The sequence below is a fragment of the Anolis carolinensis genome, chromosome 5, assembly GCF_035594765.1.
Source record: "Anolis carolinensis isolate JA03-04 chromosome 5, rAnoCar3.1.pri, whole genome shotgun sequence".
Lineage (NCBI taxonomy): Eukaryota > Metazoa > Chordata > Lepidosauria > Squamata > Dactyloidae > Anolis > Anolis carolinensis.
This window is the reverse complement of record NC_085845.1, coordinates 106,507,072-106,651,250: the sequence shown is the minus strand read 5'-3', so window position 1 is coordinate 106,651,250 and position 144,179 is coordinate 106,507,072.

The window sequence follows — 144,179 nt, the reverse complement described above, 5'->3', positions numbered from 1 at the left end:
TAGACCCTTCTCTCATTGCTAGTGGTTGATTCTGTGAAGCCCAGTATGTACCTTTGTGACCTTTGTGGAACCTTATTGCATTGCACGTGGTTCATTCTGTAAAGCCCAGTACGTAGCATTGTGATTATTAGGGACCCTTCTTGCTTTCAGTGCAAGTGGTTCATACAGTAAAGCTCAGTGCATGGCATTCTGTTCATTTGGATCTTGCTTTCATTGCAAGAGGTTCATTCTGTAAAGACCAGTACGTAGCATGTGTTCATTATAGACCCTTCTCTGACTGCTAGTGGTTGATTCTGTAAAGCCCAGTACATAGCATTGTGATCATTATGGACTCTTCTCTCATTGCTAGTGGTTGATTCTCTGAAGCCCAGTAAGAACCATTGTGATCTTAGTGGAACCTTATTGCATTGCACGTGGTTAATTCTGTAAAGCCCAGTGCATGGCATTATGTTCATTGTGGATCCTACTTTCATTGCAAGTGGTTCATACTGTAAAGCTCAGTGCATGGCATTCTGTTCATCTGGATCTTGCTTTCATTGCAAATGGTTGATTCTGTAAAGCCCAGTAGATAGCATTGTGCTCATTAGGGACCCTTCTTACCTTCATTGCAAGTGGTTCATACTGTAAAGCTCAATGCATGGCATTCTATTCATTTGGGTCTTGCTTTCATTGCAAGAGGTTCATTCTGTAAAGACCAGTACGAACCATTGTGACCTTTGTGGAACCTTAATGCATTGCAAGTGGTTCATTCTGTAAAGCCCAGTACGTAGCATGTGATCATTATGGACCCTTCTCTGACTGCTACTGGTTGATTCTGTAAAGCCCAGTACGTAGCATGTGATCATTATGGACCCTTCTCTGATTGCTAGTGGTTGATTCTCTAAAGCCCAGTACGAACCATTGTGACCTTTGTGGAACCTTATTTCATTGCAAGTGGTTTATTCTGTAAAGCCCAGTACGTAGCATTGTGATCATTAGGGATCATTCTTTCATTGCAAGTGGTTCATACTGTAAAGCTCATTGCGTGGCATTTTGTTCATTAGGATCTTGCTTTCATTGCAAGAGTTTCATTCTGTAAAGACCAGTACGTAGCATGTTCATTATGGACCCTTCTCTGATTGCTAGTGGTTGATTCTCTAAAGCCCAGTACGAACCATTGTGACCTTTGTGGAATCTTATTGCATTGCAAGTGGTTGATTCTGTAAAGCCCAGTACGTAGCATGTGATCATTATGGACCCTTCTCTGATTGCTAGTGGTTGATTCTTTAAAGCCCAGTACGTAGGATGTGTTCATTATGGACCCTACTATCATTGCTAGTGGTTGATTCTCTAAAGCCCAGTACCATTGTGACCTTTGTGGAACCTTTGTGGATACTACTTTCATTGCAAGTGGTTCATACTGTAAAGCCCTGTTCAAAGCATTATGTTCATGTCGATCTTGCTTTCATTGCAAGAGGTTCATTCTGTAAAGACCAGTAGGTAGCATGTAATCATTATGGACCCTTCTCTGATTGCTAGTGGTTGCTTCTATAAAGCCCCGTATGTACCATAGTGACCTTTGTGGAACTTTATTGCATTGCAAGTGGTTAATTCTGTAAAGCCCAGTGCATGGCATTATGTTCATTGTGGATCCTACTTTCATTGCAAGTGGTTCATACTGTAAAGCTCAGTGCATGGCATTCTGTTCATTTGGATCTTGCTTTCATTGCAAGTGGTTGACTCTGTAAAGCCCAGTACATAGCATTGTGATCATTAGGGACCCTTCTTACCTTCATTGCAAGGGGTTCATACTGTAAAGCTCAATGCATGGCATTCTGTTCATTTGGGTCTTGCTTTCATTGCAAGAGGTTCATTCTGTAAAGACCAGTACGTAGCATGTGTTCATTATGGACCCTACTGTCATTGCTAGTGGTTGATTCTCTAAAGCCCAGTACGTACCATTGTGACCTTTGTGGAACCTTATTGCATTGCAAGTGGTTAATTCAGTAAAGCCCAGTGCATGGCATTATGTTCATTGTGGATACTACTTTAATTGCAAGTGGTTCATATTGTAAAGCCCAGTTCAAAGCATTATGTTCATTTCGATCTTGCTTTCATTGCAAGAGGTTCATTCTGTAAAGACCAGTAGGTAGCATGTAATCATTATGGACCCTTCTCTCATTGCAAGTGGTTGATTCTGTAAAGACCAGTACTTAGCATGTGTTCATTATGTACCTATCATTGCAAGTGGTTGATTCTCTAAAGCCCAGTACGAACCATTGTGACCTTTGTGGAACCTTATTGCATTGCAAGTGGTTGATTCTGTAAAGCCCAGTTCAAAGCATTATTTTCATTTCGATCTTGCTTTCATTGCAAGAGGTTCATTCTGTAAAGACCAGTAGGTAGCATGTAATCATTATAGACCCTTCTCTCATTGCTAGTGGTTGATTCTGTGAAGCCCAGTATGTACCTTTGTGACCTTTGTGGAACCTTATTGCATTGCACGTGGTTCATTCTGTAAAGCCCAGTACGTAGCATTGTAATTATTAGGGACCCTTCTTGCTTTCAGTGCAAGTGGTTCATACAGTAAAGCTCAGTGCATGGCATTCTGTTCATTTGGATCTTGCTTTCATTGCAAGAGGTTCATTCTGTAAAGACCAGTACGTAGCATGTGTTCATTATAGACCCTTCTCTGACTGCTAGTGGTTGATTCTGTAAAGCCCAGTACATAGCATTGTGATCATTATGGACTCTTCTCTCATTGCTAGTGGTTGATTCTCTGAAGCCCAGTAAGAACCATTGTGATCTTAGTGGAACCTTATTGCATTGCACGTGGTTAATTCTGTAAAGCCCAGTGCATGGCATTATGTTCATTGTGGATCCTACTTTCATTGCAAGTGGTTCATACTGTAAAGCTCAGTGCATGGCATTCTGTTCATCTGGATCTTGCTTTCATTGCAAATGGTTGATTCTGTAAAGCCCAGTAGATAGCATTGTGATCATTAGGGACCCTTCTTACCTTCATTGCAAGTGGTTCATACTGTAAAGCTCAATGCATGGCATTCTATTCATTTGGGTCTTGCTTTCATTGCAAGAGGTTCATTCTGTAAAGACCAGTACGAACCATTGTGACCTTTGTGGAACCTTAATGCATTGCAAGTGGTTCATTCTGTAAAGCCCAGTACGTAGCATGTGATCATTATGGACCCTTCTCTGACTGCTACTGGTTGATTCTGTAAAGCCCAGTACGTAGCATGTGATCATTATGGACCCTTCTCTGATTGCTAGTGGTTGATTCTCTAAAGCCCAGTACGAACCATTGTGACCTTTGTGGAACCTTATTTCATTGCAAGTGGTTTATTCTGTAAAGCCCAGTACGTAGCATTGTGATCATTAGGGATCATTCTTTCATTGCAAGTGGTTCATACTGTAAAGCTCATTGCGTGGCATTTTGTTCATTAGGATCTTGCTTTCATTGCAAGAGTTTCATTCTGTAAAGACCAGTACGTAGCATGTTCATTATGGACCCTTCTCTGATTGCTAGTGGTTGATTCTCTAAAGCCCAGTACGAACCATTGTGACCTTTGTGGAACCTTATTGCATTGCAAGTGGTTGATTCTGTAAAGCCCAGTACGTAGCATGTGATCATTATGGACCCTTCTCTGATTGCTAGTGGTTGATTCTTTAAAGCCCAGTACGTAGGATGTGTTCATTATGGACCCTACTATCATTGCTAGTGGTTGATTCTCTAAAGCCCAGTACGTACCATTGTGACCTTTGTGGAACCTTATTGCATTGCAAGTGGTTGATGCTGTACAGTCCATTACGTAGCATTGTGACCTTTGTGGAACCTTATTGCATTGCAAGTGGTTCATACTGTAAAGCCCAGTGCATGGCATTATGTTCATTGTGGATCCTACTTTCATTGCAAGTGGTTCATACTGTAAAGCTCAGTGCATGGCATTCTGTTCATTTGGATCTTGCTTTCATTGCAAGTGGTTAATTCTCTAAAGCCCAGTACATAGCATTGTGATCATTAGGGACCCTTCTCTCATTGCAAGTGGTTGATTCTGTAAAGTCCAGTATGTAGCATGTGTTCATTATGGACCTTTAATTGCTAGTGGTTGATGCTGTAAAGCCCAGTACGTACCATTGTGACCTTTGTGGAAAATTATTGCATTGCAAGTGGTTGATTCTCTAAAGCCCAGTACGAACCATTGTGAACTTTGTGGAACCATATTCCATTGCAAGTGGTTGATTCTGTAAAGCCCAGTACGTAGCATGTGATCATTATGGACCCTTCTCTGATTGCTAGTGGTTGATTCTGTAAAGACCAGTACATATCATTGTGATCATTAGGGACCCTTCTTTCATTGCAAGTGGTTGATTCTGTAAAGCCCAGTATGTAGCATGTGTTCATTATGGACCTTTCATTGCTAGTGGTTGTTGCTGTAAAGCCCAGTACATAGCATTGTGATCATTAGGGACCCTTCTCTGATTGCTAGTGGTTGATTCTTTAAAGCCCAGTACGTAGCATGTGTATTATGGACCATTCTCTCATTGCTAGTGGTTGATTCTCTAAAGCCCAGTACGAACCATTGTGACCTTTGTGGAACATTATTTTATTGCAACTGGTTCATTCTGTAAAGCCCATTGCATGGCATTATGTTCATAGTGGATCCTACTTTCATTGCAAGTGGTTCACACTGTAAAGCCCAGTGCATGGCATTATGTTCATTGTGGATCCTACTTTCATTGCAAGAGGTTCATTCTGTAAAGACCAGTACATAGCATGTGTTCATTATGGACCCTTCTCTCATTGCTAGCGGTTGATTCTCTATAGCCCAGTACGTACCATTGTGACCTTTGTGGAACCTTATTGCATTGCAGGTGGTTAATTCAGTAAATCCCAGTGCATGGCATTATGTTCATTGTGGATACTACTTTCATTGCAAGTGGTTCATACTGTAAAGCCCAGTTCAAAGCATTATGTTCATTTCGATCTTGCTTTCATTGCACGAGGTTCATTCTGTAAAGACGAGTAGGTAGCATGTAATCATTATGGACCCTTCTCTCATTGCTAGTGGTTGATTCTGTAAAGCCCAGTACGTACCATTGTGACCTTTGTGGAACCTTATTGCATTGCAAGTGGTCAATACAGTAAAGCCCAGTTCATGGCATTATGTTCATTGTGGATCCTACTTTCATTGCAAGTGGTTCATTCTGTAAAGCTCAGTGCATGGCATTCTCTTCATTTGGATCTTGGTTTCATTGCAAGAGGTTCATTCTGTAAAGCCCAGTACGTAGCATGTGTTCATTATGGACCCTTCTCTAATTGCTACTGGTTGATTCTGTAAAGCCCAGTACGTAGCATGTGATCATTACGGACCCTTCTCTGATTGCTAGTGGTTGATTCTGTAAAGCCCAGTATGTACCATTGTGACCTTTGTGGAACCTTATAGCATTGCAAGTGGTTCATTCTGTAAAGCCCAGTACATAGCATTACGTTACTGTGTATACTACTTGCATTGCAAGTGGTTCATACTGTAAAGCCCTGTTCAAAGCATTATGTTCATGTCGATCTTGCTTTCATTGCAAGAGGTTCATTCTGTAACGACCAGTACATAGCATTGTGATCATTATGGACCGTTCTCTCATTGCTAGCGGTTGATTCTCTAAAGCCCAGTACGTACCATTGTGACCTTTGTGGAAACTTATTGCATTGCAAGTGGTTGATTCTGTAAAGCCCAGTACCATTGTGACCTTTGTGGAACCTTTGTGGATACTACTTTCATTGCAAGTGGTTCATACTGTAAAGCCCTGTTCAAAGCATTATGTTCATGTCGATCTTGCTTTCATTGCAAGAGGTTCATTCTGTAAAGACCAGTAGGTAGCATGTAATCATTATGGACCCTTCTCTTATTGCTAGTGGTTGCTTCTATAAAGCCCAGTACGTACCATTGTGACCTTTGTGGAACCTTATTGCATTGCAAGTGGTTGATGCTGTACAGTCCATTACGTAGCATTGTGACCTTTGTGGAACCTTATTGCATTGCAAGTGGTTCATATTGTAAAGCCCAGTGCATGGCATTATGTTCATTGTGGATCCTACTTTCATTGCAAGTGGTTCATACTGTAAAGCTCAGTGCATGGCATTCTGTTCATTTGGATCTTGCTTTCATTGCAAGTGGTTAATTCTCTAAAGCCCAGTACATAGCATTGTGATCATTAGGGACCCTTCTCTCATTGCAAGTGGTTGATTCTGTAAAGTCCAGTATGTAGCATGTGTTCATTATGGACCTTTAATTGCTAGTGGTTGATGCTGTAAAGCCCAGTACGTACCATTGTGACCTTTGTGGAAAATTACTGCATTGCAAGTGGTTGATTCTCTAAAGCCCAGTACGAACCATTGTGAACTTTGTGGAACCATATTCCATTGCAAGTGGTTGATTCTGTAAAGCCCAGTACGTAGCATGTGATCATTATGGACCCTTCTCTGATTGCTAGTGGTTGATTCTGTAAAGACCAGTACATAGCATTGTGATCATTAGGGACCCTTCTTTCATTGCAAGTGGTTGATTCTGTAAAGCCCAGTATGTAGCATGTGTTCATTATGGACCTTTCATTGCTAGTGGTTGTTGCTGTAAAGCCCAGTACATAGCATTGTGATCATTAGGGACCCTTCTCTCATTGCAAGAGGTTCATTCTCTAAAGCGCAGTACGTAGTATGTGATCATTATGGACACTTCTCTGATTGCTAGTGGTTGATTCTTTAAAGCCCAGTACGTAGCATGTGTATTATGGACCATTCTCTCATTGCTAGTGGTTGATTCTCTAAAGCCCAGTACGAACCATTGTGACCTTTGTGGAACCTTATTTTATTGCAACTGGTTCATTCTGTAAAGCCCATTGCATGGCATTATGTTCATAGTGGATCCTACTTTCATTGCAAGTGGTTCACACTGTAAAGCCCAGTGCATGGCATTATGTTCATTGTGGATCCTACTTTCATTGCAAGAGGTTCATTCTGTAAAGACCAGTACATAGCATGTGTTCATTATGGACCCTTCTCTCATTGCTAGCGGTTGATTCTCTATAGCCCAGTACGTACCATTGTGACCTTTGTGGAACCTTATTGCATTGCAGGTGGTTAATTCAGTGCATGGCATTATGTTCATTGTGGATACTACTTTCATTGTAAGTGGTTCATACTGTAAAGCCCAGTTCAAAGCATTATGTTCATTTCGATCTTGCTTTCATTGCACGAGGTTCATTCTGTAAAGACGAGTAGGTAGCATGTAATCATTATGGACCCTTCTCTCATTGCTAGTGGTTGATTCTGTAAAGCCCAGTACGTACCATTGTGACCTTTGTGGAACCTTATTGCATTGCAAGTGGTCAATACAGTAAAGCCCAGTTCATGGCATTATGTTCATTGTGGATCCTACTTTCATTGCAAGTGGTTCATACTGTAAAGCTCAGTGCATGGCATTCTCTTCATTTGGATCTTGGTTTCATTGCAAGAGGTTCATTCTGTAAAGCCCAGTACGTAGCATGTGTTCATTATGGACCCTTCTCTAATTGCTACTGGTTGATTCTGTAAAGCCCAGTACGTAGCATGTGATCATTACGGACCCTTCTCTGATTGCTAGTGGTTGATTCTGTAAAGCCCAGTATGTACCATTGTGACCTTTGTGGAACCTTATAGCATTGCAAGTGGTTCATTCTGTAAAGCCCAGTACATAGCATTACGTTACTGTGTATACTACTTGCATTGCAAGTGGTTCATACTGTAAAGCTCAGTGCATGGCATTCTGTTCATTTGGATCTTGCTTTCATTGCAAGAGGTTCATTCTGTAACGACCAGTACATAGCATTGTGATCATTATGGACCGTTCTCTCATTGCTAGCGGTTGATTCTCTAAAGCCCAGTACGTACCATTGTGACCTTTGTGGAAACTTATTGCATTGCAAGTGGTTGATTCTGTAAAGCCCAGTACATAGCATTGTGATCATTAGGGACCATTCTTACTTTCATTGCAAGTGGTTCATACTGTAAAGCTCAGTGCATGGCATTCTGTTCATTTGGATCTTGCTTTCATTGCAAGTGGTTAATTCTGTAAAGACCAGTACATAGCATGTGTTCATTATGGACCCTTCTATCATTGCTAGTGGTTGATTCTCTAAAGCCCAGTACGAACCATTGTGAACTTTGTGGAACGTTATTGCATTGCAAGTGGTTAATTCTGTAAAGCCCAGTACGTTGCATTGTGATCATTAGGGATCATTCTTTCATTGCAAGTGGTTCATACTGTAAAGTTCAGTGCATGGCATTCTCTTCATTTCGATCTTGCTTTCATTGCAAGTGGTTGATTCTGTAAAGCCCAGTACATAGCATTGTGATCATTAGGGACCCTTCTTACCTTCATTGCAAGTGGTTCATACTGTAAAGCTCAGTGCACGGCATTCTGTTCATTTGAATCTTGCTTTCATTGCAAGTGGTTGATTCTGTAAAGACCAGTACATAGCATTGTGATCATTAGGGACCCTTCTTACCTTCATTGCAAGTGGTTCATACTGTAAAGCTCAGTGCATGGCATTCTGTTCATTTGGATCTGGCTTTCATTGCAAGAGGTTCATTCTGTAAAGACCAGTACGTAGCATGTGTTCATTATGGAACCTACTATCATTGCTAGTGGTTGATTCTCTAAAGCCCAGTACGTACAATTGTGACCTTTGTGGAACCTTATTGCATTGCAAGTGGTCAATACAGTAAAGCCCAGTGCATGGCATTATGTTCATTGTGGATACTACTTTCATTGCAAGTGGTTCATTCTGTAAAGCCCAGTACATAGCATTATGTTACTGTGTATACTACTTGCATTGCAAGTGGTTCATACTGTAAAGCTCAGTGCATGGCATTCTGTTCATTTGGAACTTGCTTTCATTGCAAGAGGTTCATTCTGTAACGACCAGTACATAGCATTGTGATCATTATGGACCGTTCTCTCATTGCTAGTGGTTGATTCTCTAAAGCCCAGTACGTACCATTGTGACCTTTGTGGAAACTTATTGCATTGCAAGTGGTTAATTCTGTATAGCCCAGTACATAGCATTGTGATCATTAGGGACCATTCTTACTTTCATTGCAAGTGGTTCATACTGTAAAGCTCAGTGCATGGCATTCTGTTCATTTGGATTTTGCTTTCATTGCAAGTGGTTAATTCTGTAAAGCCCAGTACATAGCATGTGTTCATTATGGACCCTTCTATCATTGCTAGTGGTTGATTCTCTAAAGCCCAGTACGAACCATTGTGACCTTTGTGGAACCTTATTGCATTGCAAGTGGTTAATTCTGTAAAGCCCAGTACGTTGCATTGTGATCATTAGGGATCATTCTTTCATTGCAAGTGGTTCATACTGTAAAGCTCAGTGCATGGCATTCTCTTCATTTCGATCTTGCTTTCATTGCAAGTGGTTGATTCTGTAAAGCCCAGTACATAGCATTGTGATCATTAGGGACCCTTCTTACCTTCATTGCAAGTGGTTCATACTGTAAAGCTCAGTGCACGGCATTCTGTTCATTTGAATCTTGCTTTCATTGCAAGTGGTTGATTCTGTAAAGACCAGTACATAGCATTGTGATCATTAGGGACCCTTCTTACCTTCATTGCAAGTGGTTCATACTGTAAAGCTCAGTGCATGGCATTCTGTTCATTTGGATCTGGCTTTCATTGCAAGAGGTTCATTCTGTAAAGACCAGTACGTAGCATGTGTTCATTATGGAACCTACTATCATTGCTAGTGGTTGATTCTCTAAAGCCCAGTACGAACCATTGTGAACTTTGTGGAACCTTATTGCATTGCAAGTGGTTGATTCTGTGATCATTATGGACCTTTCATTGCTAGTGGTTGATGCTGTAAAGCCCAGTACGTAGCATGTGATCATTATGGACCCTTCTCTGATTGCTAGTGGTTGATTCTTTCAAGCCCAGTACATAGCATTGTGATCATTATGGACCGTTCTCTCATTGCAAGAGGTTCATTCTCTAAAGCGCAGTACGTGGTATGTGATCATTATGGACACTTCTCTGATTGCTAGTGGTTGATTCTATAAAGCCCAGTACGAACCATTGTGACCTTTGTGGAACCTTATTTTATTGCAACTGGTTCATTCTGTAAAGCCCATTGCATGGCATTATGTTCATAGTGGATCCTATTTTCATTGCAAGTGGTTCACACTGTAACGCCCAGTGCATGGCATTATGTTCATTGTGGATCCTACTTTCATTGCAAGAGGTTCATTCTGTAAAGACCAGTACGTAGCATGTGATCATTACGGACCCTTCTCTGATTGCTAGTGTTGATTCTGTAAAGCCCAGTACATACCATTGTGACCTTTGTGGAACCTTATAGCATTGCAAGTGGTTCATTCTGTAAAGCCCAGTACATAGCATTATGTTATTGTGGATACTACTTGCATTGCAAGTGGTTAATTCTGTAAAGCCCAGTGCATGGCATTATGTTCATAGTGGATCCTACTTTCATTGCAAGTGGTACATACTGTAAAGCTCAATGCATGGCAATCTGTTCATTTGGATCTTGCTTTCATTGCAAGTGGTTGATTCTGTGAAGCGCAGTACGTACCATTGTGACCTTTGTGGAACCTTATTGCATAGCAAGTGGTTAATTCTGTAAAGCCCAGTTCAAAGCATTATGTTCATTTCGATCTTGCTTTCATTGCAAGAGGTTCATTCTGTAAAGACCAGTATGCAGCATGTAATCATTATGGACCCTTCTCTGATTGCTAGTGGTTGATTCTGTAAAGCCCAGTACGTAGCATGTAATCATTATGGACCCTTCTCTCATTGCAAGTGGTTGATTCTGTAAAGACCAGTACGTAGCATGTGTTCATTATGGACCTATCATTGCAAGTGGTTGATTCTCTAAAGCCCAGTACGAACCATTGTGACCTTTGTGGAACCTTATTGCATTGCACGTGGTTCATTCTGTAAAGCCCAGTACGTAGCATTGTGATTATTCGGGACCCTTCTTGCTTTCAGTGCAAGTAGTTCATACTGTAAAGCTCAGTGCATGGCATTCTGTTCATTTGGATCTTGCCTTCATTGCAAGAGGTTCATTCTGTAAAGACCAGTACGTAGCATGTGTTCATTATGGACCCTACTATCATTGCTAGTGGTTGATTCTCTAAAGCCCAGTACGAACCATTGTGACCTTTGTGGAACCTTATTGCATTGCAAGTGGTTGCTTCTGTAAAGCCCAGTTCAAAGCATTACTTTAATTTCGATCTTGCTTTCATTGCAAGAGGTTCATTCTGTAAAGCCCACTACGTAGCATGTGTTCATTATGGACCCTTCTCTGACTGCTAGTGGTTGATTCTGTAAAGCCCAGTACATAGCATTGTGATCATTATGGACTCTTCTCTCATTGCTAGTGGTTGATTCTCTGAAGCCCAGTAAGAACCATTGTGATCTTTGTGGAACCTTATTGCATTGCACGTGGTTAATTCTGTAAAGCCCAGTACGTTGCATTGTGATCATTAGGGATCATTCTTTCATTGCAAGTGGTTCATACGGTAAAGCTCAGTGCATGGCATTCTGTTCATTTCGATCTTGCTTTCATTGCAAGTGGTTGATTCTGTAAAGCCCAGTACATAACATTGTGATCATTAGGGACCCTTCTTACCTTCATTGCAAGTGGTTCATACTGTAAAGCTCAATGCATGGCATTCTATTCATTTGGGTCTTGCTTTCATTGCAAGAGGTTCATTCTGTAAAGACCAGTACGAACCATTGTGACCTTTGTGGAACCTTAATGCATTGCAAGTGGTTCATTCTGTAAAGCCCAGTACGTAGCATGTGATCATTATGGACCCTTCTCTGACTGCTACTGGTTGATTCTGTAAAGCCCAGTACGTAGCATGTGATCATTATGGACCCTTCTCTGATTGCTAGTGGTTGATTCTCTAAAGCCCAGTACGAACCATTGTGACCTTTGTGGAACCTTATTGCATTGCAAGTGGTTAATTCTGTAAAGCCCATTGCATGGCATTATGTTCATTGTGGATCCTACTTTCATTAGAAGTGGTTCATACTGTAAAGCTCAGTGCATGGCATTCTGTTCATTTGGATCTTGCTTTCATTGCAAGTACATAGCATTGTGATCATTATGGACTCTTCTCTCATTGCTAGTGGTTGATTCTCTAAAGCCCAGTACTTACCATTGTGACCTTTGTGCATTGCAAGTGGTTCACACTGTAAAGCCCAGTACATAGCATTGTGATCATTAGGGATCTTGCTTTCATTGCAAGAGGTTCATTCTGTAAAGACCAGTACGTAGCATGTGTTCATTATGGACCCTACTATCATTGCTAGTGGTTGATTCTCTAAAGCCCAGTACGAACCATTGTGACCTTTGTGGAACCTTATTGCATTGCAAGTGGTTGATTCTGTAAAGCCCAGTACGTAGCATGTGATCATTATGGACCCTTCTCTGATTGCTAGTGGTTGATTCTCTAAAGCCCAGTACGAACCATTGTGACCTTTGTGGAACCTTATAGCATTGCAAGTGGTTCATTCTGTAAAGCCCAGTACATAGCATTATGTTATTGTGTATACTACTTGCATTGCAAGTGGTTCATACTGTAAAGCTCAGTGCATGGCATTCTGTTCATTTGGATCTTGCTTTCATTGCAAGAGGTTCATTCTGTAAAGACCAGTACATAGCATTGTGATCATTATGGACCGTTCTCTCATTGCTAGTGGTTGATTCTCTAAAGCCCAGTACGTACCATTGTGACCTTTGTGGAAACTTATTGCATTGCAAGTAGTTGATTCTGTAAAGCCCAGTACATAGCATTGTGATCATTTGGGACCCTTCTTACTTTCATTGCAAGTGGTTCATACTGTAAAGCTCAGTGCATGGCATTCTGTTCATTTGGATCTTGCTTTCATTGCAAGTGGTTAATTCTGTAAAGCCCAGTACATAGCATGTGTTCATTATGGACCCTTCTATCATTGCTAGTGGTTGATTCTCTAAAGCCCAGTACGAACCATTGTGACCTTTGTGGAACCTTATTGCATTGCAAGTGGTTAATTCTGTAAAGCCCAGTACGTTGCATTGTGATCATTAGGGATCATTCTTTCATTGCAAGTGGTTCATACGGTAAAGCTCAGTGCATGGCATTCTGTTCATTTCGATCTTGCTTTCATTGCAAGTGGTTGATTCTGTAAAGCCCAGTACATAACATTGTGATCATTAGGGACCCTTCTTACCTTCATTGCAAGTGGTTCATACTGTAAAGCTCAGTGCATGGCATTCTGTTCATTTGGATCTTGCTCTCATTGCAAGTGGTTGATTCTGTAAAGACCAGTACATAGCATTGTGATCATTAGGGACCCTTCTTACCTTCATTGCAAGTGGTTCATACTGTAAAGCTCAGTGCATGGCATTCTGTTCATTTGGATCTGGCTTTCATTGCAAGAGGTTCATTCTGTAAAGACCAGTACGTAGCATGTGTTCATTATGGACCCTACTATCATTGCTAGTGGTTGATTCTCTAAAGCCCAGTACGAACCATTGTGAACTTTGTGGAACCTTATTGCATTGCAAGTGGTTGATTCTGTGATCATTATGGACCTTTCATTGCTAGTGGTTGATGCTGTAAAGCCCAGTACGTAGCATGTGATCATTATGGACCCTTCTCTGATTGCTAGTGGTTGATTCTTTCAAGCCCAGTACATAGCATTGTGATCATTATGGACCGTTCTCTCATTGCAAGAGGTTCATTCTCTAAAGCGCAGTACGTGGTATGTGATCATTATGGACACTTCTCTGATTGCTAGTGGTTGATTCTATAAAGCCCAGTACGAACCATTGTGACCTTTGTGGAACCTTATTTTATTGCAACTGGTTCATTCTGTAAAGCCCATTGCATGGCATTATGTTCATAGTGGATCCTATTTTCATTGCAAGTGGTTCACACTGTAACGCCCAGTGCATGGCATTATGTTCATTGTGGATCCTACTTTCATTGCAAGAGGTTCATTCTGTAAAGACCAGTACGTAGCATGTGATCATTACGGACCCTTCTCTGATTGCTAGTGTTGATTCTGTAAAGCCCAGTACATACCATTGTGACCTTTGTGGAACCTTATAGCATTGCAAGTGGTTCATTCTGTAAAGCCCAGTACATAGCATTATGTTATTGTGGATACTACTTGCATTGCAAGTGGTTAATTCTGTAAAGCCATAAAGCCTATGGCATTATGTTCATAGTGGATCCTACTTTCATTGCAAGTGGTACATACTGTAAAGCTCAATGCATGGCAATCTGTTCATTTGGATCTTGCTTTCATTGCAAGTGGTTGATTCTGTGAAGCGCAGTACGTACCATTGTGACCTTTGTGGAACCTTATTGCATAGCAAGTGGTTAATTCTGTAAAGCCCAGTTCAAAGCATTATGTTCATTTCGATCTTGCTTTCATTGCAAGAGGTTCATTCTGTAAAGACCAGTATGCAGCATGTAATCATTATGGACCCTTCTCTGATTGCTAGTGGTTGATTCTGTAAAGCCCAGTACGTAGCATGTAATCATTATGGACCCTTCTCTCATTGCAAGTGGTTGATTCTGTAAAGACCAGTACGTAGCATGTGTTCATTATGGACCTATCATTGCAAGTGGTTGATTCTCTAAAGCCCAGTACGAACCATTGTGACCTTTGTGGAAACTTATTGCATTGCAAGTGGTTGATTCTGTAAAGCCCAGTACATAGCATTGTGATCATTATGGACACTTCTCTCATTGCTAGTGGTTGATTCTCTAAAGCCCAGTACGATCCATTGTGGCGTTTGTGGAACCTTATTGCATTGCAAGTGGTAGATTCTGTAAAGCCCAGTGCATGGCATTATGTTACTGTGGATACTACTTTCATTGCAAGTTGTTCATACTGTAAAGCTCAGTGCATGGCAATCTGTTCATTTGGATCTTGTTTTCATTGCAAGAGGTTCATTCTGTAAAGACCAGTACGTAGCATGTGTTCATTATGGACCCTTCTATCATTGCTAGTGGTTGATTGTCTAAAGCCCAGTACGAACCATTGTCACCTTTGTGGAACCTTATTGCATTGCAAGTTGTTGATTCTGTAAAGCCCACTTCAAAGCACTATGTTCATTTCGATCTTGCTTTCATTGCAAGAGGTTCATTCTGTAAACACCAGTAGGTAGCATGTAATCATTATGGACCCTTCTCTGACTGCTAGTGCTTGATTCTGTAAAGACCCGTACGTAGCATGTGATCATTATGGACCCTTCTCTGATTGCTAGTGGTTGATTCTCTAAAGCCCAGTACGTACCATTGTGACCTTTGTGGAACTTTATTTCATTGCAAGTGGTTAATTTGTAAAGCCCAGTGCATGGCATTGTGTTCATTGTGGATCCTACTTACATTGCAAGTGATTCATACTGTAAAGCTCAGTGCATGGCATTCTGTTCATTTGGATCTTGCTTTCATTGCAAATGGTTGATTCTGTAAAGCCCAGTACATAGCATTGTGATCATTAGGGACCCTTCTTACCTTCATTACAAGTGGTTCATACTGTAAAGCTCAATGCATGGCATTCTATTCATTTGGGTCTTGCTTTCATTGCAAGAGGTTCATTTTGTAAAGACCAGTACGAACCATTGTGACCTTTGTGGAACCTTATTGCATTGCAAGTTGTTGATTCTGTAAAGCCCAGTTCAAAGCATTATTTTCATTTCGATCTTGCTTTCATTGCAAGAGGTTCATTCTGTAAAGACCAGTAGGTAGCATGTAATCATTATGGACCTTTCTGTCATTGCTAGTGGTTGATTCTCTAAAGCCCAGTACGTACCATTGTGACCTTTGTGGTACCTTATTGCATTGCAATTGGTTAATTCTGTAAAGCCCAGTGCATGGCATTATGTTCATTTTGGATACTACTTTCATTGCAAGGGGTTCATACTGTAAAGCTCAGTGCATGGCATTCTGTTCATTTGGATCTTGCTTTCATTGCAAGAGATTCATTCTGTAAATCCCAGTACATAGCATGTGTTCGTTATGGACCCTTCTCTGATTGCTAGTGGTTGATTCTCTAAAGCCCAGTACGTACCATTGTGACCTTTGTGGAACCTTATTGCATTGCAAGTGGTTAATTCTGTAAAGCCCAGTAGGTAGCATGTAATCATTATGGACCCTTCTTGCTTTCAGTGCAAGTGGTTCATACAGTAAAGCTCAGTGCATGGCATTCTGTTCATTTGGATCTTGCTTTCATTGCAAGAGGTTCATTTTGTAAAGACCAGTACGTAGCATGTGTTCATTATGGACCCTACTATCATTGCTAGTGGTTGATTCTCTAAAGCCCAGTACGAACCATTGTGACCTTTGTGGTACCTTATTGCATTGCAGGTGGTTAATTCAGTAAAGCCCAGTGCATGGCATTATGTTCATTGCGGATACTACTTTCATTGCAAGTGGTTCATATTGTAAAGACCAGTAGGTAGCATGTAATCATTATGGACCCTTCTCTCATTGCAAGTGGTTGATTCTGTAAAGACCAGTACGTAGCATGTGTTCATTATGGACCTATCATTGCAAGTGGTTGATTCTCTAAAGCCCAGTACGAACCATTGTCACCTTTGTGGAACCTTATTGCATTGCAGGTGGTTGCTTCTGTAAAGCCCAGTTCAAAGCATTACTTTAATTTCGATCTTGCTTTCATTGTGATCATTAGGGACCCTTCTCTCATTGCAAGTGGTTGATTCTGTAAAGTCCAGTATGTAGCATGTGTTCATTATGGACCTTTAATTGCTAGTGGTTGATGCTGTAAAGCCCAGTACGTACCATTGTGACCTTTGTGGAAAATTATTGCATTGCAAGTGGTTGATTCTCTAAAGCCCAGTACGAACCATTGTGAACTTTGTGGAACCATATTCCATTGCAAGTGGTTGATTCTGTAAAGCCCAGTACGTAGCATGTGATCATTATGGACCCTTCTCTGATTGCTAGTGGTTGATTCTTTCAAGACCAGTACATAGCATTGTGATCATTAGGGACCCTTCTTTCATTGCAAGTGGTTGATTCTGTAAAGCCCAGTACGTAGCATGTGTTCATTATGGACCTTTCATTGCTAGTGGTTGTTGCTGTAAAGCCCAGTACATAGCATTGTGATCATTAGGGACCCTTCTCTCATTGCAAGAGGTTCATTCTCTAAAGCGCAGTACGTAGTATGTGATCATTATGGACACTTCTCTGATTGCTAGTGGTTGATTCTCTAAAGCCCCGTATGTACCATAGTGACCATTGTGGAACTTTATTGCATTGCAAGTGGTTAATTCTGTAAAGCCCAGTGCATGGCATTATGTTCATTGTGGATCCTACTTTCATTGCAAGTGGTTCATACTGTAAAGCTCAGTGCATGGCATTCTGTTCATTTGGATCTTGCTTTCATTGCAAGTGGTTGACTCTGTAAAGCCCAGTACATAGCATTGTGATCATTAGGGACCCTTCTTACCTTCATTGCAAGTGGTTCATACTGTAAAGCTCAATGCATGGCATTCTGTTCATTTGGGTCTTGCTTTCATTGCAAGAGGTTCATTCTGTAAAGACCAGTACGTAGCATGTGTTCATTATGGACCCTACTGTCATTGCTAGTGGTTGATTCTCTAAAGCCCAGTACGTACCATTGTGACCTTTGTGGAACCTTATTGCATTGCAAGTGGTTAATTCAGTAAAGCCCAGTGCATGGCATTATGTTCATTGTGGATACTACTTTCATTGCAAGTGGTTCATATTGTAAAGCCCAGTTCAAAGCATTATGTTCATTTCGATCTTGCTTTCATTGCAAGAGGTTCATTCTGTAAAGACCAGTAGGTAGCATGTAATCATTATGGACCCTTCTCTCATTGCAAGTGGTTGATTCTGTAAAGACCAGTACGTAGCATGTGTTCATTATGGACCTATCATTGCAAGTGGTTGATTCTCTAAAGCCCAGTACGAACCATTGTGACCTTTGTGGAACCTTATTGCATTGCAAGTGGTTGATTCTGTAAAGCCCAGTTCAAAGCATTATTTTCATTTCGATCTTGCTTTCATTGCAAGAGGTTCATACTGTAAATACCAGTAGGTAGCATGTAATCATTATGGACCCTTCTCTCATTGCTAGTGGTTGATTCTGTAAAGCCCAGTACGTAGCATGTAATCATTATGGACCCTTCTCTCATTGCAAGTGGTTGATTCTGTAAAGACCAGTACGTAGCATGTGTTCATTATGGACCTATCATTGCAAGTGGTTGATTCTCTAAAGCCCAGTACGAACCATTGTGACCTTTGTGGAAACTTATTGCATTGCAAGTGGTTGATTCTGTAAAGCCCAGTACATAGCATTGTGATCATTATGGACACTTCTCTCATTGCTAGTGGTTGATTCTCTAAAGCCCAGTACGATCCATTGTGGCGTTTGTGGAACCTTATTGCATTGCAAGTGGTAGATTCTGTAAAGCCCAGTGCATGGCATTATGTTATTGTGGATACTACTTTCATTGCAAGTTGTTCATACTGTAAAGCTCAGTGCATGGCAATCTGTTCATTTGGATCTTGTTTTCATTGCAAGAGGTTCATTCTGTAAAGACCAGTACGTAGCATGTGTTCATTATGGACCCTTCTATCATTGCTAGTGGTTGATTGTCTAAAGCCCAGTACGAACCATTGTCACCTTTGTGGAACCTTATTGCATTGCAAGTTGTTGATTCTGTAAAGCCCACTTCAAAGCACTATGTTCATTTCGATCTTGCTTTCATTGCAAGAGGTTCATTCTGTAAACACCAGTAGGTAGCATGTAATCATTATGGACCCTTCTCTGACTGCTAGTGCTTGATTCTGTAAAGACCCGTACGTAGCATGTGATCATTATGGACCCTTCTCTGATTGCTAGTGGTTGATTCTCTAAAGCCCAGTACGTACCATTGTGACCTTTGTGGAACTTTATTTCATTGCAAGTGGTTAATTCGTAAAGCCCAGTGCATGGCATTGTGTTCATTGTGGATCCTACTTACATTGCAAGTGATTCATACTGTAAAGCTCAGTGCATGGCATTCTGTTCATTTGGATCTTGCTTTCATTGCAAGTGGTTAATTCTGTAAAGCCCAGTACATAGCATTGTGATCATTATGGACTCTTCTCTCATTGCTAGTGGTTGATTCTCTGAAGCCCAGTAAGAACCATTGTGATCTTTGTGGAAACTTATTGCATTGCAAGTGGTTAATTCTGTAAAGCCCAGTGCATGGCATTATGTTCATTTTGGATCCTACCTTCATTGCAAGTGGTTCATACTGTAAAGCTCAGTGCATGGCATTCTGTTCATTTGGATCTTGCTTTCATTGCAAATGGTTGATTCTGTAAAGCCCAGTACATAGCATTGTGATCATTAGGGACCCTTCTTACCTTCATTGCAAGTGGTTCATACTGTAAAGCTCAATGCATGGCATTCTATTCATTTGGGTCTTGCTTTCATTGCAAGAGGTTCATTTTGTAAAGACCAGTACGAACCATTGTGACCTTTGTGGAACCTTATTGCATTGCAAGTTGTTGATTCTGTAAAGCCCAGTTCAAAGCATTATTTTCATTTCGATCTTGCTTTCATTGCAAGAGGTTCATTCTGTAAAGACCAGTAGGTAGCATGTAATCATTATGGACCTTTCTCTCATTGCTAGTGGTTGATTCTCTAAAGCCCAGTACGTACCATTGTGACCTTTGTGGTACCTTATTGCATTGCAATTGGTTAATTCTGTAAAGCCCAGTGCATGGCATTATGTTCATTTTGGATACTACTTTCATTGCAAGGGGTTCATACTGTAAAGCTCAGTGCATGGCATTCTGTTCATTTGGATCTTGCTTTCATTGCAAGAGATTCATTCTGTAAATCCCAGTACATAGCATGTGTTCGTTATGGACCCTTCTCTGATTGCTAGTGGTTGATTCTCTAAAGCCCAGTACGTACCATTGTGACCTTTGTGGAACCTTATTGCATTGCAAGTGGTTAATTCTGTAAAGCCCAGTAGGTAGCATGTAATCATTATGGACCCTTCTTGCTTTCAGTGCAAGTGGTTCATACAGTAAAGCTCAGTGCATGGCATTCTGTTCATTTGGATCTTGCTTTCATTGCAAGAGGTTCATTTTGTAAAGACCAGTACGTAGCATGTGTTCATTATGGACCCTACTATCATTGCTAGTGGTTGATTCTCTAAAGCCCAGTACGAACCATTGTGACCTTTGTGGTACCTTATTGCATTGCAGGTGGTTAATTCAGTAAAGCCCAGTGCATGGCATTATGTTCATTGTGGATACTACTTTCATTGCAAGTGGTTCATATTGTAAAGACCAGTAGGTAGCATGTAATCATTATGGACCCTTCTCTCATTGCAAGTGGTTGATTCTGTAAAGACCAGTACGTAGCATGTGTTCATTATGGACCTATCATTGCAAGTGGTTGATTCTCTAAAGCCCAGTACGAACCATTGTCACCTTTGTGGAACCTTATTGCATTGCAGGTGGTTGCTTCTGTAAAGCCCAGTTCAAAGCATTACTTTAATTTCGATCTTGCTTTCATTGTGATCATTAGGGACCCTTCTCTCATTGCAAGTGGTTGATTCTGTAAAGTCCAGTATGTAGCATGTGTTCATTATGGACCTTTAATTGCTAGTGGTTGATGCTGTAAAGCCCAGTACGTACCATTGTGACCTTTGTGGAAAATTATTGCATTGCAAGTGGTTGATTCTCTAAAGCCCAGTACGAACCATTGTGAACTTTGTGGAACCATATTCCATTGCAAGTGGTTGATTCTGTAAAGCCCAGTACGTAGCATGTGATCATTATGGACCCTTCTCTGATTGCTAGTGGTTGATTCTTTCAAGACCAGTACATAGCATTGTGATCATTAGGGACCCTTCTTTCATTGCAAGTGGTTGATTCTGTAAAGCCCAGTACGTAGCATGTGTTCATTATGGACCTTTCATTGCTAGTGGTTGTTGCTGTAAAGCCCAGTACATAGCATTGTGATCATTAGGGACCCTTCTCTCATTGCAAGAGGTTCATTCTCTAAAGCGCAGTACGTAGTATGTGATCATTATGGACACTTCTCTGATTGCTAGTGGTTGATTCTCTAAAGCCCCGTATGTACCATAGTGACCATTGTGGAACTTTATTGCATTGCAAGTGGTTAATTCTGTAAAGCCCAGTGCATGGCATTATGTTCATTGTGGATCCTACTTTCATTGCAAGTGGTTCATACTGTAAAGCTCAGTGCATGGCATTCTGTTCATTTGGATCTTGCTTTCATTGCAAGTGGTTGACTCTGTAAAGCCCAGTACATAGCATTGTGATCATTAGGGACCCTTCTTACCTTCATTGCAAGTGGTTCATACTGTAAAGCTCAATGCATGGCATTCTGTTCATTTGGGTCTTGCTTTCATTGCAAGAGGTTCATTCTGTAAAGACCAGTACGTAGCATGTGTTCATTATGGACCCTACTGTCATTGCTAGTGGTTGATTCTCTAAAGCCCAGTACGTACCATTGTGACCTTTGTGGAACCTTATTGCATTGCAAGTGGTTAATTCAGTAAAGCCCAGTGCATGGCATTATGTTCATTGTGGATACTACTTTCATTGCAAGTGGTTCATATTGTAAAGCCCAGTTCAAAGCATTATGTTCATTTCGATCTTGCTTTCATTGCAAGAGGTTCATTCTGTAAAGACCAGTAGGTAGCATGTAATCATTATGGACCCTTCTCTCATTGCAAGTGGTTGATTCTGTAAAGACCAGTACGTAGCATGTGTTCATTATGGACCTATCATTGCAAGTGGTTGATTCTCTAAAGCCCAGTACGAACCATTGTGACCTTTGTGGAACCTTATTGCATTGCAAGTGGTTGATTCTGTAAAGCCCAGTTCAAAGCATTATTTTCATTTCGATCTTGCTTTCATTGCAAGAGGTTCATACTGTAAATACCAGTAGGTAGCATGTAATCATTATGGACCCTTCTCTCATTGCTAGTGGTTGATTCTGTAAAGCCCAGTACGTAGCATGTAATCATTATGGACCCTTCTCTCATTGCAAGTGGTTGATTCTGTAAAGACCAGTACGTAGCATGTGTTCATTATGGACCTATCATTGCAAGTGGTTGATTCTCTAAAGCCCAGTACGAACCATTGTCACCTTTGTGGAACCTTATTGCATTGCAAGTGGTTGATTCTGTAAAGCCCAGTTCAAAGCATTATTTTCATTTCGATCTTGCTTTCATTGCAAGAGGTTCATTCTGTAAAGACCAGTAGGTAGCATGTAATCATTATGGACCCTTCTCTCATTGCTAGTGGTTGATTCTGTGAAGCCCAGTATGTACCTTTGTGACCTTTGTGGAACCTTATTGCATTGCACGTGGTTCATTCTGTAAAGCCCAGTACGTAGCATTGTGATTATTAGGGACCCTTCTTGCTTTCAGTGCAAGTGGTTCATACAGTAACGCTCAGTGCATGGCATTCTGTTCATTTGGATCTTGCTTTCATTGCAAGAGGTTCATTCTGTAAAGACCAGTACGTAGCATGTGTTCATTATGGACCCTTCTCTGACTGCTAGTGGTTGATTCTGTAAAGCCCAGTACATAGCATTGTGATCATTATGGACTCTTCTCTCATTGCTAGTGGTTGATTCTCTGAAGCCCAGTAAGAACCATTGTGATCTTTGTGGAACCTTATTGCAGTGCACGTGGTTAATTCTGTAAAGCCCAGTGCATGGCATTATGTTCATTGTGGATCCTACTTTCATTGCAAGTGGTTCATACTGTAAAGCTCAGTGCATGGCATTCTGTTCATTTGGATCTTGCTTTCATTGCAAGTGGTTGATTCTGTAAAGCCCAGTAGATAGCATTGAGATCATTAGGGACCCTTCTTACCTTCATTGCAAGTGGTTCATACTGTAAAGCTCAATGCATGGCATTCTATTCATTTGGGTCTTGCTTTCATTGCAAGAGGTTCATTCTGTAAAGACCAGTACGAACCATTGTGACCTTTGTGGAACCTTAATGCATTGCAAGTGGTTCATTCTGTAAAGCCCAGTACGTAGCATGTGATCATTATGGACCCATCTCTGACTGCTACTGGTTGATTCTGTAAAGCCCAGTACGTAGCATGTGATCATTATGGACCCTTCTCTGATTGCTAGTGGTTGATTCTCTAAAGCCCAGTACGAACCATTGTGACCTTTGTGGAACCTTATTTCATTGCAAGTGGTTAATTCTGTAAAGCCCAGTACGTAGCATTGTGATCATTAGGGATCATTCTTTCATTGCAAGTGGTTCATACTGTAAAGCTCATTGCGTGGCATTCTGTTCATTTGGATCTTGCTTTCATTGCAAGTGTTTCATTCTGTAAAGACCAGTACGTAGCATGTTCATTATGGACCCTTCTCTGATTGCTAGTGGTTGATTCTCTAAAGCCCAGTACGAACCATTGTGACCTTTGTGGAACCTTATTGCATTGCAAGTGGTTGATTCTGTAAAGCCCAGTACGTAGCATGTGATCATTATGGACCCTTCTCTGATTGCTAGTGGTTGATTCTGTAAAGCCCAGTACGTAGGATGTGTTCATTATGGACCCTACTATCATTGCTAGTGGTTGATTCTCTAAAGCCCAGTACCATTGTGACCTTTGTGGAACCTTTGTGGATACTACTTTCATTGCAAGTGGTTCATACTGTAAAGCCCTGTTCAAAGCATTATGTTCATGTCGATCTTGCTTTCATTGCAAGAGGTTCATTCTGTAAAGACCAGTAGGTAGCATGTAATCATTATGGACCCTTCTCTGATTGCTAGTGGTTGATTCTATAAAGCCCAGTACGTACCATTGTGACCTTTGTGGAACCTTATTGCATTGCAAGTGGTTGATGCTGTACAGTCCATTACGTAGCATTGTGACCTTTGTGGAACCTTATTGCATTGCAAGTGGTTCATACTGTAAAGCCCAGTGCATGGCATTATGTTCATTGTGGATCCTACTTTCATTGCAAGTGGTTCATACTGTAAAGCTCAGTGCATGGCATTCTGTTCATTTGGATCTTGCTTTCATTGCAAGTGGTTAATTCTCTAAAGCCCAGTACATAGCATTGTGATCATTAGGGACCCTTCTCTCATTGCAAGTGGTTGATTCTGTAAAGTCCAGTATGTAGCATGTGTTCATTATGGACCTTTAATTGCTAGTGGTTGATGCTGTAAAGCCCAGTACGTACCATTGTGACCTTTGTGGAAAATTATTGCATTGCAAGTGGTTGATTCTCTAAAGCCCAGTACGAACCATTGTGAACTTTGTGGAACCATATTCCATTGCAAGTGGTTGATTCTGTAAAGCCCAGTACGTAGCATGTGATCATTATGGACCCTTCTCTGATTGCTAGTGGTTGATTCTTTCAAGACCAGTACATAGCATTGTGATCATTAGGGACCCTTCTTTCATTGCAAGTGGTTGATTCTGTAAAGCCCAGTATGTAGCATGTGTTCATTATGGACATTTCATTGCTAGTGGTTGTTGCTGTAAAGCCCAGTACATAGCATTGTGATCATTAGGGACCCTTCTCTCATTGCAAGAGGTTCATTCTCTAAAGCGCAGTACGTAGTATGTGATCATTATGGACACTTCTCTGATTGCTAGTGGTTGATTCTGTAAAGCCCAGTACGTAGCATGTGTATTATGGACCATTCTCTCATTGCTAGTGGTTGATTCTCTAAAGCCCAGTACGAACCATTGTGACCTTTGTGGAACCTTATTTTATTGCAACTGGTTCATTCTGTAAAGCCCATTGCATGGCATTATGTTCATAGTAGATCCTACTTTCATTGCAAGTGGTTCACACTGTAAAGCCCAGTGCATGGCATGTGTTCATTATGGACCCTTCTCTCATTGCTAGCGGTTGATTCTCTATAGCCCAGTACGTACCATTGTGACCTTTGTGGAACCTTATTGCATTGCAGGTGGTTAATTCAGTAAATCCCAGTGCATGGCATTATGTTCATTGTGGATACTACTTTCCTTGCAAGTGGTTCATACTGTAAAGCCCAGTTCAAAGCATTATGTTCATTTCGATCTTGCTTTCATTGCAAGAGGTTCATTCTGTAAAGACGAGTAGGTAGCATGTAATCATTATGGACCCTTCTCTCATTGCTAGTGGTTGATTCTGTAAAGCCCAGTACGTACCATTGTGACCTTTGTGGAACCTTATTGCATTGCAAGTGGTCAATACAGTAAAGCCCAGTTCATGGCATTATGTTCATTGTGGATCCTACTTTCATTGCAAGTGGGTCATACTGTAAAGCTCAGTGTATGGCATTCTCTTCATTTGGATCTTGGTTTCATTGCAAGAGGTTCATTCTGTAAAGCCCAGTACGTAGCATGTGTTCATTATGGACCCTTCTCTAATTGCTACTGGTTGATTCTGTAAAGCCCAGTACGTAGCATGTGATCATTACGGACCCTTCTCTGATTGCTAGTGGTTGATTCTGTAAAGCCCAGTATGTACCATTGTGACCTTTGTGGAACCTTATAGCATTGCAGGTGGTTAATTCAGTAAATCCCAGTGCATGGCATTATGTTCATTGTGGATACTACTTTAATTGCAAGTGGTTCATACTGTAAAGCCCAGTGCATGGCATTATGTTCATTTCGATCTTGCTTTCATTGCAAGAGGTTCATTCTGTAAAGACGAGTAGGTAGCATGTAATCATTATGGACCCTTCTCTCATTGCTAGTGGTTGATTCTCTAAAGCCCAGTACGTACCATTGTGACCTTTGTGGAACCTTATTGCATTGCAGGTGGTTAATTCAGTAAATCCCAGTGCATGGCATTATGTTCATTGTGGATACTACTTTAATTGCAAGTGGTTCATACTGTAAAGCCCAGTTCAAAGCATTATGTTCATTTCGATCTTGCTTTCATTGCAAGAGGTTCATTCTGTAAAGACGAGTAGGTAGCATGTAATCATTATGGACCCTTCTCTCATTGCTAGTGGTTGATTCTGTAAAGCCCAGTATGTACCATTGTGACCTTTGTGGAGCCTTATTGCATTGCAAGTGGTCAATACAGTAAAGCCCAGTTCATGGCATTATGTTCATTGTGGATCCTACTTTCATTGCAAGGGGTTCATACTGTAAAGCTCAGTGTATGGCATTCTCTTCATTTGGATCTTGGTTTCATTGCAAGAGGTTCATTCTGTAAAGCCCAGTACGTAGCATGTGTTCATTATGGACCCTTCTCTAATTGCTACTGGTTGATTCTGTAAAGCCCAGTACGTAGCATGTGATCATTACGGACCCTTCTCTGATTGCTAGTGGTTGATTCTGTAAAGCCCAGTATGTACCATTGTGACCTTTGTGGAACCTTATAGCATTGCAAGTGGTTCATTCTGTAAAGCCCAGTAGGAACCATTGTGACCTTTGTGGAACCTTATTGCATTGCAAGTGGTTGATTCTGTAAAGCCCAGTACGTAGCATGTGATCATTATGGACCCTTCTCTGATTGCTAGTGGTTGATTCTTTCAAGCCCAGTACATAGCATTGTGATCATTAGGGACCCTTCTTTCATTGCAAGTGGTTGATGCTGTAAAGCCCAGTATGTAGCATTGTGATTATTATGGACCGTTCTCTCATTGCAAGAGGTTCATTCTCTAAAGCGCAGTATGTAGTATGTGATCATTATGGACACTTCTCTGATTGCTAGTGGTTGATTCTGTAAAGCCCAGTACGAACCATTGTGACCTTTGTGGAACCTTATTTTATTGCAACTGGTTCATTCTGTAAAGCCCATTGCATTGCATTATGTTCATTGTGGATCCTACTTTCATTGCAAGTGGTTCATACTGTAAAACTCAGTGCATGGCATTCTGTTCATTTGGGTCTTGCTTTCATTGCAAGTACATAGCATTGTGATCATTATGGACCGTTCTCTCATTGCTAGTGGTTGATTCTCTAAAGCCCAGTACTTACCATTGTGACCTTTGTGGAAACTTATTGCATTGCAAGTGGTTCACACTGTAAAGCCCAGTACATAGCATTGTGATCATTAGGGATCTTGCTTTCATTGCAAGAGGTTCATTCTGTAAAGACCAGTACATAGCATTGTGATCATTAGGGACCCTTCTTTCATTGCAAGTGGTTGATTCTGTAAAGCCCAGTATGTAGCATGTGTTCATTATGGACATTTCATTGCTAGTGGTTGTTGCTGTAAAGCCCAGTACATAGCATTGTGATCATTAGGGACCCTTCTCTCATTGCAAGAGGTTCATTCTCTAAAGCGCAGTACGTAGTATGTGATCATTATGGACACTTCTCTGATTGCTAGTGGTTGATTCTGTAAAGCCCAGTACGTAGCATGTGTATTATGGACCATTCTCTCATTGCTAGTGGTTGATTCTCTAAAGCCCAGTACGAACCATTGTGACCTTTGTGGAACCTTATTTTATTGCAACTGGTTCATTCTGTAAAGCCCATTGCATGGCATTATGTTCATAGTGGATCCTACTTTCATTGCAAGTGGTTCACACTGTAAAGCCCAGTGCATGGCATGTGTTCATTATGGACCCTTCTCTCATTGCTAGCGGTTGATTCTCTATAGCCCAGTACGTACCATTGTGACGTTTGTGGAACCTTATTGCATTGCAGGTGGTTAATTCAGTAAATCCCAGTGCATGGCATTATGTTCATTGTGGATACTACTTTCCTTGCAAGTGGTTCATACTGTAAAGCCCAGTTCAAAGCATTATGTTCATTTCGATCTTGCTTTCATTGCAAGAGGTTCATTCTGTAAAGACGAGTAGGTAGCATGTAATCATTATGGACCCTTCTCTCATTGCTAGTGGTTGATTCTGTAAAGCCCAGTACGTACCATTGTGACCTTTGTGGAACCTTATTGCATTGCAAGTGGTCAATACAGTAAAGCCCAGTTCATGGCATTATGTTCATTGTGGATCCTACTTTCATTGCAAGTGGGTCATACTGTAAAGCTCAGTGTATGGCATTCTCTTCATTTGGATCTTGGTTTCATTGCAAGAGGTTCATTCTGTAAAGCCCAGTACGTAGCATGTGTTCATTATGGACCCTTCTCTAATTGCTACTGGTTGATTCTGTAAAGCCCAGTACGTAGCATGTGATCATTACGGACCCTTCTCTGATTGCTAGTGGTTGATTCTGTAAAGCCCAGTATGTACCATTGTGACCTTTGTGGAACCTTATAGCATTGCAGGTGGTTAATTCAGTAAATCCCAGTGCATGGCATTATGTTCATTGTGGATACTACTTTAATTGCAAGTGGTTCATACTGTAAAGCCCAGTGCATGGCATTATGTTCATTTCGATCTTGCTTTCATTGCAAGAGGTTCATTCTGTAAAGACGAGTAGGTAGCATGTAATCATTATGGACCCTTCTCTCATTGCTAGTGGTTGATTCTCTAAAGCCCAGTACGTACCATTGTGACCTTTGTGGAACCTTATTGCATTGCAGGTGGTTAATTCAGTAAATCCCAGTGCATGGCATTATGTTCATTGTGGATACTACTTTAATTGCAAGTGGTTCATACTGTAAAGCCCAGTTCAAAGCATTATGTTCATTTCGATCTTGCTTTCATTGCAAGAGGTTCATTCTGTAAAGACGAGTAGGTAGCATGTAATCATTATGGACCCTTCTCTCATTGCTAGTGGTTGATTCTGTAAAGCCCAGTATGTACCATTGTGACCTTTGTGGAACCTTATTGCATTGCAAGTGGTCAATACAGTAAAGCCCAGTTCATGGCATTATGTTCATTGTGGATCCTACTTTCATTGCAAGGGGTTCATACTGTAAAGCTCAGTGTATGGCATTCTCTTCATTTGGATCTAGGTTTCATTGCAAGAGGTTCATTCTGTAAAGCCCAGTACCTAGCATGTGTTCATTATGGACCCTTCTCTAATTGCTACTGGTTGATTCTGTAAAGCCCAGTACGTAGCATGTGATCATTACGGACCCTTCTCTGATTGCTAGTGGTTGATTCTGTAAAGCCCAGTATGTACCATTGTGACCTTTGTGGAACCTTATTGCATTGCAAGTGGTTGATTCTGTAAAGCCCAGTACGTAGCATGTGATCATTATGGACCCTTCTCTGATTGCTAGTGGTTGATTCTTTCAAGCCCAGTACATAGCATTGTGATCATTAGGGACCCTTCTTTCATTGCAAGTGGTTGATGCTGTAAAGCCCAGTATGTAGCATTGTGATTATTATGGACCGTTCTCTCATTGCAAGAGGTTCATTCTCTAAAGCGCAGTATGTAGTATGTGATCATTATGGACACTTCTCTGATTGCTAGTGGTTGATTCTGTAAAGCCCAGTACGAACCATTGTGACCTTTGTGGAACCTTATTTTATTGTAACTGGTTCATTCTGTAAAGCCCATTGCATTGCATTATGTTCATTGTGGATCCTACTTTCATTGCAAGTGGTTCATACTGTAAAACTCAGTGCATGGCATTCTGTTCATTTGGATCTTGCTTTCATTGCAAGTACATAGCATTGTGATCATTATGGACCGTTCTCTCATTGCTAGTGGTTGATTCTCTAAAGCCCAGTACTTACCATTGTGACCTTTGTGGAAACGTATTGCATTGCAAGTGGTTCACAGTGTAAAGCCCAGTACATAGCATTGTGATCATTAGGGATCTTGCTTTCATTGCAAGAGGTTCATTCTGTAAAGACCAGTACGTAGCATGTGTTCATTATGGACCCTACTATCATTGCTAGTGGTTGATTCTCTAAAGCCCAGTACGAACCATTGTCACCTTTGTGGAACCTTATTGCATTGCAAGTTGTTGATTCTGTAAAGCCCAGTTCAAAGCACTATGTTCATTTCGATCTTGCTTTCATTGCAAGAGTTTCATTCTGTAAAGACCAGTACGTAGCATGTGTTCATTATGGACCGTTCTCTCATTGCTAGTGGTTGATTCTCTAAAGCCCAGTACGTACCATTGTGACCTTTGTGGAACCTTATGGCATTGCAAGTGGTTAATTCAGTAAAGCCCAGTGCATGGCATTATGTTCATTTTGGATACTACTTTCATTGCAAGTGGTTCATACTGTAAAGCCCAGTTCAAAGCATTATGTTCATTTGGATCTTGATTTCATTGCAAGAGGTTCATTCTGTAAATCCCAGTACATAGCATGTGTTCGTTATGGACCCTTCTCTCATTGCTAGTGGTTGATTCTCTGAAGCCCAGTACGAACCATTGTGATCTTTGTGGAACCTTATTGCATTGCAAGTGGTTAATTCTGTAAAGCCCAGTGCATGGCATTATGTTCATAGTGGATCCTACTTTCATTGCAAGTGGTACATACTGTAAAGCTCAATGCATGGCAATCTGTTCATTTGAATCTTGCTTTCATTGCAAGTGATTGATTCTGTAAAGACCAGTACATAGCATTGTGATCATTAGGGACCCTTCTTACCTTCATTGCAAGTGGTTCATACTGTAAAGCTCAGTGCATGGCATTCTGTTCATTTTGATCTGGCTTTCATTGCAAGAGGTTCATTCTGTAAAGACCAGTACGTAGCATGTGTTCATTATGGACCGTACTATCATTGCTAGCGGTTGATTCTCTAAAGCCCAGTACGAACCATTGTGAACTTTGTGGAACCTTATTGCATTGCAAGTGGTTAATTCTGTAAAGTCCATTGCATGGCATTATGTTCATTGTGGATCCTACTTTCATTGCAAGTGGTTCATACTGTAAAGCTCAGTGCATGGCATTCTGTTCATTTGGATCTTGCTTTCATTGCAAGTACATAGCATTGTGATCATCATGGACCGTTCAATCATTGCTAGTGGTTGATTCTCTAAAGCCCAGTACTTACCATTGTGACCTTTGTGGAAACTTATTGCATTGCAAGTGGTTGATTCTGTAAAGCCCAGTACATAGCATTGTGATCATTATGGACTTCTCTCATTGCTAGTGGTTGATTCTCTAAAGCCCAGTACTAACCATTGTGGCGTTTGTGGAACCTTATTGCATTGCAAGTGGTAGATTCTGTAAAGCCCAGTGCATGGCATTATGTTATTGTGGATACTACATTCATTGCAAGTTGTTCATACTGTAAAGGTCAGTGCATGGCATTCTGTTCATTTGGATCTTGTTTTCATTGCAAGAGGTTCATTCTGTAAAGACCAGTACGTAGCATGTGTTCATTATGGACCCTTCTATCATTGCTAGTGGTTGATTCTCTAAAGCCCAGTACGAACCATTGTGAAATTTGTGGAACCTTATTGCATTGCAAGTGGTTAATTCTGTAAAGCCCAATACGTTGCATTGTGATCATTAGGGATCATTCTTTCATTGCAAGTGGTTCATACGGTAAAGCTCAGTGCATGGCATTCTGTTCATTTCGATCTTGCTTTCATTGCAAGTGGTTGATTCTGTAAAGCCCAGTACATAACATTGTGATCATTAGGGACCCTTCTTACCTTCATTGCAAGTGGTTCATACTGTAAAGCTCAATGCATGGCATTCTATTCATTTGGGTCTTGCTTTCATTGCAAGAGGTTCATTCTGTAAAGACCAGTACGTAGCATGTGATCATTATGGACCCTTCTCTGATTGCTAGTGGTTGATTCTCTAAAGCCCAGTACGAACCATTGTGACCTTTGTGGAACCTTATTTCAATCAAGTGGTTAATTCTGTAAAGCCCAGTACGTAGCATGTGTTCATTATGGACCCTTCTCTGATTGCTAGTGGTTGATTCTCTAAAGCCCAGTACGAACCATTGTGACCTTTGTGGAACCTTATTGCATTGCAAGTGGTTAATTCTGTAAAGCCCATTGCATGGCATTATGTTCATTGTGGATCCTACTTTCATTAGAAGTGGTTCATACTGTAAAGCTCTGTGCATGGCATTCTGTTCATTTGGATCTTGCTTTCATTGCAAGTACATAGCATTGTGATCATTATGGACTCTTCTCTCATTGCTAGTGGTTGATTCTCTAAAGCCCAGTACTTACCATTGTGACCTTTGTGCATTGCAAGTGGTTCACACTGTAAAGCCCAGTACATAGCATTGTGATCATTAGGGATCTTGCTTTCATTGCAAGAGGTTCATTCTGTAAAGACCAGTACGTAGCATGTGTTCATTATGGACCCTACTATCATTGCTAGTGGTTGATTCTCTAAAGCCCAGTACGAACCATTGTGACCTTTGTGGAACCTTATAGCATTGCAAGTGGTTCATTCTGTAAAGCCCAGTACATAGCATTATGTTATTGTGTATACTACTTGCATTGCAAGTGGTTCATACTGTAAAGCTCAGTGCATGGCATTCTGTTCATTTGGATCTTGCTTTCATTGCAAGAGGTTCATTCTGTAAAGACCAGTACATAGCATTGTGATCATTATGGACCGTTCTCTCATTGCTAGTGGTTGATTCTCTAAAGCCCAGTACGTACCATTGTGACCTTTGTGGAAACTTATTGCATTGCAAGTAGTTGATTCAGTAAAGCCCAGTACATAGCATTGTGATCATTTGGGACCCTTCCTACTTTCATTGCAAGTGGTTCATACTGTAAAGCTCAGTGCATGGCATTCTGTTCATTTGGATCTTGCTTTCATTGCAAGTGGTTAATTCTGTAAAGCCCAGTACATAGCATGTGTTCATTATGAACCCTTCTATCATTGCTAGTGGTTGATTCTCTAAAGCCCAGTACGAACCATTGTGACCTTTGTGGAACCTTATTGCATTGCAAGTGGTTAATTCTGTAAAGCCCAGTACATAACATTGTGATCATTAGGGACCCTTCTTACCTTCATTGCAAGTGGTTCATACTGTAAAGCTCAGTGCATGGCATTCTGTTCATTTGGATCTTGCTCTCATTGCAAGTGGTTGATTCTGTAAAGCCCAGTACATAGCATTGTGATCATTAGGGACCCTTCTTACCTTCATTGCAAGTGGTTCATACTGTAAAGCTCAGTGCATGGCATTCTGTTCATTTGGATCTGGCTTTCATTGCAAGAGGTTCATTCTGTAAAGACCAGTACGTAGCATATGTTCATTATGGACCCTACTATCATTGCTAGTGGTTGATTCTCTAAAGCCCAGTACGAACCATTGTGAACTTTGTGGAACCTTATTGCATTGCAAGTGGTTGATTCTGTGATCATTATGGACCTTTCATTGCTAGTGGTTGATGCTGTAAAGCCCAGTACGTAGCATGTGATCATTATGGACCCTTCTCTGATTGCTAGTAGTTGATTCTTTCAAGCCCAGTACATAGCATTGTGATCATTATGGACCGTTCTCTCATTGCAAGAGGTTCATTCTCTAAAGCGCAGTACGTGGTATGTGATCATTATGGACACTTCTCTGATTGCTAGTGGTTGATTCTATAAAGCCCAGTACGAACCATTGTGACCTTTGTGGAACCTTATTTTATTGCAACTGGTTCATTCTGTAAAGCCCATTGCATGGCATTATGTTCATAGTGGATCCTATTTTCATTGCAAGTGGTTCACACTGTAACGCCCAGTGCATGGCATTATGTTCATTGTGGATCCTACTTTCATTGCAAGAGGTTCATTCTGTAAAGACCAGTACGTAGCATGTGATCATTATGGACCCTTCTCTGATTGCTAGTGTTGATTCTGTAAAGCCCAGTACATACCATTGTGACCTTTGTGGAACCTTATAGCATTGCAAGTTGTTCATTCTGTAAAGCCCAGTACATAGCATTATGTTATTGTGGATACTACTTGCATTGCAAGTGGTTAATTCTGTAAAGCCCAGTGCATGGCATTATGTTCATAGTGGATCCTACTTTCATTGCAAGTGGTACATACTGTAAAGCTCAATGCATGGCAATCTGTTCATTTGGATCTTGCTTTCATTGCAAGTGGTTGATTCTGTGAAGCGCAGTACGTACCATTGTGACCTTTGTGGAACCTTATTGCATAGCAAGTGGTTAATTCTGTAAAGCCCAGTTCAAAGCATTATGTTCATTTCGATCTTGCTTTCATTGCAAGAGGTTCATTCTGTAAAGACCAGTATGCAGCATGTAATCATTATGGACCCTTCTCTGATTGCTAGTGGTTGATTCTGTAAAGCCCAGTACGTAGCATGTAATCATTATGGACCCTTCTCTCATTGCAAGTGGTTGATTCTGTAAAGACCAGTACGTAGCATGTGTTCATTATGGACCTATCATTGCAAGTGGTTGATTCTCTAAAGCCCAGTACGAACCATTGTGACCTTTGTGGAAACTTATTGCATTGCAAGTGGTTGATTCTGTAAAGCCCAGTACATAGCATTGTGATCATTATGGACACTTCTCTCATTGCTAGTGGTTGATTCTCTAAAGCCCAGTACGATCCATTGTGGCGTTTGTGGAACCTTATTGCATTGCAAGTGGTAGATTCTGTAAAGCCCAGTGCATGGCATTATGTTATTGTGGATACTACTTTCATTGCAAGTTGTTCATACTGTAAAGCTCAGTGCATGGCAATCTGTTCATTTGGATCTTGTTTTCATTGCAAGAGGTTCATTCTGTAAAGACCAGTACGTAGCATGTGTTCATTATGGACCCTTCTATCATTGCTAGTGGTTGATTGTCTAAAGCCCAGTACGAACCATTGTCACCTTTGTGGAACCTTATTGCATTGCAAGTTGTTGATTCTGTAAAGCCCACTTCAAAGCACTATGTTCATTTCGATCTTGCTTTCATTGCAAGAGGTTCATTCTGTAAACACCAGTAGGTAGCATGTAATCATTATGGACCCTTCTCTGACTGCTAGTGCTTGATTCTGTAAAGCCCCGTACGTAGCATGTGATCATTATGGACCCTTCTCTGATTGCTAGTGGTTGATTCTCTAAAGCCCAGTACGTACCATTGTGACCTTTGTGGAACTTTATTTCATTGCAAGTGGTTAATTCGTAAAGCCCAGTGCATGGCATTGTGTTCATTGTGGATCCTACTTACATTGCAAGTGATTCATACTGTAAAGCTCAGTGCATGGCATTCTGTTCATTTGGATCTTGCTTTCATTGCAAGTGGTTAATTCTGTAAAGCCCAGTACATAGCATTGTGATCATTATGGACTCTTCTCTCATTGCTAGTGGTTGATTCTCTGAAGCCCAGTAAGAACCATTGTGATCTTTGTGGAAACTTATTGCATTGCAAGTGGTTAATTCTGTAAAGCCCAGTGCATGGCATTATGTTCATTTTGGATCCTACCTTCATTGCAAGTGGTTCATACTGTAAAGCTCAGTGCATGGCATTCTGTTCATTTGGATCTTGCTTTCATTGCAAATGGTTGATTCTGTAAAGCCCAGTACATAGCATTGTGATCATTAGGGACCCTTCTTACCTTCATTGCAAGTGGTTCATACTGTAAAGCTCAATGCATGGCATTCTATTCATTTGGGTCTTGCTTTCATTGCAAGAGGTTCATTTTGTAAAGACCAGTACGAACCATTGTGACCTTTGTGGAACCTTATTGCATTGCAAGTTGTTGATTCTGTAAAGCCCAGTTCAAAGCATTATTTTCATTTCGATCTTGCTTTCATTGCAAGAGGTTCATTCTGTAAAGACCAGTAGGTAGCATGTAATCATTATGGACCTTTCTCTCATTGCTAGTGGTTGATTCTCTAAAGCCCAGTACGTACCATTGTGACCTTTGTGGTACCTTATTGCATTGCAATTGGCTAATTCTGTAAAGCCCAGTGCATGGCATTATGTTCATTTTGGATACTACTTTCATTGCAAGGGGTTCATACTGTAAAGCTCAGTGCATGGCATTCTGTTCATTTGGATCTTGCTTTCATTGCAAGAGGTTCATTCTGTAAAGACCAGTACATAGCATTGTGATCATTAGCGACCCTTCTCTCATTGCTAGTGGTTGATTCTCTAAAGCCCAGTACGTACCATTGTGACCTTTGTGGAACCTTATTGCATTGCAAGTGGTTAATTCTGTAAAGCCCAGTGCATGGCATGTTCATTTTGGATACTACTTTCATTGCAAGTGGTTCATACTGTAAAGCCCAGTTCAAAGCATTATGTTCATTTGGATCTTGATTTCATTGCAAGAGGTTCATTCTGTAAATCCCAGTACATAGCATGTGTTCGTTATGGACCCTTCTCTCATTGCTAGTGGTTGATTCTCTGAAGCCCAGTACGAACCATTGTGATCTTTGTGGAACCTTATTGCATTGCAAGTGGTTAATTCTGTAAAGCCCAGTAGGTAGCATGTAATCATTATGGACCCTTCTTGCTTTCAGTGCAAGTGGTTCATACAGTAAAGCTCAGTGCATGGCATTCTGTTCATTTGGATCTTGCTTTCATTGCAAGTGGTTGACTCTGTAAAGCCCAGTACATAGCATTGTGATCATTAGGGACCCTACTAGCATTGCTAGTGGTTGATTCTCTAAAGCCCAGTACGAACCATTGTCACCTTTGTGGAACCTTATTGCATTGCAGGTGGTTAAATCAGTAAAGCCCAGTGCATGGCATTATGTTCATTGTGGATACTACTTTCATTGCAAGTGGTTCATATTGTAAAGACCAGTAGGTAGCATGTAATCATTATGGACCCTTCTCTCATTGCAAGTGGTTGATTCTGTAAAGACCAGTACGTAGCATGTGTTCATTATGGACCTATCATTGCAAGTGGTTGATTCTCTAAAGCCCAGTACGAACCATTGTGACCTTTGTGGAACCTTATTGCATTGCAAGTGGTTGATTCTGTAAAGCCCAGTTCAAAGCATTATTTTCATTTCGATCTTGCTTTCATTGCAAGAGGTTCATTCTGTAAATACCAGTAGGTAGCATGTAATCATTATGGACCCTTCTCTCATTGCTAGTGGTTGATTCTGTAAAGCCCAGTACGTAGCATGTAATCATTATGGACCCTTCTCTCATTGCAACTGGTTGATTCTGTAAAGACCAGTACGTAGCATGTGTTCATTATGGACCTATCATTGCAAGTGGTTGATTCTCTAAAGCCCAGTACGAACCAATGTCACCTTTGTGGAACCTTATTGCATTGCAAGTGGTTGATTCTGTAAAGCCCAGTTCAAAGCATTATTTTCATTTCGATCTTGCTTTCATTGCAAGAGGTTCATTCTGTAAAGACCAGTAGGTAGCATGTAATCATTATGGACCCTTCTCTCATTGCTAGTGGTTGATTCTGTGAAGCCCAGTATGTACCTTTGTGACCTTTGTGGAACCTTATTGCATTGCACGTGGTTCATTCTGTAAAGCCCAGTACGTAGCATTGTGATTATTAGGGACCCTTCTTGCTTTCAGTGCAAGTGGTTCATACAGTAAAGCTCAGTGCATGGCATTCTGTTCATTTGGATCTTGCTTTCATTGCAAGAGGTTCATTCTGTAAAGACCAGTACGTAGCATGTGTTCATTATGGACCCTACTATCATTGCTAGTGGTTGATTCTCTAAAGCCCAGTACGAACCATTGTGACCTTTGTGGAACCTTATTGCATTGCAAGTGGTTGCTTCTGTAAAGCCCAGTTCAAAGCATTACTTTAATTTCGATCTTGCTTTCATTGTGATCATTAGGGACCCTTCTCTCATTGCAAGTGGTTGATTCTGTAAAGTCCAGTATGTAGCATTGTGACCTTTGTGGAAAATTATTGCATTGCAAGTGGTTGATTCTCTAAAGCCCAGTACGAACCATTGTGAACTTTGTGGAACCATATTCCATTGCAAGTGGTTGATTCTGTAAAGCCCAGTACGTTGCATGTGATCATTATGGACCCTTCTCTGATTGCTAGTGGTTGATTCTTTCAAGACCAGTACATAGCATTGTGATCATTAGGGACCCTTCTTTCATTGCAAGTGGTTGATTCTGTAAAGCCCAGTACGTAGCATGTGTTCATTATGGACCTTTCATTGCTAGTGGTTGTTGCTGTAAAGCCGAGTACATAGCATTGTGATCATTAGGGACCCTTCTCTCATTGCAAGAGGTTCATTCTCTAAAGCGCAGTACGTAGTATGTGATCATTATGGACACTTCTCTGATTGCTAGTGGTTGATTCTCTAAAGCCCCGTATGTACCATAGTGACCATTGTGGAACTTTATTGCATTGCAAGTGGTTAATTCTGTAAAGCCCAGTGCATGGCATTATGTTCATTGTGGATCCTACTTTCATTGCAAGTGGTTCATACTGTAAAGCTCAGTGCATGGCATTCTGTTCATTTGGATCTTGCTTTCATTGCAAGTGGTTGACTCTGTAAAGCCCAGTACATAGCATTGTGATCATTAGGGACCCTTCTTGCCTTCATTGCAAGTGGTTCATACTGTAAAGCTCAATGCATGGCATTCTGTTCATTTGGGTCTTGCTTTCATTGCAAGAGGTTCATTCTGTAAAGACCAGTACGTAGCATGTGTTCATTATGGACCCTACTGTCATTGCTAGTGGTTGATTCTCTAAAGCCCAGTACGTACAATTGTGACCTTTGTGGAACCTTATTGCATTGCAAGTGGTTAATTCAGTAAAGCCCAGTGCATGGCATTATGTTCATTGTGGATACTACTTTCATTGCAAGTGGTTCATATTGTAAAGCCCAGTTCAAAGCATTATGTTCATTTCGATCTTGCTTTCATTGCAAGAGGTTCATTCTGTAAAGACCAGTAGGTAGCATGTAATCATTATGGACCCTTCTCTCATTGCAAGTGGTTGATTCTGTAAAGACCAGTACGTAGCATGTGTTCATTATGGACCTATCATTGCAAGTGGTTGATTCTCTAAAGCCCAGTACGAACCATTGTGACCTTTGTGGAACCTTATTGCATTGCAAGTGGTTGATTCTGTAAAGCCCAGTTCAAAGCATTATTTTCATTTCGATCTTGCTTTCATTGCAAGAGGTTCATTCTGTAAAGACCAGTAGGTAGCATGTAATCATTATGGACCCTTCTCTCATTGCTAGTGGTTGATTCTGTGAAGCCCAGTATGTACCTTTGTGACCTTTGTGGAACCTTATTGCATTGCACGTGGTTCATTCTGTAAAGCCCAGTACGTAGCATTGTGATTATTAGGGACCCTTCTTGCTTTCAGTGCAAGTGGTTCATACAGTAAAGCTCAGTGCATGGCATTCTGTTCATTTGGATCTTGCTTTCATTGCAAGAGGTTCATTCTGTAAAGACCAGTACGTAGCATGTGTTCATTATGGACCCTTCTCTGACTGCTAGTGGTTGATTCTGTAAAGCCCAGTACATAGCATTGTGATCATTATGGACTCTTCTCTCATTGCTAGTGGTTGATTCTCTGAAGCCCAGTAAGAACCATTGTGATCTTTGTGGAACCTTATTGCATTGCACGTGGTTAATTCTGTAAAGCCCAGTGCATGGCATTATGTTCATTGTGGATCCTACTTTCATTGCAAGTGGTTCATACTGTGCATGGCATTCTGTTCATTTGGATCTTGCTTTCATTGCAAGTGGTTGATTCTGTAAAGCCCAGTAGATAGCATTGTGATCATTAGGGACCCTTCTTACCTTCATTGCAAGTGGTTCATACTGTAAAGCTCAATGCATGGCATTCTATTCATTTGGGTCTTGCTTTCATTGCAAGAGGTTCATTCTGTAAAGACCAGTACGAACCATTGTGACCTTTGTGGAACCTTAATGCATTGCAAGTGGTTCATTCTGTAAAGCCCAGTACGTAGCATGTGATCATTATGGACCCTTCTCTGACTGCTACTGGTTGATTCTGTAAAGCCCAGTACATAGCATGTGATCATTATGGACCCTTCTCTGATTGCTAGTGGCTGATTCTCTAAAGCCCAGTACGAACCATTGTGACCTTTGTGGAACCTTATTTCATTGCAAGTGGTTAATTCTGTAAAGCCCAGTACGTAGCATTGTGATCATTAGGGATCATTCTTTCATTGCAAGTGGTTCATACTGTAAAGCTCATTGCGTGGCATTCTGTTCATTTGGATCTTGCTTTCATTGCAAGTGTTTCATTCTGTAAAGACCAGTACGTAGCATGTTCATTATGGACCCTTCTCTGATTGCTAGTGGTTGATTCTCTAAAGCCCAGTACGAACCATTGTGACCTTTGTGGAACCTTATTGCATTGCAAGTGGTTGATTCTGTAAAGCCCAGTACGTAGCATGAGATCATTATGGACCCTTCTCTGATTGCTAGTGGTTGATTCTGTAAAGCCCAGTACGTAGGATGTGTTCATTATGGACCCTACTATCATTGCTAGTGGTTGATTCTCTAAAGCCCAGTACCATTGTGACCTTTGTGGAACCTTTGTGGATACTACTTTCATTGCAAGTGGTTCATACTGTAAAGCCCTGTTCAAAGCATTATGTTCATGTCGATCTTGCTTTCATTGCAAGAGGTTCATTCTGTAAAGACCAGTAGGTAGCATGTAATCATTATGGACCCTTCTCTGATTGCTAGTGGTTGATTCTATAAAGCCCAGTACGTACCATTGTGACCTTTGTGGAACCTTATTGCATTGCAAGTGGTTGATGCTGTACAGTCCATTACGTAGCATTGTGACCTTTGTGGAACCTTATTGCATTGCAAGTGGTTCATACTGTAAAGCCCAGTGCATGGCATTATGTTCATTGTGGATCCTACTTTCATTGCAAGTGGTTCATACTGTAAAGCTCAGTGCATGGCATTCTGTTCATTTGGATCTTGCTTTCATTGCAAGTGGTTAATTCTCTAAAGCCCAGTACATAGCATTGTGATCATTAGGGACCCTTCTCTCATTGCAAGTGGTTGATTCTGTAAAGTCCAGTATGTAGCATGTGTTCATTATGGACCTTTAATTGCTAGTGGTTGATGCTGTAAAGCCCAGTACGTACCATTGTGACCTTTGTGGAAAATTATTGCATTGCAAGTGGTTGATTCTCTAAAGCCCAGTACGAACCATTGTGAACTTTGTGGAACCTTATTGCATTGCAAGTGGTTGATTCTGTAAAGCCCAGTACGTAGCATGTGATCATTATGGACCCTTCTCTGATTGCTAGTGGTTGATTCTTTCAAGACCAGTACATAGCATTGTGATCATTAGGGACCCTTCTTTCATTGCAAGTGGTTGATTCTGTAAAGCCCAGTATGTAGCATGTGTTCATTATGGACATTTCATTGCTAGTGGTTGTTGCTGTAAAGCCCAGTACATAGCATTGTGATCATTAGGGACCCTTCTCTCATTGCAAGAGGTTCATTCTCTAAAGCGCAGTACGTAGTATGTGATCATTATGGACACTTCTCTGATTGCTAGTGGTTGATTCTGTAAAGCCCAGTACGTAGCATGTGTATTATGGACCATTCTCTCATTGCTAGTGGTTGATTCTCTAAAGCCCAGTACGAACCATTGTGACCTTTGTGGAACCTTATTTTATTGCAACTGGTTCATTCTGTAAAGCCCATTGCATGGCATTATGTTCATAGTGGATCCTACTTTCATTGCAAGTGGTTCACACTGTAAAGCCCAGTGCATGGCATGTGTTCATTATGGACCCTTCTCTCATTGCTAGCGGTTGATTCTCTATAGCCCAGTACGTACCATTGTGACCTTTGTGGAACCTTATTGCATTGCAGGTGGTTAATTCAGTAAATCCCAGTGCATGGCATTATGTTCATTGTGGATACTACTTTCCTTGCAAGTGGTTAATACTGTAAAGCCCAGTTCAAAGCATTATGTTCATTTCGATCTTGCTTTCATTGCAAGAGGTTCATTCTGTAAAGACGAGTAGGTAGCATGTAATCATTATGGACCCTTCTCTCATTGCTAGTGGTTGATTCTCTAAAGCCCATTGTGACCTTTGTGGAACCTTATTGCATTGCAAGTGGTCAATACAGTAAAGCCCAGTTCATGGCATTATGTTCATTGTGGATCCTACTTTCATTGCAAGTGGTTCATACTGTAAAGCTCAGTGTATGGCATTCTCTTCATTTGGATCTTGGTTTCATTGCAAGAGGTTCATTCTGTAAAGCCCAGTACGTAGCATGTGTTCATTATGGACCCTTCTCTAATTGCTACTGGTTGATTCTGTAAAGCCCAGTACGTAGCATGTGATCATTACGGACCCTTCTCTGATTGCTAGTGGTTGATTCTGTAAAGCCCAGTATGTACCATTGTGACCTTTGTGGAACCTTATAGCATTGCAGGTGGTTAATTCAGTAAATCCCAGTGCATGGCATTATGTTCATTGTGGATACTACTTTAATTGCAAGTGGTTCATACTGTAAAGCCCAGTGCATGGCATTATGTTCATTTCGATCTTGCTTTCATTGCAAGAGGTTCATTCTGTAAAGACGAGTAGGTAGCATGTAATCATTATGGACCCTTCTCTCATTGCTAGTGGTTGATTCTCTAAAGCCCAGTACGTACCATTGTGACCTTTGTGGAACCTTATTGCATTGCAGGTGGTTAATTCAGTAAATCCCAGTGCATGGCATTATGTTCATTGTGGATACTACTTTAATTGCAAGTGGTTCATACTGTAAAGCCCAGTTCAAAGCATTATGTTCATTTCGATCTTGCTTTCATTGCAAGAGGTTCATTCTGTAAAGACGAGTAGGTAGCATGTAATCATTATGGACCCTTCTCTCATTGCTAGTGGTTGATTCTGTAAAGCCCAGTATGTACCATTGTGACCTTTGTGGAACCTTATTGCATTGCAAGTGGTCAATACAGTAAAGCCCAGTTCATGGCATTATGTTCATTGTGGATCCTACTTTCATTGCAAGGGGTTCATACTGTAAAGCTCAGTGTATGGCATTCTCTTCATTTGGATCTTGGTTTCATTGCAAGAGGTTCATTCTGTAAAGCCCAGTACGTAGCATGTGTTCATTATGGACCCTTCTCTAATTGCTACTGGTTGATTCTGTAAAGCCCAGTACGTAGCATGTAATCATTATGGACCCTTCTCTGATTGCTAGTGGTTGATTCTGTAAAGCCCAGTACGTACCATTGTGACCTTTGTGGAACCTTATTGCATTGCAAGTGGTTCATTCTGTAAAGCCCAGTAGGAACCATTGTGACCTTTGTGGAACCTTATTGCATTGCAAGTGGTTGATTCTGTAAAGCCCAGTACGTAGCATGTGATCATTATGGACCCTTCTCTGATTGCTAGTGGTTGATTCTTTCAAGCCCAGTACATAGCATTGTGATCATTAGGGACCCTTCTTTCATTGCAAGTGATTGATGCTGTAAAGCCCAGTATGTAGCATTGTGATTATTATGGACCGTTCTCTCATTGCAAGAGGTTCATTCTCTAAAGCGCAGTATGTAGTATGTGATCATTATGGACACTTCTCTGATTGCTAGTGGTTGATTCTGTAAAGCCCAGTACGAACCATTGTGACCTTTGTGGAACCTTATTTTATTGCAACTGGTTCATTCTGTAAAGCCCATTGCATGGCATTATGTTCATTGTGGATCCTACTTTCATTGCAAGTGGTTCATACTGTAAAACTCAGTGCATGGCATTCTGTTCATTTGGATCTTGCTTTCATTGCAAGTACATAGCATTGTGATCATTATGGACCGTTCTCTCATTGCTAGTGGTTGATTCTCTAAAGCCCAGTACTTACCATTGTGACCTTTGTGGAAACTTATTGCATTGCAAGTGGTTCACACTGTAAAGCCCAGTACATAGCATTGTGATCATTAGGGATCTTGCTTTCATTGCAAGAGGTTCATTCTGTAAAGACCAGTACGTAGCATGTGTTCATTATGGACCCTACTATCATTGCTAGTGGTTGATTCTCTAAAGCCCAGTACGAACCATTGTGACCTTTGTGGAACCTTATTGCATTGCAAATGGTTGATTCTGTAAAGCCGAGTACGTAGCATGTGATCATTATGGACCATTCCCTCATTGCTAGTGGTTGATTCTCTAAAGCCCAGTACGTACAATTGTGACCTTTGTGGAACCTTATTGCATTGCAAGTGGTTGATTCTGTAAAGCCCAGTACATAGCATTGTGATCATTAGGGACCATTCTTACTTTCATTGCAAGTGGTTCATACTGTAAAGCTCAGTGCATGGCATTCTGTTCATTTGGATCTTGCTTTCATTGCAAGTACATAGCATTGTGATCATTATGGACCGTTCCCTCATTGCTAGTGGTTGATTCTCTAAAGCCCAGTACTTACCATTGTGACCTTTGTGGAAACTTATTGCATTGCAAGTGGTTCACACTGTAAAGCCCAGTTCAAAGCATTACTTTAATTTCGATCTTGCTTTCATTGCAAGAGGTTCATTCTGTAAAGCCCACTACGTAGCATGTGTTCATTATGGACCCTACTATCATTGCTAGTGGTTGATTCTCTAAAGCCCAGTACGTACCATTGTGACCTTTGTGGAACCTTTGTGGATACTACTTTCATTGCAAGTGGTTCATACTGTAAAGCCCAGTTCAAAGCATTATGTTCATGTCGATCTTGCTTTCATTGCAAGAGGTTCATTCTGTAAAGACCAGTAGGTAGCATGTAATCATTATGGACCCTTCTCTCATTGCTAGTGGTTGATTCTCTAAAGCCCAGTACGAACCATTGTGGCGTTTGTGGAACCTTATTGCATTGCAAGTGGTTGATTCTGTAAAGCCCAGTACATAGCATTGTGATCATTAGGGACCATTCTTACTTTCATTGCAAGTTGTTCATACTGTAAAGCTCAGTGCATGGCATTCTGTTCATTTGGATCTTGTTTTCATTGCAAGAGGTTCATTCTGTAAAGACCAGTACGTAGCATGTGTTCATTATGGACCCTTCTATCATTGCTAGTGGTTGATTCTCTAAAGCCCAGTACGAACCATTGTCACCTTTGTGGAACCTTATTGCATTGCAAGTTGTTGATTCTGTAAAGCCCAGTTCAAAGCACTATGTTCATTTCGATCTTGCTTTCATTGCAAGAGGTTCATTCTGTAAACACCAGTAGGTAGCATGTAATCATTATGGACCCTTCTCTGACTGCTAGTGCTTGATTCTGTAAAGCCCAGTACGTAGCATGCGATCATTATGGACCCTTCTCTGATTGCTAGTGGTTGATTCTCTAAAGCCCAGTACGAACCATTGTGACCTTTGTGGAACCTTATTGCATTGCAAATGGTTGATTCTGTAAAGCCCAGTTCAAAGCATTATTTTCATTTCGATCTTGCTTTCATTGCAAGAGGTTCATTCTGTAAAGACCAGTAGGTAGCATGTAATCATTATGGACCCTTCTCTGATTGCTAGTGGTTGATTCTGTACAGCCCAGTACGTAGCATGTAATCATTATGGACCCTTCTCTGATTGCTAGTGGTTGATTCTGTAAAGCCCAGTACGTACCATTGTGACCTTTGTGGAACCTTATTGCATTGCAAGTGGTTCATTCTGTAAAGCCCAGTAGGAACCATTGTGACCTTTGTGGAACCTTATTGCATTGCAAGTGGTTGATTCTGTAAAGCCCAGTACGTAGCATGTGATCATTATGGACCCTTCTCTGATTGCTAGTGGTTGATTCTTTCAAGCCCAGTACATAGCATTGTGATCATTAGGGACCCTTCTTTCATTGCAAGTGGTTGATGCTGTAAAGCCCAGTATGTAGCATTGTGATTATTATGGACCGTTCTCTCATTGCAAGAGGTTCATTCTCTAAAGCGCAGTATGTAGTATGTGATCATTATGGACACTTCTCTGATTGCTAGTGGTTGATTCTGTAAAGCCCAGTACGAACCATTGTGACCTTTGTGGAACCTTATTTTATTGCAACTGGTTCATTCTGTAAAGCCCATTGCATGGCATTATGTTCATTGTGGATCCTACTTTCATTGCAAGTGGTTCATACTGTAAAACTCAGTGCATGGCATTCTGTTCATTTGGATCTTGCTTTCATTGCAAGTACATAGCATTGTGATCATTATGGACCGTTCTCTCATTGCTAGTGGTTGATACTCTAAAGCCCAGTACTTACCATTGTGACCTTTGTGGAAACTTATTGCATTGCAAGTGGTTCACACTGTAAAGCCCAGTACATAGCATTGTGATCATTAGGGATCTTGCTTTCATTGCAAGAGGCTCATTCTGTAAAGACCAGTACGTAGCATGTGTTCATTATGGACCCTACTATCATTGCTAGTGGTTGATTCTCTAAAGCCCAGTACGAACCATTGTGACCTTTGTGGAACCTTATTGCATTGCAAATGGTTGATTCTGTAAAGCCGAGTACGTAGCATGTGATCATTATGGACCATTCCCTCATTGCTAGTGGTTGATTCTCTAAAGCCCAGTACGTACAATTGTGACCTTTGTGGAACCTTATTGCATTGCAAGTGGTTGATTCTGTAAAGCCCAGTACATAGCATTGTGATCATTAGGGACCATTCTTACTTTCATTGCAAGTGGTTCATACTGTAAAGCTCAGTGCATGGCATTCTGTTCATTTGGATCTTGCTTTCATTGCAAGTACATAGCATTGTGATCATTATGGACCGTTCCCTCATTGCTAGTGGTTGATTCTCTAAAGCCCAGTACTTACCATTGTGACCTTTGTGGAAACTTATTGCATTGCAAGTGGTTCACACTGTAAAGCCCAGTTCAAAGCATTACTTTAATTTCGATCTTGCTTTCATTGCAAGAGGTTCATTCTGTAAAGCCCACTACGTAGCATGTGTTCATTATGGACCCTACTATCATTGCTAGTGGTTGATTCTCTAAAGCCCAGTACGTACCATTGTGACCTTTGTGGAACCTTTGTGGATACTACTTTCATTGCAAGTGGTTCATACTGTAAAGCCCAGTTCAAAGCATTATGTTCATGTCGATCTTGCTTTCATTGCAAGAGGTTCATTCTGTAAAGACCAGTAGGTAGCATGTAATCATTATGGACCCTTCTCTCATTGCTAGTGGTTGATTCTCTAAAGCCCAGTACGAACCATTGTGGCGTTTGTGGAACCTTATTGCATTGCAAGTGGTTGATTCTGTAAAGCCCAGTGCATGGCATTATGTTATTGTGGATACTACTTTCATTGCAAGTTGTTCATACTGTAAAGCTCAGTGCATGGCATTCTGTTCATTTGGATCTTGTTTTCATTGCAAGAGGTTCATTCTGTAAAGACCAGTACGTAGCATGTGTTCATTATGGACCCTTCTATCATTGCTAGTGGTTGATTCTCTAAAGCCCAGTACGAACCATTGTCACCTTTGTGGAACCTTATTGCATTGCAAGTTGTTGATTCTGTAAAGCCCAGTTCAAAGCACTATGTTCATTTCGATCTTGCTTTCATTGCAAGAGGTTCATTCTGTAAACACCAGTAGGTAGCATGTAATCATTATGGACCCTTCTCTGACTGCTAGTGCTTGATTCTGTAAAGCCCAGTACGTAGCATGCGATCATTATGGACCCTTCTCTGATTGCTAGTGGTTGATTCTCTAAAGCCCAGTACGAACCATTGTGACCTTTGTGGAACCTTATTGCATTGCAAATGGTTGATTCTGTAAAGCCCAGTTCAAAGCATTATTTTCATTTCGATCTTGCTTTCATTGCAAGAGGTTCATTCTGTAAAGACCAGTAGGTAGCATGTAATCATTATGGACCCTTCTCTGATTGCTAGTGGTTGATTCTGTACAGCCCAGTACGTAGCATGTAATCATTATGGACCCTTCTCTGATTGCTAGTGGTTGATTCTGTAAAGCCCAGTACGTACCATTGTGACCTTTGTGGAACCTTATTGCATTGCAAGTGGTTCATTCTGTAAAGCCCAGTAGGAACCATTGTGACCTTTGTGGAACCTTATTGCATTGCAAGTGGTTGATTCTGTAAAGCCCAGTACGTAGCATGTGATCATTATGGACCCTTCTCTGATTGCTAGTGGTTGATTCTTTCAAGCCCAGTACATAGCATTGTGATCATTAGGGACCCTTCTTTCATTGCAAGTGGTTGATGCTGTAAAGCCCAGTATGTAGCATTGTGATTATTATGGACCGTTCTCTCATTGCAAGAGGTTCATTCTCTAAAGCGCAGTATGTAGTATGTGATCATTATGGACACTTCTCTGATTGCTAGTGGTTGATTCTGTAAAGCCCAGTACGAACCATTGTGACCTTTGTGGAACCTTATTTTATTGCAACTGGTTCATTCTGTAAAGCCCATTGCATGGCATTATGTTCATTGTGGATCCTACTTTCATTGCAAGTGGTTCATACTGTAAAACTCAGTGCATGGCATTCTGTTCATTTGGATCTTGCTTTCATTGCAAGTACATAGCATTGTGATCATTATGGACCGTTCTCTCATTGCTAGTGGTTGATACTCTAAAGCCCAGTACTTACCATTGTGACCTTTGTGGAAACTTATTGCATTGCAAGTGGTTCACACTGTAAAGCCCAGTACATAGCATTGTGATCATTAGGGATCTTGCTTTCATTGCAAGAGGTTCATTCTGTAAAGACCAGTACGTAGCATGTGTTCATTATGGACCCTACTATCATTGCTAGTGGTTGATTCTCTAAAGCCCAGTACGAACCATTGTGACCTTTGTGGAACCTTATTGCATTGCAAATGGTTGATTCTGTAAAGCCGAGTACGTAGCATGTGATCATTATGGACCATTCCCTCATTGCTAGTGGTTGATTCTCTAAAGCCCAGTACGTACAATTGTGACCTTTGTGGAACCTTATTGCATTGCAAGTGGTTGATTCTGTAAAGCCCAGTACATAGCATTGTGATCATTAGGGACCATTCTTACTTTCATTGCAAGTGGTTCATACTGTAAAGCTCAGTGCATGGCATTCTGTTCATTTGGATCTTGCTTTCATTGCAAGTACATAGCATTGTGATCATTATGGACCGTTCCCTCATTGCTAGTGGTTGATTCTCTAAAGCCCAGTACTTACCATTGTGACCTTTGTGGAAACTTATTGCATTGCAAGTGGTTCACACTGTAAAGCCCAGTTCAAAGCATTACTTTAATTTCGATCTTGCTTTCATTGCAAGAGGTTCATTCTGTAAAGCCCACTACGTAGCATGTGTTCATTATGGACCCTACTATCATTGCTAGTGGTTGATTCTCTAAAGCCCAGTACGTACCATTGTGACCTTTGTGGAACCTTTGTGGATACTACTTTCATTGCAAGTGGTTCATACTGTAAAGCCCAGTTCAAAGCATTATGTTCATGTCGATCTTGCTTTCATTGCAAGAGGTTCATTCTGTAAAGACCAGTAGGTAGCATGTAATCATTATGGACCCTTCTCTCATTGCTAGTGGTTGATTCTCTAAAGCCCAGTACGAACCATTGTGGCGTTTGTGGAACCTTATTGCATTGCAAGTGGTTGATTCTGTAAAGCCCAGTGCATGGCATTATGTTATTGTGGATACTACTTTCATTGCAAGTTGTTCATACTGTAAAGCTCAGTGCATGGCATTCTGTTCATTTGGATCTTGTTTTCATTGCAAGAGGTTCATTCTGTAAAGACCAGTACGTAGCATGTGTTCATTATGGACCCTTCTATCATTGCTAGTGGTTGATTCTCTAAAGCCCAGTACGAACCATTGTCACCTTTGTGGAACCTTATTGCATTGCAAGTTGTTGATTCTGTAAAGCCCAGTTCAAAGCACTATGTTCATTTCGATCTTGCTTTCATTGCAAGAGGTTCATTCTGTAAACACCAGTAGGTAGCATGTAATCATTATGGACCCTTCTCTGACTGCTAGTGCTTGATTCTGTAAAGCCCAGTACGTAGCATGTGATCATTATGGACCCTTCTCTGATTGCTAGTGGTTGATTCTCTAAAGCCCAGTACGAACCATTGTGACCTTTGTGGAACCTTATTGCATTGCAAATGGTTGATTCTGTAAAGCCCAGTTCAAAGCATTATTTTCATTTCGATCTTGCTTTCATTGCAAGAGGTTCATTCTGTAAAGACCAGTAGGTAGCATGTAATCATTATGGACCCTTCTCTGATTGCTAGTGGTTGATTCTGTACAGCCCAGTACGTAGCATGTAATCATTATGGACCCTTCTCTGATTGCTAGTGGTTGATTCTGTAAAGCCCAGTACGTACCATTGTGACCTTTGTGGAACCTTATTGCATTGCAAGTGGTTCATTCTGTAAAGCCCAGTAGGAACCATTGTGACCTTTGTGGAACCTTATTGCATTGCAAGTGGTTGATTCTGTAAAGCCCAGTACGTAGCATGTGATCATTATGGACCCTTCTCTGATTGCTAGTGGTTGATTCTTTCAAGCCCAGTACATAGCATTGTGATCATTAGGGACCCTTCTTTCATTGCAAGTGGTTGATGCTGTAAAGCCCAGTATGTAGCATTGTGATTATTATGGACCGTTCTCTCATTGCAAGAGGTTCATTCTCTAAAGCGCAGTATGTAGTATGTGATCATTATGGACACTTCTCTGATTGCTAGTGGTTGATTCTGTAAAGCCCAGTACGAACCATTGTGACCTTTGTGGAACCTTATTTTATTGCAACTGGTTCATTCTGTAAAGCCCATTGCATGGCATTATGTTCATTGTGGATCCTACTTTCATTGCAAGTGGTTCATACTGTAAAACTCAGTGCATGGCATTCTGTTCATTTGGATCTTGCTTTCATTGCAAGTACATAGCATTGTGATCATTATGGACCGTTCTCTCATTGCTAGTGGTTGATACTCTAAAGCCCAGTACTTACCATTGTGACCTTTGTGGAAACTTATTGCATTGCAAGTGGTTCACACTGTAAAGCCCAGTACATAGCATTGTGATCATTAGGGATCTTGCTTTCATTGCAAGAGGTTCATTCTGTAAAGACCAGTACGTAGCATGTGTTCATTATGGACCCTACTATCATTGCTAGTGGTTGATTCTCTAAAGCCCAGTACGAACCATTGTGACCTTTGTGGAACCTTATTGCATTGCAAATGGTTGATTCTGTAAAGCCGAGTACGTAGCATGTGATCATTATGGACCATTCCCTCATTGCTAGTGGTTGATTCTCTAAAGCCCAGTACGTACAATTGTGACCTTTGTGGAACCTTATTGCATTGCAAGTGGTTGATTCTGTAAAGCCCAGTACATAGCATTGTGATCATTAGGGACCATTCCCTCATTGCTAGTGGTTGATTCTCTAAAGCCCAGTACGTACAATTGTGACCTTTGTGGAACCTTATTGCATTGCAAGTGGTTGATTCTGTAAAGCCCAGTACATAGCATTGTGATCATTAGGGACCATTCTTACTTTCATTGCAAGTGGTTCATACTGTAAAGCTCAGTGCATGGCATTCTGTTCATTTGGATCTTGCTTTCATTGCAAGTACATAGCATTGTGATCATTATGGACCGTTCCCTCATTGCTAGTGGTTGATTCTCTAAAGCCCAGTACTTACCATTGTGACCTTTGTGGAAACTTATTGCATTGCAAGTGGTTCACACTGTAAAGCCCAGTTCAAAGCATTACTTTAATTTCGATCTTGCTTTCATTGCAAGAGGTTCATTCTGTAAAGCCCACTACGTAGCATGTGTTCATTATGGACCCTACTATCATTGCTAGTGGTTGATTCTCTAAAGCCCAGTACGTACCATTGTGACCTTTGTGGAACCTTTGTGGATACTACTTTCATTGCAAGTGGTTCATACTGTAAAGCCCAGTTCAAAGCATTATGTTCATGTCGATCTTGCTTTCATTGCAAGAGGTTCATTCTGTAAAGACCAGTAGGTAGCATGTAATCATTATGGACCCTTCTCTCATTGCTAGTGGTTGATTCTCTAAAGCCCAGTACGAACCATTGTGGCGTTTGTGGAACCTTATTGCATTGCAAGTGGTTGATTCTGTAAAGCCCAGTGCATGGCATTATGTTATTGTGGATACTACTTTCATTGCAAGTTGTTCATACTGTAAAGCTCAGTGCATGGCATTCTGTTCATTTGGATCTTGTTTTCATTGCAAGAGGTTCATTCTGTAAAGACCAGTACGTAGCATGTGTTCATTATGGACCCTTCTATCATTGCTAGTGGTTGATTCTCTAAAGCCCAGTACGAACCATTGTCACCTTTGTGGAACCTTATTGCATTGCAAGTTGTTGATTCTGTAAAGCCCAGTTCAAAGCACTATGTTCATTTCGATCTTGCTTTCATTGCAAGAGGTTCATTCTGTAAACACCAGTAGGTAGCATGTAATCATTATGGACCCTTCTCTGACTGCTAGTGCTTGATTCTGTAAAGCCCAGTACGTAGCATGTGATCATTATGGACCCTTCTCTGATTGCTAGTGGTTGATTCTCTAAAGCCCAGTACGAACCATTGTGACCTTTGTGGAACCTTATTGCATTGCAAATGGTTGATTCTGTAAAGCCCAGTTCAAAGCATTATTTTCATTTCGATCTTGCTTTCATTGCAAGAGGTTCATTCTGTAAAGACCAGTAGGTAGCATGTAATCATTATGGACCCTTCTCTGATTGCTAGTGGTTGATTCTGTACAGCCCAGTACGTAGCATGTAATCATTATGGACCCTTCTCTGATTGCTAGTGGTTGATTCTGTAAAGCCCAGTACGTACCATTGTGACCTTTGTGGAACCTTATTGCATTGCAAGTGGTTCATTCTGTAAAGCCCAGTAGGAACCATTGTGACCTTTGTGGAACCTTATTGCATTGCAAGTGGTTGATTCTGTAAAGCCCAGTACGTAGCATGTGATCATTATGGACCCTTCTCTGATTGCTAGTGGTTGATTCTTTCAAGCCCAGTACATAGCATTGTGATCATTAGGGACCCTTCTTTCATTGCAAGTGGTTGATGCTGTAAAGCCCAGTATGTAGCATTGTGATTATTATGGACCGTTCTCTCATTGCAAGAGGTTCATTCTCTAAAGCGCAGTATGTAGTATGTGATCATTATGGACACTTCTCTGATTGCTAGTGGTTGATTCTGTAAAGCCCAGTACGAACCATTGTGACCTTTGTGGAACCTTATTTTATTGCAACTGGTTCATTCTGTAAAGCCCATTGCATGGCATTATGTTCATTGTGGATCCTACTTTCATTGCAAGTGGTTCATACTGTAAAACTCAGTGCATGGCATTCTGTTCATTTGGATCTTGCTTTCATTGCAAGTACATAGCATTGTGATCATTATGGACCGTTCTCTCATTGCTAGTGGTTGATTCTCTAAAGCCCAGTACTTACCATTGTGACCTTTGTGGAAACTTATTGCATTGCAAGTGGTTCACACTGTAAAGCCCAGTACATAGCATTGTGATCATTAGGGATCTTGCTTTCATTGCAAGAGGTTCATTCTGTAAAGACCAGTACGTAGCATGTGTTCATTAGGGACCCTACTATCATTGCTAGTGGTTGATTCTCTAAAGCCCAGTACGAACCATTGTGACCTTTGTGGAACCTTATTGCATTGCAAATGGTTGATTCTGTAAAGCCGAGTACGTAGCATGTGATCATTATGGACCATTCCCTCATTGCTAGTGGTTGATTCTCTAAAGCCCAGTACGTACAATTGTGACCTTTGTGGAACCTTATTGCATTGCAAGTGGTTGATTCTGTAAAGCCCAGTACATAGCATTGTGATCATTAGGGACCATTCTTACTTTCATTGCAAGTGGTTCATACTGTAAAGCTCAGTGCATGGCATTCTGTTCATTTGGATCTTGCTTTCATTGCAAGTACATAGCATTGTGATCATTATGGACCGTTCTCTCATTGCTAGTGGTTGATTCTCTAAAGCCCAGTACTTACCATTGTGACCTTTGTGGAAACTTATTGCATTGCAAGTGGTTCACACTGTAAAGCCCAGTTCAAAGCATTACTTTAATTTCGATCTTGCTTTCATTGCAAGAGGTTCATTCTGTAAAGCCCACTACGTAGCATGTGTTCATTATGGACCCTACTATCATTGCTAGTGGTTGATTCTCTAAAGCCCAGTACGTACCATTGTGACCTTTGTGGAACCTTTGTGGATACTACTTTCATTGCAAGTGGTTCATACTGTAAAGCCCAGTTCAAAGCATTATGTTCATGTCGATCTTGCTTTCATTGCAAGAGGTTCATTCTGTAAAGACCAGTAGGTAGCATGTAATCATTATGGACCCTTCTCTGATTGCTAGTGGTTGATTCTATAAAGCCCAGTACGTACCATTGTGACCTTTGTGGAACCTTATTGCATTGCAAGTGGTTGATGCTGTACAGTCCATTACGTAGCATTGTGACCTTTGTGGAACCTTATTGCATTGCAAGTGGTTCATACTGTAAAGCCCAGTGCATGGCATTATGTTCATTGTGGGTCCTACTTTCATTGCAAGTGGTTCATACTGTAAAGCTCTGTTCAAAGCATTATTTTCATTTCGATCTTGCTTTCATTGCAAGAGGTTCATTCTGTAAAGACCAGTAGGTAGTATGTAATCATTATGGACCCTTCTCTGATTGCTAGTGGTTGATTCTGTACAGCCCAGTACGTAGCATGTAATCATTATGGACCCTTCTCTGATTGCTAGTGGTTGATTCTCTAAAGCCCAGTACGTACCATTGTGACCTTTGTGGAACCTTATTGTATTGCAAGTGGTTCATTCTGTAAAGCCCAGTAGGAACCATTGTGACCTTTGTGGAACCTTATTGCATTGCAGGTTGTTAATTCAGTAAAGCCCAGTGAATGGCATTATGTTCATTGTGGATACTACTTTCATTGCAAGTGGTTCATACTGTAAAGCCCAGTTCAAAGCATTATGTTCATTTGGATCTTGATTTCATTGCAAGAGGTTCATTCTGTAAAGCCCAGTACGTAGCATGTGTTCATAATGGACCCTTCTCTAATTGCTACTGGTTGATTCTGTAAAGCCCAGTACGTAGCATGTGATCATTACGGACCCTTCTCTGATTGCTAGTGGTTGATTCTGTAAAGCCCAGTATGTACCATTGTGACCTTTGTGGAACCTTATAGCATTGCAAATGGTTCATTCTGTAAAGCCCAGTACATAGCATTATGTTACTGTGTATACTACTTGCATTGCAAGTGGTTCGTACTGTAAAGCTCAGTGCATGGCATTCTGTTCATTTGGATCTTGCTTTCATTGCAAGAGGTTCATTCTGTAACGACCAGTACATAGCATTGTGATCATTATGGACCGTTCTCTCATTGCTAGCGGTTGATTCTCTAAAGCCCAGTACGTACCATTGTGACCTTTGTGGAAACTTATTGCATTGCAAGTGGTTGATTCTGTAAAGCCCAGTACATAGCATTGTGATCATTAGGGACCATTCTTACCTTCATTGCAAGTGGTTCATACTGTAAAGCTCAGTGCATGGCATTCTGTTCATTTGGATCTTGCTTTCATTGCAAGAGGTTCATTCTGTAAAGACCAGTACGTAGCATGTGTTCATTATGGACCCTACTATCATTGCTAGTGGTTGATTCTCTAAAGCCCAGTACGAACCATTGTGACCTTTGTGGAACCTTATTGCATTGCAAGTGGTTGCTTCTGTAAAGCCCAGTTCAAAGCATTACTTTAATTTCGATCTTGCTTTCATTGCAAGAGGTTCATTCTGTAAAGCCCACTACGTAGCATGTGTTCATTATGGACCCTTCTCTGACTGCTAGTGGTTGATTCTGTAAAGCCCAGTACATAGCATTGTGATCATTATGGACTCTTCTCTCATTGCTAGTGGTTGATTCTCTGAAGCCCAGTAAGAACCATTGTGATCTTTGCGTAACCTTATTGCATTGCACGTGGTTAATTCTGTAAAGCCCAGTGCATGGCATTATGTTCATTGTGGATCCTACTTTCATTGCAAGTGGTTCATACTGTAAAGCCAGTGCATGGCATTCTGTTCATTTGGATCTTGCTTTCATTGCAAGTGGTTGATTCTGTAAAGCCCAGTAGATAGCATTGTGATCATTAGGGACCCTTCTTACCTTCATTGCAAGTGGTTCATACTGTAAAGCTCAATGCATGGCATTCTATTCATTTGGGTCTTGCTTTCATTGCAAGAGGTTCAATCTGTAAAGACCAGTACGAACCATTGTGACCTTTGTGGAACCTTAATGCATTGCAAGTGGTTCATTCTGTAAAGCCCAGTACGTAGCATGTGATCATTATGGACCCTTCTCTGACTGCTACTGGTTGATTCTGTAAAGCCCAGTACATAGCATGTGATCATTATGGACCCTTCTCTGATTGCTAGTGGTTGATTCTCTAAAGCCCAGTACGAACCATTGTGACCTTTGTGGAACCTTATTTCATTGCAAGTGGTTAATTCTGTAAAGCCCAGTACGTAATTCTTTCATTGCAAGTGGTTCATACTGTAAAGCTCATTGCGTGGCTTTCTGTTCATTTGGATCTTGCTTTCATTGCAAGAGTTTCATTCTGTAAAGACCAGTACGTAGCATGTTCATTATGGACCCTTCTCTGATTGCTAGTGGTTGATTCTCTAAAGCCCAGTACGAACCATTGTGACCTTTGTGGAACCTTATTGCATTGCAAGTGGTTGATGCTGTACAGTCCATTACGTAGCATTGTGACCTTTGTGGAACCTTATTGCATTGCAAGTGGTTCATACTGTAAAGCCCAGTGCATGGCATTATGTTCATTGTGGATCTTACTTTCATTGCAAGTGGTTCATACTGTAAAGCTCAGTGCATGGCATTCTGTTCATTTGGATCTTGCTTTCATTGCAAGTGGTTAATGCTCTAAAGCCCAGTACATAGCATTGTGATCATTAGGGACCCTTCTCTCATTGCAAGTGGTTGATTCTGTAAAGTCCAGTATGTAGCATGTGTTCATTATGGACCTTTAATTGCTAGTGGTTGATGCTGTAAAGCCCAATACGTACCATTGTGACCTTTGTGGAAAATTATTGCATTGCAAGTGGTTGATTCTCTAAAGCCCAGTACGAACCATTGTGAACTTTGTGGAACCATATTCCATTGCAAGTGGTTGATTCTGTAAAGCCCAGTACGTAGCATGTGATCATTATGGACCCTTCTCTGATTGCTAGTGGTTGATTCTTTCAAGACCAGTACATAGCATTGTGATCATTAGGGACCCTTCTTTCATTGCAAGTGGTTGATCTTGCTTTCATTTCGATCTTGCTTTCATTGCAAGTAGTTGATTCTGTAAAGCCCAGTACATAGCATTGTGATCATTAGGGACCCTTCTTACCTTCATTGCAAGTGGTTCATACTGTAAAGCTCAGTGCATGGCATTCTGTTCATTTGGATCTGGCTTTCATTGCAAGAGTTTCATTCTGTAAACACCAGTACGTAGCATGTGTTCATTATGGAACCTACTATCATTGCTAGTGGTTGATTCTCTAAAGCCCAGTACGAACCATTGTGAACTTTGTGGAACCTTATTGCATTGCAAGTCGTTGATTCTGTAAAGCCCAGTACGTAGCATTGTGATCATTATGGACCTTTCATTGCTAGTGGTTGATGCTGTAAAGCCCAGTACGTAGCATGTGTTCAGTATGGACCCTTCTCTGATTGCCAGTGGTTGATTCTTTCAAGCCCAGTACATAGCATTGTGATCATTAGGGACCATTCTTTTATTGCAAGTGGTTGATTCTGTAAAGCCCAGTACGTAGCATGTGTTCATTATGGACCTTTCATTGCTAGTGGTTGATGCTGTAAAGCCCAGTATGTAGCATTGTGATTATTATGGACCGTTCTCTCATTGCAAGAGGTTCATTCTCTAAAGCGTAGTATGTGATCATTATGGACACTTCTCTGATTGCTAGTGGTTGATTCTGTAAAGCCCAGTACGAACCATTGTGACCTTTGTGGAACCTTATTTTATTGCAACTGGTTCATTCTGTAAAGCCCAGTTCAAAGCATTATTTTCATTTCGATCTTGCTTTCATTGCAAGAGGTTCATTCTGTAAAGACCAGTATGTAGCATGTGTTCATTATGGACCCTTCTCTGACTGCTAGTGGTTGATTCTGTAAAGCCCACTACGTAGCATGTGATCATTATGGACCCTTCTCTGATTGCAAGTGGTTCATACTGTAAAGCCCAGTTCAAAGCATTATGTTCATGTCGATCTTGCTTTCATTGCAAGAGGTTCATTCTGTAAAGACCAGTAGGTAGCATGTAATCATTATGGACCCTTCTCTGATTGCTAGTGGTTGATTCTGTAAAGCCCAGTACGTACCATTGTGACCTTTGTGGAACCTTATTGCATTGCAAGTGGTTCATTCTGTAAAGCCCAGTAGGAACCATTGTGACCTTTGTGGAACCTTATTGCATTGCAAGTGGTTGATTCTGTAAAGCCCAGTAAGTAGCATGTGTTCAGTATGGACCCTTCTCTGACTGCTAGTGCTTGATTCTGTAAAGCCCAGTACGTAGCATGTGATCATTATGGACCCTTCTCTGATTGCTAGTGGTTGATTCTCTAAAGCCCAGTACGAACCATTGTGACCTTTGTGGAACCTTATTGCATTGCAAATGGTTGATTCTGTAAAGCCCAGTTCAAAGCATTATTTTCATTTCGATCTTGCTTTCATTGCAAGAGGTTCATTCTGTAAAGACCAGTAGGTAGCATGTAATCATTATGGACCCTTCTCTGATTGCTAGTGGTTGATTCTGTACAGCCCAGTACGTAGCATGTAATCATTATGGACCCTTCTCTGATTGCTAGTGGTTGATTCTGTAAAGCCCAGTACATAGCATGTGATCATTATGGACCTTTCTCTCATTGCTAGTGGTTGATTGTCTAAAGCCGAGTACGTACCATTGTGACCTTTGTGGAACCTTATTGCATTGCAAGTGGTTCATTCTGTAAAGCCCAGTAGGAACCATTGTGATCTTTGTGGAACCTTATTGCATTGCAGGTTGTTAATTCAGTAAAGCCCAGTGCATGGCATTATGTTCATTGTGGATACTACTTTCATTGCAAGTGGTTCATACTGTAAAGCCCAGTTGAAAGCATTATGTTCATTTCGATCTTGCTTTCATTGCAAGAGGTTCATTCTCTAAAGACCAGTAGGTAGCATGAAATCATTATGGACCCTTCTCTGATTGCTAGTGGTTGATTCTGTAAAGCCCAGTACGTAGCATGTGATCATCATGGACCCTTCTCTGATTGCTCGTGGTTGATTCTGTAAAGCCCAGTACATAGCATGTGATCATTATGGACCTTTCTCTCATTGCTAGTGGTTGATTGTCTAAAGCCGAGTACGTACCATTGTGACCTTTGTGGTACCTTATTGCATTGCAAGTGGTTAATTCTGTAAAGCCCAGTGCATGGCATTATGTTCATTGTGGATCCTACTTTCATTGCAAGTGGTTCATACTGTAAAGCTCAGTGCATGGCATTCTCTTCATTTGGATCTTGCTTTCATTGCAAGAGGTTCATTCTGTAAAGACCAGTACATAGCATTGTGATCATTAGGGACCCTTCGTACCTTCATTGCAAGTGGTTCATACTGTAAAGCTCAGTGCATGGCATTCTGTTCATTTGGATCTGGCTTTCATTGCAAGAGGTTCATTCTGTAAAGACCAGTACGTAGCATGTGTTCATTATGGACCGTACTATCATTGCTAGCGGTTGATTCTCTAAAGCCCAGTACGAACCATCGTGAACTTTGTGGAACCTTATTGCATTGCAAGTGGTTAATTCTGTAAAGCCCATTGCATGGCATTATGTTCATTGTGGATCCTACTTTCATTGCAAGTGGTTCATACTGTAAAGCTCAGTGCATGCCATTCTGTTCATTTGGATCTTGCTTTCATTGCAAGTACATAGCATTGTGATCATCATGGACCGTTCAATCATTGCTAGTGGTTGATTCTCTAAAGCCCAGTACTTACCATTGTGACCTTTGTGGAAACTTATTGCATTGCAAGTGGTTGATTCTGTAAAGCCCAGTACATAGCATTGTGATCATTATGGACTTCTCTCATTGCTAGTGGTTGATTCTCTAAAGCCCAGTACGAACCATTGTGGCGTTTGTGGAACCTTATTGCATTGCAAGTGGTTGATTCTGTAAAGCCCAGTGCATGGCATTATGTTATTGTGGATACTACTTTCATTGCAAGTTGTTCATACTGTAAAGCTCAGTGCATGGCATTCTGTTCATTTGGATCTTGTTTTCATTGCAAGAGGTTCATTCTGTAAAGACCAGTACGTAGCATGTGTTCATTATGGACCCTTCTATCATTGCTAGTGGTTGATTCTCTAAAGCCCAGTACGAACCATTGTCACCTTTGTGGAACCTTATTGCATTGCAAGTTGTTGATTCTGTAAAGCCCAGTTCAAAGCACTATGTTCATTTCGATCTTGCTTTCATTGGAAGAGGTTCATTCTGTAAACACCAGTAGGTAGCATGTAATCATTATGGACCCTTCTCTGACTGCTAGTGCTTGATTCTGTAAAGCCCAGTACGTAGCATGTGATCATTATGGACCCTTCTCTGATTGCTAGTGGTTGATTCTCTAAAGCCCAGTACGAACCATTGTGACCTTTGTGGAACCTTATTGCATTGCAAGTGGTTAATTCTGTAAAGCCCATTGCATGGCATTATGTTTATTGTGGATCCTACTTTCATTGCAAGTGGTTCATACTGTAAAGCTCAGTGCATGCCATTCTGTTCATTTGGATCTTGCTTTCATTGCAAGTACATAGCATTGTGATCATCATGGACCGTTCAATCATTGCTAGTGGTTGATTCTCTAAAGCCCAGTACTTACCATTGTGACCTTTGTGGAAACTTATTGCATTGCAAGTGGTTGATTCTGTAAAGCCCAGTACATAGCATTGTGATCATTATGGACTTCTCTCATTGCTAGTGGTTGATCCTCTAAAGCCCAGTACGAACCATTGTGGCGTTTGTGGAACCTTATTGCATTGCAAGTGGTTGATTCTGTAAAGCCCAGTGCATGGCATTATGTTATTGTGGATACTACTTTCATTGCAAGTTGTTCATACTGTAAAGCTCAGTGCATGGCATTCTGTTCATTTGGATCTTGTTTTCATTGCAAGAGGTTCATTCTGTAAAGACCAGTACGTAGCATGTGTTCATTATGGACCCTTCTATCATTGCTAGTGGTTGATTCTCTAAAGCCCAGTACGAACCATTGTCACCTTTGTGGAACCTTATTGCATTGCAAGTGGTTAATTCTGTAAAGCCCATTGCATGGCATTATGTTCATTGTGGATCCTACTTTCATTGCAAGTGGTTCATACTGTAAAGCTCAGTGCATGCCATTCTGTTCATTTGGATCTTGCTTTCATTGCAAGTACATAGCATTGTGATCATCATGGACCGTTCAATCATTGCTAGTGGTTGATTCTCTAAAGCCCAGTACTTACCATTGTGACCTTTGTGGAAACTTATTGCATTGCAAGTGGTTGATTCTGTAAAGCCCAGTACATAGCATTGTGATCATTATGGACTTCTCTCATTGCTAGTGGTTGATTCTCTAAAGCCCAGTACGAACCATTGTGGCGTTTGTGGAACCTTATTGCATTGCAAGTGGTTGATTCTGTAAAGCCCAGTGCATGGCATTATGTTATTGTGGATACTACTTTCATTGCAAGTTGTTCATACTGTAAAGCTCAGTGCATGGCATTCTGTTCATTTGGATCTTGTTTTCATTGCAAGAGGTTCATTCTGTAAAGACCAGTACGTAGCATGTGTTCATTATGGACCCTTCTATCATTGCTAGTGGTTGATTCTCTAAAGCCCAGTACGAACCATTGTCACCTTTGTGGAACCTTATTGCATTGCAAGTTGTTGATTCTGTAAAGCCCAGTTCAAAGCACTATGTTCATTTCGATCTTGCTTTCATTGGAAGAGGTTCATTCTGTAAACACCAGTAGGTAGCATGTAATCATTATGGACCCTTCTCTGACTGCTAGTGCTTGATTCTGTAAAGCCCAGTACGTAGCATGTGATCATTATGGACCCTTCTCTGATTGCTAGTGGTTGATTCTCTAAAGCCCAGTACGAACCATTGTGACCTTTGTGGAACCTTATTGCATTGCAAGTGGTTAATTCTGTAAAGCCCATTGCATGGCATTATGTTTATTGTGGATCCTACTTTCATTGCAAGTGGTTCATACTGTAAAGCTCAGTGCATGCCATTCTGTTCATTTGGATCTTGCTTTCATTGCAAGTACATAGCATTGTGATCATCATGGACCGTTCAATCATTGCTAGTGGTTGATTCTCTAAAGCCCAGTACTTACCATTGTGACCTTTGTGGAAACTTATTGCATTGCAAGTGGTTGATTCTGTAAAGCCCAGTACATAGCATTGTGATCATTATGGACTTCTCTCATTGCTAGTGGTTGATCCTCTAAAGCCCAGTACGAACCATTGTGGCGTTTGTGGAACCTTATTGCATTGCAAGTGGTTGATTCTGTAAAGCCCAGTGCATGGCATTATGTTATTGTGGATACTACTTTCATTGCAAGTTGTTCATACTGTAAAGCTCAGTGCATGGCATTCTGTTCATTTGGATCTTGTTTTCATTGCAAGAGGTTCATTCTGTAAAGACCAGTACGTAGCATGTGTTCATTATGGACCCTTCTATCATTGCTAGTGGTTGATTCTCTAAAGCCCAGTACGAACCATTGTCACCTTTGTGGAACCTTATTGCATTGCAAGTTGTTGATTCTGTAAAGCCCAGTTCAAAGCACTATGTTCATTTCGATCTTGCTTTCATTGCAAGAGGTTCATTCTGTAAACACCAGTAGGTAGCATGTAATCATTATGGACCCTTCTCTGACTGCTAGTGCTTGATTCTGTAAAGCCCAGTACGTAGCATGCGATCATTATGGACCCTTCTCTGATTGCTAGTGGTTGATTCTCTAAAGCCCAGTACGAACCATTGTGACCTTTGTGGAACCTTATTGCATTGCAAATGGTTGATTCTGTAAAGCCCAGTTCAAAGCATTATTTTCATTTCGATCTTGCTTTCATTGCAAGAGGTTCATTCTGTAAAGACCAGTAGGTAGCATGTAATCATTATGGACCCTTCTCTGATTGCTAGTGGTTGATTCTGTACAGCCCAGTACGTAGCATGTAATCATTATGGACCCTTCTCTGATTGCTAGTGGTTGATTCTGTAAAGCCCAGTACGTACCATTGTGACCTTTGTGGAACCTTATTGCATTGCAAGTGGTTCATTCTGTAAAGCCCAGTAGGAACCATTGTGACCTTTGTGGAACCTTATTGCATTGCAAGTGGTTGATTCTGTAAAGCCCAGTACGTAGCATGTGATCATTATGGACCCTTCTCTGATTGCTAGTGGTTGATTCTTTCAAGCCCAGTACATAGCATTGTGATCATTAGGGACCCTTCTTTCATTGCAAGTGGTTGATGCTGTAAAGCCCAGTATGTAGCATTGTGATTATTATGGACCGTTCTCTCATTGCAAGAGGTTCATTCTCTAAAGCGCAGTATGTAGTATGTGATCATTATGGACACTTCTCTGATTGCTAGTGGTTGATTCTGTAAAGCCCAGTACGAACCATTGTGACCTTTGTGGAACCTTATTTTATTGCAACTGGTTCATTCTGTAAAGCCCATTGCATGGCATTATGTTCATTGTGGATCCTACTTTCATTGCAAGTGGTTCATACTGTAAAACTCAGTGCATGGCATTCTGTTCATTTGGATCTTGCTTTCATTGCAAGTACATAGCATTGTGATCATTATGGACCGTTCTCTCATTGCTAGTGGTTGATTCTCTAAAGCCCAGTACTTACCATTGTGACCTTTGTGGAAACTTATTGCATTGCAAGTGGTTCACACTGTAAAGCCCAGTACATAGCATTGTGATCATTAGGGATCTTGCTTTCATTGCAAGAGGTTCATTCTGTAAAGACCAGTACGTAGCATGTGTTCATTATGGACCCTACTATCATTGCTAGTGGTTGATTCTCTAAAGCCCAGTACGAACCATTGTGACCTTTGTGGAACCTTATTGCATTGCAAGTGGTTGATTCTGTAAAGCCCAGTACATAGCATTGTGATCATTAGGGACCATTCTTACTTTCATTGCAAGTGGTTCATACTGTAAAGCTCAGTGCATGGCATTCTGTTCATTTGGATCTTGCTTTCATTGCAAGTACATAGCATTGTGATCATTATGGACCGTTCCCTCATTGCTAGTGGTTGATTCTCTAAAGCCCAGTACTTACCATTGTGACCTTTGTGGAAACTTATTGCATTGCAAGTGGTTCACACTGTAAAGCCCAGTTCAAAGCATTACTTTAATTTCGATCTTGCTTTCATTGCAAGAGGTTCATTCTGTAAAGCCCACTACGCAGCATGTGTTCATTATGGACCCTACTATCATTGCTAGTGGTTGATTCTCTAAAGCCCAGTACGTACCATTGTGACCTTTGTGGAACCTTTGTGGATACTACTTTCATTGCAAGTGGTTCATACTGTAAAGCCCAGTTCAAAGCATTATGTTCATGTCGATCTTGCTTTCATTGCAAGAGGTTCATTCTGTAAAGACCAGTAGGTAGCATGTAATCATTATGGACCCTTCTCTCATTGCTAGTGGTTGATTCTCTAAAGCCCAGTACGAACCATTGTGGCGTTTGTGGAACCTTATTGCATTGCAAGTGGTTGATTCTGTAAAGCCCAGTGCATGGCATTATGTTATTGTGGATACTACTTTCATTGCAAGTTGTTCATACTGTAAAGCTCAGTGCATGGCATTCTGTTCATTTGGATCTTGTTTTCATTGCAAGAGGTTCATTCTGTAAAGACCAGTACGTAGCATGTGTTCATTATGGACCCTTCTATCATTGCTAGTGGTTGATTCTCTAAAGCCCAGTACGAACCATTGTCACCTTTGTGGAACCTTATTGCATTGCAAGTTGTTGATTCTGTAAAGCCCAGTTCAAAGCACTATGTTCATTTCGATCTTGCTTTCATTGCAAGAGGTTCATTCTGTAAACACCAGTAGGTAGCATGTAATCATTATGGACCCTTCTCTGACTGCTAGTGCTTGATTCTGTAAAGCCCAGTACGTAGCATGCGATCATTATGGACCCTACTATCATTGCTAGTGGTTGATTCTCTAAAGCCCAGTACAAACCATTGTGACCTTTGTGGAACCTTATTGCATTGCAAATGGTTGATTCTGTAAAGCCGAGTACGTAGCATGTGATCATTATGGACCATTCCCTCATTGCTAGTGGTTGATTCTCTAAAGCCCAGTACGTACAATTGTGACCTTTGTGGAACCTTATTGCATTGCAAGTGGTTGATTCTGTAAAGCCCAGTACATAGCATTGTGATCATTAGGGACCATTCTTACTTTCATTGCAAGTGGTTCATACTGTAAAGCTCAGTGCATGGCATTCTGTTCATTTGGATCTTGCTTTCATTGCAAGTACATAGCATTGTGATCATTATGGACCGTTCCCTCATTGCTAGTGGTTGATTCTCTAAAGCCCAGTACTTACCATTGTGACCTTTGTGGAAACTTATTGCATTGCAAGTGGTTCACACTGTAAAGCCCAGTTCAAAGCATTACTTTAATTTCGATCTTGCTTTCATTGCAAGAGGTTCATTCTGTAAAGCCCACTACGTAGCATGTGTTCATTATGGACCCTACTATCATTGCTAGTGGTTGATTCTCTAAAGCCCAGTACGTACCATTGTGACCTTTGTGGAACCTTTGTGGATACTACTTTCATTGCAAGTGGTTCATACTGTAAAGCCCAGTTCAAAGCATTATGTTCATGTCGATCTTGCTTTCATTGCAAGAGGTTCATTCTGTAAAGACCAGTAGGTAGCATGTAATCATTATGGACCCTTCTCTCATTGCTAGTGGTTGATTCTCTAAAGCCCAGTACGAACCATTGTGGCGTTTGTGGAACCTTATTGCATTGCAAGTGGTTGATTCTGTAAAGCCCAGTGCATGGCATTATGTTATTGTGGATACTACTTTCATTGCAAGTTGTTCATACTGTAAAGCTCAGTGCATGGCATTCTGTTCATTTGGATCTTGTTTTCATTGCAAGAGGTTCATTCTGTAAAGACCAGTACGTAGCATGTGTTCATTATGGACCCTTCTATCATTGCTAGTGGTTGATTCTCTAAAGCCCAGTACGAACCATTGTCACCTTTGTGGAACCTTATTGCATTGCAAGTTGTTGATTCTGTAAAGCCCAGTTCAAAGCACTATGTTCATTTCGATCTTGCTTTCATTGCAAGAGGTTCATTCTGTAAACACCAGTAGGTAGCATGTAATCATTATGGACCCTTCTCTGACTGCTAGTGCTTGATTCTGTAAAGCCCAGTACGTAGCATGTGATCATTATGGACCCTTCTCTGATTGCTAGTGGTTGATTCTCTAAAGCCCAGTACGAACCATTGTGACCTTTGTGGAACCTTATTGCATTGCAAATGGTTGATTCTGTAAAGCCCAGTTCAAAGCATTATTTTCATTTCGATCTTGCTTTCATTGCAAGAGGTTCATTCTGTAAAGACCAGTAGGTAGCATGTAATCATTATGGACCCTTCTCTGATTGCTAGTGGTTGATTCTGTACAGCCCAGTACGTAGCATGTAATCATTATGGACCCTTCTCTGATTGCTAGTGGTTGATTCTGTAAAGCCCAGTACGTACCATTGTGACCTTTGTGGAACCTTATTGCATTGCAAGTGGTTCATTCTGTAAAGCCCAGTAGGAACCATTGTGACCTTTGTGGAACCTTATTGCATTGCAAGTGGTTGATTCTGTAAAGCCCAGTACGTAGCATGTGATCATTATGGACCCTTCTCTGATTGCTAGTGGTTGATTCTTTCAAGCCCAGTACATAGCATTGTGATCATTAGGGACCCTTCTTTCATTGCAAGTGGTTGATGCTGTAAAGCCCAGTATGTAGCATTGTGATTATTATGGACCGTTCAATCATTGCTAGTGGTTGATTCTCTAAAGCCCAGTACTTACCATTGTGACCTTTGTGGAAACTTATTGCATTGCAAGTGGTTGATTCTGTAAAGCCCAGTACATAGCATTGTGATCATTATGGACTTCTCTCATTGCTAGTGGTTGATTCTCTAAAGCCCAGTACGAACCATTGTGGCGTTTGTGGAACCTTATTGCATTGCAAGTGGTTGATTCTGTAAAGCCCAGTGCATGGCATTATGTTATTGTGGATACTACTTTCATTGCAAGTTGTTCATACTGTAAAGCTCAGTGCATGGCATTCTGTTCATTTGGATCTTGTTTTCATTGCAAGAGGTTCATTCTGTAAAGACCAGTACGTAGCATGTGTTCATTATGGACCCTTCTATCATTGCTAGTGGTTGATTCTCTAAAGCCCAGTACGAACCATTGTCACCTTTGTGGAACCTTATTGCATTGCAAGTTGTTGATTCTGTAAAGCCCAGTTCAAAGCACTATGTTCATTTCGATCTTGCTTTCATTGCAAGAGGTTCATTCTGTAAACACCAGTAGGTAGCATGTAATCATTATGGACCCTTCTCTGACTGCTAGTGCTTGATTCTGTAAAGCCCAGTACGTAGCATGCGATCATTATGGACCCTACTATCATTGCTAGTGGTTGATTCTCTAAAGCCCAGTACGAACCATTGTGACCTTTGTGGAACCTTATTGCATTGCAAATGGTTGATTCTGTAAAGCCGAGTACGTAGCATGTGATCATTATGGACCATTCCCTCATTGCTAGTGGTTGATTCTCTAAAGCCCAGTACGTACAATTGTGACCTTTGTGGAACCTTATTGCATTGCAAGTGGTTGATTCTGTAAAGCCCAGTACATAGCATTGTGATCATTAGGGACCATTCTTACTTTCATTGCAAGTGGTTCATACTGTAAAGCTCAGTGCATGGCATTCTGTTCATTTGGATCTTGCTTTCATTGCAAGTACATAGCATTGTGATCATTATGGACCGTTCCCTCATTGCTAGTGGTTGATTCTCTAAAGCCCAGTACTTACCATTGTGACCTTTGTGGAAACTTATTGCATTGCAAGTGGTTCACACTGTAAAGCCCAGTTCAAAGCATTACTTTAATTTCGATCTTGCTTTCATTGCAAGAGGTTCATTCTGTAAAGCCCACTACGTAGCATGTGTTCATTATGGACCCTACTATCATTGCTAGTGGTTGATTCTCTAAAGCCCAGTACGTACCATTGTGACCTTTGTGGAACCTTTGTGGATACTACTTTCATTGCAAGTGGTTCATACTGTAAAGCCCAGTTCAAAGCATTATGTTCATGTCGATCTTGCTTTCATTGCAAGAGGTTCATTCTGTAAAGACCAGTAGGTAGCATGTAATCATTATGGACCCTTCTCTCATTGCTAGTGGTTGATTCTCTAAAGCCCAGTACGAACCATTGTGGCGTTTGTGGAACCTTATTGCATTGCAAGTGGTTGATTCTGTAAAGCCCAGTGCATGGCATTATGTTATTGTGGATACTACTTTCATTGCAAGTTGTTCATACTGTAAAGCTCAGTGCATGGCATTCTGTTCATTTGGATCTTGTTTTCATTGCAAGAGGTTCATTCTGTAAAGACCAGTACGTAGCATGTGTTCATTATGGACCCTTCTATCATTGCTAGTGGTTGATTCTCTAAAGCCCAGTACGAACCATTGTCACCTTTGTGGAACCTTATTGCATTGCAAGTTGTTGATTCTGTAAAGCCCAGTTCAAAGCACTATGTTCATTTCGATCTTGCTTTCATTGCAAGAGGTTCATTCTGTAAACACCAGTAGGTAGCATGTAATCATTATGGACCCTTCTCTGACTGCTAGTGCTTGATTCTGTAAAGCCCAGTACGTAGCATGTGATCATTATGGACCCTTCTCTGATTGCTAGTGGTTGATTCTCTAAAGCCCAGTACGAACCATTGTGACCTTTGTGGAACCTTATTGCATTGCAAATGGTTGATTCTGTAAAGCCCAGTTCAAAGCATTATTTTCATTTCGATCTTGCTTTCATTGCAAGAGGTTCATTCTGTAAAGACCAGTAGGTAGCATGTAATCATTATGGACCCTTCTCTGATTGCTAGTGGTTGATTCTGTACAGCCCAGTACGTAGCATGTAATCATTATGGACCCTTCTCTGATTGCTAGTGGTTGATTCTGTAAAGCCCAGTACGTACCATTGTGACCTTTGTGGAACCTTATTGCATTGCAAGTGGTTCATTCTGTAAAGCCCAGTAGGAACCATTGTGACCTTTGTGGAACCTTATTGCATTGCAAGTGGTTGATTCTGTAAAGCCCAGTACGTAGCATGTGATCATTATGGACCCTTCTCTGATTGCTAGTGGTTGATTCTTTCAAGCCCAGTACATAGCATTGTGATCATTAGGGACCCTTCTTTCATTGCAAGTGGTTGATGCTGTAAAGCCCAGTATGTAGCATTGTGATTATTATGGACCGTTCTCTCATTGCAAGAGGTTCATTCTCTAAAGCGCAGTATGTAGTATGTGATCATTATGGACACTTCTCTGATTGCTAGTGGTTGATTCTGTAAAGCCCAGTACGAACCATTGTGACCTTTGTGGAACCTTATTTTATTGCAACTGGTTCATTCTGTAAAGCCCATTGCATGGCATTATGTTCATTGTGGATCCTACTTTCATTGCAAGTGGTTCATACTGTAAAACTCAGTGCATGGCATTCTGTTCATTTGGATCTTGCTTTCATTGCAAGTACATAGCATTGTGATCATTATGGACCGTTCTCTCATTGCTAGTGGTTGATTCTCTAAAGCCCAGTACTTACCATTGTGACCTTTGTGGAAACTTATTGCATTGCAAGTGGTTCACACTGTAAAGCCCAGTACATAGCATTGTGATCATTAGGGATCTTGCTTTCATTGCAAGAGGTTCATTCTGTAAAGACCAGTACGTAGCATGTGTTCATTATGGACCCTACTATCATTGCTAGTGGTTGATTCTCTAAAGCCCAGTACGAACCATTGTGACCTTTGTGGAACCTTATTGCATTGCAAATGGTTGATTCTGTAAAGCCGAGTACGTAGCATGTGATCATTATGGACCATTCCCTCATTGCTAGTGGTTGATTCTCTAAAGCCCAGTACGTACAATTGTGACCTTTGTGGAACCTTATTGCATTGCAAGTGGTTGATTCTGTAAAGCCCAGTACATAGCATTGTGATCATTAGGGACCATTCTTACTTTCATTGCAAGTGGTTCATACTGTAAAGCTCAGTGCATGGCATTCTGTTCATTTGGATCTTGCTTTCATTGCAAGTACATAGCATTGTGATCATTATGGACCGTTCTCTCATTGCTAGTGGTTGATTCTCTAAAGCCCAGTACTTACCATTGTGACCTTTGTGGAAACTTATTGCATTGCAAGTGGTTCACACTGTAAAGCCCAGTTCAAAGCATTACTTTAATTTCGATCTTGCTTTCATTGCAAGAGGTTCATTCTGTAAAGCCCACTACGTAGCATGTGTTCATTATGGACCCTACTATCATTGCTAGTGGTTGATTCTCTAAAGCCCAGTACGTACCATTGTGACCTTTGTGGAACCTTTGTGGATACTACTTTCATTGCAAGTGGTTCATACTGTAAAGCCCAGTTCAAAGCATTATGTTCATGTCGATCTTGCTTTCATTGCAAGAGGTTCATTCTGTAAAGACCAGTAGGTAGCATGTAATCATTATGGACCCTTCTCTGATTGCTAGTGGTTGATTCTATAAAGCCCAGTACGTACCATTGTGACCTTTGTGGAACCTTATTGCATTGCAAGTGGTTGATGCTGTACAGTCCATTACGTAGCATTGTGACCTTTGTGGAACCTTATTGCATTGCAAGTGGTTCATACTGTAAAGCCCAGTGCATGGCATTATGTTCATTGTGGGTCCTACTTTCATTGCAAGTGGTTCATACTGTAAAGCTCTGTTCAAAGCATTATTTTCATTTCGATCTTGCTTTCATTGCAAGAGGTTCATTCTGTAAAGACCAGTAGGTAGTATGTAATCATTATGGACCCTTCTCTGATTGCTAGTGGTTGATTCTGTACAGCCCAGTACGTAGCATGTAATCATTATGGACCCTTCTCTGATTGCTAGTGGTTGATTCTCTAAAGCCCATTACGTACCATTGTGACCTTTGTGGAACCTTATTGTATTGCAAGTGGTTCATTCTGTAAAGCCCAGTAGGAACCATTGTGACCTTTGTGGAACCTTATTGCATTGCAGGTTGTTAATTCAGTAAAGCCCAGTGAATGGCATTATGTTCATTGTGGATACTACTTTCATTGCAAGTGGTTCATACTGTAAAGCCCAGTTCAAAGTATTATGTTCATTTCGATCTTGCTTTCATTGCAAGAGGTTCATTCTGTAAAGACCAGTACATAGCATTGTGATCATTAGCGACCCTTCTCTCATTGCTAGTGGTTGATTCTCTAAAGCCCAGTACGTACCATTGTGACCTTTGTGGAACCTTATTGCATTGCAAGTGGTTAATTCAGTAAAGCCCAGTGCATGGCATTATGTTCATTTTGGATACTACTTTCATTGCAAGTGGTTCATACTGTAAAGCCCAGTTCAAAGCATTATGTTCATTTGGATCTTGATTTCATTGCAAGAGGTTCATTCTGTAAATCCCAGTACATAGCATGTGTTCGTTATGGACCCTTCTCTCATTGCTAGTGGTTGATTCTCTGAAGCCCAGTACGAACCATTGTGATCTTTGTGGAACCTTATTGCATTGCAAGTGGTTAATTCTGTAAAGCCCAGTGCATGGCATTATGTTCATAGTGGATCCTACTTTCATTGCAAGTGGTACATACTGTAAAGCTCAATGCATGGCAATCTGTTCATTTGAATCTTGCTTTCATTGCAAGTGGTTGATTCTGTAAAGACCAGTACATAGCATTGTGATCATTAGGGACCCTTCTTACCTTCATTGCAAGTGGTTCATACTGTAAAGCTCAGTGCATGGCATTCTGTTCATTTTGATCTGGCTTTCATTGCAAGAGGTTCATTCTGTAAAGACCAGTACGTAGCATGTGTTCATTATGGACCGTACTATCATTGCTAGTGGTTGATTCTCTAAAGCCCAGTACGAACCATTGTGAACTTTGTGGAACCTTATTGCATTGCAAGTGGTTAATTCTGTAAAGCCCATTGCATGGCATTATGTTCATTGTGGATCCTACTTTCATTGCAAGTGGTTCATACTGTAAAGCTCAGTGCATGCCATTCTGTTCATTTGGATCTTGCTTTCATTGCAAGTACATAGCATTGTGATCATCATGGACCGTTCAATCATTGCTAGTGGTTGATTCTCTAAAGCCCAGTACTTACCATTGTGACCTTTGTGGAAACTTATTGCATTGCAAGTGGTTGATTCTGTAAAGCCCAGTACATAGCATTGTGATCATTATGGACTTCTCTCATTGCTAGTGGTTGATTCTCTAAAGCCCAGTACGAACCATTGTGGCGTTTGTGGAACCTTATTGCATTGCAAGTGGTTGATTCTGTAAAGCCCAGTGCATGGCATTATGTTATTGTGGATACTACTTTCATTGCAAGTTGTTCATACTGTAAAGCTCAGTGCATGGCATTCTGTTCATTTGGATCTTGTTTTCATTGCAAGAGGTTCATTCTGTAAAGACCAGTACGTAGCATGTGTTCATTATGGACCCTTCTATCATTGCTAGTGGTTGATTCTCTAAAGCCCAGTACGAACCATTGTCACCTTTGTGGAACCTTATTGCATTGCAAGTTGTTGATTCTGTAAAGCCCAGTTCAAAGCACTATGTTCATTTCGATCTTGCTTTCATTGCAAGAGGTTCATTCTGTAAACACCAGTAGGTAGCATGTAATCATTATGGACCCTTCTCTGACTGCTAGTGCTTGATTCTGTAAAGCCCAGTACGTAGCATGTGATCATTATGGACCCTTCTCTGATTGCTAGTGGTTGATTCTCTAAAGCCCAGTACGAACCATTGTGACCTTTGTGACCTTTGTGGAACCTTATTGCATTGCAAGTGGTTGATTCTGTAAAGCCCAGTACGTAGCATGTGATCATTATGGACCCTTCTCTGATTGCTAGTGGTTGATTCTGTAGAGCCCAGTACATAGCATTGTGATCATTAGGGACCCTTCTTTCATTGCAAGTGGTTGATTCTGTAAAGCCCAGTAAGTAGCATGTGTTCAGTATGGACCCTTCTCTGATTGCTAGTGGTTGATTCTGTAAAGCCCAGTACGTAGCATGTGTTCATTATGGACCTTTCATTGCTAGTGGTTGATGCTGTAAAGCCCAGTATGTAGCATTGTGATTATTATGGACCGTTCTCTCATTGCAAGAGGTTCATTCTCTAAAGCGCAGTATGTAGTATGTGATCATTATGGACACTTCTCTGATTGCTAGTGGTTGATTCTCTAAAGCCGAGTACGTACCATTGTGACCTTTGTGGTACCTTATTGCATTGCAAGTGGTTAATTCTGTAAAGCCCAGTGCATGGCATTATGTTCATTGTGGATCCTACTTTCATTTCAAGTGGTTCATACTGTAAAGCTCAGTGCATGGCATTCTGTTCATTTGGATCTTGCTTTCATTGCAAGTACATAGCATTGTGATCATTATGGACCGTTCTCTCATTGTTAGTGGTTGATTCTCTAAAGCCCAGTACTTACCATTGTGACCTTTGTGGAAACTTATTGCATTGCAAGTGGTTCACACTGTAAAGCCCAGTACATAGCATTGTGATCATTAGGGATCTTGCTTTCATTGCAAGAGGTTCATTCTGTAAAGACCAGTACGTAGCATGTGATCATTATGGACCATTCCCTCATTGCTAGTGGTTGATTCTCTAAAGCCCAGTACGTACAATTGTGACCTTTGTGGAACCTTATTGCATTGCAAGTGGTTGATTCTGTAAAGCCCAGTACATAGCATTGTGATCATTAGGGACCATTCTTACTTTCATTGCAAGTGGTTCATACTGTAAAGCTCAGTGCATGGCATTCTGTTCATTTGGATCTTGCTTTCATTGCAAGTACATAGCATTGTGATCATTATGGACCGTTCTCTCATTGCTAGTGGTTGATTCTGTAAAGCCCAGTACTTACCATTGTGACCTTTGTGGAAACTTATTGCATTGCAAGTGGTTCACACTGTAAAGCCCAGTTCAAAGCATTACTTTAATTTCGATCTTGCTTTCATTGCAAGAGGTTCATTCTGTAAAGCCCACTACGTAGCATGTGTTCATTATGGACCCTACTATCATTGCTAGTGGTTGATTCTCTAAAGCCCAGTACGTACCATTGTGACCTTTGTGGAACCTTTGTGGATACTACTTTCATTGCAAGTGGTTCATACTGTAAAGCCCAGTTCAAAGCATTATGTTCATGTCGATCTTGCTTTCATTGCAAGAGGTTCATTCTGTAAAGACCAGTAGGTAGCATGTAATCATTATGGACCCTTCTCTGATTGCTAGTGGTTGATTCTATAAAGCCCAGTACGTACCATTGTGACCTTTGTGGAACCTTATTGCATTGCAAGTGGTTGATGCTGTACAGTCCATTACGTAGCATTGTGACCTTTGTGGAACCTTATTGCATTGCAAGTGGTTCATACTGTAAAGCCCAGTGCATGGCATTATGTTCATTGTGGGTCCTACTTTCATTGCAAGTGGTTCATACTGTAAAGCTCTGTTCAAAGCATTATTTTCATTTCGATCTTGCTTTCATTGCAAGAGGTTCATTCTGTAAAGACCAGTAGGTAGTATGTAATCATTATGGACCCTTCTCTGATTGCTAGTGGTTGATTCTGTACAGCCCAGTACGTAGCATGTAATCATTATGGACCCTTCTCTGATTGCTAGTGGTTGATTCTCTAAAGCCCAGTACGTACCATTGTGACTTTTGTGGAACCTTATTGTATTGCAAGTGGTTCATTCTGTAAAGCCCAGTAGGAACCATTGTGACCTTTGTGGAACCTTATTGCATTGCAGGTTGTTAATTCAGTAAAGCCCAGTGAATGGCATTATGTTCATTGTGGATACTACTTTCATTGCAAGTGGTTCATACTGTAAAGCCCAGTTCAAAGTATTATGTTCATTTCGATCTTGCTTTCATTGCAAGAGGTTCATTCTGTAAAGACCAGTACATAGCATTGTGATCATTAGCGACCCTTCTCTCATTGCTAGTGGTTGATTCTCTAAAGCCCAGTACGTACCATTGTGACCTTTGTGGAACCTTATTGCATTGCAAGTGGTTAATTCAGTAAAGCCCAGTGCATGGCATTATGTTCATTTTGGATACTACTTTCATTGCAAGTGGTTCATACTGTAAAGCCCAGTTCAAAGCATTATGTTCATTTGGATCTTGATTTCATTGCAAGAGGTTCATTCTGTAAATCCCAGTACATAGCATGTGTTCGTTATGGACCCTTCTCTCATTGCTAGTGGTTGATTCTCTGAAGCCCAGTACGAACCATTGTGATCTTTGTGGAACCTTATTGCATTGCAAGTGGTTAATTCTGTAAAGCCCAGTGCATGGCATTATGTTCATAGTGGATCCTACTTTCATTGCAAGTGGTACATACTGTAAAGCTCAATGCATGGCAATCTGTTCATTTGAATCTTGCTTTCATTGCAAGTGGTTGATTCTGTAAAGCCCAGTACATAGCATTGTGATCATTAGGGACCCTTCTTACCTTCATTGCAAGTGGTTCATACTGTAAAGCTCAGTGCATGGCATTCTGTTCATTTTGATCTGGCTTTCATTGCAAGAGGTTCATTCTGTAAAGACCAGTACGTAGCATGTGTTCATTATGGACCGTACTATCATTGCTAGCGGTTGATTCTCTAAAGCCCAGTACGAACCATTGTGAACTTTGTGGAACCTTATTGCATTGCAAGTGGTTAATTCTGTAAAGCCCATTGCATGGCATTATGTTCATTGTGGATCCTACTTTCATTGCAAGTGGTTCATACTGTAAAGCTCAGTGCATGGCATTCTGTTCATTTGGATCTTGCTTTCATTGCAAGTACATAGCATTGTGATCATCATGGACTGTTCAATCATTGCTAGTGGTTGATTCTCTAAAGCCCAGTACTTACCATTGTGACCTTTGTGGAAACTTATTGCATTGCAAGTGGTTGATTCTGTAAAGCCCAGTACATAGCATTGTGATCATTATGGACTTCTCTCATTGCTAGTGGTTGATTCTCTAAAGCCCAGTACGAACCATTGTGGCGTTTGTGGAACCTTATTGCATTGCAAGTGGTAGATTCTGTAAAGCCCAGTGCATGGCATTATGTTATTGTGGATACTACTTTCATTGCAAGTTGTTCATACTGTAAAGCTCAGTGCATGGCATTCTGTTCATTTGGATCTTGTTTTCATTGCAAGAGGTTCATTCTGTAAAGACCAGTACGTAGCATGTGTTCATTATGGACCCTTCTTATCATTGCTAGTGGTTGATTCTCTAAAGCCCAGTACGAACCATTGTCACCTTTGTGGAACCTTATTGCATTGCAAGTTGTTGATTCTGTAAAGCCCAGTTCAAAGCACTATGTTCATTTCGATCTTGCTTTCATTGCAAGAGGTTCATTCTGTAAACACCAGTAGGTAGCATGTAATCATTATGGACCCTTCTCTGATTGCTAGTGGTTGATTCTGTACAGCCCAGTACGTAGCATGTAATCATTATGGACCCTTCTCTGATTGCTAGTGGTTGATTCTGTAAAGCCCAGTACATAGCATGTGATCATTATGGACCTTTCTCTCATTGCTAGTGGTTGATTGTCTAAAGCCGAGTACGTACCATTGTGACCTTTGTGGAACCTTATTGCATTGCAAGTGGTTCATTCTGTAAAGCCCAGTAGGAACCATTGTGATCTTTGTGGAACCTTATTGCATTGCAGGTTGTTAATTCAGTAAAGCCCAGTGCATGGCATTATGTTCATTGTGGATACTACTTTCATTGCAAGTGGTTCATACTGTAAAGCCCAGTTCAAAGCATTATGTTCATTTCGATCTTGCTTTCATTGCAAGAGGTTCATTCTCTAAAGACCAGTAGGTAGCATGAAATCATTATGGACCCTTCTCTGATTGCTAGTGGTTGATTCTGTAAAGCCCAGTACGTAGCATGTGATCATTATGGACCCTTCTCTGATTGCTCGTGGTTGATTCTGTAAAGCCCAGTACATAGCATGTGATCATTATGGACCTTTCTCTCATTGCTAGTGGTTGATTGTCTAAAGCCGAGTACGTACCATTGTGACCTTTGTGGTACCTTATTGCATTGCAAGTGGTTAATTCTGTAAAGCCCAGTGCATGGCATTATGTTCATTGTGGATCCTACTTTCATTGCAAGTGGTTCATACTGTAAAGCTCAGTGCATGGCATTCTCTTCATTTGGATCTTGCTTTCATTGCAAGAGGTTCATTCTGTAAAGACCAGTACATAGCATTGTGATCATTAGGGACCCTTCGTACCTTCATTGCAAGTGGTTCATACTGTAAAGCTCAGTGCATGGCATTCTGTTCATTTGGATCTGGCTTTCATTGCAAGAGGTTCATTCTGTAAAGACCAGTACGTAGCATGTGTTCATTATGGACCGTACTATCATTGCTAGCGGTTGATTCTCTAAAGCCCAGTACGAACCATCGTGAACTTTGTGGAACCTTATTGCATTGCAAGTGGTTAATTCTGTTAAGCCCATTGCATGGCATTATGTTCATTGTGGATCCTACTTTCATTGCAAGTGGTTCATACTGTAAAGCTCAGTGCATGCCATTCTGTTCATTTGGATCTTGCTTTCATTGCAAGTACATAGCATTGTGATCATCATGGACCGTTCAATCATTGCTAGTGGTTGATTCTCTAAAGCCCAGTACTTACCATTGTGACCTTTGTGGAAACTTATTGCATTGCAAGTGGTTGATTCTGTAAAGCCCAGTACATAGCATTGTGATCATTATGGACTTCTCTCATTGCTAGTGGTTGATTCTCTAAAGCCCAGTACGAACCATTGTGGCGTTTGTGGAACCTTATTGCATTGCAAGTGGTTGATTCTGTAAAGCCCAGTGCATGGCATTATGTTATTGTGGATACTACTTTCATTGCAAGTTGTTCATACTGTAAAGCTCAGTGCATGGCATTCTGTTCATTTGGATCTTGTTTTCATTGCAAGAGGTTCATTCTGTAAAGACCAGTACGTAGCATGTGTTCATTATGGACCCTTCTATCATTGCTAGTGGTTGATTCTCTAAAGCCCAGTACGAACCATTGTCACCTTTGTGGAACCTTATTGCATTGCAAGTTGTTGATTCTGTAAAGCCCAGTTCAAAGCACTATGTTCATTTCGATCTTGCTTTCATTGCAAGAGGTTCATTCTGTAAACACCAGTAGGTAGCATGTAATCATTATGGACCCTTCTCTGACTGCTAGTGCTTGATTCTGTAAAGCCCAGTACGTAGCATGTGATCATTATGGACCCTTCTCTGATTGCTAGTGGTTGATTGTCTAAAGCCCAGTACGAACCATTGTGACCTTTGTGGAACCTTATTGCATTGCAAATGGTTGATTCTGTAAAGCCCAGTTCAAAGCATTATTTTCATTTCGATCTTGCTTTCATTGCAAGAGGTTCATTCTGTAAAGACCAGTAGGTAGCATGTGTTCATTATGGACCCTTCTCTGATTGCTAGTGGTTGATTCTGTACAGCCCAGTACGTAGCATGTAATCATTATGGACCCTTCTCTGATTGCTAGTGGTTGATTCTGTAAAGCCCAGTACGTACCATTGTGACCTTTGTGGAACCTTATTGCATTGCAAGTGGTTCATTCTGTAAAGCCCAGTAGGAACCATTGTGACCTTTGTGGAACCTTATTGCATTGCAAGTGGTTCATTCTGTAAAGCCCAGTACGTAGCATGTGATCATTATGGAACCTTCTCTGATTGCTAGTGGTTGATTCTTTCAAGCCCAGTACATAGCATTGTGATCATTAGGGACCCTTCTTTCATTGCAAGTGGTTGATGCTGTAAAGCCCAGTATGTAGCATTGTGATTATTATGGACCGTTCTCTCATTGCAAGAGGTTCATTCTCTAAAGCGCAGTATGTAGTATGTGATCATTATGGACACTTCTCTGATGGCTAGTGGTTGATTCTGTAAAGCCCAGTACGAACCATTGTGACCTTTGTGGAACCTTATTTTATTGCAACTGGTTCATTCTGTAAAGCCCATTGTAAAACTCAGTGCATGGCATTCTGTTCATTTGAATCTTGCTTTCATTGCAAGTGGTTGATTCTGTAAAGACCAGTACATAGCATTGTGATCATTAGGAACCCTTCTTACCTTCATTGCAAGTGGTTAATTCAGTAAAGCCCAGTGCATGGCATTATGTTCATTGTGGATCCTACTTTCATTGCAAGAGGTTCATTCTGTAATGACCAGTACGTAGCATGTGTTCATTATGGAACCTACTATCATTGCTAGTGGTTGATTCTCTAAAGCCCAGTACGAACCATTGTGAACTTTGTGGAACCTTATTGCATTGCAAGTGGTTGATTCTGTAAAGCCCAGTACGTAGCATTGTGATCATTATGGACCTTTCATTGCTAGTGGTTGATGCTGTAAAGCCCAGTACGTAGCATGTGTTCAGTATGGACCCTTCTCTGATTGCTAGTGGTTGATTCTTTCAAGCCCAGTACATAGCATTGTGATCATTAGGGACCATTCTTTTATTGCAAGTGGTTGATTCTGTAAAGCCCAGTACGTAGCATGTGTTCATTATGGACCTTTCATTGCTAGTGGTTGATGCTGTAAAGCCCAGTATGTAGCATTGTGATTATTATGGACCGTTCTCTGATTGCTAGTGGTTCATTGTGGGTCCTACTTTCATTGCAAGTGGTTCATACTGTAAAGCTCTGTTCAAAGCATTATTTTCATTTCGATCTTGCTTTCATTGCAAGAGGTTCATTCTGTAAAGACCAGTAGGTAGCATGTAATCATTATGGACCCTTCTCTGATTGCTAGTGGTTGATTCTGTACAGCCCAGTACGTAGCATGTAATCATTATGGACCCTTCTCTGATTGCTAGTGGTTGATTCTCTAAAGCCCAGTATGTACCATTGTGACCTTTGTGGAACCTTATTGCATTGCAAGTGGTTCATTCTGTAAAGCCCAGTAGGAACCATTGTGACCTTTGTGGAACCTTATTGCATTGCAGGTTGTTAATTCAGTAAAGCCCAGTGCATGGCATTATGTTCATTGTGGATACTACTTTCATTGCAAGTGGTTCATACTGTAAAGCCCAGTTCAAAGTATTATGTTCATTTCGATCTTGCTTTCATTGCAAGAGGTTCATTCTGTAAAGACCAGTACATAGCATTGTGATCATTAGCGACCCTTCTCTCATTGCTAGTGGTTGATTCTCTGAAGCCCAGTACGAACCATTGTGATCTTTGTGGAACCTTATTGCATTGCAAGTGGTTAATTCTGTAAAGCCCAGTGCATGGCATTATGTTCATAGTGGATCCTACTTTCATTGCAAGTGGTACATACTGTAAAGCTCAATGCATGGCAATCTGTTCATTTGAATCTTGCTTTCATTGCAAGTGGTTGATTCTGTAAAGACCAGTACATAGCATTGTGATCATTAGGGACCCTTCTTACCTTCATTGCAAGTGGTTCATACTGTAAAGCTCAGTGCATGGCATTCTGTTCATTTGGATCTGGCTTTCATTGCAAGAGGTTCATTCTGTAAAGACCAGTACGTAGCATGTGTTCATTATGGACCGTACTATCATTGCTAGCGGTTGATTCTCTAAAGCCCAGTACGAACCATTGTGAACTTTGTGGAACCTTATTGCATTGCAAGTGGTTAATTCTGTAAAGCCCATTGCATGGCATTATGTTCATTGTGGATCCTACTTTCATTGCAAGTGGTTCATACTGTAAAGCTCAGTGCATGGCATTCTGTTCATTTGGATCTTGCTTTCATTGCAAGTACATAGCATTGTGATCATCATGGACCGTTCAATCATTGCTAGTGGTTGATTCTCTAAAGCCCAGTACTTACCATTGTGACCTTTGTGGAAACTTATTGCATTGCAAGTGGTTGATTCTGTAAAGCCCAGTACATAGCATTGTGATCATTATGGACTTCTCTCATTGCTAGTGGTTGATTCTCTAAAGCCCAGTACGAACCATTGTGGCGTTTGTGGAACCTTATTGCATTGCAAGTGGTTGATTCTGTAAAGCCCAGTGCATGGCATTATGTTATTGTGGATACTACTTTCATTGCAAGTTGTTCATACTGTAAAGCTCAGTGCATGGCATTCTGTTCATTTGGATCTTGTTTTCATTGCAAGAGGTTCATTCTGTAAAGACCAGTACGTAGCATGTGTTCATTATGGACCCTTCTATCATTGCTAGTGGTTGATTCTCTAAAGCCCAGTACGAACCATTGTCACCTTTGTGGAACCTTATTGCATTGCAAGTTGTTGATTCTGTAAAGCCCAGTTCAAAGCACTATGTTCATTTCGATCTTGCTTTCATTGCAAGAGGTTCATTCTGTAAACACCAGTAGGTAGCATGTAATCATTATGGACCCTTCTCTGACTGCTAGTGCTTGATTCTGTAAAGCCCAGTACGTAGCATGTGATCATTATGGACCCTTCTCTGATTGCTAGTGGTTGATTCTCTAAAGCCCAGTACGAACCATTGTGACCTTTGTGGAACCTTATTGCATTGCAAATGGTTGATTCTGTAAAGCCCAGTTCAAAGCATTATTTTCATTTCGATCTTGCTTTCATTGCAAGAGGTTCATTCTGTAAAGACCAGTAGGTAGCATGTAATCATTATGGACCCTTCTCTGATTGCTAGTGGTTGATTCTGTACAGCCCAGTACGTAGCATGTAATCATTATGGACCCTTCTCTGATTGCTAGTGGTTGATTCTGTAAAGCCCAGTACGTACCATTGTGACCTTTGTGGAACCTTATTGCATTGCAAGTGGTTCATTCTGTAAAGCCCAGTAGGAACCATTGTGACCTTTGTGGAACCTTATTGCATTGCAAGTGGTTGATTCTGTAAAGCCCAGTACGTAGCATGTGATCATTATGGACCCTTCTCTGATTGCTAGTGGTTGATTCTTTCAAGCCCAGGACATAGCATTGTGATCATTAGGGACCCTTCTTTCATTGCAAGTGGTTGATTCTGTAAAGCCCAGTAAGTAGCATGTGTTCAGTATGGACCCTTCTCTGATTGCTAGTGGTTGATTCTGTAAAGCCCAGTACGTAGCATGTGTTCATTATGGACCTTTCATTGCTAGTGGTTGATGCTGTAAAGCCCAGTATGTAGCATTGTGATTATTATGGACCGTTCTCTCATTGCAAGAGGTTCATTCTCTAAAGCGCAGTATGTAGTATGTGATCATTATGGACACTTCTCTGATTGCTAGTGGTTGATTCTCTAAAGCCGAGTACGTACCATTGTGACCTTTGTGGTACCTTATTGCATTGCAAGTGGTTAATTCTGTAAAGCCCAGTGCATGGCATTATGTTCATTGTGGATCCTACTTTCATTTCAAGTGGTTCATACTGTAAAGCTCAGTGCATGGCATTCTGTTCATTTGGATCTTGCTTTCATTGCAAGTACATAGCATTGTGATCATTATGGACCGTTCTCTCATTGTTAGTGGTTGATTCTCTAAAGCCCAGTACTTACCATTGTGACCTTTGTGGAAACTTATTGCATTGCAAGTGGTTCACACTGTAAAGCCCAGTACATAGCATTGTGATCATTAGGGATCTTGCTTTCATTGCAAGAGGTTCATTCTGTAAAGACCAGTACGTAGCATGTGTTCATTATGGACCCTTCTATCATTGCTAGTGGTTGATTCTCTAAAGCCCAGTACGAACCATTGTCACCTTTGTGGAACCTTATTGCATTGCAAGTTGTTGATTCTGTAAAGCCCAGTTCAAAGCACTATGTTCATTTCGATCTTGCTTTCATTGCAAGTGGTTGATTCTGTAAAGCCCAGTACGTAGCATGTGTTCATTATGGACCTTTCATTGCTAGTGGTTGATGCTGTAAAGCCCAGTATGTAGCATTGTGATTATTATGGACCGTTCTCTGATTGCTAGTGGTTCATTGTGGGTCCTACTTTCATTGCAAGTGGTTCATACTGTAAAGCTCTGTTCAAAGCATTATTTTCATTTCGATCTTGCTTTCATTGCAAGAGGTTCATTCTGTAAAGACCAGTAGGTAGCATGTAATCATTATGGACCCTTCTCTGATTGCTAGTGGTTGATTCTGTACAGCCCAGTACGTAGCATGTAATCATTATGGACCCTTCTCTGATTGCTAGTGGTTGATTCTGTAAAGCCCAGTACGTACCATTGTGACCTTTGTGGAACCTTATTGCATTGCAAGTGGTTCATTCTGTAAAGCCCAGTAGGAACCATTGTGACCTTTGTGGAACCTTATTGCATTGCAAGTGGTTGATTCTGTAAAGCCCAGTACGTAGCATGTGATCATTATGGACCCTTCTCTGATTGCTAGTGGTTGATTCTTTCAAGCCCAGTACATAGCATTGTGATCATTAGGGACCCTTCTTTCATTGCAAGTGGTTGATTCTGTAAAGCCCAGTAAGTAGCATGTGTTCAGTATGGACCCTTCTCTGATTGCTAGTGGTTGATTCTGTAAAGCCCAGTACGTAGCATGTGTTCATTATGGACCTTTCATTGCTAGTGGTTGATGCTGTAAAGCCCAGTATGTAGCATTGTGATTATTATGGACCGTTCTCTCATTGCAAGAGGTTCATTCTCTAAAGCGCAGTATGTAGTATGTGATCATTATGGACACTTCTCTGATTGCTAGTGGTTGATTCTCTAAAGCCGAGTACGTACCATTGTGACCTTTGTGGTACCTTATTGCATTGCAAGTGGTTAATTCTGTAAAGCCCAGTGCATGACATTATGTTCATTGTGGATCCTACTTTCATTTCAAGTGGTTCATACTCAGTGCATGGCATTCTGTTCATTTGGATCTTGCTTTCATTGCAAGTACATAGCATTGTGATCATTATGGACCGTTCTCTCATTGTTAGTGGTTGATTCTCTAAAGCCCAGTACTTACCATTGTGACCTTTGTGGAAACTTATTGCATTGCAAGTGGTTCACACTGTAAAGCCCAGTACATAGCATTGTGATCATTAGGGATCTTGCTTTCATTGCAAGAGGTTCATTCTGTAAAGACCAGTACGTAGCATGTGTTCATTATGGACCCTTCTATCATTGCTAGTGGTTGATTCTCTAAAGCCCAGTACGAACCATTGTCACCTTTGTGGAACCTTATTGCATTGCAAGTTGTTGATTCTGTAAAGCCCAGTTCAAAGCACTATGTTCATTTCGATCTTGCTTTCATTGCAAGTGGTTGATTCTGTAAAGCCCAGTACGTAGCATGTGTTCATTATGGACCTTTCATTGCTAGTGGTTGATGCTGTAAAGCCCAGTATGTAGCATTGTGATTATTATGGACCGTTCTCTGATTGCTAGTGGTTCATTGTGGGTCCTACTTTCATTGCAAGTGGTTCATACTGTAAAGCTCTGTTCAAAGCATTATTTTCATTTCGATCTTGCTTTCATTGCAAGAGGTTCATTCTGTAAAGACCAGTAGGTAGCATGTAATCATTATGGACCCTTCTCTGATTGCTAGTGGTTGATTCTGTACAGCCCAGTACGTAGCATGTAATCATTATGGACCCTTCTCTGATTGCTAGTGGTTGATTCTGTAAAGCCCAGTACGTACCATTGTGACCTTTGTGGAACCTTATTGCATTGCAAGTGGTTCATTCTGTAAAGCCCAGTAGGAACCATTGTGACCTTTGTGGAACCTTATTGCATTGCAAGTGGTTGATTCTGTAAAGCCCAGTACGTAGCATGTGATCATTATGGACCCTTCTCTGATTGCTAGTGGTTGATTCTTTCAAGCCCAGTACATAGCATTGTGATCATTAGGGACCCTTCTTTCATTGCAAGTGGTTGATTCTGTAAAGCCCAGTAAGTAGCATGTGTTCAGTATGGACCCTTCTCTGATTGCTAGTGGTTGATTCTGTAAAGCCCAGTACGTAGCATGTGTTCATTATGGACCTTTCATTGCTAGTGGTTGATGCTGTAAAGCCCAGTATGTAGCATTGTGATTATTATGGACCGTTCTCTCATTGCAAGAGGTTCATTCTCTAAAGCGCAGTATGTAGTATGTGATCATTATGGACACTTCTCTGATTGCTAGTGGTTGATTCTCTAAAGCCGAGTACGTACCATTGTGACCTTTGTGGTACCTTATTGCATTGCAAGTGGTTAATTCTGTAAAGCCCAGTGCATGACATTATGTTCATTGTGGATCCTACTTTCATTTCAAGTGGTTCATACTCAGTGCATGGCATTCTGTTCATTTGGATCTTGCTTTCATTGCAAGTACATAGCATTGTGATCATTATGGACCGTTCTCTCATTGTTAGTGGTTGATTCTCTAAAGCCCAGTACTTACCATTGTGACCTTTGTGGAAACTTATTGCATTGCAAGTGGTTCACACTGTAAAGCCCAGTACATAGCATTGTGATCATTAGGGATCTTGCTTTCATTGCAAGAGGTTCATTCTGTAAAGACCAGTACGTAGCATGTGTTCATTATGGACCCTTCTATCATTGCTAGTGGTTGATTCTCTAAAGCCCAGTACGAACCATTGTCACCTTTGTGGAACCTTATTGCATTGCAAGTTGTTGATGCTGTAAAGCCCAGTTCAAAGCACTATGTTCATTTCGATCTTGCTTTCATTGCAAGTGGTTGATTCTGTAAAGCCCAGTACGTAGCATGTGTTCATTATGGACCTTTCATTGCTAGTGGTTGATGCTGTAAAGCCCAGTATGTAGCATTGTGATTATTATGGACCGTTCTCTGATTGCTAGTGGTTCATTGTGGGTCCTACTTTCATTGCAAGTGGTTCATACTGTAAAGCTCTGTTCAAAGCATTATTTTCATTTCGATCTTGCTTTCATTGCAAGAGGTTCATTCTGTAAAGACCAGTAGGTAGCATGTAATCATTATGGACCCTTCTCTGATTGCTAGTGGTTGATTCTGTACAGCCCAGTACGTAGCATGTAATCATTATGGACCCTTCTCTGATTGCTAGTGGTTGATTCTGTAAAGCCCAGTACGTACCATTGTGACCTTTGTGGAACCTTATTGCATTGCAAGTGGTTCATTCTGTAAAGCCCAGTAGGAACCATTGTGACCTTTGTGGAACCTTATTGCATTGCAAGTGGTTGATTCTGTAAAGCCCAGTACGTAGCATGTGATCATTATGGACCCTTCTCTGATTGCTAGTGGTTGATTCTTTCAAGCCCAGTACATAGCATTGTGATCATTAGGGACCCTTCTTTCATTGCAAGTGGTTGATTCTGTAAAGCCCAGTAAGTAGCATGTGTTCAGTATGGACCCTTCTCTGATTGCTAGTGGTTGATTCTGTAAAGCCCAGTACGTAGCATGTGTTCATTATGGACCTTTCATTGCTAGTGGTTGATGCTGTAAAGCCCAGTATGTAGCATTGTGATTATTATGGACCGTTCTCTCATTGCAAGAGGTTCATTCTCTAAAGCGCAGTATGTAGTATGTGATCATTATGGACACTTCTCTGATTGCTAGTGGTTGATTCTCTAAAGCCGAGTACGTACCATTGTGACCTTTGTGGTACCTTATTGCATTGCAAGTGGTTAATTCTGTAAAGCCCAGTGCATGACATTATGTTCATTGTGGATCCTACTTTCATTTCAAGTGGTTCATACTCAGTGCATGGCATTCTGTTCATTTGGATCTTGCTTTCATTGCAAGTACATAGCATTGTGATCATTATGGACCGTTCTCTCATTGTTAGTGGTTGATTCTCTAAAGCCCAGTACTTACCATTGTGACCTTTGTGGAAACTTATTGCATTGCAAGTGGTTCACACTGTAAAGCCCAGTACATAGCATTGTGATCATTAGGGATCTTGCTTTCATTGCAAGAGGTTCATTCTGTAAAGACCAGTACGTAGCATGTGTTCATTATGGACCCTTCTATCATTGCTAGTGGTTGATTCTCTAAAGCCCAGTACGAACCATTGTCACCTTTGTGGAACCTTATTGCATTGCAAGTTGTTGATGCTGTAAAGCCCAGTTCAAAGCACTATGTTCATTTCGATCTTGCTTTCATTGCAAGTGGTTGATTCTGTAAAGCCCAGTACGTAGCATGTGTTCATTATGGACCTTTCATTGCTAGTGGTTGATGCTGTAAAGCCCAGTATGTAGCATTGTGATTATTATGGACCGTTCTCTGATTGCTAGTGGTTCATTGTGGGTCCTACTTTCATTGCAAGTGGTTCATACTGTAAAGCTCTGTTCAAAGCATTATTTTCATTTCGATCTTGCTTTCATTGCAAGAGGTTCATTCTGTAAAGACCAGTAGGTAGCATGTAATCATTATGGACCCTTCTCTGATTGCTAGTGGTTGATTCTGTACAGCCCAGTACGTAGCATGTAATCATTATGGACCCTTCTCTGATTGCTAGTGGTTGATTCTCTAAAGCCCAGTATGTACCATTGTGACCTTTGTGGAACCTTATTGCATTGCAAGTGGTTCATTCTGTAAAGCCCAGTAGGAACCATTGTGACCTTTGTGGAACCTTATTGCATTGCAGGATGTTAATTCAGTAAAGCCCAGTGCATGGCATTATGTTCATTGTGGATACTACTTTCATTGCAAGTGGTTCATACTGTAAAGCCCAGTTCAAAGTATTATGTTCATTTCGATCTTGCTTTCATTGCAAGAGGTTCATTCTGTAAAGACCAGTACATAGCATTGTGATCATTAGCGACCCTTCTCTCATTGCTAGTGGTTGATTCTCTGAAGCCCAGTACGAACCATTGTGATCTTTGTGGAACCTTATTGCATTGCAAGTGGTTAATTCTGTAAAGCCCAGTGCATGGCATTATGTTCATAGTGGATCCTACTTTCATTGCAAGTGGTACATACTGTAAAGCTCAATGCATGGCAATCTGTTCATTTGAATCTTGCTTTCATTGCAAGTGGTTGATTCTGTAAAGACCAGTACATAGCATTGTGATCATTAGGGACCCTTCTTACCTTCATTGCAAGTGGTTCATACTGTAAAGCTCAGTGCATGGCATTCTGTTCATTTGGATCTGGCTTTCATTGCAAGAGGTTCATTCTGTAAAGACCAGTACGTAGCATGTGTTCATTATGGACCGTACTATCATTGCTAGCGGTTGATTCTCTAAAGCACAGTACGAACCATTGTGAACTTTGTGGAACCTTATTGCATTGCAAGTGGTTAATTCTGTAAAGCCCATTGCATGGCATTATGTTCATTGTGGATCCTACTTTCATTGCAAGTGGTTCATACTGTAAAGCTCAGTGCATGGCATTCTGTTCATTTGGATCTTGCTTTCATTGCAAGTACATAGCATTGTGATCATCATGGACCGTTCAATCATTGCTAGTGGTTGATTCTCTAAAGCCCAGTACTTACCATTGTGACCTTTGTGGAAACTTATTGCATTGCAAGTGGTTGATTCTGTAAAGCCCAGTACATAGCATTGTGATCATTATGGACTTCTCTCATTGCTAGTGGTTGATTCTCTAAAGCCCAGTACGAACCATTGTGGCGTTTGTGGAACCTTATTGCATTGCAAGTGGTAGATTCTGTAAAGCCCAGTGCATGGCATTATGTTATTGTGGATACTACTTTCATTGCAAGTTGTTCATACTGTAAAGCTCAGTGCATGGCATTCTGTTCATTTGGATCTTGTTTTCATTGCAAGAGGTTCATTCTGTAAAGACCAGTACGTAGCATGTGTTCATTATGGACCCTTCTATCATTGCTAGTGGTTGATTCTCTAAAGCCCAGTACGAACCATTGTCACCTTTGTGGAACCTTATTGCATTGCAAGTTGTTGATTCTGTAAAGCCCAGTTCAAAGCACTATGTTCATTTCGATCTTGCTTTCATTGCAAGAGGTTCATTCTGTAAACACCAGTAGGTAGCATGTAATCATTATGGACCCTTCTCTGACTGCTAGTGCTTGATTCTGTAAAGCCCAGTACGTAGCATGTGATCATTATGGACCCTTCTCTGATTGCTAGTGGTTGATTCTCTAAAGCCCAGTACGAACCATTGTGACCTTTGTGGAACCTTATTGCATTGCAAATGGTTGATTCTGTAAAGCCCAGTTCAAAGCATTATTTTCATTTCGATCTTGCTTTCATTGCAAGAGGTTCATTCTGTAAAGACCAGTAGGTAGCATGTAATCATTATGGACCCTTCTCTGATTGCTAGTGGTTGATTCTGTACAGCCCAGTACGTAGCATGTAATCATTATGGACCCTTCTCTGATTGCTAGTGGTTGATTCTGTAAAGCCCAGTACGTACCATTGTGACCTTTGTGGAACCTTATTGCATTGCAAGTGGTTCATTCTGTAAAGCCCAGTAGGAACCATTGTGACCTTTGTGGAACCTTATTGCATTGCAAGTGGTTGATTCTGTAAAGCCCAGTACGTAGCATGTGATCATTATGGACCCTTCTCTGATTGCTAGTGGTTGATTCTTTCAAGCCCAGTACATAGCATTGTGATCATTAGGGACCCTTCTTTCATTGCAAGTGGTTGATTCTGTAAAGCCCAGTAAGTAGCATGTGTTCAGTATGGACCCTTCTCTGATTGCTAGTGGTTGATTCTGTAAAGCCCAGTACGTAGCATGTGTTCATTATGGACCTTTCATTGCTAGTGGTTGATGCTGTAAAGCCCAGTATGTAGCATTGTGATTATTATGGACCGTTCTCTCATTGCAAGAGGTTCATTCTCTAAAGCGCAGTATGTAGTATGTGATCATTATGGACACTTCTCTGATTGCTAGTGGTTGATTCTCTAAAGCCGAGTACGTACCATTGTGACCTTTGTGGTACCTTATTGCATTGCAAGTGGTTAATTCTGTAAAGCCCAGTGCATGGCATTATGTTCATTGTGGATCCTACTTTCATTTCAAGTGGTTCATACTGTAAAGCTCAGTGCATGGCATTCTGTTCATTTGGATCTTGCTTTCATTGCAAGTACATAGCATTGTGATCATTATGGACCGTTCTCTCATTGTTAGTGGTTGATTCTCTAAAGCCCAGTACTTACCATTGTGACCTTTGTGGAAACTTATTGCATTGCAAGTGGTTCACACTGTAAAGCCCAGTACATAGCATTGTGATCATTAGGGATCTTGCTTTCATTGCAAGAGGTTCATTCTGTAAAGACCAGTACGTAGCATGTGTTCATTATGGACCCTTCTATCATTGCTAGTGGTTGATTCTCTAAAGCCCAGTACGAACCATTGTCACCTTTGTGGAACCTTATTGCATTGCAAGTTGTTGATTCTGTAAAGCCCAGTTCAAAGCACTATGTTCATTTCGATCTTGCTTTCATTGCAAGTGGTTGATTCTGTAAAGCCCAGTACGTAGCATGTGTTCATTATGGACCTTTCATTGCTAGTGGTTGATGCTGTAAAGCCCAGTATGTAGCATTGTGATTATTATGGACCGTTCTCTGATTGCTAGTGGTTCATTGTGGGTCCTACTTTCATTGCAAGTGGTTCATACTGTAAAGCTCTGTTCAAAGCATTATTTTCATTTCGATCTTGCTTTCATTGCAAGAGGTTCATTCTGTAAAGACCAGTAGGTAGCATGTAATCATTATGGACCCTTCTCTGATTGCTAGTGGTTGATTCTGTACAGCCCAGTACGTAGCATGTAATCATTATGGACCCTTCTCTGATTGCTAGTGGTTGATTCTGTAAAGCCCAGTACGTACCATTGTGACCTTTGTGGAACCTTATTGCATTGCAAGTGGTTCATTCTGTAAAGCCCAGTAGGAACCATTATGACCTTTGTGGAACCTTATTGCATTGCAAGTGGTTGATTCTGTAAAGCCCAGTACGTAGCATGTGATCATTATGGACCCTTCTCTGATTGCTAGTGGTTGATTCTTTCAAGCCCAGTACATAGCATTGTGATCATTAGGGACCCTTCTTTCATTGCAAGTGGTTGATTCTGTAAAGCCCAGTAAGTAGCATGTGTTCAGTATCGACCCTTCTCTGATTGCTAGTGGTTGATTCTGTAAAGCCCAGTACGTAGCATGTGTTCATTATGGACCTTTCATTGCTAGTGGTTGATGCTGTAAAGCCCAGTATGTAGCATTGTGATTATTATGGACCGTTCTCTCATTGCAAGAGGTTCATTCTCTAAAGCGCAGTATGTAGTATGTGATCATTATGGACACTTCTCTGATTGCTAGTGGTTGATTCTCTAAAGCCGAGTACGTACCATTGTGACCTTTGTGGTACCTTATTGCATTGCAAGTGGTTAATTCTGTAAAGCCCAGTGCATGGCATTATGTTCATTGTGGATCCTACTTTCATTTCAAGTGGTTCATACTGTAAAGCTCAGTGCATGGCATTCTGTTCATTTGGATCTTGCTTTCATTGCAAGTACATAGCATTGTGATCATTATGGACCGTTCTCTCATTGTTAGTGGTTGATTCTCTAAAGCCCAGTACTTACCATTGTGACCTTTGTGGAACCTTATTGCATTGCAAGTGGTTCATTCTGTAAAGCCCAGTAGGAACCATTGTGACCTTTGTGGAACCTTATTGCATTGCAGGTTGTTAATTCAGTAAAGCCCAGTGCATGGCATTATGTTCATTGTGGATACTACTTTCATTGCAAGTGGTTCATACTGTAAAGCCCAGTTCAAAGTATTATGTTCATTTCGATCTTGCTTTCATTGCAAGAGGTTCATTCTGTAAAGACCAGTACATAGCATTGTGATCATTAGCGACCCTTCTCTCATTGCTAGTGGTTGATTCTCTGAAGCCCAGTACGAACCATTGTGATCTTTGTGGAACCTTATTGCATTGCAAGTGGTTAATTCTGTAAAGCCCAGTGCATGGCATTATGTTCATAGTGGATCCTACTTTCATTGCAAGTGGTACATACTGTAAAGCTCAATGCATGGCAATCTCTTCATTTGAATCTTGCTTTCATTGCAAGTGGTTGATTCTGTAAAGACCAGTACATAGCATTGTGATCATTAGGGACCCTTCTTACCTTCATTGCAAGTGGTTCATACTGTAAAGCTCAGTGCATGGCATTCTGTTCATTTGGATCTGGCTTTCATTGCAAGAGGTTCATTCTGTAAAGACCAGTACGTAGCATGTGTTCATTATGGACCGTACTATCATTGCTAGCGGTTGATTCTCTAAAGCCCAGTACGAACCATTGTGAACTTTGTGGAACCTTATTGCATTGCAAGTGGTTAATTCTGTAAAGCCCATTGCATGGCATTATGTTCATTGTGGATCCTACTTTCATTGCAAGTGGTTCATACTGTAAAGCTCAGTGCATGGCATTCTGTTCATTTGGATCTTGCTTTCATTGCAAGTACATAGCATTGTGATCATCATGGACCGTTCAATCATTGCTAGTGGTTGATTCTCTAAAGCCCAGTACTTACCATTGTGACCTTTGTGGAAACTTATTGCATTGCAAGTGGTTGATTCTGTAAAGCCCAGTACATAGCATTGTGATCATTATGGACTTCTCTCATTGCTAGTGGTTGATTCTCTAAAGCCCAGTACGAACCATTGTGGCGTTTGTGGAACCTTATTGCATTGCAAGTGGTAGATTCTGTAAAGCCCAGTGCATGGCATTATGTTATTGTGGATACTACTTTCATTGCAAGTTGTTCATACTGTAAAGCTCAGTGCATGGCATTCTGTTCATTTGGATCTTGTTTTCATTGCAAGAGGTTCATTCTGTAAAGACCAGTACGTAGCATGTGTTCATTATGGACCCTTCTATCATTGCTAGTGGTTGATTCTCTAAAGCCCAGTACGAACCATTGTCACCTTTGTGGAACCTTATTGCATTGCAAGTTGTTGATTCTGTAAAGCCCAGTTCAAAGCATTATTTTCATTTCGATCTTGCTTTCATTGCAAGAGGTTCATTCTGTAAACACCAGTAGGTAGCATGTGTTCATTATGGACCCTTCTCTGATTGCTAGTGGTTGATTCTGTACAGCCCAGTACGTAGCATGTGATCATTATGGACCCTTCTCTGATTGCTAGTGGTTGATTCTCTAAAGCCCAGTACGAACCATTGTGACCTTTGTGGAACCTTATTGCATTGCAAATGGTTGATTCTGTAAAGCCCAGTTCAAAGCATTATTTTCATTTCGATCTTGCTTTCATTGCAAGAGGTTCTTTCTGTAAAGACCAGTAGGTAGCATGTGTTCATTATGGACCCTTCTCTGATTGCTAGTGGTTGATTCTGTACAGCCCAGTACGTAGCATGTAATCATTATGGACCCTTCTCTGATTGCTAGTGGTTGATTCTGTAAAGCCCAGTACGTACCATTGTGACCTTTGTGGAACCTTATTGCATTGCAAGTGGTTCATTCTGTAAAGCCCAGTAGGAACCATTTGTGGAACCTTATTGCATTGCAAGTGGTTGACCTTTGTGGAACCTTATTGCATTGCAAGTGGTTGATTCTGTAAAGCCCAGTACGTAGCATGTGATCATTATGGACCCTTCTCTGATTGCTAGTGGTTGATTCTTTCAAGCCCAGTACATAGCATTGTGATCATTAGGGACCCTTCTTTCATTGCAAGTGGTTGATGCTGTAAAGCCCAGTATGTAGCATTGTGATTATTATGGACCGTTCTCTCATTGCAAGAGGTTCATTCTCTAAAGCGCAGTATGTAGTATGTGATCATTATGGACACTTCTCTGATGGCTAGTGGTTGATTCTGTAAAGCCCAGTACGAACCATTGTGACCTTTGTGGAACCTTATTTTATTGCAACTGGTTCATTCTGTAAAGCCCATTGCATGGCATTATGTTCATTGTGGATCCTACTTTCATTGCAAGTGGTTCATACTGTAAAACTCAGTGCATGGCATTCTGTTCATTTGAATCTTGCTTTCATTGCAAGTGGTTGATTCTGTAAAGACCAGTACATAGCATTGTGATCATTAGGAACCCTTCTTACCTTCATTGCAAGTGGTTAATTCAGTAAAGCCCAGTGCATGGCATTATGTTCATTGTGGATCCTACTTTCATTGCAAGAGGTTCATTCTGTAAAGACCAGTACGTAGCATGTGTTCATTATGGAACCTACTATCATTGCTAGTGGTTGATTCTCTAAAGCCCAGTACGAACCATTGTGAACTTTGTGGAACCTTATTGCATTGCAAGTGGTTGATTCTGTAAAGCCCAGTACGTAGCATTGTGATCATTATGGACCTTTCATTGCTAGTGGTTGATGCTGTAAAGCCCAGTACGTAGCATGTGTTCAGTATGGACCCTTCTCTGATTGCTAGTGGTTGATTCTTTCAAGCCCAGTACATAGCATTGTGATCATTAGGGACCATTCTTTTATTGCAAGTGGTTGATTCTGTAAAGCCCAGTACGTAGCATGTGTTCATTATGGACCTTTCATTGCTAGTGGTTGATGCTGTAAAGCCCAGTATGTAGCATTGTGATTATTATGGACCGTTCTCTGATTGCTAGTGGTTCATTGTGGGTCCTACTTTCATTGCAAGTGGTTCATACTGTAAAGCTCTGTTCAAAGCATTATTTTCATTTCGATCTTGCTTTCATTGCAAGAGGTTCATTCTGTAAAGACCAGTAGGTAGCATGTAATCATTATGGACCCTTCTCTGATTGCTAGTGGTTGATTCTGTACAGCCCAGTACGTAGCATGTAATCATTATGGACCCTTCTCTGATTGCTAGTGGTTGATTCTCTAAAGCCCAGTATGTACCATTGTGACCTTTGTGGAACCTTATTGCATTGCAAGTGGTTCATTCTGTAAAGCCCAGTAGGAACCATTGTGACCTTTGTGGAACCTTATTGCATTGCAGGTTGTTAATTCAGTAAAGCCCAGTGCATGGCATTATGTTCATTGTGGATACTACTTTCATTGCAAGTGGTTCATACTGTAAAGCCCAGTTCAAAGTATTATGTTCATTTCGATTTTGCTTTCATTGCAAGAGGTTCATTCTGTAAAGACCAGTACATAGCATTGTGATCATTAGCGACCCTTCTCTCATTGCTAGTGGTTGATTCTCTGAAGCCCAGTACGAACCATTGTGATCTTTGTGGAACCTTATTGCATTGCAAGTGGTTAATTCTGTAAAGCCCAGTGCATGGCATTATGTTCATAGTGGATCCTACTTTCATTGCAAGTGGTACATACTGTAAAGCTCAATGCATGGCAATCTGTTCAATTGAATCTTGCTTTCATTGCAAGTGGTTGATTCTGTAAAGACCAGTACATAGCATTGTGATCATTAGGGACCCTTCTTACCTTCATTGCAAGTGGTTCATACTGTAAAGCTCAGTGCATGGCATTCTGTTCATTTGGATCTGGCTTTCATTGCAAGAGGTTCATTCTGTAAAGACCAGTACGTAGCATGTGTTCATTATGGACCGTACTATCATTGCTAGCGGTTGATTCTCTAAAGCCCAGTACGAACCATTGTGAACTTTGTGGAACCTTATTGCATTGCAAGTGGTTAATTCTGTAAAGCCCATTGCATGGCATTATGTTCATTGTGGATCCTACTTTCATTGCAAGTGGTTCATACTGTAAAGCTCAGTGCATGGCATTCTGTTCATTTGGATCTTGCTTTCATTGCAAGTACATAGCATTGTGATCATCATGGACCGTTCAATCATTGCTAGTGGTTGATTCTCTAAAGCCCAGTACTTACCATTGTGACCTTTGTGGAAACTTATTGCATTGCAAGTGGTTGATTCTGTAAAGCCCAGTACATAGCATTGTGATCATTATGGACTTCTCTCATTGCTAGTGGTTGATTCTCTAAAGCCCAGTACGAACCATTGTGGCGTTTGTGGAACCTTATTGCATTGCAAGTGGTTGATTCTGTAAAGCTCAGTGCATGGCATTCTGTTCATTTGGATCTTGTTTTCATTGCAAGAGGTTCATTCTGTAAAGACCAGTACGTAGCATGTGTTCATTATGGACCCTTCTATCATTGCTAGTGGTTGATTCTCTAAAGCCCAGTACGAACCATTGTCACCTTTGTGGAACCTTATTGCATTGCAAGTTGTTGATTCTGTAAAGCCCAGTTCAAAGCACTATGTTCATTTCGATCTTGCTTTCATTGCAAGAGGTTCATTCTGTAAACACCAGTAGGTAGCATGTAATCATTATGGACCCTTCTCTGACTGCTAGTGCTTGATTCTGTAAAGCCCAGTACGTAGCATGTGATCATTATGGACCCTTCTCTGATTGCTAGTGGTTGATTCTCTAAAGCCCAGTACGAACCATTGTGACCTTTGTGGAACCTTATTGCATTGCAAATGGTTGATTCTGTAAAGCCCAGTTCAAAGCATTATTTTCATTTCGATCTTGCTTTCATTGCAAGAGGTTCATTCTGTAAAGACCAGTAGGTAGCATGTAATCATTATGGACCCTTCTCTGATTGCTAGTGGTTGATTCTGTACAGCCCAGTACGTAGCATGTAATCATTATGGACCCTTCTCTGATTGCTAGTGGTTGATTCTGTAAAGCCCAGTACGTACCATTGTGACCTTTGTGGAACCTTATTGCATTGCAAGTGGTTCATTCTGTAAAGCCCAGTAGGAACCATTGTGACCTTTGTGGAACCTTATTGCATTGCAAGTGGTTGATTCTGTAAAGCCCAGTACGTAGCATGTGATCATTATGGACCCTTCTCTGATTGCTAGTGGTTGATTCTTTCAAGCCCAGGACATAGCATTGTGATCATTAGGGACCCTTCTTTCATTGCAAGTGGTTGATTCTGTAAAGCCCAGTAAGTAGCATGTGTTCAGTATGGACCCTTCTCTGATTGCTAGTGGTTGATTCTGTAAAGCCCAGTACGTAGCATGTGTTCATTATGGACCTTTCATTGCTAGTGGTTGATGCTGTAAAGCCCAGTATGTAGCATTGTGATTATTATGGACCGTTCTCTCATTGCAAGAGGTTCATTCTCTAAAGCGCAGTATGTAGTATGTGATCATTATGGACACTTCTCTGATTGCTAGTGGTTGATTCTCTAAAGCCGAGTACGTACCATTGTGACCTTTGTGGTACCTTATTGCATTGCAAGTGGTTAATTCTGTAAAGCCCAGTGCATGGCATTATGTTCATTGTGGATCCTACTTTCATTTCAAGTAGTTCATACTGTAAAGCTCAGTGCATGGCATTCTGTTCATTTGGATCTTGCTTTCATTGCAAGTACATAGCATTGTGATCATTATGGACCGTTCTCTCATTGTTAGTGGTTGATTCTCTAAAGCCCAGTACTTACCATTGTGACCTTTGTGGAAACTTATTGCATTGCAAGTGGTTCACACTGTAAAGCCCAGTACATAGCATTGTGATCATTAGGGATCTTGCTTTCATTGCAAGAGGTTCATTCTGTAAAGACCAGTACGTAGCATGTGTTCATTATGGACCCTTCTATCATTGCTAGTGGTTGATTCTCTAAAGCCCAGTACGAACCATTGTCACCTTTGTGGAACCTTATTGCATTGCAAGTTGTTGATTCTGTAAAGCCCAGTTCAAAGCACTATGTTCATTTCGATCTTGCTTTCATTGCAAGTGGTTGATTCTGTAAAGCCCAGTACGTAGCATGTGTTCATTATGGACCTTTCATTGCTAGTGGTTGATGCTGTAAAGCCCAGTATGTAGCATTGTGATTATTATGGACCGTTCTCTGATTGCTAGTGGTTCATTGTGGGTCCTACTTTCATTGCAAGTGGTTCATACTGTAAAGCTCTGTTCAAATCATTATTTTCATTTCGATCTTGCTTTCATTGCAAGAGGTTCATTCTGTAAAGACCAGTAGGTAGCATGTAATCATTATGGACCCTTCTCTGATTGCTAGTGGTTGATTCTGTACAGCCCAGTACGTAGCATGTAATCATTATGGACCCTTCTCTGATTGCTAGTGGTTGATTCTGTAAAGCCCAGTACGTACCATTGTGACCTTTGTGGAACCTTATTGCATTGCAAGTGGTTCATTCTGTAAAGCCCAGTAGGAACCATTGTGACCTTTGTGGAACCTTATTGCATTGCAAGTGGTTGATTCTGTAAAGCCCAGTACGTAGCATGTGATCATTATGGACCCTTCTCTGATTGCTAGTGGTTGATTCTTTCAAGCCCAGTACATAGCATTGTGATCATTAGGGACCCTTCTTTCATTGCAAGTGGTTGATTCTGTAAAGCCCAGTAAGTAGCATGTGTTCAGTATGGACCCTTCTCTGATTGCTAGTGGTTGATTCTGTAAAGCCCAGTACGTAGCATGTGTTCATTATGGACCTTTCATTGCTAGTGGTTGATGCTGTAAAGCCCAGTATGTAGCATTGTGATTATTATGGACCGTTCTCTCATTGCAAGAGGTTCATTCTCTAAAGCGCAGTATGTAGTATGTGATCATTATGGACACTTCTCTGATTGCTAGTGGTTGATTCTCTAAAGCCGAGTACGTACCATTGTGACCTTTGTGGTACCTTATTGCATTGCAAGTGGTTAATTCTGTAAAGCCCAGTGCATGACATTATGTTCATTGTGGATCCTACTTTCATTTCAAGTGGTTCATACTCAGTGCATGGCATTCTGTTCATTTGGATCTTGCTTTCATTGCAAGTACATAGCATTGTGATCATTATGGACCGTTCTCTCATTGTTAGTGGTTGATTCTCTAAAGCCCAGTACTTACCATTGTGACCTTTGTGGAAACTTATTGCATTGCAAGTGGTTCACACTGTAAAGCCCAGTACATAGCATTGTGATCATTAGGGATCTTGCTTTCATTGCAAGAGGTTCATTCTGTAAAGACCAGTACGTAGCATGTGTTCATTATGGACCCTTCTATCATTGCTAGTGGTTGATTCTCTAAAGCCCAGTACGAACCATTGTCACCTTTGTGGAACCTTATTGCATTGCAAGTTGTTGATTCTGTAAAGCCCAGTTCAAAGCACTATGTTCATTTCGATCTTGCTTTCATTGCAAGTGGTTGATTCTGTAAAGCCCAGTACGTAGCATGTGTTCATTATGGACCTTTCATTGCTAGTGGTTGATGCTGTAAAGCCCAGTATGTAGCATTGTGATTATTATGGACCGTTCTCTGATTGCTAGTGGTTCATTGTGGGTCCTACTTTCATTGCAAGTGGTTCATACTGTAAAGCTCTGTTCAAAGCATTATTTTCATTTCGATCTTGCTTTCATTGCAAGAGGTTCATTCTGTAAAGACCAGTAGGTAGCATGTAATCATTATGGACCCTTCTCTGATTGCTAGTGGTTGATTCTGTACAGCCCAGTACGTAGCATGTAATCATTATGGACCCTTCTCTGATTGCTAGTGGTTGATTCTCTAAAGCCCAGTATGTACCATTGTGACCTTTGTGGAACCTTATTGCATTGCAAGTGGTTCATTCTGTAAAGCCCAGTAGGAACCATTGTGACCTTTGTGGAACCTTATTGCATTGCAGGTTGTTAATTCAGTAAAGCCCAGTGCATGGCATTATGTTCATTGTGGATACTACTTTCATTGCAAGTGGTTCATACTGTAAAGCCCAGTTCAAAGTATTATGTTCATTTCGATCTTGCTTTCATTGCAAGAGGTTCATTCTGTAAAGACCAGTACATAGCATTGTGATCATTAGCGACCCTTCTCTCATTGCTAGTGGTTGATTCTCTGAAGCCCAGTACGAACCATTGTGATCTTTGTGGAACCTTATTGCATTGCAAGTGGTTAATTCTGTAAAGCCCAGTGCATGGCATTATGTTCATAGTGGATCCTACTTTCATTGCAAGTGGTACATACTGTAAAGCTCAATGCATGGCAATCTGTTCATTTGAATCTTGCTTTCATTGCAAGTGGTTGATTCTGTAAAGACCAGTACATAGCATTGTGATCATTAGGGACCCTTCGTACCTTCATTGCAAGTGGTTCATACTGTAAAGCTCAGTGCATGGCATTCTGTTCATTTGGATCTGGCTTTCATTGCAAGAGGTTCATTCTGTAAAGACCAGTACGTAGCATGTGTTCATTATGGACCGTACTATCATTGCTAGCGGTTGATTCTCTAAAGCCCAGTACGAACCATCGTGAACTTTGTGGAACCTTATTGCATTGCAAGTGGTTAATTCTGTTAAGCCCATTGCATGGCATTATGTTCATTGTGGATCCTACTTTCATTGCAAGTGGTTCATACTGTAAAGCTCAGTGCATGCCATTCTGTTCATTTGGATCTTGCTTTCATTGCAAGTACATAGCATTGTGATCATCATGGACCGTTCAATCATTGCTAGTGGTTGATTCTCTAAAGCCCAGTACTTACCATTGTGACCTTTGTGGAAACTTATTGCATTGCAAGTGGTTGATTCTGTAAAGCCCAGTACATAGCATTGTGATCATTATGGACTTCTCTCATTGCTAGTGGTTGATTCTCTAAAGCCCAGTACGAACCATTGTGGCGTTTGTGGAACCTTATTGCATTGCAAGTGGTTGATTCTGTAAAGCCCAGTGCATGGCATTATGTTATTGTGGATACTACTTTCATTGCAAGTTGTTCATACTGTAAAGCTCAGTGCATGGCATTCTGTTCATTTGGATCTTGTTTTCATTGCAAGAGGTTCATTCTGTAAAGACCAGTACGTAGCATGTGTTCATTATGGACCCTTCTATCATTGCTAGTGGTTGATTCTCTAAAGCCCAGTACGAACCATTGTCACCTTTGTGGAACCTTATTGCATTGCAAGTTGTTGATTCTGTAAAGCCCAGTTCAAAGCACTATGTTCATTTCGATCTTGCTTTCATTGCAAGAGGTTCATTCTGTAAACACCAGTAGGTAGCATGTAATCATTATGGACCCTTCTCTGACTGCTAGTGCTTGATTCTGTAAAGCCCAGTACGTAGCATGTGATCATTATGGACCCTTCTCTGATTGCTAGTGGTTGATTCTCTAAAGCCCAGTACGAACCATTGTGACCTTTGTGGAACCTTATTGCATTGCAAATGGTTGATTCTGTAAAGCCCAGTTCAAAGCATTATTTTCATTTCGATCTTGCTTTCATTGCAAGAGGTTCATTCTGTAAAGACCAGTAGGTAGCATGTAATCATTATGGACCCTTCTCTGATTGCTAGTGGTTGATTCTGTACAGCCCAGTACGTAGCATGTAATCATTATGGACCCTTCTCTGATTGCTAGTGGTTGATTCTGTAAAGCCCAGTACGTACCATTGTGACCTTTGTGGAACCTTATTGCATTGCAAGTGGTTCATTCTGTAAAGCCCAGTAGGAACCATTGTGACCTTTGTGGAACCTTATTGCATTGCAAGTGGTTGATTCTGTAAAGCCCAGTACGTAGCATGTGATCATTATGGACCCTTCTCTGATTGCTAGTGGTTGATTCTTTCAAGCCCAGTACATAGCATTGTGATCATTAGGGACCCTTCTTTCATTGCAAGTGGTTGATGCTGTAAAGCCCAGTATGTAGCATTGTGATTATTATGGACCGTTCTCTCATTGCAAGAGGTTCATTCTCTAAAGCGCAGTATGTAGTATGTGATCATTATGGACACTTCTCTGATGGCTAGTGGTTGATTCTGTAAAGCCCAGTACGAACCATTGTGACCTTTGTGGAACCTTATTTTATTGCAACTGGTTCATTCTGTAAAGCCCATTGCATGGCATTATGTTCATTGTGGATCCTACTTTCATTGCAAGTGGTTCATACTGTAAAACTCAGTGCATGGCATTCTGTTCATTTGGATCTTGCTTTCATTGCAAGTACATAGCATTGTGATCATTATGGACCGTTCTCTCATTGCTAGTGGTTGATTCTCTAAAGCCCAGTACTTACCATTGTGACCTTTGTGGAAACTTATTGCATTGCAAGTGGTTCACACTGTAAAGCCCAGTACATAGCATTGTGATCATTAGGGATCTTGCTTTCATTGCAAGAGGTTCATTCTGTAAAGACCAGTACGTAGCATGTGTTCATTATGGACCCTACTATCATTGCTAGTGGTTGATTCTCTAAAGCCCAGTACGAACCATTGTGACCTTTGTGGAACCTTATTGCATTGCAAATGGTTGATTCTGTAAAGCCGAGTACGTAGCATGTGATCATTATGGACCATTCTCTCATTGCTAGTGGTTGATTCTCTAAAGCCCAGTACGTACAATTGTGACCTTTGTGGAACCTTATTGCATTGCAAGTGGTTGATTCTGTAAAGACCAGTACCCTTCTTACCTTCATTGCAAGTGGTTCATACTGTAAAGCTCAGTGCATGGCATTCTGTTCATTTGAATCTTGCTTTAATTGCAAGTGGTTGATTCTGTAAAGACCAGTACATAGCATTGTGATCATTAGGAACCCTTCTTACCTTCATTGCAAGTGGTTCATACTGTAAAGCTCAGTGCATGGCATTCTGTTCATTTGGATCTGGCTTTCATTGCAAGAGGTTCATTCTGTAAAGACCAGTACGTAGCATGTGTTCATTATGGAACCTACTATCATTGCTAGTGGTTGATTCTCTAAAGCCCAGTACGAACCATTGTGAACTTTGTGGAACCTTATTGCATTGCAAGTGGTTGATTCTGTAAAGCCCAGTACGTAGCATTGTGATCATTATGGACCTTTCATTGCTAGTGGTTGATGCTGTAAAGCCCAGTACGTAGCATGTGTTCAGTATGGACCCTTCTCTGATTGCTAGTGGTTGATTCTTTCAAGCCCAGTACATAGCATTGTGATCATTAGGGACCATTCTTTTATTGCAAGTGGTTGATTCTGTAAAGCCCAGTACGTAGCATGTGTTCATTATGGACCTTTCATTGCTAGTGGTTGATGCTGTAAAGCCCAGTATGTAGCATTGTGATTATTATGGACCATTCTCTGATTGCTAGTGGTTCATTGTGGGTCCTAATTTCATTGCAAGTGGTTCATACTGTAAAGCTCTGTTCAAAGCATTATTTTCATTTCGATCTTGCTTTCATTGCAAGAGGTTCATTCTGTAAAGACCAGTAGGTAGCATGTAATCATTATGGACCCTTCTCTGATTGCTAGTGGTTGATTCTGTACAGCCCAGTACGTAGCATGTAATCATTATGGACCCTTCTCTGATTGCTAGTGGTTGATTCTCTAAAGCCCAGTATGTACCATTGTGACCTTTGTGGAACCTTATTGCATTGCAAGTGGTTCATTCTGTAAAGCCCAGTAGGAACCATTGTGACCTTTGTGGAACCTTATTGCATTGCAGGATGTTAATTCAGTAAAGCCCAGTGCATGGCATTATGTTCATTGTGGATACTACTTTCATTGCAAGTGGTTCATACTGTAAAGCGCAGTTCAAAGTATTATGTTCATTTCGATCTTGCTTTCATTGCAAGAGGTTCATTCTGTAAAGACCAGTACATAGCATTGTGATCATTAGCGACCCTTCTCTCATTGCTAGTGGTTGATTCTCTGAAGCCCAGTACGAACCATTGTGATCTTTGTGGAACCTTATTGCATTGCAAGTGGTTAATTCTGTAAAGCCCAGTGCATGGCATTATGTTCATAGTGGATCCTACTTTCATTGCAAGTGGTACATACTGTAAAGCTCAATGCATGGCAATCTGTTCATTTGAATCTTGCTTTCATTGCAAGTGGTTGATTCTGTAAAGACCAGTACATAGCATTGTGATCATTAGGGACCCTTCTTACCTTCATTGCAAGTGGTTCATACTGTAAAGCTCAGTGCATGGCATTCTGTTCATTTGGATCTGGCTTTCATTGCAAGAGGTTCATTCTGTAAAGACCAGTACGTAGCATGTGTTCATTATGGACCGTACTATCATTGCTAGCGGTTGATTCTCTAAAGCCCAGTACGTACCATTGTGACCTTTGTGGAACCTTATTGCATTGCAAGTGGTTAATTCAGTAAAGCCCAGTGCATGGCATTATGTTCATTGTGGATCCTACTTTCATTGCAAGTGGTTCATACTGTAAAGCTCAGTGCATGGCATTCTGTTCATTTGGATCTTGCTTTCATTGCAAGTACATAGCATTGTGATCATCATGGACCGTTCAATCATTGCTAGTGGTTGATTCTCTAAAGCCCAGTACTTACCATTGTGACCTTTGTGGAAACTTATTGCATTGCAAGTGGTTGATTCTGTAAAGCCCAGTACATAGCATTGTGATCATTATGGACTTCTCTCATTGCTAGTGGTTGATTTTCTAAAGCCCAGTACGAACCATTGTGGCGTTTGTGGAACCTTATTGCATTGCAAGTGGTAGATTCTGTAAAGCCCAGTGCATGGCATTATGTTATTGTGGATACTACTTTCATTGCAAGTTGTTCATACTGTAAAGCTCAGTGCATGGCATTCTGTTCATTTGGATATTGTTTTCATTGCAAGAGGTTCATTCTGTAAAGACCAGTACGTAGCATGTGTTCATTATGGACCCTTCTATCATTGCTAGTGGTTGATTCTCTAAAGCCCAGTACGAACCATTGTCACCTTTGTGGAACCTTATTGCATTGCAAGTTGTTGATTCTGTAAAGCCCAGTTCAAAGCACTATGTTCATTTCGATCTTGCTTTCATTTCAAGAGGTTCATTCTGTAAACACCAGTAGGTAGCATGTAATCATTATGGACCCTTCTCTGACTGCTAGTGCTTGATTCTGTAAAGCCCAGTACGTAGCATGTGATCATTATGGACCCTTCTCTGATTGCTAGTGGTTGATTCTCTAAAGCCCAGTACGAACCATTGTGACCTTTGTGGAACCTTATTGCATTGCAAATGGTTGATTCTGTAAAGCCCAGTTCAAAGCATTATTTTCATTTCGATCTTGCTTTCATTGCAAGAGGTTCATTCTGTAAAGACCAGTAGGTAGCATGTAATCATTATGGACCCTTCTCTGATTGCTAGTGGTTGATTCTGTACAGCCCAGTACGTAGCATGTAATCATTATGGACCCTTCTCTGATTGCTAGTGGTTGATTCTGTAAAGCCCAGTACGTACCATTGTGACCTTTGTGGAACCTTATTGCATTGCAAGTGGTTCATTCTGTAAAGCCCAGTAGGAACCATTGTGACCTTTGTGGAACCTTATTGCATTGCAAGTGGTTGATTCTGTAAAGCCCAGTACGTAGCATGTGATCATTATGGACCCTTCTCTGATTGCTAGTGGTTGATTCTTTCAAGCCCAGTACATAGCATTTTGATCATTAGGGACCCTTCTTTCATTGCAAGTGGTTGATTCTGTAAAGCCCAGTAAGTAGCATGTGTTCAGTATGGACCCTTCTCTGATTGCTAGTGGTTGATTCTGTAAAGCCCAGTACGTAGCATGTGTTCATTATGGACCTTTCATTGCTAGTGGTTGATGCTGTAAAGCCCAGTATGTAGCATTGTGATTATTATGGACCGTTCTCTCATTGCAAGAGGTTCATTCTCTAAAGCGCAGTATGTAGTATGTGATCATTATGGACACTTCTCTGATTGCTAGTGGTTGATTCTCTAAAGCCGAGTACGTACCATTGTGACCTTTGTGGTACCTTATTGCATTGCAAGTGGTTAATTCTGTAAAGCCCAGTGCATGGCATTATGTTCATTGTGGATCCTACTTTCATTTCAAGTGGTTCATACTGTAAAGCTCAGTGCATGGCATTCTGTTCATTTGGATCTTGCTTTCATTGCAAGTACATAGCATTGTGATCATTATGGACCGTTCTCTCATTGTTAGTGGTTGATTCTCTAAAGCCCAGTACTTACCATTGTGACCTTTGTGGAAACTTATTGCATTGCAAGTGGTTCACACTGTAAAGCCCAGTACATAGCATTGTGATCATTAGGGATCTTGCTTTCATTGCAAGAGGTTCATTCTGTAAAGACCAGTACGTAGCATGTGTTCATTATGGACCCTTCTATCATTGCTAGTGGTTGATTCTCTAAAGCCCAGTACGAACCATTGTCACCTTTGTGGAACCTTATTGCATTGCAAGTTGTTGATTCTGTAAAGCCCAGTTCAAAGCACTATGTTCATTTCGATCTTGCTTTCATTGCAAGTGGTTGATTCTGTAAAGCCCAGTACGTAGCATGTGTTCATTATGGACCTTTCATTGCTAGTGGTTGATGCTGTAAAGCCCAGTATGTAGCATTGTGATTATTATGGACCGTTCTCTGATTGCTAGTGGTTGATTCTGTAAAGCCCAGTACGTACCATTGTGACCTTTGTGGAACCTTATTGCATTGCAAGTGGTTCATTCTGTAAAGCCCAGTAGGAACCATTGTGACCTTTGTGGAACCTTATTGCATTGCAAGTGGTTGATTCTGTAAAGCCCAGTACGTAGCATGTGATCATTATGGACCCTTCTCTGATTGCTAGTGGTTGATTCTGTAAAGCCCAGTACGAACCATTGTGACCTTTGTGGAACCTTATTGCATTGCAGGTTGTTAATTCAGTAAAGCCCAGTGCATGGCCTTATGTTCATTGTGGATACTACTTTCATTGCAAGTGGTTCATACTGTAAAGCCCAGTTCAAAGTATTATGTTCATTTCGATCTTGCTTTCATTGCAAGAGGTTCATTCTGTAAAGACCAGTACATAGCATTGTGATCATTAGCGACCCTTGCTAGTGGTTGCTTCTCTGAAGCCCAGTACGAACCATTGTGATCTTTGTGGAACCTTATTGCATTGCAAGTGGTTAATTCTGTAAAGCCCAGTGCATGGCATTATGTTCATAGTGGATCCTACTTTCATTGCAAGTGGTACATACTGTAAAGCTCAATGCATGGCAATCTGTTCATTTGAATCTTGCTTTCATTGCAAGTGGTTGATTCTGTAAAGACCAGTACATAGCATTGTGATCATTAGGGACCCTTCTTACCTTCATTGCAAGTGGTTCATACTGTAAAGCTCAGTGCATGGCATTCTGTTCATTTGGATCTGGCTTTCATTGCAAGAGGTTCATTCTGTAAAGACCAGTACGTAGCATGTGTTCATTATGGACCGTACTATCATTGCTAGCGGTTGATTTTCTAAAGCCCAGTACGAACCATTGTGAACTTTGTGGAACCTTATTGCATTGCAAGTGGTTAATTTTGTAAAGCCCATTGCATGGCATTATGTTCATTGTGGATCCTACTTTCATTGCAAGTGGTTCATACTGTAAAGCTCAGTGCATGGCATTCTGTTCATTTGGATCTTGCTTTCATTGCAAGTACATAGCATTGTGATCATCATGGACCGTTCAATCATTGCTAGTGGTTGATTCTCTAAAGCCCAGTACTTACCATTGTGACCTTTGTGGAACCTTATTGCATTGCAAGTGGTTAATTCTGTAAAGCCCAGTACGTTGCATTGTGATCATTAGGGATCATTCTTTCATTGCAAGTGGTTCATACTGTAAAGCTCAGTGCATGGCATTCTCTTCATTTCGATCTTGCTTTCATTGCAAGTGGTTGATTCTGTAAAGCCCAGTACATAGCATTGTGATCATTAGGGACCCTTCTTACCTTCATTGCAAGTGGTTCATACTGTAAAGCTCAGTGCATGGCATTCTGTTCATTTGAATCTTGCTTTCATTGCAAGTGGTTGATTCTGTAAAGACCAGTACATAGCATTGTGATCATTAGGAACCCTTCTTACCTTCATTGCAAGTGGTTCATACTGTAAAGCTCAGTGCATGGCATTCTGTTCATTTGGATCTGGCTTTCATTGCAAGAGGTTCATTCTGTAAAGACCAGTACGTAGCATGTGTTCATTATGGAACCTACTATCATTGCTAGTGGTTGATTCTCTAAAGCCCAGTACGAACCATTGTGACCTTTGTGGAACCTTATTGCATTGCAAGTGGTTAATTCTGTAAAGCCCAGTACGTTGCATTGTGATCATTAGGGATCATTCTTTCATTGCAAGTGGTTCATACTGTAAAGCTCAGTGCATGGCATTCTCTTCATTTCGATCTTGCTTTCATTGCAAGTGGTTGATTCTGTAAAGCCCAGTACATAGCATTGTGATCATTAGGGACCCTTCTTACCTTCATTGCAAGTGGTTCATACTGTAAAGCTCAGTGCATGGCATTCTGTTCATTTGAATCTTGCTTTCATTGCAAGTGGTTGATTCTGTAAAGACCAGTACATAGCATTGTGATCATTAGGGACCCTTCTTACCTTCATTGCAAGTGGTTCATACTGTAAAGCTCAGTGCATGGCATTCTGTTCATTTGGATCTGGCTTTCATTGCAAGAGGTTCATTCTGTAAAGACCAGTACGTAGCATGTGTTCATTATGGAACCTACTATCATTGCTAGTGGTTGATTCTCTAAAGCCCAGTACGAACCATTGTGAACTTTGTGGAACCTTATTGCATTGCAAGTGGTTGATTCTGTAAAGCCCAGTACGTAGCATTGTGATCATTATGGACCTTTCATTGCTAGTGGTTGATGCTGTAAAGCCCAGTACGTAGCATGTGTTCAGTATGGACCCTTCTCTGATTGCTAGTGGTTGATTCTTTCAAGCCCAGTACATAGCATTGTGATCATTAGGGACCATTCTTTTATTGCAAGTGGTTGATTCTGTAAAGCCCAGTACGTAGCATGTGTTCATTATGGACCTTTCATTGCTATTGGTTGATGCTGTAAAGCCCAGTATGTAGCATTGTGATTATTATGGACCATTCTCTCATTGCAAGAGGTTCATTCTCTAAAGCGCGGTACGTAGTATGTGATCATTATGGACACTTCTCTGATTGCTAGTGGTTGATTCTGTAAAGCCCAGTACGAACCATTGTGACCTTTGTGGAACCTTATTTTATTGCAACTGGTTCATTCTGTAAAGCCCAGTTCAAAGCATTATTTTCATTTCGATCTTGCTTTCATTGCAAGAGGTTCATTCTGTAAAGACCAGTATGTAGCATGTGTTCATTATGGACCCTTCTCTGACTGCTAGTGGTTGATTCTGTAAAGCCCACTACGTAGCATGTGATCATTATGGACCCTTCTCTGATTGCTAGTGGTTGATTCTTTCAAGCCCAGTACATAGCATTGTGATCATTAGGGACCCTTCTTTCATTGCAAGTGGTTGATTCTGTAAAGCCCAGTAAGTAGCATGTGTTCAGTATGGACCCTTCTCTGATTGCTAGTGGTTGATTCTGTAAAGCCCAGTACGTAGCATGTGTTCATTATGGACCTTTCATTGCTAGTGGTTGATGCTGTAAAGCCCAGTATGTAGCATTGTGATTATTATGGACCGTTCTCTCATTGCAAGAGGTTCATTCTCTAAAGCGCAGTATGTAGTATGTGATCATTATGGACACTTCTCTGATTGCTAGTGGTTGATTCTGTAAAGCCCAGTACGAACCATTGTAACCTTTGTGGAACCTTATTTTATTGCAACTGGTTCATTCTGTAAAGCCCATTGCATGGCATTATGTTCATTGTGGATCCTAATTTCATTGCAAGTGGTTCATACTGTAAAGCTCAGTGCATGGCTTTCTGTTCATTTGGATCTTGCTTTCATTGCAAGTACATAGCATTGTGATCATTATGGACCGTTCTCTCATTGCTAGTGGTTGATTCTCTAAAGCCCAGTACTTACCATTGTGACCTTTGTGGAAACTTATTGCATTGCAAGTGGTTCACACTGTAAAGCCCAGTACATAGCATTGTGATCATTAGGGATCTTGCTTTCATTGCAAGAGGTTCATTCTGTAAAGACCAGTACGTAGCATGTGTTCATTATGGACCCTACTATCATTGCTAGTGGTTGATTCTCTAAAGCCCAGTACGAACCATTGTGACCTTTGTGGAACCTTATTGCATTGCAAGTGGTTGCCTCTGTAAAGCCCAGTTCAAAGCATTACTTTAATTTCGATCTTGCTTTCATTGCAAGAGGTTCATTCTGTAAAGCCCACTACGTAGCATGTGTTCATTATGGACCCTACTATCATTGCTAGTGGTTGATTCTCTAAAGCCCAGTACGTACCATTGTGACCTTTGTGGAACCTTATTGCATTGCAAGTGGTTCATACTGTAAAGCCCAGTGCATGGCATTATGTTCATTGTGGGTCCTACTTTCATTGCAAGTGGTTCATACTGTAAAGCTCTGTTCAAAGCATTATTTTCATTTCGATCTTGCTTTCATTGCAAGAGGTTCATTCTGTAAAGACCAGTAGGTAGCATGTAATCATTATGGACCCTTCTCTGATTGCTAGTGGTTGATTCTGTACAGCCCAGTACGTAGTATGTGATCATTATGGACACTTCTCTGATTGCTAGTGGTTGATTCTCTAAAGCCCAGTACGTACCATTGTGACCTTTGTGGAACCTTATTGCATTGCAAGTGGTTCATTCTGTAAAGCCCAGTAGGAACCATTGTGACCTTTGTGGAACCTTATTGCATTGCAGGTTGTTAATTCAGTAAAGCCCAGTGCATGGCATTATGTTCATTTTGGATACTACTTTCATTGCAAGTGGTTCATACTGTAAAGCCCAGTTCAAAGCATTATGTTCATTTGGATCTTGATTTCATTGCAAGAGGTTCATTCTGTAAATCCCAGTACATAGCATGTGTTCGTTATGGACCCTTCTCTCATTGCTAGTGGTTGATTCTCTGAAGCCCAGTACGAACCATTGTGATCTTTGTGGAACCTTATTGCATTGCAAGTGGTTAATTCTGTAAAGCCCAGTGCATGGCATTATGTTCATAGTGGATCCTACTTTCATTGCAAGTGGTACATACTGTAAAGCTCAATGCATGGCAATCTGTTCATTTGAATCTTGCTTTCATTGCAAGTGGTTGATTCTGTAAAGACCAGTACATAGCATTGTGATCATTAGGGACCCTTCTTACCTTCATTGCAAGTGGTTCATACTGTAAAGCTCAGTGCATGGCATTCTGTTCATTTGGATCTTGCTTTCATTGCAAGAGGTTCATTCTGTAACGACCAGTACATAGCATTGTGATCATTATGGACCGTTCTCTCATTGCTAGCGGTTGATTCTCTAAAGCCCAGTACGTACCATTGTGACCTTTGTGGAAACTTATTGCATTGCAAGTGGTTGATTCTGTAAAGCCCAGTACATAGCATTGTGATCATTATGGACCATTCTTACTTTCATTGCAAGTGGTTCATACTGTAAAGCTCAGTGCATGGCATTCTGTTCATTTGGATCTTGCTTTCATTGCAAGTGGTTTATTCTGTAAAGCCCAGTACATAGCATGTGTTCATTATGGACCCTTCTATCATTGCTAGTGGTTGATTCTCTAAAGCCCAGTACGAACCATTGTGACCTTTGTGGAACCTTATTGCATTGCAAGTGGTTAATTCTGTAAAGCCCAGTACGTTGCATTGTGATCATTAGGGATCATTCTTTCATTGCAAGTGGTTCATACTGTAAAGCTCAGTGCATGGCATTCTCTTCATTTCGATCTTGCTTTCATTGCAAGTGGTTGATTCTGTAAAGCCCAGTACATAGCATTGTGATCATTAGGGACCCTTCTTACCTTCATTGCAAGTGGTTCATACTGTAAAGCTCAGTGCATGGCATTCTGTTCATTTGGATCTTGCTTTCATTGCAAGTGGTTGATTCTGTAAAGACCAGTACATAGCATTGTGATCATTAGGGACCCTTCTTACCTTCATTGCAAGTGGTTCATACTGTAAAGCTCAGTGCATGGCATTCTGTTCATTTGGATCTGGCTTTCATTGCAAGAGGTTCATTCTGTAAAGACCAGCACGTAGCATGTGTTCATTATGGAACCTACTATCATTGCTAGTGGTTGATTCTCTAAAGCCCAGTACGAACCATTGTGAACTTTGTGGAACCTTATTGCATTGCAAGTGGTTGATTCTGTAAAGCCCAGTACGTAGCATTGTGATCATTATGGACCTTTCATTGCTAGTGGTTGATGCTGTAAAGCCCAGTACGTAGCATGTGTTCAGTATGGACCCTTCTCTGATTGCTAGTGGTTGATTCTTTCAAGCCCAGTACATAGCATTGTGATCATTAGGGACCATTCTTTTATTGCAAGTGGTTGATTCTGTAAAGCCCAGTACGTAGCATGTGTTCATTATGGACCTTTCATTGCTATTGGTTGATGCTGTAAAGCCCAGTATGTAGCATTGTGATTATTATGGACCATTCTCTCATTGCAAGAGGTTCATTCTCTAAAGCGCGGTACGTAGTATGTGATCATTATGGACACTTCTCTGATTGCTAGTGGTTGATTCTGTAAAGCCCAGTACGAACCATTGTGACCTTTGTGGAACCTTATTTTATTGCAACTGGTTCATTCTGTAAAGCCCAGTTCAAAGCATTATTTTCATTTCGATCTTGCTTTCATTGCAAGAGGTTCATTCTGTAAAGACCAGTATGTAGCATGTGTTCATTATGGACCCTTCTCTGACTGCTAGTGGTTGATTCTGTAAAGCCCACTACGTAGCATGTGATCATTATGGACCCTTCTCTGATTGCTAGTGGTTGATTCTTTCAAGCCCAGTACATAGCATTGTGATCATTAGGGACCCTTCTTTCATTGCAAGTGGTTGATTCTGTAAAGCCCAGTAAGTAGCATGTGTTCAGTATGGATCCTTCTCTGATTGCTAGTGGTTGATTCTTTCAAGCCCAGTACATAGCATTGTGATCATTAGGGACCATTCTTTTATTGCAAGTGGTTGATTCTGTAAAGCCCAGTACGTAGCATGTGTTCATTATGGACCTTTCATTGCTATTGGTTGATGCTGTAAAGCCCAGTATGTAGCATTGTGATTATTATGGACCATTCTCTCATTGCAAGAGGTTCATTCTCTAAAGCGCGGTACGTAGTATGTGATCATTATGGACACTTCTCTGATTGCTAGTGGTTGATTCTGTAAAGCCCAGTACGAACCATTGTGACCTTTGTGGAACCTTATTTTATTGCAACTGGTTCATTCTGTAAAGCCCAGTTCAAAGCATTATTTTCATTTCGATCTTGCTTTCATTGCAAGAGGTTCATTCTGTAAAGACCAGTATGTAGCATGTGTTCATTATGGACCCTTCTCTGACTGCTAGTGGTTGATTCTGTAAAGCCCACTACGTAGCATGTGATCATTATGGACCCTTCTCTGATTGCTAGTGGTTGATTCTTTCAAGCCCAGTACATAGCATTGTGATCATTAGGGACCCTTCTTTCATTGCAAGTGGTTGATTCTGTAAAGCCCAGTAAGTAGCATGTGTTCAGTATGGACCCTTCTCTGATTGCTAGTGGTTGATTCTGTAAAGCCCAGTACGTAGCATGTGTTCATTATGGACCTTTCATTGCTAGTGGTTGATGCTGTAAAGCCCAGTATGTAGCATTGTGATTATTATGGACCGTTCTCTCATTGCAAGAGGTTCATTCTCTAAAGCGCAGTATGTAGTATGTGATCATTATGGACACTTCTCTGATTGCTAGTGGTTGATTCTGTAAAGCCTAGTACGAACCATTGTAACCTTTGTGGAACCTTATTTTATTGCAACTGGTTCATTCTGTAAAGCCCATTGCATGGCATTATGTTCATTGTGGATCCTAATTTCATTGCAAGTGGTTCATACTGTAAAGCTCAGTGCATGGCTTTCTGTTCATTTGGATCTTGCTTTCATTGCAAGTACATAGCATTGTGATCATTATGGACCGTTCTCTCATTGCTAGTGGTTGATTCTCTAAAGCCCAGTACTTACCATTGTGACCTTTGTGGAAACCTATTGCATTGCAAGTGGTTCACACTGTAAAGCCCAGTACATAGCATTGTGATCATTAGGGATCTTGCTTTCATTGCAAGAGGTTCATTCTGTAAAGACCAGTACGTAGCATGTGTTCATTATGGACCCTACTATCATTGCTAGTGGTTGATTCTCTAAAGCCCAGTACGAACCATTGTGACCTTTGTGGAACCTTATTGCATTGCAAGTGGTTGCTTCTGTAAAGCCCAGTTCAAAGCATTACTTTAATTTCGATCTTGCTTTCATTGCAAGAGGTTCATTCTGTAAAGCCCACTACGTAGCATGTGTTCATTATGGACCCTACTATCATTGCTAGTGGTTGATTCTCTAAAGCCCAGTACGTACCATTGTGACCTTTGTGGAACCTTTGTGGATACTACTTTCATTGCAAGTGGTTCATACTGTAAAGCCCAGTTCAAAGCATTATGTTCATGTCGATCTTGCTTTCATTGCAAGAGGTTCATTCTGTAAAGACCAGTAGGTAGCATGTAATCATTATGGACCCTTCTCTGATTGCTAGTGGTTGATTCTATAAAGCCCAGTACGTACCATTGTGACCTTTGTGGAACCTTATTGCATTGCAAGTGGTTGATGCTGTACAGTCCATTACGTAGCATTGTGACCTTTGTGGAACCTTATTGCATTGCAAGTGGTTCATACTGTAAAGCCCAGTGCATGGCATTATGTTCATTGTGGGTCCTACTTTCATTGCAAGTGGTTCATACTGTAAAGCTCTGTTCAAAGCATTATTTTCATTTCGATCTTGCTTTCATTGCAAGAGGTTCATTCTGTAAAGACCAGTAGGTAGCATGTAATCATTATGGACCCTTCTCTGATTGCTAGTGGTTGATTCTGTACAGCCCAGTACGTAGCATGTAATCATTATGGACCCTTCTCTGATTGCTAGTGGTTGATTCTCTAAAGCCCAGTACGTACCATTGTGACCTTTGTGGAACCTTATTGCATTGCAAGTGGTTCATTCTGTAAAGCCCAGTAGGAACCATTGTGACCTTTGTGGAACCTTATTGCATTGCAGGTTGTTAATTCAGTAAAGCCCAGTGCATGGCATTATGTTCATTTTGGATACTACTTTCATTGCAAGTGGTTCATACTGTAAAGCCCAGTTCAAAGCATTATGTTCATTTGGATCTTGATTTCATTGCAAGAGGTTCATTCTGTAAATCCCAGTACATAGCATGTGTTCGTTATGGACCCTTCTCTCATTGCTAGTGGTTGATTCTCTGAAGCCCAGTACGAACCATTGTGATCTTTGTGGAACCGTATTGCATTGCAAGTGGTTAATTCTGTAAAGCCCAGTGCATGGCATTATGTTCATAGTGGATCCTACTTTCATTGCAAGTGGTACATACTGTAAAGCTCAATGCATGGCAATCTGTTCATTTGAATCTTGCTTTCATTGCAAGTGGTTGATTCTGTAAAGACCAGTACATAGCATTGTGATCATTAGGGACCCTTCTTACCTTCATTGCAAGTGGTTCATACTGTAAAGCTCAGTGCATGGCATTCTGTTCATTTGGATCTTGCTTTCATTGCAAGTACATAGCATTGTGATCATTATGGACCGTTCTCTCATTGTTAGTGGTTGATTCTCTAAAGCCCAGTACTTACCATTGTGACCTTTGTGGAAACTTATTGCATTGCAAGTGGTTCACACTGTAAAGCCCAGTACATAGCATTGTGATCATTAGGGATCTTGCTTTCATTGCAAGAGGTTCATTCTGTAAAGACCAGTACGTAGCATGTGTTCATTATGGACCCTACTATCATTGCTAGTGGTTGATTCTCTAAAGCCCAGTACGAACCATTGTGACCTTTGTGGAACCTTATTGCATTGCAAATGGTTGATTCTGTAAAGCCGAGTACGTAGCATGTGATCATTATGGACCATTCTCTCATTGCTAGTGGTTGATTCTCTAAAGCCCAGTACGTACAATTGTGACCTTTGTGGAACCTTATTGCATTGCAAGTGGTCAATACAGTAAAGCCCAGTGCATGGCATTATGTTCATTGTGGATACTACTTTCATTGCAAGTGGTTCATACTGAAAAGCCCAGTTCAAAGCATTATGTTCATTTCGATCTTGCTTTCATTGCAAGAGGTTCATTCTGTAAAGCCCAGTACGTAGCATGTGTTCATTATGGACCCTTCTCTAATTGCTACTGGTTGATTCTGTAAAGCCCAGTACGTAGCATGTGATCATTACGGACCCTTCTCTGATTGCTAGTGGTTGATTCTGTAAAGCCCAGTATGTACCATTGTGACCTTTGTGGAACCTTATAGCATTGCAAATGGTTCATTCTGTAAAGCCCAGTACATAGCATTATGTTACTGTGTATACTACTTGCATTGCAAGTGGTTCATACTGTAAAGCTCAGTGCATGGCATTCTGTTCATTTGGATCTTGCTTTCATTGCAAGAGGTTCATTCTGTAACGACCAGTACATAGCATTGTGATCATTATGGACCGTTCTCTCATTGCTAGCGGTTGATTCTCTAAAGCCCAGTACGTACCATTGTGACCTTTGTGGAAACTTATTGCATTGCAAGTGGTTGATTCTGTAAAGCCCAGTACATAGCATTGTGATCATTAGGGACCATTCTTACTTTCATTGCAAGTGGTTCATACTGTAAAGCTCAGTGCATGGCATTCTGTTCATTTGGATCTTGCTTTCATTGCAAGTGGTTAATTCTGTCAAGCCCAGTACATAGCATGTGTTCATTATGGACCCTTCTATCATTGCTAGTGGTTGATTCTCTAAAGCCCAGTACGAACCATTGTGACCTTTGTGGAACCTTATTGCATTGCAAGTGGTTAATTCTGTAAAGCCCAGTACGTTGCATTGTGATCATTAGGGATCATTCTTTCATTGCAAGTGGTTCATACTGTAAAGCTCAGTGCATGGCATTCTCTTCATTTCGATCTTGCTTTCATTGCAAGTGGTTGATTCTGTAAAGCCCAGTACATAGCATTGTGATCATTAGGGACCCTTCTTACCTTCATTGCAAGTGGTTCATACTGTAAAGCTCAGTGCATGGCATTCTGTTCATTTGAATCTTGCTTTCATTGCAAGTGGTTGATTCTGTAAAGACCAGTACATAGCATTGTGATCATTAGGGACCCTTCTTACCTTCATTGCAAGTGGTTCATACTGTAAAGCTCAGTGCATGGCATTCTGTTCATTTGGATCTGGCTTTCATTGCAAGAGGTTCATTCTGTAAAGACCAGTACGTAGCATGTGTTCATTATGGAACCTACTATCATTGCTAGTGGTTGATTCTCTAAAGCCCAGTACGAACCATTGTGAACTTTGTGGAACCTTATTGCATTGCAAGTGGTTGATTCTGTAAAGCCCAGTACGTAGCATTGTGATCATTATGGACCTTTCATTGCTAGTGGTTGATGCTGTAAAGCCCAGTACGTAGCATGTGTTCAGTATGGACCCTTCTCTGATTGCTAGTGGTTGATTCTTTCAAGCCCAGTACATAGCATTGTGATCATTAGGGACCATTCTTTTATTGCAAGTGGTTGATTCTGTAAAGCCCAGTACGTAGCATGTGTTCATTATGGACCTTTCATTGCTATTGGTTGATGCTGTAAAGCCCAGTATGTAGCATTGTGATTATTATGGACCATTCTCTCATTGCAAGAGGTTCATTCTCTAAAGCGCGGTACGTAGTATGTGATCATTATGGACACTTCTCTGATTGCTAGTGGTTGATTCTGTAAAGCCCAGTACGAACCATTGTGACCTTTGTGGAACCTTATTTTATTGCAACTGGTTCATTCTGTAAAGCCCAGTTCAAAGCATTATTTTCATTTCGATCTTGCTTTCATTGCAAGAGGTTCATTCTGTAAAGACCAGTATGTAGCATGTGTTCATTATGGACCCTTCTCTGACTGCTAGTGGTTGATTCTGTAAAGCCCACTACGTAGCATGTGATCATTATGGACCCTTCTCTGATTGCTAGTGGTTGATTCTTTCAAGCCCAGTACATAGCATTGTGATCATTAGGGACCCTTCTTTCATTGCAAGTGGTTGATTCTGTAAAGCCCAGTAAGTAGCATGTGTTCAGTATGGACCCTTCTCTGATTGCTAGTGGTTGATTCTGTAAAGCCCAGTACGTAGCATGTGTTCATTATGGACCTTTCATTGCTAGTGGTTGATGCTGTAAAGCCCAGTATGTAGCATTGTGATTATTATGGACCGTTCTCTCATTGCAAGAGGTTCATTCTCTAAAGCGCAGTATGTAGTATGTGATCATTATGGACACTTCTCTGATTGCTAGTGGTTGATTCTGTAAAGCCCAGTACGAACCATTGTAACCTTTGTGGAACCTTATTTTATTGCAACTGGTTCATTCTGTAAAGCCCATTGCATGGCATTATGTTCATTGTGGATCCTAATTTCATTGCAAGTGGTTCATACTGTAAAGCTCAGTGCATGGCTTTCTGTTCATTTGGATCTTGCTTTCATTGCAAGTACATAGCATTGTGATCATTATGGACCGTTCTCTCATTGCTAGTGGTTGATTCTCTAAAGCCCAGTACTTACCATTGTGACCTTTGTGGAAACTTATTGCATTGCAAGTGGTTCACACTGTAAAGCCCAGTACATAGCATTGTGATCATTAGGGATCTTGCTTTCATTGCAAGAGGTTCATTCTGTAAAGACCAGTACGTAGCATGTGTTCATTATGGACCCTACTATCATTGCTAGTGGTTGATTCTCTAAAGCCCAGTACGAACCATTGTGACCTTTGTGGAACCTTATTGCATTGCAAGTGGTTGCTTCTGTAAAGCCCAGTTCAAAGCATTACTTTAATTTCGATCTTGCTTTCATTGCAAGAGGTTCATTCTGTAAAGCCCACTACGTAGCATGTGTTCATTATGGACCCTACTATCATTGCTAGTGGTTGATTCTCTAAAGCCCAGTACGTACCATTGTGACCTTTGTGGAACCTTTGTGGATACTACTTTCATTGCAAGTGGTTCATACTGTAAAGCCCAGTTCAAAGCATTATGTTCATGTCGATCTTGCTTTCATTGCAAGAGGTTCATTCTGTAAAGACCAGTAGGTAGCATGTAATCATTATGGACCCTTCTCTGATTGCTAGTGGTTGATTCTATAAAGCCCAGTACGTACCATTGTGACCTTTGTGGAACCTTATTGCATTGCAAGTGGTTGATGCTGTACAGTCCATTACGTAGCATTGTGACCTTTGTGGAACCTTATTGCATTGCAAGTGGTTCATACTGTAAAGCCCAGTGCATGGCATTATGTTCATTGTGGGTCCTACTTTCATTGCAAGTGGTTCATACTGTAAAGCTCTGTTCAAAGCATTATTTTCATTTCGATCTTGCTTTCATTGCAAGAGGTTCATTCTGTAAAGACCAGTAGGTAGCATGTAATCATTATGGACCCTTCTCTGATTGCTAGTGGTTGATTCTGTACAGCCCAGTACGTAGCATGTAATCATTATGGACCCTTCTCTGATTGCTAGTGGTTGATTCTCTAAAGCCCAGTACGTACCATTGTGACCTTTGTGGAACCTTATTGCATTGCAAGTGGTTCATTCTGTAAAGCCCAGTAGGAACCATTGTGACCTTTGTGGAACCTTATTGCATTGCAGGTTGTTAATTCAGTAAAGCCCAGTGCATGGCATTATGTTCATTTTGGATACTACTTTCATTGCAAGTGGTTCATACTGTAAATCCCAGTTCAAAGCATTATGTTCATTTGGATCTTGATTTCATTGCAAGAGGTTCATTCTGTAAATCCCAGTACATAGCATGTGTTCGTTATGGACCCTTCTCTCATTGCTAGTGGTTGATTCTCTAAAGCCCAGTACTTACCATTGTGACCTTTGTGGAAACTTATTGCATTGCAAGTGGTTGATTCTGTAAAGCCCAGTACATAGCATTGTGATCATTATGGACTTCTCTCATTGCTAGTGGTTGATTCTCTAAAGCCCAGTACGAACCATTGTGGCGTTTGTGGAACCTTATTGCATTGCAAGTGGTAGATTCTGTAAAGCCCAGTGCATGGCATTATGTTATTGTGGATACTACTTTCATTGCAAGTTGTTCATACTGTAAAGCTCAGTGCATGGCATTCTGTTCATTTGGATCTTGTTTTCATTGCAAGAGGTTCATTCTGTAAAGACCAGTACGTAGCATGTGTTCATTATGGACCCTTCTATCATTGCTAGTGGTTGATTCTCTAAAGCTCAGTACGAACCATTGTCACCTTTGTGGAACCTTATTGCATTGCAAGTTGTTGATTCTGTAAAGCCCAGTTCAAAGCACTATGTTCATTTCGATCTTGCTTTCATTGCAAGAGGTTCATTCTGTAAACACCAGTAGGTAGCATGTAATCATTATGGACCCTTCTCTGACTGCTAGTGCTTGATTCTGTAAAGCCCAGTACGTAGCATGTGATCATTATGGACCCTTCTCTGATTGCTAGTGGTTGATTCTCTAAAGCCCAGTACGAACCATTGTGACCTTTGTGGAACCTTATTGCATTGCAAATGGTTGATTCTGTAAAGCCCAGTTCAAAGCATTATTTTCATTTCGATCTTGCTTTCATTGCAAGAGGTTAATTCTGTAAAGACCAGTAGGTAGCATGTAATCATTATGGACCCTTCTCTGATTGCTAGTGGTTGATTCTGTAAAGCCCAGTACGTACCATTGTGACCTTTGTGGAACCTTATTGCATTGCAAGTGGTTGATTCTGTAAAGCCCAGTAGGAACCATTGTGACCTTTGTGGAACCTTATTGCATTGCAAGTGGTTGATTCTGTAAAGCCCAGTACGTAGCATGTGATCATTATGGACCCTTCTCTGATTGCTAGTGGTTGATTCTTTCAAGCCCAGTACATAGCATTGTGATCATTAGGGACCCTTCTTTCATTGCAAGTGGTTGATTCTGTAAAGCCCAGTAAGTAGCATGTGTTCAGTATGGACCCTTCTCTGATTGCTAGTGGTTGATTCTGTAAAGCCCAGTACGTAGCATGTGTTCATTATGGACCTTTCATTGCTAGTGGTTGATGCTGTAAAGCCCAGTATGTAGCATTGTGATTATTATGGACCGTTCTCTCATTGCAAGAGGTTCATTCTCTAAAGCGCAGTATGTAGTATGTGATCATTATGGACACTTCTCTGATTGCTAGTGGTTGATTCTGTAAAGCCCAGTACGAACCATTGTGACCTTTGTGGAACCTTATTTTATTGCAACTGGTTCATTCTGTAAAGCCCATTGCATGGCATTATGTTCATTGTGGATCCTACTTTCATTGCAAGTGGTTCATACTGTAAAGCTCAGTGCATGGCATTCTGTTCATTTGGATCTTGCTTTCATTGCAAGTACATAGCATTGTGATCATTATGGACCGTTCTCTCATTGCTAGTGGTTGATTCTCTAAAGCCCAGTACTTACCATTGTGACCTTTGTGGAAACTTATTGCATTGCAAGTGGTTCACACTGTAAAGCCCAGTACATAGCATTGTGATCATTAGGGATCTTGCTTTCATTGCAAGAGGTTCATTCTGTAAAGACCAGTACGTAGCATGTGTTCATTATGGACCCTACTATCATTGCTAGTGGTTGATTCTCTAAAGCCCAGTACGAACCATTGTGACCTTTGTGGAACCTTATTGCATTGCAAGTGGTTGCTTCTGTAAAGCCCAGTTCAAAGCATTACTTTAATTTCGATCTTGCTTTCATTGCAAGAGGTTCATTCTGTAAAGCCCACTACGTAGCATGTGTTCATTGTGGACCCTACTATCATTGCTAGTGGTTGATTCTCTAAAGCCCAGTACGTACCATTGTGACCTTTGTGGAACCTTTGTGGATACTACTCTCATTGCAAGTGGTTCATACTGTAAAGCCCAGTTCAAAGCATTATGTTCATGTCGATCTTGCTTTCATTGCAAGAGGTTCATTCTGTAAAGACCAGTAGGTAGCATGTAATCATTATGGACCCTTCTCTGATTGCTAGTGGTTGATTCTATAAAGCCCAGTACGTACCATTGTGACCTTTGTGGAACCTTATTGCATTGCAAGTGGTTGATGCTGTACAGTCCATTACGTAGCATTGTGACCTTTGTGGAACCTTATTGCATTGCAAGTGGTTCATACTGTAAAGCCCAGTGCATGGCATTATGTTCATTGTGGGTCCTACTTTCATTGCAAGTGGTTCATACTGTAAAGCTCTGTTCAAAGCATTATTTTCATTTCGATCTTGCTTTCATTGCAAGAGGTTCATTCTGTAAAGACCAGTAGGTAGCATGTAATCATTATGGACCCTTCTCTGATTGCTAGTGGTTGATTCTGTACAGCCCAGTACGTAGCATGTAATCATTATGGACCCTTCTCTGATTGCTAGTGGTTGATTCTGTAAAGCCCAGTACGAACCATTGTGACCTTTGTGGAACCTTATTTTATTGCAACTGGTTCATTCTGTAAAGCCCATTGCATGGCATTATGTTCATTGTGGCTCCTACTTTCATTGCAAGTGGTTCATACTGTAAAGCTCAGTGCATGGCATTCTGTTCATTTGGATCTTGCTTTCATTGCAAGTACATAGCATTGTGATCATTATGGACCGTTCTCTCATTGCTAGTGGTTGATTCTCTAAAGCCCAGTACTTACCATTGTGACCTTTGTGGAAACTTATTGCATTGCAAGTGTTTCACACTGTAAAGCCCAGTACATAGCATTGTGATCATTAGGGATCTTGCTTTCATTGCAAGAGGTTCATTCTGTAAAGACCAGTACGTAGCATGTGTTCATTATGGACCCTACTATCATTGCTAGTGGTTGATTCTCTAAAGCCCAGTACGAACCATTGTGACCTTTGTGGAACCTTATTGCATTGCAAGTGGTTGCTTCTGTAAAGCCCAGTTCAAAGCATTACTTTAATTTCGATCTTGCTTTCATTGCAAGAGGTTCATTCTGTAAAGCCCACTACGTAGCATGTGTTCATTATGGACCCTACTATCATTGCTAGTGGTTGATTCTCTAAAGCCCAGTACGTACCATTGTGACCTTTGTGGAACCTTTGTGGATACTACTTTCATTGCAAGTGGTTCATACTGTAAAGCCCAGTTCAAAGCATTATGTTCATGTCGATCTTGCTTTCATTGCAAGAGGTTCATTCTGTAAAGACCAGTAGGTAGCATGTAATCATTATGGACCCTTCTCTGATTGCTAGTGGTTGATTCTATAAAGCCCAGTACGTACCATTGTGACCTTTGTGGAACCTTATTGCATTGCAAGTGGTTGATGCTGTACAGTCCATTACGTAGCATTGTGACCTTTGTGGAACCTTATTGCATTGCAAGTGGTTCATACTGTAAAGCCCAGTGCATGGCATTATGTTCATTGTGGGTCCTACTTTCATTGCAAGTGGTTCATACTGTAAAGCTCTGTTCAAAGCATTATTTTCATTTCGATCTTGCTTTCATTGCAAGAGGTTCATTCTGTAAAGACCAGTAGGTAGCATGTAATCATTATGGACCCTTCTCTGATTGCTAGTGGTTGATTCTGTACAGCCCAGTACGTAGCATGTAATCATTATGGACCCTTCTCTGATTGCTAGTGGTTGATTCTCTAAAGCCCAGTACGTACCATTGTGACCTTTGTGGAACCTTATTGCATTGCAAGTGGTTCATTCTGTAAAGCCCAGTAGGAACCATTGTGACCTTTGTGGAACCTTATTGCATTGCAGGTTGTTAATTCAGTAAAGCCCAGTGCATGGCATTGTGTTCATTGTGGATACTACTTTCATTGCAAGTGGTTCATACTGTAAAGCCCAGTTCAAAGTATTATGTTCATTTCGATCTTGCTTTCATTGCAAGAGGTTCATTCTGTAAAGACCAGTACATAGCATTGTGATCATTAGCGACCCTTCTCTCATTGCTAGTGGTTGATTCTCTAAAGCCCAGTACGTACCATTGTGACCTTTGTGGAACCTTATTGCATTGCAAGTGGTTAATTCAGTAAAGCCCAGTGCATGGCATTATGTTCATTTTGGATACTACTTTCATTGCAAGTGGTTCATACTGTAAAGCCCAGTTCAAAGCATTATGTTCATTTGGATCTTGATTTCATTGCAAGAGGTTCATTCTGTAAATCCCAGTACATAGCATGTGTTCGTTATGGACCCTTCTCTCATTGCTAGTGGTTGATTCTCTGAAGCCCAGTACGAACCATTGTGATCTTTGTGGAACCTTATTGCATTGCAAGTGGTTAATTCTGTAAAGCCCAGTGCATGGTATTATGTTCATAGTGGATCCTACTTTCATTGCAAGTGGTACATACTGTAAAGCTCAATGCATGGCAATCTGTTCATTTGAATCTTGCTTTCATTGCAAGTGGTTGATTCTGTAAAGACCAGTACATAGCATTATGATCACTAGGGACCCTTCTTACCTTCATTGCAAGTGGTTCATACTGTAAAGCTCAGTGCATGGCATTCTGTTCATTTGGATCTGGCTTTCATTGCAAGAGGTTCATTCTGTAAAGACCAGTACGTAGCATGTGTTCATTATGGACCGTACTATCATTGCTAGCGGTTGATTCTCTAAAGCCCAGTACGAACCATTGTGAACTTTGTGGAACCTTATTGCATTGCAAGTGGTTAATTCTGTAAAGCCCATTGCATGGCATTATGTTCATTGTGGATCCTACTTTCATTGCAAGTGGTTCATACTGTAAAGCTCAGTGCATGGCATTCTGTTCATTTGGATCTTGCTTTCATTGCAAGTACATAGCATTGTGATCATCATGGACCGTTCAATCATTGCTAGTGGTTGATTCTCTAAAGCCCAGTACTTACCATTGTGACCTTTGTGGAAACTTATTGCATTGCAAGTGGTTGATTCTGTAAAGCCCAGTACATAGCATTGTGATCATTATGGACTTCTCTCATTGCTAGTGGTTGATTCTCTAAAGCCCAGTACGAACCATTGTGGCGTTTGTGGAACCTTATTGCATTGCAAGTGGTAGATTCTGTAAAGCCCAGTGCATGGCATTATGTTATTGTGGATACTACTTTCATTGCAAGTTGTTCATACTGTAAAGCTCAGTGCATGGCATTCTGTTCATTTGGATCTTGTTTTCATTGCAAGAGGTTCATTCTGTAAAGACCAGTACGTAGCATGTGTTCATTATGGACCCTTCTATCATTGCTAGTGGTTGATTCTCTAAAGCCCAGTACGAACCATTGTCACCTTTGTGGAACCTTATTGCATTGCAAGTTGTTGATTCTGTAAAGCCCAGTTCAAAGCACTATGTTCATTTCGATCTTGCTTTCATTGCAAGAGGTTCATTCTGTAAACACCAGTAGGTAGCATGTAATCATTATGGACCCTTCTCTGACTGCTAGTGCTTGATTCTGTAAAGCCCAGTACGTAGCATGTGATCATTATGGACCCTTCTCTGATTGCTAGTGGTTGATTCTCTAAAGCCCAGTACGAACCATTGTGACCTTTGTGGAACCTTATTGCATTGCAAATGGTTGATTCTGTAAAGCCCAGTTCAAAGCATTATTTTCATTTCGATCTTGCTTTCATTGCAAGAGGTTCATTCTGTAAAGACCAGTAGGTAGCATGTAATCATTATGGACCCTTCTCTGATTGCTAGTGGTTGATTCTGTACAGCCCAGTACGTAGCATGTAATCATTATGGACCCTTCTCTGATTGCTAGTGGTTGATTCTCTAAAGCCCAGTACGTACCATTGTGACCTTTGTGGAACCTTATTGCATTGCAAGTGGTTCATTCTGTAAAGCCCAGTAGGAACCATTGTGACCTTTGTGGAACCTTATTGCATTGCAGGTTGTTAATTCAGTAAAGCCCAGTGCATGGCATTATGTTCATTTTGGATACTACTTTCATTGCAAGTGGTTCATACTGTAAAGCCCAGTTCAAAGCATTATGTTCATTTGGATCTTGATTTCATTGCAAGAGGTTCATTCTGTAAATCCCAGTACATAGCATGTGTTCGTTATGGACCCTTCTCTCGTTGCTAGTGGTTGATTCTCTGAAGGCCAGTACGAACCATTGTGATCTTTGTGGAACCGTATTGCATTGCAAGTGGTTAATTCTGTAAAGCCCAGTGCATGGCATTATGTTCATTGTGGATCCTACTTTCATTGCAAGTGGTTCATACTGTAAAGCTCAGTGCATGGCATTCTGTTCATTTGGATCTTGCTTTCATTGCAAGTACATAGCATTGTGATCATTATGGACCGTTCTCTCATTGTTAGTGGTTGATTCTCTAAAGCCCAGTACTTACCATTGTGACCTTTGTGGAAACTTATTGCATTGCAAGTGGTTCACACTGTAAAGCCCAGTACATAGCATTGTGATCATTAGGGATCTTGCTTTCATTGCAAGAGGTTCATTCTGTAAAGACCAGTACGTAGCATGTGTTCATTATGGACCCTACTATCATTGCTAGTGGTTGATTCTCTAAAGCCCAGTACGAACCATTGTGACCTTTGTGGAACCTTATTGCATTGCAAATGGTTGATTCTGTAAAGCCGAGTACGTAGCATGTGATCATTATGGACCATTCTCTCATTGCTAGTGGTTGATTCTCTAAAGCCCAGTACGTACAATTGTGACCTTTGTGGAACCTTATTGCATTGCAAGTGGTCAATACAGTAAAGCCCAGTGCATGGCATTATGTTCATTGTGGATACTACTTTCATTGCAAGTGGTTCATACTGAAAAGCCCAGTTCAAAGCATTATGTTCATTTCGATCTTGCTTTCATTGCAAGAGGTTCAATCTGTAAAGCCCAGTACGTAGCATGTGTTCATTATGGACCCTTCTCTAATTGCTACTGGTTGATTCTGTAAAGCCCAGTACGTAGCATGTGATCATTACGGACCCTTCTCTGATTGCTAGTGGTTGATTCTGTAAAGCCCAGTATGTACCATTGTGACCTTTGTGGAACCTTATAGCATTGCAAATGGTTCATTCTGTAAAGCCCAGTACATAGCATTATGTTACTGTGTATACTACTTGCATTGCAAGTGGTTCATACTGTAAAGCTCAGTGCATGGCATTCTGTTCATTTGGATCTTGCTTTCATTGCAAGAGGTTCATTCTGTAACGACCAGTACATAGCATTGTGATCAATATGGACCGTTCTCTCATTGCTAGCGGTTGATTCTCTAAAGCCCAGTACGTACCATTGTGACCTTTGTGGAAACTTATTGCATTGCAAGTGGTTGATTCTGTAAAGCCCAGTACATAGCATTGTGATCATTAGGGACCATTCTTACTTTCATTGCAAGTGGTTCATACTGTAAAGCTCAGTGCATGGCATTCTGTTCATTTGGATCTTGCTTTCATTGCAAGTGGTTAATTCTGTAAAGCCCAGTACATAGCATGTGTTCATTATGGACCCTTCTATCATTGCTAGTGGTTGATTCTCTAAAGCCCAGTACGAACCATTGTGACCTTTGTGGAACCTTATTGCATTGCAAGTGGTTGATTCTGTAAAGCCCAGTACATAGCATTGTGATCATTAGGGACCCTTCTTACCTTCATTGCAAGTGGTTCATACTGTAAAGCTCAGTGCATGGCATTCTGTTCATTTGAATCTTGCTTTCATTGCAAGTGGTTGATTCTGTAAAGACCAGTACATAGCATTGTGATCATTAGGGACCCTTCTTACCTTCATTGCAAGTGGTTCATACTGTAAAGCTCAGTGCATGGCATTCTGTTCATTTGGATCTGGCTTTCATTGCAAGAGGTTCATTCTGTAAAGACCAGTACGTAGCATGTGTTCATTATGGAACCTACTATCATTGCTAGTGGTTGATTCTCTAAAGCCCAGTACGAACCATTGTGAACTTTGTGGAACCTTATTGCATTGCAAGTGGTTGATTCTGTAAAGCCCAGTACGTAGCATTGTGATCATTATGGACCTTTCATTGCTAGTGGTTGATGCTGTAAAGCCCAGTACGTAGCATGTGTTCAGTATGGACCCTTCTCTGATTGCTAGTGGTTGATTCTTTCAAGCCCAGTACATAGCATTGTGATCATGAGGGACCATTCTTTTATTGCAAGTGGTTGATTCTGTAAAGCCCAGTACGTAGCATGTGTTCATTATGGACCTTTCATTGCTATTGGTTGATGCTGTAAAGCCCAGTATGTAGCATTGTGATTATTATGGACCATTCTCTCATTGCAAGAGGTTCATTCTCTAAAGCGCGGTACGTAGTATGTGATCATTATGGACACTTCTCTGATTGCTAGTGGTTGATTCTGTAAAGCCCAGTACGAACCATTGTGACCTTTGTGGAACCTTATTTTATTGCAACTGGTTCATTCTGTAAAGCCCAGTTCAAAGCATTATTTTCATTTCGATCTTGCTTTCATTGCAAGAGGTTCATTCTGTAAAGACCAGTATGTAGCATGTGTTCATTATGGACCCTTCTCTGACTGCTAGTGGTTGATTCTGTAAAGCCCACTACGTAGCATGTGATCATTATGGACCCTTCTCTGATTGCTAGTGGTTGATTCTTTCAAGCCCAGTACATAGCATTGTGATCATTAGGGACCCTTCTTTCATTGCAAGTGGTTGATTCTGTAAAGCCCAGTAAGTAGCATGTGTTCAGTATGGACCCTCCTCTGATTGCTAGTGGTTGATTCTGTAAAGCCCAGTACGTAGCATGTGTTCATTATGGACCTTTCATTGCTAGTGGTTGATGCTGTAAAGCCCAGTATGTAGCATTGTGATTATTATGGACCGTTCTCTCATTGCAAGAGGTTCATTCTCTAAAGCGCAGTATGTAGTATGTGATCATTATGGACACTTCTCTGATTGCTAGTGGTTGATTCTGTAAAGCCCAGTACGAACCATTGTAACCTTTGTGGAACCTTATTTTATTGCAACTGGTTCATTCTGTAAAGCCCATTGCATGGCATTATGTTCATTGTGGATCCTAATTTCATTGCAAGTGGTTCATACTGTAAAGCTCAGTGCATGGCTTTCTGTTCATTTGGATCTTGCTTTCATTGCAAGTACATAGCATTGTGATCATTATGGACCGTTCTCTCATTGCTAGTGGTTGATTCTCTAAAGCCCAGTACTTACCATTGTGACCTTTGTGGAAACCTATTGCATTGCAAGTGGTTCACACTGTAAAGCCCAGTACATAGCATTGTGATCATTAGGGATCTTGCTTTCATTGCAAGAGGTTCATTCTGTAAAGACCAGTACGTAGCATGTGTTCATTATGGACCCTACTATCATTGCTAGTGGTTGATTCTCTAAAGCCCAGTACGAACCATTGTGACCTTTGTGGAACCTTATTGCATTGCAAGTGGTTGCTTCTGTAAAGCCCAGTTCAAAGCATTACTTTAATTTCGATCTTGCTTTCATTGCAAGAGGTTCATTCTGTAAAGCCCACTACGTAGCATGTGTTCATTATGGACCCTACTATCATTGCTAGTGGTTGATTCTCTAAAGCCCAGTACGTACCATTGTGACCTTTGTGGAACCTTTGTGGATACTACTTTCATTGCAAGTGGTTCATACTGTAAAGCCCAGTTCAAAGCATTATGTTCATGTCGATCTTGCTTTCATTGCAAGAGGTTCATTCTGTAAAGACCAGTAGGTAGCATGTAATCATTATGGACCCTTCTCTGATTGCTAGTGGTTGATTCTATAAAGCCCAGTACGTACCATTGTGACCTTTGTGGAACCTTATTGCATTGCAAGTGGTTGATGCTGTACAGTCCATTACGTAGCATTGTGACCTTTGTGGAACCTTATTGCATTGCAAGTGGTTCATACTGTAAAGCCCAGTGCATGGCATTATGTTCATTGTGGGTCCTACTTTCATTGCAAGTGGTTCATACTGTAAAGCTCTGTTCAAAGCATTATTTTCATTTCGATCTTGCTTTCATTGCAAGAGGTTCATTCTGTAAAGACCAGTAGGTAGCATGTAATCATTATGGACCCTTCTCTGATTGCTAGTGGTTGATTCTATAAAGCCCAGTACGTACCATTGTGACCTTTGTGGAACCTTATTGCATTGCAAGTGGTTGATGCTGTACAGTCCATTACGTAGCATTGTGACCTTTGTGGAACCTTATTGCATTGCAAGTGGTTCATACTGTAAAGCCCAGTGCATGGCATTATGTTCATTGTGGGTCCTACTTTCATTGCAAGTGGTTCATACTGTAAAGCTCTGTTCAAAGCATTATTTTCATTTCGATCTTGCTTTCATTGCAAGAGGTTCATTCTGTAAAGACCAGTAGGTAGCATGTAATCATTATGGACCCTTCTCTGATTGCTAGTGGTTGATTCTGTACAGCCCAGTACGTAGCATGTAATCATTATGGACCCTTCTCTGATTGCTAGTGGTTGATTCTCTAAAGCCCAGTACGTACCATTGTGACCTTTGTGGAACCTTATTGCATTGCAAGTGGTTCATTCTGTAAAGCCCAGTAGGAACCATTGTGACCTTTGTGGAACCTTATTGCATTGCAGGTTGTTAATTCAGTAAAGCCCAGTGCATGGCATTATGTTCATTTTGGATACTACTTTCATTGCAAGTGGTTCATACTGTAAAGCCCAGTTCAAAGCATTATGTTCATTTGGATCTTGATTTCATTGCAAGAGGTTCATTCTGTAAATCCCAGTACATAGCATGTGTTCGTTATGGACCCTTCTCTCATTGCTAGTGGTTGATTCTCTGAAGCCCAGTACGAACCATTGTGATCTTTGTGGAACCGTACTGCATTGCAAGTGGTTAATTCTGTAAAGCCCAGTGCATGGCATTATGTTCATAGTGGATCCTACTTTCATTGCAAGTGGTACATACTGTAAAGCTCAATGCATGGCAATCTGTTCATTTGAATCTTGCTTTCATTGCAAGTGGTTGATTCTGTAAAGACCAGTACATATCATTGTGATCATTAGGGACACTTCTTACCTTCATTGCAAGTGGTTCATACTGTAAAGCTCAGTGCATGGCATTCTTTTCATTTGGATCTGGCTTTCATTGCAAGAGGTTCATTCTGTAAAGACCAGTACGTAGCATGTGTTCATTATGGACCGTACTATCATTGCTAGCGGTTGATTCTCTAAAGCCCAGTACGAACCATTGTGAACTTTGTGGAACCTTATTGCATTGCAAGTGGTTAATTCTGTAGAGCCCATTGCATGGCATTATGTTCATTGTGGATCCTACTTTCATTGCAAGTGGTTCATACTGTAAAGCTCAGTGCATGGCATTCTGTTCATTTGGATCTTGCTTTCATTGCAAGTACATAGCATTGTGATCATCATGGACCGTTCAATCATTGCTAGTGGTTGATTCTCTAAAGCCCAGTACTTACCATTGTGACCTTTGTGGAAACTTATTGCATTGCAAGTGGTTGATTCTGTAAAGCCCAGTACATAGCATTGTGATCATTATGGACTTCTCTCATTGCTAGTGGTTGATTCTCTAAAGCCCAGTACGAACCATTGTGGCGTTTGTGGAACCTTATTGCATTGCAAGTGGTAGATTCTGTAAAGCCCAGTGCATGGCATTATGTTATTGTGGATACTACTTTCATTGCAAGTTGTTCATACTGTAAAGCTCAGTGCATGGCATTCTGTTCATTTGGATCTTGTTTTCATTGCAAGAGGTTCATTCTGTAAAGACCAGTACGTAGCATGTGTTCATTATGGACCCTTCTATCATTGCTAGTGGTTGATTCTCTAAAGCCCAGTACGAACCATTGTCACCTTTGTGGAACCTTATTGCATTGCAAGTTGTTGATTCTGTAAAGCCCAGTTCAAAGCACTATGTTCATTTCGATCTTGCTTTCATTGCAAGAGGTTCATTCTGTAAACACCAGTAGGTAGCATGTAATCATTATGGACCCTTCTCTGACTGCTAGTGCTTGATTCTGTAAAGCCCAGTACGTAGCATGTGATCATTATGGACCCTTCTCTGATTGCTAGTGGTTGATTCTCTAAAGCCCAGTACGAACCATTGTGACCTTTGTGGAACCTTATTGCATTGCAAATGGTTGATTCTGTAAAGCCCAGTTCAAAGCATTATTTTCATTTCGATCTTGCTTTCATTGCAAGAGGTTCATTCTGTAAAGACCAGTAGGTAGCATGTAATCATTATGGACCCTTCTCTGATTGCTAGTGGTTGATTTTGTACAGCCCAGTACGTAGCATGTAATCATTATGGACCCTTCTCTGATTGCTAGTGGTTGATTCTGTAAAGCCCAGTACGTACCATTGTGACCTTTGTGGAACCTTATTGCATTGCAAGTGGTTCATTCTGTAAAGCCCAGTAGGAACCATTGTGACCTTTGTGGAACCTTATTGCATTGCAAGTGGTTGATTCTGTAAAGCCCAGTACGTAGCATGTGATCATTATGGACCCTTCTCTGATTGCTAGTGGTTGATTCTTTCAAGCCCAGTACATAGCATTGTGATCATTAGGGACCCTTCTTTCATTGCAAGTGGTTGATTCTGTAAAGCCCAGTAAGTAGCATGTGTTCAGTATGGACCCTTCTCTGATTGCTAGTGGTTGATTCTGTAAAGCCCAGTACGTAGCATGTGTTCATTATGGACCTTTCATTGCTAGTGGTTGATGCTGTAAAGCCCAGTATGTAGCATTGTGATTATTATGGACCGTTCTCTCATTGCAAGAGGTTCATTCTCTAAAGCGCAGTATGTAGTATGTGATCATTATGGACACTTCTCTGATTGCTAGTGGTTGATTCTGTAAAGCCCAGTACGAACCATTGTGACCTTTGTGGAACCTTATTTTATTGCAACTGGTTCATTCTGTAAAGCCCATTGCATGGCATTATGTTCATTGTGGATCCTACTTTCATTGCAAGTGGTTCATACTGTAAAGCTCTGTTCAAAGCATTCTGTTCATTTGGATCTTGTTTTCATTGCAAGAGGTTCATTCTGTAAAGACCAGTACGTAGCATGTGTTCATTATGGACCCTTCTATCATTGCTAGTGGTTGATTCTCTAAAGCCCAGTACGAACCATTGTCACCTTTGTGGAACCTTATTGCATTGCAAGTTGTTGATTCTGTAAAGCCCAGTTCAAAGCACTATGTTCATTTCGATCTTGCTTTCATTGCAAGAGGTTCATTCTGTAAACACCAGTAGGTAGCATGTAATCATTATGGACCCTTCTCTGACTGCTAGTGCTTGATTCTGTAAAGCCCAGTACGTAGCATGTGATCATTATGGACCCTTCTCTGATTGCTAGTGGTTGATTCTCTAAAGCCCAGTACGAACCATTGTGACCTTTGTGGAACCTTATTGCATTGCAAATGGTTGATTCTGTAAAGCCCAGTTCAAAGCATTATTTTCATTTCGATCTTGCTTTCATTGCAAGAGGTTCATTCTGTAAAGACCAGTAGGTAGCATGTAATCATTATGGACCCTTCTCTGATTGCTAGTGGTTGATTTTGTACAGCCCAGTACGTAGCATGTAATCATTATGGACCCTTCTCTGATTGCTAGTGGTTGATTCTGTAAAGCCCAGTACGTACCATTGTGACCTTTGTGGAACCTTATTGCATTGCAAGTGGTTCATTCTGTAAAGCCCAGTAGGAACCATTGTGACCTTTGTGGAACCTTATTGCATTGCAAGTGGTTGATTCTGTAAAGCCCAGTACGTAGCATGTGATCATTATGGACCCTTCTCTGATTGCTAGTGGTTGATTCTTTCAAGCCCAGTACATAGCATTGTGATCATTAGGGACCCTTCTTTCATTGCAAGTGGTTGATTCTGTAAAGCCCAGTAAGTAGCATGTGTTCAGTATGGGCCCTTCTCTGATTGCTAGTGGTTGATTCTGTAAAGCCCAGTACGTAGCATGTGTTCATTATGGACCTTTCATTGCTAGTGGTTGATGCTGTAAAGCCCAGTATGTAGCATTGTGATTATTATGGACCGTTCTCTCATTGCAAGAGGTTCATTCTCTAAAGCGCAGTATGTAGTATGTGATCATTATGGACACTTCTCTGATTGCTAGTGGTTGATTCTGTAAAGCCCAGTACGAACCATTGTGACCTTTGTGGAACCTTATTTTATTGCAACTGGTTCATTCTGTAAAGCCCATTGCATGGCATTATGTTCATTGTGGATCCTACTTTCATTGCAAGTGGTTCATACTGTAAAGCTCTGTTCAAAGCATTATTTTCATTTCGATCTTGCTTTCATTGTAAGAGGTTCATTCTGTAAAGACCAGTAGGTAGCATGTAATCATTATGGACCCTTCTCTGATTGCTAGTGGTTGATTCTGTACAGCCCAGTACGTAGCATGTAATCATTATGGACCCTTCTCTGATTGCTAGTGGTTGATTCTGTAAAGCCCAGTACGAACCATTGTGACCTTTGTGGAACCTTATTTTATTGCAACTGGTTCATTCTGTAAAGCCCATTGCATGGCATTATGTTCATTGTGGCTCCTACTTTCATTGCAAGTGGTTCATACTGTAAAGCTCAGTGCATGGCATTCTGTTCATTTGGATCTTGCTTTCATTGCAAGTACATAGCATTGTGATCATTATGGACCGTTCTCTCATTGCTAGTGGTTGATTCTCTAAAGCCCAGTACTTACCATTGTGACCTTTGTGGAAACTTATTGCATTGCAAGTGGTTCACACTGTAAAGCCCAGTACATAGCATTGTGATCATTAGGGATCTTGCTTTCATTGCAAGAGGTTCATTCTGTAAAGACCAGTACGTAGCATGTGTTCATTATGGACCCTACTATCATTGCTAGTGGTTGATTCTCTAAAGCCCAGTACGAACCATTGTGACCTTTGTGGAACCTTATTGCATTGCAAGTGGTTGCTTCTGTAAAGCCCAGTTCAAAGCATTACTTTAATTTCGATCTTGCTTTCATTGCAAGAGGTTCATTCTGTAAAGCCCACTACGTAGCATGTGTTCATTATGGACCCTACTATCATTGCTAGTGGTTGATTCTCTAAAGCCCAGTACGTACCATTGTGACCTTTGTGGAACCTTTGTGGATACTACTTTCATTGCAAGTGGTTCATACTGTAAAGCCCAGTTCAAAGCATGTGTTCAGTATGGACCCTTCTCTGATTGCTAGTGGTTGATTCTGTAAAGCCCAGTACGTAGCATGTGTTCATTATGGACCTTTCATTGCTAGTGGTTGATGCTGTAAAGCCCAGTATGTAGCATTGTGATTATTATGGACCGTTCTCTCATTGCAAGAGGTTCATTCTCTAAAGCGCAGTATGTAGTATGTGATCATTATGGACACTTCTCTGATTGCTAGTGGTTGATTCTGTAAAGCCCAGTACGAACCATTGTGACCTTTGTGGAACCTTATTTTATTGCAACTGGTTCATTCTGTAAAGCCCATTGCATGGCATTATGTTCATTGTGGATCCTACTTTCATTGCAAGTGGTTCATACTGTAAAGCTCAGTGCATGGCATTCTGTTCATTTGGATCTTGCTTTCATTGCAAGTACATAGCATTGTGATCATTATGGACCGTTCTCTCATTGCTAGTGGTTGATTCTCTAAAGCCCAGTACTTACCATTGTGACCTTTGTGGAAACTTATTGCATTGCAAGTGGTTCACACTGTAAAGCCCAGTACATAGCATTGTGATCATTAGGGATCTTGCTTTCATTGCAAGAGGTTCATTCTGTAAAGACCAGTACGTAGCATGTGTTCATTATGGACCCTTCTCTGATTGCTAGTGGTTGATTCTCTAAAGCCCAGTACGAACCATTGTGACCTTTGTGGAACCTTATTGCATTGCAAGTGGTTGCTTCTGTAAAGCCCAGTTCAAAGCATTACTTTAATTTCGATCTTGCTTTCATTGCAAGAGGTTCATTCTGTAAAGCCCACTACGTAGCATGTGTTCATTATGGACCCTACTATCATTGCTAGTGGTTGATTCTCTAAAGCCCAGTACGTACCATTGTGACCTTTGTGGAACCTTTGTGGATACTACTTTCATTGCAAGTGGTTCATACTGTAAAGCCCAGTTCAAAGCATTATGTTCATGTCGATCTTGCTTTCATTGCAAGAGGTTCATTCTGTAAAGACCAGTAGGTAGCATGTAATCATTATGGACCCTTCTCTGATTGCTAGTGGTTGATTCTATAAAGCCCAGTACGTACCATTGTGACCTTTGTGGAACCTTATTGCATTGCAAGTGGTTGATGCTGTACAGTCCATTACGTAGCATTGTGACCTTTGTGGAACCTTATTGCATTGCAAGTGGTTCATACTGTAAAGCTCTGTTCAAAGCATTATTTTCATTTCGATCTTGCTTTCATTGCAAGAGGTTCATTCTGTAAAGACCAGTAGGTAGCATGTAATCATTATGGACCCTTCTCTGATTGCTAGTGGTTGATTCTGTACAGCCCAGTACGTAGCATGTAATCATTATGGACCCTTCTCTGATTGCTAGTGGTTGATTCTGTAAAGCCCAGTACGAACCATTGTGACCTTTGTGGAACCTTATTTTATTGCAACTGGTTCATTCTGTAAAGCCCATTGCATGGCATTATGTTCATTGTGGCTCCTACTTTCATTGCAAGTGGTTCATACTGTAAAGCTCAGTGCATGGCATTCTGTTCATTTGGATCTTGCTTTCATTGCAAGTATATAGCATTGTGATCATTATGGACCGTTCTCTCATTGCTAGTGGTTGATTCTCTAAAGCCCAGTACTTACCATTGTGACCTTTGTGGAAACTTATTGCATTGCAAGTGGTTCACACTGTAAAGCCCAGTACATAGCATTGTGATCATTAGGGATCTTGCTTTCATTGCAAGAGGTTCATTCTGTAAAGACCAGTACGTAGCATGTGTTCATTATGGACCCTACTATCATTGCTAGTGGTTGATTCTCTAAAGCCCAGTACGAACCATTGTGACCTTTGTGGAACCTTATTGCATTGCAAGTGGTTGCTTCTGTAAAGCCCAGTTCAAAGCATTACTTTAATTTCGATCTTGCTTTCATTGCAAGAGGTTCATTCTGTAAAGCCCACTACGTAGCATGTGTTCATTATGGACCCTACTATCATTGCTAGTGGTTGATTCTCTAAAGCCCAGTACGTACCATTGTGACCTTTGTGGAACCTTTGTGGATACTACTTTCATTGCAAGTGGTTCATACTGTAAAGCCCAGTTCAAAGCATTATGTTCATGTCGATCTTGCTTTCATTGCAAGAGGTTCATTCTGTAAAGACCAGTAGGTAGCATGTAATCATTATGGACCCTTCTCTGATTGCTAGTGGTTGATTCTATAAAGCCCAGTACGTACCATTGTGACCTTTGTGGAACCTTATTGCATTGCAAGTGGTTGATGCTGTACAGTCCATTACGTAGCATTGTGACCTTTGTGGAACCTTATTGCATTGCAAGTGGTTCATACTGTAAAGCCCAGTGCATGGCATTATGTTCATTGTGGGTCCTACTTTCATTGCAAGTGGTTCATACTGTAAAGCTCTGTTCAAAGCATTATTTTCATTTCGATCTTGCTTTCATTGCAAGAGGTTCATTCTGTAAAGACCAGTAGGTAGCATGTAATCATCATGGACCCTTCTCTGATTGCTAGTGGTTGATTCTGTACAGCCCAGTACGTAGCATGTAATCATTATGGACCCTTCTCTGATTGCTAGTGGTTGATTCTCTAAAGCCCAGTACGTACCATTGTGACCTTTGTGGAACCTTATTGCATTGCAAGTGGTTAATTCTGTAAAGCCCAGTAGGAACCATTGTGACCTTTGTGGAACCTTATTGCATTGCAGGTTGTTAATTCAGTAAAGCCCAGTGCATGGCATTATGTTCATTGTGGATACTACTTTCATTGCAAGTGGTTCATACTGTAAAGCCCAGTTCAAAGTATTATGTTCATTTCGATCTTGCTTTCATTGCAAGAGGTTCATTCTGTAAAGACCAGTACATAGCATTGTGATCATTAGCGACCCTTCTCTCATTGCTAGTGGTTGATTCTCTAAAGCCCAGTACGTACCATTGTGACCTTTGTGGAACCTTATTGCATTGCAAGTGGTTAATTCAGTAAAGCCCAGTGCATGGCATTATGTTCATTTTGGATACTACTTTCATTACAAGTGGTTCATACTGTAAAGCCCAGTTCAAAGCATTATGTTCATTTGGATCTTGATTTCATTGCAAGAGGTTCATTCTGTAAATCCCAGTACATAGCATGTGTTCGTTATGGACCCTTCTCTCATTGCTAGTGGTTGATTCTCTGAAGCCCAGTACGAACCATTGTGATCTTTGTGGAACCTTATTGCATTGCAAGTGGTTAATTCTGTAAAGCCCAGTGCATGGCATTATGTTCATAGTGGATCCTACTTTCATTGCAAGTGGTACATACTGTAAAGCTCAATGCATGGCAATCTGTTCATCTGAATCTTGCTTTCATTGCAAGTGGTTGATTCTGTAAAGACCAGTACATATCATTGTGATCATTAGGGACCATTCTTACCTTCATTGCAAGTGGTTCATACTGTAAAGCTCAGTGCATGGCATTCTGTTCATTTGGATCTGGCTTTCATTGCAAGAGGTTCATTCTGTAAAGACCAGTACGTAGCATGTGTTCATTATGGACCGTACTATCATTGCTAGCGGTTGATTCTCTAAAGCCCAGTACGAACCATTGTGAACTTTGTGGAACCTTATTGCATTGCAAGTGGTTAATTCTGTAAAGCTCATTGCATGGCATTATGTTCATTGTGGATCCTACTTTCATTGCAAGTGGTTCATACTGTAAAGCTCAGTGCATGGCATTCTGTTCATTTGGATCTTGCTTTCATTGCAAGTACATAGCATTGTGATCATCATGGACCGTTCAATCATTGCTAGTGGTTGATTCTCTAAAGCCCAGTACTTACCATTGTGACCTTTGTGGAAACTTATTGCATTGCGAGAGGTTGATTCTGTAAAGACCAGTACGTAGCATGTGTTCATTATGGACCCTTCTATCATTGCTAGTGGTTGATTCTCTAAAGCCCAGTACGAACCATTGTCACCTTTGTGGAACCTTATTGCATTGCAAGTTGTTGATTCTGTAAAGCCCAGTTCAAAGCACTATGTTCATTTCGATCTTGCTTTCATTGCAAGAGGTTCATTCTGTAAACACCAGTAGGTAGCATGTAATCATTATGGACCCTTCTCTGACTGCTAGTGCTTGATTCTGTAAAGCCCAGTACGTAGCATGTGATCATTATGGACCCTTCTCTGATTGCTAGTGGTTGATTCTCTAAAGCCCAGTACGAACCATTGTGACCTTTGTGGAACCTTATTGCATTGCAAATGGTTGATTCTGTAAAGCCCAGTTCAAAGCATTATTTTCATTTCGATCTTGCTTTCATTGCAAGAGGTTCATTCTGTAAAGACCAGTAGGTAGCATGTAATCATTATGGACCCTTCTCTGATTGCTAGTGGTTGATTCTGTACAGCCCAGTACGTAGCATGTAATCATTATGGACCCTTCTCTGATTGCTAGTGGTTGATTCTGTAAAGCCCAGTACGTACCATTGTGACCTTTGTGGAACCTTATTGCATTGCAAGTGGTTCATTCTGTAAAGCCCAGTAGGAACCATTGTGACCTTTGTGGAACCTTATTGCATTGCAAGTGGTTGATTCTGTAAAGCCCAGTACGTAGCATGTGATCATTATGGACCCTTCTCTGATTGCTAGTGGTTGATTCTTTCAAGCCCAGTACGTAGCATCTGTTCATTATGGACCTTTCATTGCTAGTGGTTGATGCTGTAAAGCCCAGTATGTAGCATTGTGATTATTATGGACCGTTCTCTCATTGCAAGAGGTTCATTCTCTAAAGCGCAGTATGTAGTATGTGATCATTATGGACACTTCTCTGATTGCTAGTGGTTGATTCTGTAAAGCCCAGTACGAACCATTGTGACCTTTGTGGAACCTTATTTTATTGCAACTGGTTCATTCTGTAAAGCCCATTGCATGGCATTGTGTTCATTGTGGCTCCTACTTTCATTGCAAGTGGTTCATACTGTAAAGCTCAGTGCATGGCATTCTGTTCATTTGGATCTTGCTTTCATTGCAAGTACATAGCATTGTGATCATTATGGACCGTTCTCTCATTGCTAGTGGTTGATTCTCTAAAGCCCAGTACTTACCATTGTGACCTTTGTGGAAACTTATTGCATTGCAAGTGGTTCACACTGTAAAGCCCAGTACATAGCATTGTGATCATTAGGGATCTTGCTTTCATTGTAAGAGGTTCATTCTGTAAAGACCAGTACGTAGCATGTGTTCATTATGGACCCTACTATCATTGCTAGTGGTTGATTCTCTAAAGCCCAGTACGCACCATTGTGACCTTTGTGGAACCTTATTGCATTGCAAGTGGTTGCTTCTGTAAAGCCCAGTTCAAAGCATTACTTTAATTTCGATCTTGCTTTCATTGCAAGAGGTTCATTCTGTAAAGCCCACTACGTAGCATGTGTTCATTATGGACCCTACTATCATTGCTAGTGGTTGATTCTCTAAAGCCCAGTACGTACCATTGTGACCTTTGTGGAACCTTTGTGGATACTACTTTCATTGCAAGTGGTTCATACTGTAAAGCCCAGTTCAAAGCATTATGTTCTTGTCGATCTTGCTTTCATTGCAAGAGGTTCATTCTGTAAAGACCAGTAGGTAGCATGTAATCATTATGGACCCTTCTCTGATTGCTAGTGGTTGATTCTATAAAGCCCAGTACGTACCATTGTGACCTTTGTGGAACCTTATTGCATTGCAAGTGGTTGATGCTGTACAGTCCATTACGTAGCATTGTGACCTTTGTGGAACCTTATTGCATTGCAAGTGGTTCATACTGTAAAGCCCAGTGCATGGCATTATGTTCATTGTGGGTCCTACTTTCATTGCAAGTGGTTCATACTGTAAAGCTCTGTTCAAAGCATTATTTTCATTTCGATCTTGCTTTCATTGCAAGAGGTTCATTCTGTAAAGACCAGTAGGTAGCATGTAATCATTATGGACCCTTCTCTGATTGCTAGTGGTTGATTCTGTACAGCCCAGTACGTAGCATGTAATCATTATGGACCCTTCTCTGATTGCTAGTGGTTGATTCTCTAAAGCCCAGTACGTAGCATTGTGACCTTTGTGGAACCTTATTGCATTGCAAGTGATTCATTCTGTAAAGCCCAGTAGGAACCATTGTGACCTTTGTGGAACCTTATTGCATTGCAGGTTGTTAATTCAGTAAAGCCCAGTGCATGGCATTATGTTCATTGTGGATACTACTTTCATTGCAAGTGGTTCATACTGTAAAGCCCAGTTCAAAGTATTATGTTCATTTCGATCTTGCTTTCATTGCAAGAGGTTCATTCTGTAAAGACCAGTACATAGCATTGTGATCATTAGCGACCCTTCTCTCATTGCTAGTGGTTGATTCTCTAAAGCCCAGTACGTACCATTGTGACCTTTGTGGAACCTTATTGCATTGCAAGTGGTTAATTCAGTAAAGCCCAGTGCATGGCATTATGTTCATTTTGGATACTACTTTCATTGCAAGTGGTTCATACTGTAAAGCCCAGTTCAAAGCATTATGTTCATTTGGATCTTGATTTCATTGCAAGAGGTTCATTCTGTAAATCCCAGTACATAGCATGTGTTCGTTATGGACCCTTCTCTCATTGCTAGTGGTTGATTCTCTGAAGCCCAGTACGAACCATTGTGATCTTTGTGGAACCTTATTGCATTGCAAGTGGTTAATTCTGTAAAGCCCAGTGCATGGCATTATGTTCATAGTGGATCCTACTTTCATTGCAAGTGGTACATACTGTAAAGCTCAATGCATGGCAATCTGTTCATTTGAATCTTGCTTTCATTGCAAGTGGTTGATTCTGTAAAGACCAGTACATAGCATTGTGATCATTAGGGACCCTTCTTACCTTCATTGCAAGTGGTTCATACTGTAAAGCTCAGTGCATGGCATTCTGTTCATTTGGATCTGGCTTTCATTGCAAGAGGTTCATTCTGTAAAGACCAGTACGTAGCATGTGTTCATTATGGACCGTACTATCATTGCTAGCGGTTGATTCTCTAAAGCCCAGTACGAACCATTGTGAACTTTGTGGAACCTTATTGCATTGCAAGTGGTTAATTCTGTAAAGCCCATTGCATGGCATTATGTTCATTGTGGATCCTACTTTCATTGCAAGTGGTTCATACTGTAAAGCTCAGTGCATGGCATTCTGTTCATTTGGATCTTGCTTTCATTGCAAGTACATAGCATTGTGATCATCATGGACCGTTCAATCATTGCTAGTGGTTGATTCTCTAAAGCCCAGTACTTACCATTGTGACCTTTGTGGAAACTTATTGCATTGCGAGAGGTTGATTCTGTAAAGACCAGTACGTAGCATGTGTTCATTATGGACCCTTCTATCATTGCTAGTGGTTGATTCTCTAAAGCCCAGTACGAACCATTGTCACCTTTGTGGAACCTTATTGCATTGCAAGTTGTTGATTCTGTAAAGCCCAGTTCAAAGCACTATGTTCATTTCGATCTTGCTTTCATTGCAAGAGGTTCATTCTGTAAACACCAGTAGGTAGCATGTAATCATTATGGACCCTTCTCTGACTGCTAGTGCTTGATTCTGTAAAGCCCAGTACGTAGCATGTGATCATTATGGACCCTTCTCTGATTGCTAGTGGTTGATTCTCTAAAGCCCAGTACGAACCATTGTGACCTTTGTGGAACCTTATTGCATTGCAAATGGTTGATTCTGTAAAGCCCAGTTCAAAGCATTATTTTCATTTCGATCTTGCTTTCATTGCAAGAGGTTCATTCTGTAAAGACCAGTAGGTAGCATGTAATCATTATGGACCCTTCTCTGATTGCTAGTGGTTGATTCTGTACAGCCCAGTACGTAGCATGTAATCATTATGGACCCTTCTCTGATTGCTAGTGGTTGATTCTGTAAAGCCCAGTACGTACCATTGTGACCTTTGTGGAACCTTATTGCATTGCAAGTGGTTCATTCTGTAAAGCCCAGTAGGAACCATTGTGACCTTTGTGGAACCTTATTGCATTGCAAGTGGTTGATTCTGTAAAGCCCAGTACGTAGCATGTGATCATTATGGACCCTTCTCTGATTGCTAGTGGTTGATTCTTTCAAGCCCAGTACGTAGCATGTGTTCATTATGGACCTTTCATTGCTAGTGGTTGATGCTGTAAAGCCCAGTATGTAGCATTGTGATTATTATGGACCGTTCTCTCATTGCAAGAGGTTCATTCTCTAAAGCGCAGTATGTAGTATGTGATCATTATGGACACTTCTCTGATTGCTAGTGGTTGATTCTGTAAAGCCCAGTACGAACCATTGTGACCTTTGTGGAACCTTATTTTATTGCAACTGGTTCATTCTGTAAAGCCCATTGCATGGCATTATGTTCATTGTGGATCCTACTTTCATTGCAAGTGGTTCATACTGTAAAGCTCTGTTCAAAGCATTATTTTCATTTCGATCTTGCTTTCATTGCAAGAGGTTCATTCTGTAAAGACCAGTAGGTAGCATGTAATCATTATGGACCCTTCTCTGATTGCTAGTGGTTGATTCTGTACAGCCCAGTACGTAGCATGTAATCATTATGGACCCTTCTCTGATTGCTAGTGGTTGATTCTGTAAAGCCCAGTACGAACCATTGTGACCTTTGTGGAACCTTATTTTATTGCAACTGTTTCATTCTGTAAAGCCCATTGCATGGCATTGTGTTCATTGTGGCTCCTACTTTCATTGCAAGTGGTTCATACTGTAAAGCTCAGTGCATGGCATTCTGTTCATTTGGATCTTGCTTTCATTGCAAGTACATAGCATTGTGATCATTATGGACCGTTCTCTCATTGCTAGTGGTTGATTCTCTAAAGCCCAGTACTTACCATTGTGACCTTTGTGGAAACTTATTGCATTGCAAGTGGTTCACACTGTAAAGCCCAGTACATAGCATTGTGATCATTAGGGATCTTGCTTTCATTGTAAGAGGTTCATTCTGTAAAGACCAGTACGTAGCATGTGTTCATTATGGACCCTACTATCATTGCTAGTGGTTGATTCTCTAAAGCCCAGTACGCACCATTGTGACCTTTGTGGAACCTTATTGCATTGCAAGTGGTTGCTTCTGTAAAGCCCAGTTCAAAGCATTACTTTAATTTCGATCTTGCTTTCATTGCAAGAGGTTCATTCTGTAAAGCCCACTACGTAGCATGTGTTCATTATGGACCCTACTATCATTGCTAGTGGT